This window comes from Panthera leo, chromosome A3, assembly GCF_018350215.1.
Source record: "Panthera leo isolate Ple1 chromosome A3, P.leo_Ple1_pat1.1, whole genome shotgun sequence".
Taxonomy (NCBI): domain Eukaryota; kingdom Metazoa; phylum Chordata; class Mammalia; order Carnivora; family Felidae; genus Panthera; species Panthera leo.
In genome coordinates, this window is record NC_056681.1 from 91270414 (window position 1) to 91414592 (window position 144179).

At 43.0% G+C, this 144179-nt stretch overlaps 1 protein-coding gene and 1 long non-coding RNA gene across 3 annotated transcripts; one reads left to right on the forward strand and one right to left on the reverse strand.

Annotated features, from left to right (window-relative positions):
- Positions 1–43346: 43346 nt before the first annotated feature.
- On the reverse strand, positions 43347–90675 carry EVA1A (eva-1 homolog A, regulator of programmed cell death). Its single transcript, XM_042932814.1, has 4 exons — positions 90617–90675; positions 66902–67024; positions 60707–60877; positions 43347–44791 (listed from the first exon to the last, which is right to left on the reverse strand). The coding sequence occupies exons 3-4, from the start codon at positions 60750–60752 to the stop codon at positions 44418–44420; spliced, it is 420 nt and encodes a 139-aa protein (XP_042788748.1). The 5' UTR covers positions 60753–60877; positions 66902–67024; positions 90617–90675; the 3' UTR covers positions 43347–44417.
- Positions 90676–99547: 8872 nt separating this feature from the next.
- LOC122216245 lies at positions 99548–112487 on the forward strand. 2 transcript variants are annotated; one of them, XR_006200791.1, is made up of 4 exons: positions 99548–99781; positions 101780–101894; positions 110108–110188; positions 112029–112487. It is a non-coding gene; the product is annotated as an uncharacterized LOC122216245 (long non-coding RNA). The 2 variants fall into 2 exon arrangements; XR_006200790.1 differs by lacking the exons at positions 110108–110188; positions 112029–112487 and adding an exon at positions 103706–104732.
- Positions 112488–144179: the final 31692 nt, after the last annotated feature.

Genomic DNA, 144179 nt, shown 5'->3' on the forward strand with positions numbered 1-144179 from the left:
CTGAAAAGAGTATCCTGACTTCCAGGTGCTCCTAATATTGGAGCAACTATATAAATCTTTTGATTTAGTATCCATTTCCCTGCAGTCATGGTATGTTCTTTAAAAAGTAGGACTACATCTCACAGGAAAATACAAGAAACAGACCATTGGGAAGGTCAATACAGAGCAAGAAGCCTCCTGCACTGGCCAAGGATGGGGCAATCAAAGATTAATGCTACCATCATGTGAATCACAGCAAATGCTACCAGTGGGTGCACATAAATGGCATTTCTGGTATGTGTTTGGTCTTTAGTGCAATTGTGTGGGTTGTAAACCGAATTCTCTTTTTTAAAAAAATGACAGGGACACCTGGATGGCTCAGTCAATTAAGTATCCGACTCCTGATTTTGGCTCAGGTCATGATCTCATCCTTGTGAGCCTGAGCCCTGTGTCCAGCTCTGTGCTGAATCATGGAGGCTGCTTGAGATTTTCTCTCTCCCTCTCTCTCTGTCCCTCCCCTGCTCACACTCTCTCTGTTTCTCTTAAAATAAAGAAGTAAAATTTTAAAAATAAATAAATAAAAATTAAAACGACGGAATAGAATCATACATTGCATATAGGAAAGGTAGGTGTTGTTCTTGAAAATTTTTTCCATGTATGCATGATGTATATTTGCACATATATGTATACACACATACACACACAGAGAGACACACACACACACACTGTGACAAGTTAAAACATTTTTTCCTTACTGTGAGTCTCAGTCAAAAATATTTCAAAGTTACTGTTGTAGAAGAGAGAGTGATATGTTGGTCAGATTCCCCAAGAAGGAGACACCAAGATAGAATTATCTGTGTGGGAATAATTTAATTCACTTATTGGTGGAACCAATGTGAATAAGGAAGAAAGAGAAGCAGGAGAAGACAGAAAGAACTTCTTCATTTCTTATGTTGGGCAGGAATGGCCCAGCAAAAATAAGCCCCCAGCCCAGGGAGAACATTGCCTTGTTGTGAGAGCAATGGCAGATACTGAAATGCAGCTTTGGCAACTGTCCACCAGCTGTACTCCCTACAGTGCAGATCTCCTGAAGGGCAATCCTTGCCATCACCCAGAGGTCATGGGGGAGACATCTCCATTGTTAGATCCTTCTCTGTGGCATTTGTGTGTACTACAAGTTAGGAGACTATGCTCTGAAGAAAGACTCCTTGGGTTCAATCTCAGCTCCAAGGCCAAGACTCAAGTGAGGCAAGTGGAGTCTCCAGGCCACAAAGGTTAAGGAGGCCCTTACTTCCTGAGAGGCACTTGCATAGTCCCAACAGTGACTACTTTCTTCAGTAGCATGTGCCCACAACTCACCGGAGTCCCTACCTTGCCCAGCTGGGTCATCTGCTGCTGGGAATGAGAATAATGTACCCTATGTGCAGGATTGCTGTGTATATTAAATGCGTTAGTGAATATGTACACTTTGGACAATGCTTGCATGTAGTAATGAATGCAAGAGTTGAATGCTTCTATTATCCTCAGTGTTACATTTATATTTAAAATTCAGATTTTCAGGCACCATCCCACTGCCCCAAACAATTTTGATGCAGCAGATCTGGGGTGGGGTGGATGAGTATGTCTCTGTAATATGCCCTCTTATTCTTACAAGCACCCACATCTGAGAACCACTGACCAGATTCTCCTCGCTGAGCACTCCTTTCTTACTACTTAGCCCCTTGCTACTCATCTATTTCATTCTTGCTCCAACTACCATAACTCGGGCAATGAAGCCAAACTATGTCACGTGTGCTTTCAGCCCAAAGAAAGCTGCAGAAGAAGAGCCCAAAGGTGCAGAGTAGTCTCATCATGACGTGGCCTTCAGCAGGTGAAAATGTCACTCCACCCTTAGGCTTTAAAAGTAGATGCCTAAGTTCTGCATTACTGTAGAACTGAACTCCTCTGCCTCCCTCTCCTCGTGTATTTCTCACCCTCCCTATCTGACTTTGAAACCACTATGCTGGAACCTCCCCGAGAATGCAATCACTCAGCTATTCATGGGATCCCAGATCACAACAAGGAGTGGTTTTGTGAACAGCACCTTCCTTTCACGCACAGAGATGCTTCAGGGATGTGGTTGTGAACGCCTCCAAGCACACGGGTGTCAGGCCCCCGACAGTGCCCTCGCCCACAGCTTTGAAGTCTCTCAGCCTCGAGATGCAGGCCATGAGAAGCACACAGGTGCACATTCAATTGGGGCTTGTGGGGGACAATAGCTTCTGATTGGGATGTGATCCCACCCATGCCAGAAATTGGCGGCAGCATAATCAACTTTGTATTAAATGACAGCACCACTCCGCCATTACCTTACGTTCTGAAGGGATCCATTTAATATGGAAAACATAAACCAAAAAGCTTGAGAGGCTGAAGTGTTCTGCCTGACTCGCAAGGAGGGGCTGAAGTCAGAATAACAGCCATGGTTTCAAACATAGCCTGAAGAGGAAATTGCTTGGGGCAGGGAATGCATCTCAATCTGGCCAGCAATTCAAGCTGTCAGTTTGCATTCATTACATGTCATGGTCTGCCCAGCATGAATAGCCTTGCTGATCACCCAACTCAGTGGGCTGGTGCCAAGCATGGCAGGCAATGCTGATACCACAAGCAGTTGTTGCTATGATTTATTGAGCACTGACTATATATGAAGCAGAGCCTTTTGCTAGCACATTATCTCATTTAACCATCATGACAACTTCATAAAGTGGGTATTATTATCATTATAAAGATGTAATTGGTGAGGCACAGAAAAGTTACACAACATGTCCCAAATCAAAGTTAGAAAACAGAGATTCCAAATCAGTCTGGCTCCAGAATCATTGCTCTGTTTTAAGGAGATGCCTTTGAATGGAATGAAACAAAAAAGTATGACATGGCTCTGCCATATATATTATGGTATAAAGGTGGAGAAAGCATCAAACATACAAGATACAAATTAGGGAGAGTCAGATTTGGAAAGGGCAGAGCCCAAATTATGCAGAAAGGGGAACATCAGAGTGAGGGTGTAATTTGTACAAGCAGGAGTAGGTTAGAGGGGGCATCTTGTTGCTGATCCACCTTGTTATCTAAGCACAACTGGAAGACTATAAAACCCAGGACCTGAAACTCAACCCATCTCAAGGGATGGGTAGGCTTCAGGCGCCAGACTCAACTGGGTATTAGCAGGCAGAAAGTGGCCCTTTGTATGGATGGATCCAGGCAGTGTCCCCTCAAAAAGGTACAACCCAAGGAAGCAGAGTATCCTGGTGGAAGGGCAGGGAGTTCAATGTGAAGAGAATAGAGAAGAGAACTTCTTTGCCATACTGGAGAGGAAGGATTTTGAAGAAAATCAGAGGACAGGCTGGGTTTATTCGAGTTTCTATCAGTCACAAGCTATGTGATCTTGGACAAGTTACTTCGTCCCTGGTTCTGTTTCTTCATCTGCAAATTGGAAATAATGATGGTACCTAAATCATAAGGTTGTGAAGAAGATTAAAAGGATTCATGGAAAACAGAACAGTGTCTAAAATAAGTTAAATGCTCTATAAAGTCTTGTTGTTTTAACCATATGTGGACATAATAAAAATGGTTAGAAGGGGAAAGTTATCAGAACTGGAGAGGTTAACAAGGAGGAAAGTGAAGCAGACAGGATGGCAGCCTGGGAGAAGTTGGTGGCAATGGGATGTACCTGGGATGATGAACCACAGGCATGTGGTTGGTGGCCTTAGAACAGTCTCTATCCTTAACACATGTCCTAACTTATTTACAACTCAACACGATGTCTATGATGTAGGCTACTTTATAGCCCCACTTTACACATGTGGAAACTGTGGCTCAGAGATGGGAAGTAACTTGTCCAAGGTCATATAGCTAATAAGGGATAAAATTGGGATTCTGGGATTCGAATGAGACATCAACTAACTGTCAAATGACTTATTGTCTTCAGGTTTCTATTAAATCCTTGGTTCAGAGTTAGTTTAGTGACTATAACAGGTGTTGGGGAGGATTTTGGTCATCTGTAGACTCTAAACTAGATTTTCTTTAACCACTAAGAATCCCAGTTACCCAATGAAACAACATTTTGTGTATTAGGATATGTGTGATCTAATCTCACATAATGTATCTAGATTACGAGCACTTTCACACACTTTACCCATTCCAATCATTATTCAACCAATGCCTGTAGTTAAGTTCTTTCCTACATTCTTGGTATTATTCAGGCCTTAGGGATTCAAATGAATAAGCTACAAAGGCAGAGAAGCAGTTATATAAACAACCTCAGAACATTCTTACAAATGTTATGGCAGACGCATTCAACGATTTGTGTATTGGGGTGGGCAGCATCATAGGGGGCAGTCAAGAGCCCAACTCCCTCACTTAAGAGATGTAACTGTTGAAATCTAGGATTAGATTCGCTCATGGACACTCTCATTCTTGTCTCCTTCTTTCTCTGTCTGCTCTGTGTCCAACCCCTGCTTCATATCCCCAACCTCACATTGACTTCAGCCCCATCCCAGTCCCTGGAATTCCTATTTACATTTTTCTGATCATATAATGTTCAAATTAACCAGTCAGTATTGAAGGTGAGACTTGCTCCTTTCCCAAAAGTCAGATGTTGAACAATGGATAGACAGAAGAGAAAGACTAACCTCTGAAAGGAGAAGAAGGGAGAATTCTATGGTAGTCTGTATATCTCCTTCTAAGCTAATGGGGATTGGGGGAGATTGTTTGTTTGTTTTGGCCTGGTAGCTAATGCAGAGTATATAGCTGTAAATGGCATGCTAATAATGGCAAAAGTCTCATGACTACAAAAATCTTTTTTTTGGTACTTCTTTTTTTTAATGTTTATTTCTTTATTTTGAGAGAGAGAGAGAGAGAGTGAGCATACGCAGGTGGGGGAGGGGCAGAGAGGGAGACAGAGAACCCCAAACAACCTCTGCACTGTCAGCACAGAGCCTAATGCAGGGCAGGAAGTCATGAACTGTGATCATGACCTGAGCTGAGATCAAGAGTCAGACACTTAATCAACTGAACCACCCAGGTGCCCCTACAAAAATCCCTTTTTAATGATACCACAGGGGTCATTCCAGCCTTCTGTCTTTGCTTATGGACTTCAACTTTTTTACTTGATGTATTTACACACATTTGAGGGTTTTTTTTAGAAGTTTGTATTACCTTTATAATTAAAACAGTAAAATAAAAAGTAAAAGCAAAGAATATTATATTAACAAGTTCAACACTTGTTGGTCACTTGCATTGGACAAAGCAGTAAGATAGATACAAATGAGAATGAGATATATACTCTTCCTTTAAGGAACTCGATAATGATGAAGCAAAAACTCAATATTGTCCAAGAGAAGGAATTAAATAATCTGACTAGAGATGAATATCTGATGGTGATTTGTAGTCCTAGTACTAATATTCTCAAAGTGCTTTTAAGCTATTCTAATAAGGGGATCTCAGGAGTTGCCAATATTCTCAAACCGTTTTTCAGTGTTTCATTTTATTAGAGTAATAAGTTCTCTCCTGTTGGTCTTGAAACTTAGCTGCCTTGAACAAAGAAGACAGCGAAGAACTACTGAAATCTCTTAAATTCTCTGAGATGTGGCAAGACAGAACTCACTTTCTGACATCTTAATGTTTTCTGTAACCTGATCAGCAAGCAATAAGCCATCTCACCCACTGGTGATCAATTTAACATTTGGTAAAACTCTGTATCCTGGTAACAAACAAACAACAACAAAAGATGAGAAGAAGCTGATATGCACATCCATGATGGAGATGATTCCCCTAGCTAGTTCATACAGCCTGTAACCAAAATCAGAGTGAGCATCGACTAAGTTTAAGGGTGGTGGGGGGAGTCTCCCTCCTTTATGTAAGGGCCTTATTTATGGGTATAGACAATCATTAGGAAGACTGCTTTGCTTTCAAATATCTTCTGATCAGCTGCTGGAAATTTCACTGTTAGCAATTTTCCCCCCTTTATATCTTTCCCCTTCCTCTGTTATATTCAGGAATTTTAGAGCTGCAGGCAGGAAGTTATAATCAATTCAGTTTGGATCAATAAACATGTATTGAGTGTCTCCTGTAGACGAATGCTATGCTAAACTGAAGATACAAAACTAACTAAAATGCATTCCTTTAGTTAAGGACCATATAGCCTGAGCAAAGATTTTTGAAAGCCAGCCTAAAGGATTGCAAAAGATGGCAACTCAGGTCCTTGTTAAATAAAAATAAAGGTCTCCAGGCTCCCTCCCAGAGATTCCGATTCGGTAAAGTTCTCCAGAAGATTTTGTCATGTAGTCTAAGTTAGGTTTCACTAGCCTAGGAAAAAGACAAACATCCATAAATTAAGTTATAATTCAGCATTTTAAATTCTACAGTGAAAGCATCTATAAAGTTCAGTGGAAGCAAGCAATTAATACTGGCTGGGAGGATGAGTGGGAAATCCACAGGTTTGACCCATTGGTATTCGGACTGGGCAGTGATGGATGAGTGGAGTTCTCTGGCAGACAAGGCTGTGGGAGAGAAGGGCATTCTGGATGGAGGGAAAAGCTTGAGTACGAATTGTTCAGTGGGCAATTTATTGCTTGCTGTGATTTCAACAGAGACAAGTGGATGTGGAAGAGATGTAGACAAAGAGGATCAAACTAAGGGAAAATTGACTGAGAAGCCACAGGCAAGAAGGAAAACGCATTAAGCAATTAATTTAAATGTAGAAATATTCATGTATTGGGGCTCCTGGGTGGCTCAGTGGGTTAAGTGTCTGACTTCAGCTCAGGTCACAATCTCACAGTTCACGAGTTTGAACCCTGCGTCAGGCTCTTTGAGGACAGCTCAGAGCCTGGAGCCTGCTTTGGATTCTGTGTCTCCCTCCCTCTCTGTTCCTGCCACACTTGCTCTCTCTCTCTCTCACTCTCTCTCTCGAAAATAAACAAACATTACAAAATTTAAAAAAAGAAATATTCATGTATTTACTCATTCACTTATTCACTCAACAAATATTTATCAAACCACTGCACTCAAACTGAGCATTTTATCAGGTAAAGACCACAGGTCAGTAAAGGGGAGAGTGGGGTCTTGGGGCATAAGAAGAGAAAGTAGAGGGCTCAAAGGTGACCCGCTTCAGCATTTAAATTCAAATTATTGAAAACACTGAGCTTAGAGACCCAAGACTGGAGATTCCTGAGATGTGGCTAATTTGCACTTGAATATAGGAATTGGAATTAGGTAATACATGTGAAAATCATTTATAACCATACATATTGCTACACAAATGTTTAGATTGGTACATATTCATGTAAAAGTAGAGTGATGTGTGAAGTGTGAGGGAAGACTGGTGCCAAGACAGGTTACTTACTAAAGGGTTAATCCATTCCTTGTCAGGCAGTTTAGAAACATGATTTTATAGAGACAAGAGTTGCCAATACATGTTGTCAGAAAAGGAAGAAGCTTCAGGTACGACTTTTGGTTCCTTAATTATTTATCATAAAAGTCTTCCATTGGGGGTAACAAGAAATAGACCCTGATTCTTCTCAGAAAATCTCATTTGCCCACAAGAGAGTTCAACCAGGGGATTTAGGCTGCTAACCATTTACCATTCTTGTTTTTCTTTTTTCTTTTATAGTGTTTGGCTTTCTGATTTGAACTGTTGGAGAGTACTCCGTTTTGTTTCTTTTGTATTGTTGTTTTACTTTTGTTTTGTTTTAGTTTGCTTCATTTAACTTCTTTTCTTTGTGGGGAGACAATGTATAGACTTGATTAATGTAACTGATGATACATGACTAGCTATCTCTATAAGCTCCTCCTCTTCTCCAGGAGACTTGAGATAGAAATGTATCAAGGAGGAGAGATTCTAAGTGATGAAGGAATAGAGCTAGGCCAGTCTCTGTCATCTTGGGCTACCAAAACAAAGTAAGAGAGAGTGGGTGGCTTAAACAATAGAAATTTATTTTTTTTATAGTTCTGGAGGCTTGAAGCCCAAGGTCAAGGTGCCATCTTGGTTGGTTTGTGGTAAGAGCTCTCTTTCTGGCTTGTAAACAGCTGCCTTCTCCTTTGTGTCTTTTCTTATAAGAACTCTAATCCCATCATGGGAACCCCACCCTCATGACTTCATCTAAACCTAATCATCTCCCCAAAGCCCAAATTCCAAATACTATCACATTGGGGTTAAGGCTTCAATGTAAGAATTGTGTATGTGTTGGGGGGGGGGGTACGTAATTCAGTTTATAACAGACAGTGAACCCCCACCCACCCACCCAAAGGCCAACTCTTCTGATGCTGTTGCTAGGGCTGTTGGTCCAGGGTGCTTATTAAGTAGGGGCCACATGGACTGTGAAGTCTACCACAGAGATGCTAGAGCCAAATTCATCATTATAATAGAAAATAAGCTTGTAACATTGTTGTGAGGGCAACAGCAGACCCAACATCAGAGGTGGAGGGGTAGGTACTACTGTAAAACCTCATTGTCACCTGGGATACCCCTCTGACGCTTACTTTAGCACTTTTTAAGTGTTGTCATATTTTGCAACTTTCTCCAGAGGTCAGGTCAGATCCATGACAGATAGGGAATAGGAACTTAAAAGACCATGCCAGTGAGTTTCCTGTTAAACTCAGGGAGGCCCTTCCCACAGCCTTGACAATGCCAGTGGGTGTAAGGGTGGTGTTCTGGGCAGCACCCCAGCCATCATGCCAGTCTTCCAAAGGAGTTATCTAAAGTTTTCTACATGGCAGTAATAGCATAAACATGGTAATCAACCTTCTACAATGCCAATGTTATCATAATAACCTGGGCCAGGGAGGCCAAGAAGTGGTTCAGGGGACATTGCTGACAATCTTGAGGGAGTGGTCATACCTCTAATGCTTTACTGCCAGCACTACCATGGTAGCATCAGCAGAAGGGGCAGAGATGATAGCCCTTTGGAGTCTATCCTTTAAGTGAGGCCCAGATTTCTGTTAGGTAGTAAAGACACTAGTGGACTCCAAAGCACATTTAGCACAAGCATCATCCCCCTTTGACGTTACAAGACAGAGGCATACTTCCCATCGATCACAAGCTTCCCAGTCTCAGTTTAGACAGTGCCATTGAATTTGCATGCATACAACAGATCGTGTAGTTGAGGTCAAAGATGGTAACAATGTTGCTTTGCCAATGTTGAAGGCAGCTCTTTCTGGTGATCAGGCATCCAATATGGCCACATCTGTTTATTCTGACCTTCATCGCCATGTCTTACGGATGCAGCTGGCACTTCATAAAAAGGCATAGCTGATTGTTGAGCGAGAATTAGTTTTTTTCTTAAGGAGGCAAGATGGCAACATGATTCCATATACCTCTCCTTTCTCACATTCTTGATGAAATAACCAGAGAGGAAATCCTCTGTATTAGCAATGAAACCCAGGGGTTTATGCCAACACATGCTAGACATCTGAAGGAATTTCTCAGATTTATCGTGCAAGTGGAATTCTTGGGGACTGACATGGGACCCTCGGAGCAAATGTAGTGGAGTTCACTGGGGAAAGAAGTTCCAAGAGCCAGAGCAAGCAGCCCCTTGTGGCTCACAGGAAAAGTGTTTTTTGCTTGTCCACTTGAGGCCACTGAAAGTTTTTAACCAAAAAAAGTGAGAAGTTGGATTTCTATTTTTAACAGATTAAGAGTCTGATTAAAAATTGAACTAGGATGGTGGCTATAGAAATGGAATAAAGAGATAGATTTTCCAAATACATTAAAGGTACAATTACAGGATTTGGTGTTGGACTAGATGTTAAAAGTAGCTGTCTCTAGGTGGTGGAACTGAAGGATAATTTTTAGTCACCTATTTTTTTTCTTTCAGACATTTCATAATTTTGTACAGTGAACATTGATTGTATCAGTAACTTTTTAAAAACTTAAAACAAAACAAAAAAATCTTCCTGAATACACCAAGAAGGGATAACTAGATTATGTACTAGGTAGATCCTGGAGAAGCAACTTCAAAATAAGAAAAATCCTCAAAAGATGAGCAAAACAGATGAAACAGAAGCAAGACTCCTGGCATGTACTAGTGTAGGACTTTCAGTGTCTGTGTGTTTGGCTGGGGCGGTGGTTGTCAAACTCTTTTTTTCAATATTGGGATTCTTTCCTCTAATAAAATCTACACAGAGAGCTTGCATGTAGCAGAGATCACAGGAGCAAGCCTCTGATTGAAGGAGGAGGAGGTTGAATTTACGCCTGGGGTCACCCTCCTCTATCTCTCCCTTTCCTCAGGAACAAAGGCTGAGGCACTGAGAGAGAGAGAGAGAGAGCAACTATGGTTTGGCTTTTTCTTTTCATTTCCTTGGCTTTAGGGATTTAAGCAGAGGCAGCTCTGTTTGATGCAAGTGATATGTGGGTGACAGACAAAGCTGAGCAGAAGCCCGCTTTCAACCTGTAGCCAATCACAGCCATTGTTGTGCACTGGCTAGAATAAATGTATTTGAAGGCAGTGCAGCACTGATTGGAAAGACTCCTTAAATGGGAAAACAAGAAAAAGAAGCCTTTTATCTATCAAAGAAAGAAAAGACAAATGGGAGATGAGAACATGACTTGCAAGAAAAATGCCTGCCCCAGGTTGGGCTTAAACTATGTTTCTTTAATCTTCTGCTTGAAGCCTCACCATTGCTAAGGCAAGTCACAGTGCTGAGAGAGGAGGGCCAGGGCAGAGAAGGTGAATGGGCCAGGCCATGCACCCCATGGGGAATCACTACCCATCTGTCACCATTCAGACAATGAAGGGACATAATTGTTCCCACCAAATGGAGTTTGCAGTGCACTCTGAGAGCTTATGAATGAATGAAGGTTGGAGAACCATACGTTTTAGACCGATGTATCAGGGAAAAGAGGAAGAACAGTTCATAGGAGAACAGGTTGGGAATGCACTATTTCTCCACCACTCACTCCTCTCCCTCTCCATCCCCAGCATTTCTATGGTGGCTGTCCTGCTCTCCATGACTACACTCCTGTCTAGAGATGATGCACCGGCTGGCTGAGCACAGACCCAAGCCAGACCAATCCTAACTCCTTATCCCCATTCTAAGCTGATTTCTCCAGGGATGGCAGTCTAACCTATGCTGAGCCTCTGAATGTCTTGCAAGGGGTTCTGGAATTGAAGCCAAGAACATAAGTTAATCTTTTTCAGGCAGCCAAAGAGGTAAGCATTAAGACTATCGCATTCTTCAGTAGATGGAAAAACAAAGTCTGGTACATCTATGCAATGGAATACTGTTCAACTATAAAAAGGAAGAAACTACTCATAAACATATCCACTTGAGTTAATCTCAAAGACACCATGCTGATCGAAGGAAGCCAGGTCCAAGAAGTTGCATAGTGTATGATTTCATTTATACGACATTCTCAAAAAGAAAAACTCCAGTGATGGGGAACACAGGAGAGGTTGCCAGGGTTATTATAGGTGGAGGGAGGGGATGACTACAAAGCAGTACCATGAGGCAGTTTTGAGGGCCACGAAAATGTTTGCATCCTGGTTGTGCTGGTAGTTACACAAATTTATACCTGTGTTAAAATTCACAAAATTCATAAATGTTTTTCAAAAGAAAAAAGTCAATTTGACTATATGATATTTTTTTGAGAGAGAGAGAGAGAGAGAGAGAGAATGTGAGTGAACAGGAGAGGAGCAGGTGTAGAGACAGAGAGGGAATCTTAAGCAGGCTCCATGCTCAGCACAGAGTCTGATGTGGGCTCAACCCCCCAGACCCTGGGATCAATGACCTGAGTTGAAATCAAGAGTCGGATGTTCCACCAACTGAGCCACCCAGGTGCCCCGACTATATGGTACTTTTTAAAATAAAATTTTTGACCATTAAAAAGAAAAACTCTCTCATTTGCAAGGAGAGGTGGCTGATCTACAAAAGGTAGGAAGTAGGGGCGCCTGGGTGGCTCAGTCGGTTGAGCGGTCGACTTCGGCTCAGGTCATGATCTCGTGGTCCGTGAGTTCGAGCCCCGCGTCGGGCTCTGTGCTGACAGCTCAGAGCCTGGAGCCTGTTTCAGATTCTTTGTCTCCCTCTCTCTGACCCTCCCCCATTCATGCTCTGTCTCTCTCTGTCTCAAAAAATAAATAAATGTAAAAAAAAAAAAAAAAAGGTAGGAAGTAGAAAAACTTAAAACTGCTCAGAGACAAAAAAGTATAAGAGAGAAACCAGAGTCCCTTTGGGTCCGGTTCTAGCAATTGTGTTCTTATTCTTGGCTTCCCTGAGACACACTTATATTCTCATCATAAATTCCCCTTTTATACTTAAGCTAATTGAGCTCAGATGTTTCATCAGCAATCCAGAATCCTAACTAATTTAGTAAGAATCACTGGTTCACTGTTGCATTTGTTGTTCTGGAGCTGGAGGGTAGCTTCCCTCCCTACAAGCCTAACAGTAAATGGAGGCCTACTTTATAGACAACGTCACCTCAGCAGTTATAGGTTTTACTACACTGATAATAAACCGCACATTCCAAATCGCTGACTCATTAAGCCCTTGCTCCAAATCCTCTCTCCCTAAGGTTGCCACATAATGCTGTGAGTGCTTATTAAATCTCAGAGATTTTTAAGTGACATTTACTGTTATACACAGTTCAGCTGACCTTATGGGGGTAGTTTCCACAAAGCATGCCAGGAAAAGCCCCATGTTACCAGCCTGCTGGTAGAGTTTCCTTCCAGTGTGAGGAAAACCCAGTGTACATAGAGACCAGCTGTTCTTCTTTTCTAATCCCCAGAAGCGACAGATATCTGGGGTATCCAGCCAGCTTATTTCGTTCCTCATGGAGATCTATTCTATCCTGCCTGTAATTCCACTAGAGCCAGATGCGGTGAACATATCCCTTATTCTGAACTGTAGTTTTCCCCAAGAGTATGCAGGATAAAAGGAAACTCTGCTAGGAACATTCATTTGCATGTTTATTAAATAATTTATACACCAACTATTAATACATTTTTGTTTTCTTCAGTGCAGCCAGCACTTTGCTAGGTAACCGAGATGAGTGAAACAGTGGCCAAGGAGTCCATGGTCTTATGAGGAAATGGACTTTCTGATAATATCTGCACCCTGGAGGCAGACCAGTACTCCAGAGTGACACCCAGGAAGGAGGGAGGAACAGAGATGCCATAGGATAGCTGCTGGGAGAAAGTGATACATGGGTTTTAAAGGATGAGTAGGGATTTGCCATACTTCCAAGTGGAGAAGGGCCCTCTAGATGGAGGGGACACACACTGGGCAAGGGACGTGAAACCATGCAGTGGAGTTGGCCAACTCAAGGAGTCTGGAACTTGCAGAGGTGAGGGAAAGATAGGAGCCCCAGCAGGAGCTGGCACTTCGTCCTGCAGGGAGTGTGTGGCTATGTGGGGCTTCACAGAGACAGATGACGTACATGTTTTTGCACTTTTAGAAAATATCACTTTGGCAGCAGTGGGGGTGACTGATGAAAGATGGACCGAATCCAGTGGGAAGAAGGTAAACTAGGGGAGCCTGAGGCTATAATCCAGGTGAAAGAATCAAGTGGGGAGAAAGTTGAAAGGATACATTTGGTAGGAAGGTTTCTTTTTTTAAAGCTTGTTTGTTTGTTTGTTTGTTTAGAGCATGAGTGGGAGAGGGGCAGAGAGAAAGGGAGAGAGAGAATCCCAAGTAGGCTCTGTGTCTTCAGTGCAGAGCCTGACTTGGGGCTCAATCTCACAAACCATGAGATCATGACCTGAGCTGAAACCAAAGGTCAGGTTCTTAACCAACTGAGTCACCCAGGTGCCCCTGGGAGGATACATTTGGAAGACAGAATTGATAATGGGTGGTGACCAGTAGGGTATGGTGTTTAAAGAAGAGAGACCAGGATGCCACTTACATTTATGATTTGGGATCACAGGCGGATGGGGATGACAGTGTCAAAGAACAGGAGGGAAGACAGGAGGAAGAACAAAGTTGGGTAAGGCCAGGTGGAGATGAGAAATACTGAATTCAGAAGGGAAACTGTTTTTCTCCTCCATCGAGACAAAATAAATAAATCAGTAGGGAGGTCTGTCATTGGAATAGGAATTTTATTTTATTCACATAGCAATGCTCTGCACATCTTTTTTTTATGTCTTTTATTCATGTAGAAGAAACAAAGAAAGAGGAGCTCAGACAGGCAGAATAAGGAACCCAGGGAAATTTTAGCAGACTGGGAAATAAAGCTTTCTTGTCTGAAACACTTCTGGTGAGCCAGTAAGCGAGAGAGACAAAGCCACTTTGATGATATGCAGTCCACCAGGTTGAACACAAACTGCTAAAAAAGGCCAATGATGGGAAGCTCAAAGGAGTGATTTCAAAATGCAGCAATCAAATCACTATCTGTGCATAAGATTAGGTATGGGAAAAGTTCGAAACATTTCGGAAACAGTAGGAAAGGCAAGTTCCTATTGACTACAAAATTTGTTCTTGGTGATCAAGAGTTAGTGTAACATTAAGATCACTGTTTTAATATGGAATTCTATTTTTTATTTGAAAAATAAAAGGAGATTAACTTGTTTATGCCTTATTTCTCCTGTAATAAGCAGATATTCTGATAGATGGAGAGGTAAATGTTTTATTTTTTTATTTTATTTTATTTTTTTAAAAAATTTTTTTAAACGTTTATTTGTTTTTGAGACAGAGAGAGACAGAGCATGAACAGGGAAGGGGCAGAGAGAGAGGGAGACACAGAATCCGAAGCAGGCTCCAGGCTCTGAGCCATCAGCCCAGAGCCCGATGCGGGGCTCGAACTCACGGACTGCGAGATTGTGACCTGAGCTGAAGTTGGACACTTAACCAACTGAGCCACCCAGGCACCCCAAATTTTTTATTTTAAAGGCTGATTTTGCAAAACAGAATTTATGACTTAAAAACAAATATCACTATATTTGTATTCATAAGATTTAATTATAGTAGAAGCTCTCTTAAACCATCTCAACGTATCAATAGATAGACCAATATTCCCCATTGTCTTTGTAAAACACTGGCCCATGCTCAGGCTGCCCCATTACTTTGTAAAATGTTCCCACCCATTGAGTTGTGAACTTACCATGCATATTTGTTCCTTGCCGAACGCCACTCATTATTGTATATCCACTGTAATGAAATATTCCATAATCTGATAAAATGTGATTTCAAAAAGAAAAAGTTGAATGCTTTAGAAAGATTCAGTAAAGAAAAATGGCTTTAAAAAAATGAATTAGGTTGACTGAGACAACCATAAATAACAAAAAGAAAAGTAAACATCTAGAGACAATACATTTGGAATTTTTTGCAAGTGCCTCTTGGTTCTTGTTCCACTTTATAGAAACCGAAACTAGAAATTCCAGGTGGTGCATTCTAAGTGTGATCTAAGCAAAAAGAATAGAATTCTATTCTAATAGAATTCACATAGAATTCTAATCACTGGACCCAAGTTTTTTAAAAGCCATAATTCTATATCAAAGATTGCCATGTGAATATATTTACATTTTAAGTTAACCTAAAATGTTTGATCATTTTATACACAAATGTGACTTTTGTGTCCTTTACTTTAACCAACATTAAAAAAAAAATTTTTTTTAACATTAGTTTTTGAGAGAGAGAAAGAGACAGAGCATGAGTGAGGGAGAGGCAGAGAGAGAGGAGTCACAGATTCCAAAGTAGGCTCCAGACTCCAAGCTGTCAGTACAGAGTCCCACATGGAGCTCGAACTTACAGAGGCTCATGACCTGAGCTGAAGTTGGACGCTTAACCGGCTAAGCCACCTAGGCAACCCCTTGGTTCCCTGTCCACCTGCTGATCCCCATGACAAGAAATGAGAGAACACTCCCTCATACAGCTTCAGTTATCATCAAAATATTGACGTGTCACAAATCTCCCACTTTAAGATCCCTTTATGAGACTTTTTACTGGATATATTCACCTCCCGCCACTCAACCTGCTCCCCATCATGTGTCTCTTATCTCAGTGGGCCCAACACTGCAGCCTTCATCACTGATTTCCTCTTAGACCACCTTCACTCATCAGTTCCTGAGGGACATGTGTGTGTATGAGAGAGAGAAGACTGATCTCTTAAGAACACTTCACGTCTACATAATTTTCTCTAACCATACTGCATTCTTCTACTCCAGGCTGCTGTCAGCTCTCTTCTGGATTATGACAACAAGCACCTAATTGATCCCTCTGCTTCAAGTCTGCTCCAGTTCAATCCTTCTACTTCCCATTCTAAAATGTAAGTGTGATCATGTGAATCCCTTGATGAGTTTCTTGATTAAAATTCTGTGGTTTCCCTTTGTTCTTAGGTTAAAGTCCAAAGTCCTCAACATGGTTACAAGGCCCTTTTGTGGTCTATCCTCTAATTAAGGCTCCAGAGTGAGATATTACCACTTCACTTTCACACTCTAAACTCCAGCTAGAATAAACTTCATTCCCTTCTAGAGGCATATGAAGCTTGCTGTCTCCTCCTGGGTTTGAGTAAACTCTTCCTTCTGCTTGGTACACATCCCTGCCCATCCCACCCCATCCCCCCAAAGAAGTATCTTCTCCTGGGTCTCTTCCACTCATCTTATAATTATCCACACAGGCATCGTGTCCACACAATACCCTCAGGACTCCCATCCCATCTTCCTAAGAGTTCCTCAAATACCCTGCACCTTCCCTTCCATGCACTCCTCTTCCTGTGTTGTGATTATCTGCTTATGAGGCCAGAGCAATGTCTTTTTCACTGATCTACTCCCAGAACCTGATAAAGAGCACTTTCTTGGTAAAGGATGTTGAATGAGTGATTGAAGAAAAGTGTCCCCACAAGTGGCCGTGGTCTAACAATGGAATCTCCTTTTTTGGAGGATAATCTCCATCACCTTCTTTGGAAGTTTTACTTTCTTTACTGCTCTTAGTACTTTTGACTCTAGTACTTCATACTCTAGTACTGACACTCTATTCCCAAGGGCCTGCAAAGGCAACATATCCTGACATTTCTCCTCACCATCTACTCTTTCACTCACATAAAAATAATAGGTTTCAGCACCCTCCTTTGGTATATAATTAAGTCAGCCTTGAGCTGGAAATGACAAGTTTATTTTATAGCCCTATAATAAAGCTGTCTGCCATCACTTATGGAGGGCATAAGCTTTCATCTAATCCAGGGGATTGTATTTTCTGTGAGAGGAAATAAAACATTCTTGCATTCATTCATTTATTTGGTGTGAACTAAGCACCTTCTATGCGCAGAGTCACTGGTCCACAGTCAGATAAAAAATGGGTCTGTCATAAACAGTAGACTTACTTCTATGGGTTAGACAAAGCATATTGTGGAGAAGCTGAATAGCATTTTGCCAGACTAGGAACTCAATCCACATCATTCTGAGAATTTGTTGTAAAGGGAACTAACCAGTTAGGGACAACTCCAGGAATAGAACAGCAGAGATGAGTTCTTTCTCATTGACCAAATCTTGGTCCATGCCCTCATCACTTGTCCATTCCATGATCTTACTAACTTGTTTCACAAGGTAGCCTAAACTAAGGGTTGTTTTTTTTAATTAGTTGCCAAAATTCTTAAGTACAGATTAATTTGGAGCGGGGGGGGGGGGGGGGAATCACTTGCACAAGGCAACCATGCGCTGGGAAAATTGTGGTTGTTCTCTTTGAATGGGCCAATTTCTCTCCTGTCTCATTCAGCCATTTCAGTCACTTTCAGGTCTACCTGTACCCTGAAGGCTTTTAAGATCGTGACCCTTTGTCTCAGGATCAAACCTAAAGTCAGCATCACAGACTCATTCAACTTGTCCCCAGCTCACCTCTCCAGCATTATCACACCTGCATCCCAGTGTCCTAGTTTCTCTGAGTTAATAGAAAAGTCACAATAGATCTCAAATACTCCTTTCTCCCAATGCACGAACATGCTGCTCCATCTGCCCAGACAGCACCTGTTTATTAAGAATGAACAAAGAATTTGTGGGGGAGGGAGAAACCATGGAAAGCAGTTGTAGAAAGGCTACAGAATTTCTCCCCAAAGAAGGCATTAGAAACACTACCCTGCATTAGGAAGCCACAGAACTTAGCAACTCGCTGTGTTGGACCTGTGCATAGCCTGAATCTACAATAGAATTGTCTTTAGAATAAACTTCTCCACTTACAGGACTAAGTTAAAGGCACTGTGGTTTTGCCTGCTGGCTCTGCATCAGTTTTTCACATCACGGCGATGAAAAAGCCGACAACAGCCTGGTGTTGTTTCAGTCATTACGGTGACAGGTCACGGCAACACTCATTCGGCTGCTTTGTGCAAAGGATAAAGGAAAGAAGAAGCAGAGACCTGGGGACAATTCATCCTAGGTCAAACCAGGTTAAGATCAACTGCACTATAAAACTTTCATTTTTAACCAAAGACAAAAACTATTTTCTTTTTCAATATATAATGTGAAGATGAGTACTCCTCATTGTAAGTCTGGGCAGCAGCTGTGTGTCTGCCCAGTAGAGGGAGGTCTCTCACCAACTTACAAAGACAATATTCATTACATAGTAATGCTCAGATTTACAGGGGGAAAAATGAGAATAAGAACTCATAAAATGGTTTGATATAAAATCATGCCAACTAGGGGTATTGGTGTTTTGAAGTCTACCTAAATATAACAGACGGAAAAGGGAAACATAGCCACACAGCAACTAATCTCCAAAGTTCTCTTTGGTTCAGGTTGCCTGGATTGCAGAAAAAATATTATTAACACATAGCCCAGGCTGAGGGTAGAATGGTTAGCAAAGAACTCGGAATCCACCCTAAGGAGTTCAAGCTAGGTAGATGTAGAGGATTTCTACATTCAGGGATGGTTGTGGCCAATTGCACTTTTACTCTAGAATGTATCTTGTGAATAAACATTTTGAGTAATGATGTCTTGGTTAGCACCCAGGATTTTGAACCCACACAACCTATATGTAGGTTCAAATCCAATATGGAGAAGAGGCCCGATAAAGGCAGGTTCTCTTCTACTCTAATCATATGACCACTTTAACACTGTGTCTTGATGAATTAAGCTGACTTCACAAAGTCCCAAACTAAGGTTTAGAACCAAAACAGCTTAGTGGCTTTCCTGGTCCTTTCTCCCAAAGGGTTTAATGCTAAATTCAGCCTTCTAGATCTTGCTTCTCTGATGGTGAATACAGGTAGGCCAAACAGAAGGTAAGCCCAAGAGAAAAAGCACACCCAGAGCAGCAGAGATGTCGCTGCTTCCCCAAAGATGGGCAGGACTTGTCTACATCATGAGGAGCTATAGAGACAGTGCTTGAAGCCTAATGGATTTTCAAGTGCTTATTGAAGTTGGGGGTATAGCTCAGGGGTAGAGCATTTGGCTGCAAGTGCTTATTTATTTTTTTTAAGTGCTTGAAAATAAACTTAAAGTGGCATAGGCTATGAAATATGACAAGAGGGATGCCAGGGTGGCTCAGTCGGTTAAGCGACCAGCTCTTGATTTCTGCTCAGGTCATGACCCCAGTTCAGGAGTTCCAGCCCCACATCGGACTCCTTGCTGACAGTGCAGTGCAGAGCCTGCTTAGGATTCTCTCTCTCCCTCTCGCTCTCCCTCTGTCTCTGTCCTCTCTCTCTCTCAAAAATAAATAAACCTTAAAAATATGAAGAGAAAACTACAAAATAAAATAGTAATCTCAGCAAACACCTGCCTGGTACTTGTTATGCTCCCGGCTCTGTTCTGGGCACTTGTCTCACACTAACTCATGTGCTGTTCAGCATCCCTCTGGTACTACTTCCATCTGCATGCTACAGCTGAAGGTCCTGAGGCCCATAGTAATCACTCTGCTAGTAGGTGGTAGGGTCAGGATTTGAACCCAAGAATTTGGTTCCTGTGTCCTCAATTCTGGATCTCTAAGTCAGGACACCTCTCTAAATATTACATCTTTAATTTTAATATCTACAAAATGTAACACCATGTCAACTAGAAAACTGCATTTCATCTTAATTTTTATAATTGTACATAGATTACATTTATTGAGAGATGTACAGTTGACTCTTGAACAACATAGGTCTGAATTGCACAGGTCCACTTATATGTAGATTTTACACAATACAGTACTATGAATGTATTTTCTCTTCTCTATGATTTTCTTAATAACATTTCCTTTCCTCTAGCTTACTTTATTGTAAGGATACAGGATATAATGTATATAACATACAAAATATGTGTTAATTGACTATATCATCAGTAAGGCTTCTGGTCAACAGTAAGCTATTAGTAGTTACATTTTGAGGGAGTCAAAAGTTGTATATGGATTTTATACTGTGTTGAGGAGTCAGAATCCATAATCCCTGCATTGGTCAAGGGTCAACTGAAGTACATTTTAGTAAAGTTTGATGTGGTAGAGAAGAAGGGGCTAGAGCCTTCAGAGTTTTCAAGTGTCTCTGACCCCAGGCCATCATAACCCCAGCAGCCTCAGTGGAGCACCGGAGAAGAAAGTGACAGAGATTCACAGGAGAGAACTCACTGTTCACACTCAGGGACCCTGAACAAGTACCATCCTTTGCTCCGTGGCCCAATAACATCCTTGCCGATCAACCTACACTAAAAATTTGCAAACTATTTCAGATAGTAAATATTCTAGGCTCTAACAAGAATGGCAGAGACAATTTTGAAGAAGAAAAAACAGAATATTTACCTACAAGATCTCAAACCTGATTGTAAAGCTATGTTAATTAAGATTGTGGTAATGGTGTGTGGGGTAGACAAATAGATCAATGGGATAAAAGAGTAAAAGACATTCCTGATAAGTAACATAGATGGCCTTACAGAGCAGGGGGAGAAAGAATGGACCAGTTAATAAATGATACTAGGACAATCGGTTATCCCTGGGGGGAAAAATGAAGTTAGATTTCTAACTCATCTCAGCAATAAAAAATCAATTCTAACATGAGGAAAGCATGAATAAAGAATATTCATAAAGAATAAAAGTTTTAAGCTTTGTTAAAAAAATTTTTAAATGTTTTATTTATTTATTGAGAGACAGAGCATGAGCGGGGAAGGGGCAGAGAGAGAGGGGGACACGATACAAACAGGCTCCAGGCTCCAAGCTGTCAGCACAGAGCTGGACGTGGGGCTGGAACTCGTCAACCGCCAGATCATGACCTGAGCCAAAGTCAGACGCTTAACGGAATGAGCCACCCAGACACCCCAAAAGTTTTCAACTTTTAAAAGAAAATACAAGAGAATAATATCTTTTTTGCTCTCGAGGTAGAGGACGAATCTTAAATAAGACATGAAGAAAGCACAAATCATAAGGGGAAAGACAGATAAAAAACTGACTCCAGTAAAATAAAACTTTATGTTCAACAAGAGACAACAACAGCAAAATTAAAATTCTACCCACAGACTAGGAGATCTGCAAAGCATATAACCAACAAAGGATTCTATCCAGAATTTATAAAGAGCTACCACAAATCAGCAAGAGTAAAAAAAGCAAAGAATATGAATGGACATTTCATAAAAGAGGAACCCTGAATAGCTAGTAAATATGTGAAAAGATGTTCAACATCACTAATAATCAGGGAAATGCAATTTGAAATAAGAAAGTGCTATTTCATATACCAGAACAATAAAATTAACACAGCTGATACTACCATGTGTTGGCAAGGATGGGGCAAAAGGGGAGCTTTTCTGTGCAGATTATGAGAATATAAGCTGGCACAATCATTTTAGAGAAAAATTTAGCAATATCTACTACAGTTGAAGAGGCACAAACCTATGACCCCAAATTCAAGTTCTAGGAATATATCTTAGAAAAACTTGCATACATGTTCCAAAAGAATATATATAGAAGAATTTTTATAGCAGCATTGTTTGTAACAGCAAAAAAATTACATATACATAAATGTACATGAATAGGAGAATGGATACCCGAATTGTGGTCTATTAGAAAACACTTCAACACAGTGTTTAAAGCGAATGGTAGAGTGAGAGATCTCTAAAAACATAGTATTGGTGAGAACAGGCAGACTGTGGAATAACACATACAGTTTTAAAACAGGGAGAACAATGCCAGACATTACTTGTGGATTCATGCCTACATGGTAAAGTGTAAAACATGCAAGTGAATAATAAATTCAGAAATATGTTGTAATAAAGAGAGTTTAAAAGAAGACTAGGGTTAGATGTAAGGCCGCAAACCTTCAATCAAACACTGGAATGTCAAAAGCTTTTGTAGTGGGTGGAGGAGAAAGAAGTTTCAGAGAGACTTTATCACTAATCAACAAATTCAAGGAATAGGGGTTTGTGGTGGTAGAGGCTTAGTGAGAATTAACAGAATGGATATACAAAAGGGTTTGCCTCAGGCAGTCCCAGTTTATGCCTACTATTTGGAGTGATTATTAATAGTGCCCCCTTTCAATTTCAAAGGATCAGTGATATGGTCACCTAATAATAAAGCACCTTTACTTTCTCTGCCTGACAGATGATGGGTACCAGGTACAGACCTTATCCATGAAGGCCAGGGGAGCTCATTAGATGAATGAAGAGCTGGACATCAGAGAAATTCAAAAGGACAATAATAGTAGCCAGTCTTCAGTCGATTTTTTATCTGAAAACTGAAGACCCCCAAGGTTCTCACCTTTTCTTTACAATCATGTCAGATTAGAGGCACCTGTGTGGCTCAGTTGGTTAAGCATCCGACTTCAGGTAATGATCTTATGATTTGTGAGTTCAAGCCCTGCATCGGGCTCTCTGCTGTCAGCATGGAGCCTGCTTCAGATCCTCTGTTCTCTCTTTTCTCTCTGCCCCTCCCCTGTCCCCTCATGCTCTCTGTCTCTCTCTCAAAAACAAAAAATAAACATGTAGAATCATGTCAGATTAGAACATAGGTCTACAGTCTTCTAGTCTTCTTGGAGACATGGCTGATGGAGTAAAAAAGGCCTACAGAGTTAGCTTACAGACCAGACATGAGCAAAAATTACCTGAAGAGTTTTGAAAAATAGAGATTCCTAGGTTCCAACACCAGATTATTGGTTTGAGATCTATCGAGTTATAGTTATAGAATCCATATTTTTTCCACTCTCTGGGTAACTCTGGTACATGGATCCATGGAAACTTGTCATGAATACCAGAGCTCTAACAGTTGTGCTACTGTAAATAGCAACTTATTACTGAAAGCTCATCTTATATATTCAATTTAAATCTTCAGGTATCTGTCATAAACCATCCTCATCTCTTGCCTTAATGTAATAATTTTCCAGTCTCGTTATATACAGCTTGCAATTAGTCCCTTCTTGTGGATGGGTCTCCACTACTCAGATTTAAAAAGGGCTGGGGCTTGCTGACCGAGTTCTCTCCTAGACTTGATGAGGAGGCATACAGGAATGCACTGAGAACAATGGCAGGTAAAGGAACACTTACTTATTACCTGAGTCCAAACCCTCCTGTCAAAAACTTCAGCCCTGGTCATTTGGTAGAGATATCCTGCTAACTGGATGAGGCAGGCCAAAGTGGACTCCTTTCCCAAAGCTTCATGCTAGTTCCTACTGGGTTTCTAGGAGAGTGAGCTGAAAATTACAGACAGAAAATTCATCCAAGCTGCAGCAAAACTTACTGAAAACTACTAAAGAATACTTTTTCGCTTTTTTTGCTCTTAATTTTTTTTTGTTTGGTTTGGTTTCATTTGTTCTTTTTTTAAAATGTTTTTTTAATTTATTTTTCTTTTTGAAAAGCATCCTCAGATTTTGCCAAGGGTTTCCAGATTTTCTTTTGCATGTATTGAGGGATATCTTAATATAAGGAGAATGTAGTCAGTAGCTGGGGATGGCGCAGTCAGCAATGGAAGGTACACACCATTGAGGCATCAGCTGAGCCTGAGTGGTGGCCTTTTCAGTTTGAATTTTTAATTCATTGGCATTGGATTCTTGAGGAACCAGATGTTATGGTGTAAGATACATGAGTTCCTAGAAATTGTTCTCATCTAATTTTGGGGGGATTTTAAGAGCAGTATCTGGTATATCCCTATGATGCACTTAGTTATTCAATTTTGTCGGATATTCTCATTTCCCTGTTTGGCACTTTTTGATTGTTTGAGGACTGGGAGAGTGCTAAACCACAATTACCTGTATTTATTTTCTTTTTTAATGTTTATTTATTTTTGAGAGAGAGCAAGTAGGGGAGGGGCAGAGAGAAATGGGGACAAAAGATCTGAAGCAGGATCTTCACTGACAGCAGAGAGCCACATGTGAAGTTTGAAATCATGAACCATGAGATCATGACCTGAGCCCAAGTCAAACACACAACCGACTTAGCCACCCAGATGCCCAAGTACCTGTATTTCTGAAAGGCATTTGAGAAACTGGGTCAGGCTAGACATCTATTAGAGGACACATCATGTCCTAAGAGAAACCTTTTTTCACCAGCCTGATCAAAACTAACTGATCGTATCTTAGAGGTGTGACCTTCAAACTTCATTGAGCATCAGAACCACTTTGTAGAACTTTTGAACCACATTGATGCCCAACCTCCCCGTGACAACTAAAAGACACTGTCTGGAGAGAGGTGTTCAACATCAGTGTTTTTAATAAAGTTCTTGGGTACAGTAGGGTGACTATGTGTCCCAATATACCTGAAATTGAGGAGATTCAGTACTAAGTCCAAGATAGTCCTGGGCAAACCCTGCTAACGGCCACCTTGATGAAGACCAAATTGCCATTATGACCATAGGTTCTAAGTATCTGTCCTGTAGGACAGATACAGACCTTTCAGATCTTTCTCATTAATGGGATTCACAACTCCTGGGGATGGGGATAAGGACCTGGAAACTTCTAATGCTGTTAACTGTAACCTAACAAAAAAATGTGAACCAGATGTTGGAAGATGCAATAAACCTGGCCTAAGGAGATGGAAAAAATGGGTCTACATTGCCTGTGACAAGAGGAAGAACAACGGCAAATTATTTGAGATGACATGAAAAGAAGGATTTTGCAAATAATACTTTTTCCTTATTCTTGTTTTTTCTTGCTTTTTATTAAGAGATTAGGGACTCCCTTCGCAGATCTGATATTTTGGCTGTTCTTCACCTTGGGAGAGTCAGGTTTGTTTTGTTTCAGGTGTTCTGTTCTGGTGTGCTCTGTGTGAGTCAGCCAGTGGGAACATGAGTTTGTGCATGTGGTAGAGCCGGCATCATCCCCACAACTGGGCTCCATGATCTATGCCTAACTGTGGTTCACTTTGGTCTCCCCTGAGGCCAGGTTGGAGTGTTTGGAATTTATTGCACTTCAATGTAAAGGGCATCTGGGCATAATAGAAGAGGAAGCCTGAGTCTTTTAATACAAAAACAAACTAAATGTTAGGTAGATTTATAGAAAATGCAAATGTACTTGGGGTGGAGGTGATCTAGATTAGGTATCTGCACCGAGGGCCGAAGCTTCTGCAGCTGATGGCTCATGCCTGCCTAGGACTGCATCCCTCCACCATTTAGAATAGAGCCTTTGTGATGGTTTGTGCACCACGCACCATGTTCTCCTCTTGTGACGCAGATGTATTTTTCTAATATGGTATTTCCCAGACACTGTGGAAGAAATCTCCTAGAATCCTCTGGATCCACCACATGGATTTCCTGGTGCTCATAAGCAGATTTTCTATGCCACAAAATGCCAGAATTATACCCCTAAGGGCAAACAATTCTGAATCAGGGCAAAGATTGCATTTTTATTTTTTATTTTTTAAGCTTATTTATATATTTTTGAAAGAGAGAATCATGTGTGTAAGCAGGGGAGAGGCAGAGAGAGAGGGAGAGAGAGAATACCAAGCAGGCTCCATGCTCAGTGAGGAGCCTGACTTTGTGCTCTATCTCACGGCTGTGAGTTGGACACTTAACCGACAGAGCCCCTCAGGCGCCCCAAAGATTGCATTTTTAGATACAACTCCTGCTTTTCCTTAAGGTACCTCTTCAATTTATTAAGGGATATGAGTTGTTAACTATACTGGAATTAAAATTAAAAACTTAATAAAAATTAGGGGCACCTGGGTGGTTCACTCGGTTGAGCATCCAACTTCAGCTCAGGTCATGATCTTGTGGTTCGTGAATTCAAGCCCCATATCAGGCTCACTGCTGTCAGCCTGTCAGCTCAGAGCCTGCTTCAGATTCTCTGTCCCCCTCTCTCTGCCTCTCCCCTGTTTGCAGTCTCCCCAAAAATAAATATAAAAAAACTTAATAAAATTAAAAAAAACTTTTTAGAAAAGGGATACGAGTTGTTAGTGATAAGCAAAGACCAAACTGGGAAGGATTGTGCAATGGGTGGGGAGGTTATAAGCTACATGCACTTCTGTGAAAATTTCCTTTGACCTGGACTTGAGACCTCACATTGCCTGTTCCCATGATACATGCAGACATCAGTAAAGCTTCCTAGTCTTATGTGAATATGACCCATTTCTGCCCTCCACCTTGAAGGTTCTATATCTAGAAGCCCACAGTCTTAGTGAAAGAAAGAGTCCTGGAAATACAAAAGGAGACAATAAGCAATATTTCTTAGGTTTGTATCATATTCTGGACTCTATTCTTATCTTCCTATGCATTAACTCCTTTGACCATCATAATAGCCCTACAAAGTAAATGTTATCACCCTCATTTTACAGAAGGATACTGAAGCAAAGAGAAACAAACAAGCAAACAAAATTTGCCCAGAGTTACATAGCCAAGAAGCAGAGAGCCCTGGGTTCAGAGCCCAGCAGCTCCTACTTCTGATCTCTGCTGGCTGTTGCTACACTCCAGGGCCCTACCTCACAGTACAGCATAAACTCAACTGCTGAGAGTGAAGGGAGGCAGGTTGACCAGTCTTGTAAATGTTTGAAATGCTGAAATTGGAGAACTAAAGGAGAGAGACAGAGAGAGAGAAAGAGAGAGAGAGAGACAGGGAGGGAGACAACTAGTGTGGATCTCAGAGACTGTGGGGCAGCACTAGGGAACAATGCTTTGTAGAAGCACCATTTTGCACATTCAGGTGATTTTTGTTTTTCATCAGGGGATTATATGTTAGAACAAAAAAATAAACATTTGGGTTTCTCCAGACTGGTACACAGCCAATGGCATATACCTCAAAGATGATGGGACTTCTTCTTGCCTGTCTTGCATTTCATGGGACTTAGGAGAACAAGAAGCCTCCATCCCAGGGGGCCGCAGGGAGAAGTGACACATAGATTGAAGTCTGGTTTCCATTAAAACAAGATATGGAGAAAACCCTCAGGAAAGAGGTGGATAATATAGGACAATCATTTTATTTTTACCTTATAATGAGGCTTCCACAAGGCAGAGTAGAAAGGTTTGGAAGTGAGAGAAAGAAAGCAAGGTGCATGTAGGATCAAGAGGCCAGGAGAGGGTAGCCCACCAGAGGGCTTGCGTTACGGGCATTAGAGGCATTTGGTGGCGCCCCACAGCTTCTCTGGAGCCCAGGGGGCCCAGTGTTATCCTGGCTAGTTCAGGCGGAGGTCCCAGGTGCTGGCATCAGACCCACACATGCTGAGGTAGGGTCTGAGTAGGGCCACGGGGAGATGGTCCTATCCCTCATTTCCAATGTGTGTTCTTTCCAAGAAGGATTAAGGGTGAGACAGGGAAATTGTGTGAGGTAGAGAAAGCCCAGGAGAAAATGGTGCCTTTGGGCTGCCTACCTACATGCCTCAATTCCAAAGAATGTGAAGAGCATGAATATACATTTGCCGTCTACTCACTGTCATATATGTAGGTAAAAAGCAGATGCTTTGAGCCAGAAGCCAGTAGATACACCCTGGCCTCTCAGTAAAAAATATGGCACAAGCCTCTTTCCCTTTCCTCCCAGAGCCTTCTCTGATACCTGGTTATTTATGCCAACAGAGGATTAATGCCTCAGGGCAGGACATCCTTTGTTGATTTAAGGCAGAAGTCAGCCAGTCTTTCACCTGGGATAAAAGACAGTTTCACCTGCTTTTATTATTTTTTTTAAAACTGTTTCACAACTTGCTGCTGTGTTGAGAATGTCACTTTGACCCAACCCACCATGCTCCTGACCCCATTCATCAAAATTCTACTCTCAAGTTTCTGACACTAGGAGACCGGACAAGATGGCTCTAAGTGTGGTCTGAGGACCACCCACAGGAGAGAGCCCCTGCCCCATACCAGCCTCACACTCCCTGGAGCTGGGCTGAGAGTCCACATGTTTATCAATGCGCTCTGAGGCACATTCCAGTTTGAGAACCACTGTTGGACTGTCCTGACCCCTTTCATTGCTCTTTAATTAACTGCTCCTTATTGCCTCCATGACCATTAGTTATTCACTTACCGAAATCCGGGAGAATGTAGGATCTACAAGGAAAAGCAATTTGTCCATTTGTTTCCTCGGGTATCTCAGATGCTTAGAAGAGTGCCACTCCTGTAATAGTTGCTTAATCAATCTTTGTTAAATAAATGAAATGGTTTTTGAATGCTCACTTTGTGTCAGGCATTGGCTAAGTGCCGGAGATGCCACAGCAAACCAGACAGGCACAGGCTGGCCCTTTCCGTTCGTGGCTTCTGGTATTTGGCGGGGGGGGGGGGGGGGGCTGGCAAGCTGCAGACAGGTTGACTAAACAAGCAATTACAATGAAGTGTAAAGAGTATTATGATAAGGGGTGGTGAGAATAATATCAGGGTTTGTGGATGGAATTCATGAAGCCACTGAAGAGAGGGAAAGATCCTATGCCCCTTCTTTATCCTTCAGGTAAAGATGGTCTACCAACACAGACATGTGAGAGCTCACGTGGCTAGTCAGACCCAATGGGACTCAGAGGTCAGGGAAGGTGGGAGGCAGGCTGGGTGCCCATCCCTTTGGTAAAAATAAAAGAGGGATACAATAGGGTGTGTAAGAGCTCTACCCCATCCACTGAAGGCATCGGTGAGGACACAAGTCTGTTTCAATGTCAGCAGGAGACAGGAAAACTTTTCTAGTCTCTGTGGTATCTGAAGTCTCACCCAAAGTAATACTCAGTAAAAGCCAGAAGGTAAAAGGGTGTGGGTTTGTTCAGAGCATAGCAAAAAGGCGGTGAAAGGCTTACATTCATTCTCTGGTGCCTCAAGCAGCCAGATGGGTGGAAAGAAGATGGACAGAGGGTGAGAATCTTATGGCCAGAAGTCAGCGAGGGTGTGGAGCCAGCATGAGAGGGAGAATGGGACCCAAACAGCAAGCAGCATCCTCAGTTTCTCTCTCTGCTTTTCACTGGGTATACTCCATCTCTTGCCACAGGCAGGTTCTGTTCTCTTTATTCTGAATAAAAGAGAAAACTGGAATTTAATCCTACTTTCTTTTGACTGCCAGTTATGAAAAATTTCCTCTTTTTTTCCTTGGCTAGGAGATTCAGAGCTAAAGTCAATGTCCAATTAAAATAACCAGATTTTTCCTAAGCATTTAGTAAATTTGTTTCCTGTTACTTCTCCTTTTTAAAAAATATTTCTCTATTCTGTTTTAACAGCTGCACTGCAATTGTTTCTATTCTTGAAAGCCGCCTTAAATTTTTTGGAAGTGTTATGCAAACATAAATTATGAATAAATAGAACACATGTGTCCATTTTCTCCCACATAGCAATCCCTTAACATTCGCTCTGACTACAGTCATTCGCTCTGACTGCCATGCAGTCATTGCCTCTTCTTTGGCCTTTCCCCAGTCCTCATAATAATCCTTTGTTACTACTCACCACAGGCACCAACATGCGCCTGGAATCTCTCATTCCCTTCATCCTTGCCTTAATTCCCACTTGCTGGCCTTGCTTCTGGCCCCCACCTCTACCCTGACCCCTAAGTTTGGCAGTCATTTCTTCCCCTGGCTCCGAGGCCTCACTCTGCCTCTCGGATCCTGACCACCATGACACCCATTCCACCAGGGTGGGATCAGAGCTACCTTTCCCTTCAAAAAAGGTTCCCCCAGGGAAATCAAGCACTCAGTTGGGGGACCTAAGTGGGACTTGGTTCAGGGATTCCTACACTCTGGCCCCAAACCCCAAGCAATGAAATAACTTTAAAGCAAGGTGTCCCTTTGTGTATTTCCATCCTGCTGTTGGTAAAGGCGTGCTCACTCATTCATAACTAAGGCTTTCAAACCCAGCCACGCTTATCCTGCTGTTTGACAGTTGTGTTTCCCAAACCCTTTGAATCTTAAATTAGTGTCACTACAATGTTATGATTCATTGCTCTAACTCTCGCTCAAGATTGTGATTGTTTCTTTTAAGCAGCTCTTCCATTAAAGTGGAAGAGCCAGCATAGAACACACACATGCGGGCCCAGATCCCCAGCTCTGTGGGTGGTCCCAGCCTTGCGTTCCAAATACAGCCTCTGAGAAAGGGAGGAAGGGGGAAGTTGTGCTTGTTTATCTTTTCTGAAAACCAAGTTTCAGTGGATATCTGTGCTTGTATACACGGGTTATAGGGATTCTACTCTCCTTTCCTTTCACTAAGATCCGAAAGGGGTGCAACTGCTCATGTGCAATACTGTCTCCGAGTTCTCCAGTCCCAAAGATGATCTTTATCATAGTCCAGTTTGACTAACACAGAGCATGAAAACCATTCATTCATTCATTCATTCATTCAGTTAAGTGTTTGCTGAGGACACTGTTTTAGGAGCAGTGAAATCCTTGTGCATCTTATAATCCAGTGAAGAGAAGATAGACAATACAACATGTAAAAATGATGTAATATTGGATTGTGCAAAGTGTTATAAAGAAAAATAAGAAGATAATCTTAGATAGAATGATCAAGGAAGTCCCCTCTGAAGTGTTATTTGCGCAGAGATCTGAATGAAATAGAGATTTACCCCCTTCCCTTGCCCATGCCAGACATCAATAATCCATCAGAGCCATCAACTCTTTTCCATGGAGCCATAAAATCCTCTTAGCAATCCAAACTATCACTGCCATTTGGTTGGTGTTAAAATTCATGATTAGGCTTATTTTCCATCCTATTCCAAAATGCCTTCCTTTTCTAAAGCCAGGAGGAAAATGTAAAGAATGAAAAATAAAGAATGAATCTAGGGACCAGGTTTTGCTGATCATTTAGAGCCTAATGATAGAAGATGGATTATCTTCTTCGATTTTCTTGTCATAAATACAAGGTGTTTCCATCCTTTTACAATGTTTGCTTTGCATGTTTGAGTTCATAACTCAAGTCTCCTGTGTTTTATGACTCATTCACAGTCACAGGGCTCTGCAGCTACCTAGGCTGATTTATCCTACGTGCCAGCCTTAAATTGTGGATGTTGTTATGCTAGAGGCACATTCTCAGATTTCAACTTGAAGCACATTGTAAATAACATGTTTTCCCTGACAAAACCCATTTCCTAAATAAAAACACTCTATACATACATCTGCCAATTTTCTTTTTATTCATTCATTTATTGAGTACCCACTGGATGTCAGGCAGAGTGGAAAAGATGGATAATATACATAATGTCTTACTAAAATCTATAAATGCCAATGGAGGATAAAGTAAAGTACTATATAAGGGGAAATCCATATCTTATCCTCTTGTAATCATTTTTAAGACCCATGACCTTACAAATCACTACCTAAATGGTGGCTGGTGACTTCCAATTGCTAGCCCAGTGACAAACTTCATTCTATTTAACTTCTACTTAACCCTGAAGACCATTTCTTTTTTTCTCTTTTTGTCTCTCAGTTCCTATGACTAAGCATTGTTCTGCCCTCTGTTCCCTCCCACCTTTCTCTGAATTCTTGCTCTTGAGGAACTCAGTCACTTCCAAAGATTTAACATCCCTTTCAAGCAGGTGAGTTTCAAATATATATCCCTGGTTATAGCTTCTCTTCAGAGTTACAGTCCACCAAGATATCATTCTGGAACCTGAGATTCTATATGTTTGAAGCCAAACACATCATCACTGCATTCACCAGGGTCTTTTGCACTGCATATGACAGAAATCCAACTTAAAGTAGCTGAAATGGGGAAAAGAGGAATATATTTCCCTACGTAATTGTAAGAATCCTGAACTGGATCCAGGAACTCAGTATTGTTAGGAATTGAATCTCAACCTCTTCCCTCAGCTTCCTTCAGCTCCCCTCCCCTCCCCGCCCCTTCCTTTCCCTTCCCTTTCCCTCCCTCCTCTCTCTCTTTTCCCTCTCTCTTTCTCAGTTATGTGTGTGTATGTATTCACTTCCTTCTTTCTAAGTCAGGGTCTCCCTATTAGAATACATTCATATTACAGGTGTCATAAGTACCAGGCCTACTTTCACTGCCTTAGTAAACCTAGAGAAAGAAAGAACTTCCTTTTTCCTATATTCCATCAATAATTCTACAATTGATTTCATTGGGCTAACTTGGGACACTGACCATCCTATAACCAATCACATGACTGAAATGTGGAAATATGCTAATTATTGATCCAGGTCCTTGGAAGCTATCAATTGGCTTCAATCACATGAACTGTAGTCTTTTATAGAAAAATTGAGAAAAAGGAGAAAGTATGCTGGATAGGCAAAAGCAACAGATGTCAACTAGTCTACTCCTCCCAAAACCAATTTTTCTCCACTGACTCACTTTTTCTGTTGTAAACAGTTAATATATGTAAAAATATTATGTAAACTAAACTGTGTTTCTTAAATGTTATTAATCTTACTATTATATTTTAATGATGTCACAAGATTAAATAATTCAGATTTCAACCCTCAGATCCCTCTTGGACTTCTTCTTTTTCTCCTCTGTCTCCTATCAACATTTAATCAGTTGTTCGATCTTCTTGATTCTGTAACCACACTATTGCAAAGTCTTCTGCCTAAACCCCTTTCTACAAGACTCTACCTTCTCCAATCCAGATTATTATTTTTTTTGAAGCATGTGTTGATCATATAACCCTCTGGTTCATACATCTTCCCTTGCTTTCCATTGCTTAAATACAAATGGCCAGTATTATTAGTCAGTTCTCAAAGTCCAACTCTCCAGAAACTAGAATCTAATCTACCTTTTAGGATTTAATCCCCACCTCTTCCCTAAGATGTCTCATGCCTCTAGCTAAATGGAACTACCCACTGCCCCTGATTCCACCTCTGAAACTTTTTCTGACTATTGCCTACAACCAGGATGCTGTCCTTCCTCTCCTTTGTCATTGTCCTCACCACTTTTAGACCCAACTCCAAGACCTCTGTGGATATTCAGAAAGGAATTGTTATGTAGACGTTAAAATTTTTTTTTTACTGTTCATTTATTTTTGAGAGAGAGAGGGACAGAGCATGAGCTGGGAAGGGGCAGAAAAAGAGGGAGACACAGAATCCAAAGCAGGCTCCAGGCCCTATGCTGTCAGCACAGTCTGATGCAGGGCTCAATCTTGTGGATCACGAGATCATGACCTGAGCCGAAGTTGGGCTTAATCAACTGAGCCATCCAGGTGCCCCTATGTAGTAATTTAAAATTATTTTTAATAGACAGAAGGCCTAGATTAGATGGGCAGTTTCTGATAATCTTGGATGATAGATTTCTGTCTTATAAGTTTCTGTTATATATAAGAATACTTATCTACAAAAGGCTTTGGTAAAGAAGAAATAACCCAGTATGCTGGTGCATGAAGCACGAACAAGATGTGGAGATAAATATTACTGGTAACTAGAATGTACTGATAAGGCTGCCCTTCCTGTAGAAAAAGGCCAATACTGTGTGTATATGCTATTCCTCAACCAACTAGGAGGCATTCTGCTTCAAGAAAAGATGGCTAATGGATGTGTAACTACTTTGAATGTGTATTCAATTGGCCTTCTTGTGTCAGAGAGACTTCATTCTTCCTAAGGCTGAATGCTTCAGAGAAACAGAGGCAGCTCTATGCGTATTTTCTCCAGCCGCTGGAAAGTTCTAGCACTTTGTGTCTTTTAGTCTTATGTTTATCATATTATACTTTGCAAAGAGGCCATCATGTACTTTCTTACCTCCTCTGCAAACTGAGGTAAAGGACACAATTCTCTTGGTGTCTTAAACATAATTTAAGTACACAGTTAAGTACACAGTTAACACTTCCTGCAATGATACCAGTGGAAACTCTAGAACTTATACCAAGGAATCTCAGGGGTAAAAAAAAAAAAAAGTGCTTTATAAACATTCTACTCTTTCTTTTTCTTTTTTAAAGTTTATTTATTTTTGACAGAGAGAGAGAGAGAGAGTGCGAGTGTGAGCTAGGGAGGGGCAGAGAGAGAGGGAGACACAGAATCTGAAGCAGCTCCATGCTCCGAGCTGTCAGCACAGAGCCATGTGCGGGGCTCGAACCCAAGAGCCGTGAGATCATGACCTGGGCCAAAATCGGAAGCTTAACTGACTGAGCCACCCAGGCACCCCAACATTCTACTCTTTCATAGGTTTTCCTCATATTAATAAAATCTCCGGATATAATCAGAGGTTATTTTATTTATTTGTTCATTTTTACCAAAAGAACAAATTTTTCCCTATTGGCAGCTCAAATAGCCTGGCAGAAAATAACAACAACACAATTAGTATTGCCACCTTGTATAGCAATAGCAACAATGCCAAAATTGCCTCTGAATTTCAAAAGAGTTTTGGGATGCTAAAAACTTAACATTCTGCTATCCATTCAATGTATGTTTACTGAGCACACACTAAGGCATGACATTGTGCTAGAAATACTGAAAAGACAGGTTTATTGACCTCATAAAACTCAGAATCTAGTAGAGGAGACAGACAATTAAACAAGAAATTACCTGCCAAATACCCTTTTAGCACTGAGTATGTAAGAGGAGTTAAACTCAATTAACAAATCGCCTGCCTCTTTATTTGCAGTATGTCAAGGTTGATCCTTGTGGCTCTGTTTCAAATCCAACAAAGGAACCTCAGCATTCTTTTTTTTTTAATTTTTTTTAATGTTTATTTATTTTGAGAGAGAGAGAGAAAGCACGAGCAGAGGAGGGACAGAGAGAGAGGGAGACACAGAATTCGAAGCAGACTTCAGGCTCTGAGCTGTCATCACAGAGCTGGACATGAGGCTCAAACTCACGAACCTGGAGGTCATGACCTGAGTCTAAGTCAAGACACTCAAACGACTGAGACATCCAGGTGCCCTGGAACCTCAGCCTTCTTAAAAGCTTTTCACACTTTTAGGTTAGGCAAAAGGGTAGAGTTGGGCATCCTGCATGTCAAGGGGGCCTTTGGTAGCACTTGCCACCTTACTGCTCCCTAGAGAAATCCTGGCTGATGGTGCCCTTCACCTGGAAGGAACTGGTTATTGTGGGCTGCAGACATCTTGGGAAAGGGGACATTGTGCATCATTGTGCTCACATGCAAGTTGGTTCAGAAAAGTTTAAAAACTACTCAGATATTTGGGGAGACCCTCCAAAAGTAGCTTTGGATTTTCATGCTTTCATACTCATATGGTTCATAAATAATTTTGAATTGTAGGGTCTATTTCAGTATGGACCCAAATTTCTGAGAAAACCTCAGAAATTGTATGTACGGGTAGCTCCTCGAAGGCCTGGAACACACACAGGAACTCACTCCAAATTTCAGTTTTAACCTGTGTTTTACATTCAGTTTTACTGATTTAAGGAAGTGCTTCCAAAAGTGTCTATGGGTCTACGGACCCCTAGTTCCAAGGAGTGGTAACTGGTGAGGTGCAGAACATAATTTTGAGAAATGTTATCTTAACAGATATTGGTGTGTTTGGTGAATAGTTTTTTGTTTGGTGAATAGTTTTTGAAATAAGGACCTGATTTTGAGCTCTAAGTGCTGTATCTGCGACAAATGACTGGTTGCCAAGGATACCACCATGTGCAAATTACAGAAAACAAAATGGACAGGTGGATTCTTGGAGACAGGAGAATTGATCTGAACATAAGAGGCAGGTAGAGATAAATATTCTGATTGGAAAAGAAGTCACAGAGTTTATATGACTGACAAAAACACACCCTTGTCATTTTAAGGGCCTCTGTCCTTTCTCTTCTTCTGTCAATGGAGACATCATTAGATGTCAGATATACCTGGTGGAGGTCATTTGAAACCTGATGCTAGCTAATGCAACTATGTCTCATCTCCCAGGTCTGCCAATCATCTACCTCCCCCTGACTTTCAGCCACATTCCTCTTGGCAGTTCCTCCTTCCCTAACTGATTACAATTGAGCTCTTCCTTGGGTGCCTTTTCCAAATGCTCTCTAAAACCGTCAATCTGCAATCAGCTACATGTTCTATACTCTAAACTTCTTCTTCAATTGCACCTCTTCCTCTTACCCAGCTTGTCTATAGGCATGCTGTATATTGTCTGAGACTCTATAGTGAAGCCTATAATTCTTCTACAACCCAAGGAGCACAGGCTGATAGACATATCAATTTCCTATTGCTGCTGTAACAAACTACCACAGACTTAGTGGCTTAAAACAACACAAGTTTATGATCTGATATTTTTGGAGTTCAGAAGTCCAAAGTGAGCCTTATGTAAAATCAAGGGGTTGACAAGGCTGATTCCATCTGGAGATTCCAGGGGGAAATCTGTTCTTTTTCCAGTTTCTAGAGGCTGCTCATATTCCTTGGTTCATGTCCACATCCCTGAAAACTCTGCTTCTTCATCACATATCCTCTTGGAGTTAGACCCTGCTGCCTCCCTCTTACAAGGACCCTGTGACTACATTGGGCCTACCCCAAAAATACAGAATAATCTCCTATATCAATTATCCCCTTAATTTAATCCTATCTGTAAAGTCTCTTTTGTCATGTAAGGTAACATAATCACAGGTTCCAAGAATCTGGACATGGATATCTTTAGGGAATCATTATTCAGCCTGCCACAGTTGGGGAGGGAATAGAGATCTGCATTTATCCTATTCTCTGTTGATATTTTCAGATGATTATGCTAAAACAGGTATCAGCAAACTTTTTCCATAAATAACCAAATAATAAATTTACCAAATAGTAAATTTTAGGCTTTGTGGGTCAAGCAAATTTGAGGATTTAAAAAAAAATTTTTTTAATGTTTATTTATTTCCAAAGGAGAGAGAGACAGAGTGTGAGTGGAGGAGGGGAAAAGAAAGAGGGACAGCGTGAGCAGGGAAGGGGCAGAGAGAGAGACACAGAATCTGAAGCAGGCTCCAGGCTCTGAGCTGTCAGCACAGAACCCAACGCGGGGCTCGAACTCACAGACTGTGAGATTATGACCTGAGCCGAAGTCTGACACTCAACCGGCTGAGCCACCCAGGTGCCCCAAGCAAAATTGAGGATATTATGTAGGTGCATACATAACCATTTAAAATGTAATTACTTTAGGGGTGCCTGGGTGGCTCAGTCGGTTGGGTGTCTGACTTCAGCTTAGGTCATGATCTCACAGTCTGAGTTCCAGCCCTGCGTCGGGCTCTGTGCTGACAGCTCGGAGCCTGGAGCCTGCTTCAGATTCTGTGTCTCACTCTCTCTCTCTGCTCCTCCCCTGCTCATGCTCTGTCTCTCTTTGTCTCAAAAATAAATAAAAACATTAAAAAAAAATAAAAATAAATAAACTTTAAAAATAAATGAAATAAAGCAAAATGTAATTATTTTAAGATATAAAAACTATTCTTAGCTTGTAAGTGGTACAAAAACAGGTAGTATGCTGAATTTGGCCCAGAAGCTGCAGTTTGTAGAATTCTGCTTTACAATCTCTTACAAAGCACTTCCTTAGAAGCTCTTGTGATTCAGCTAAATCACTTCTACTTTATTTTGCCTCTGTCACTTACAGATATCCTTCAATACACACTAATAAATTGGCTACCTGGAGACGTATTCAAAAAGGTAGGAATAGCCCCTTGAGTCCTGGATACTCAAAAGTCTAATTCTGCAAAATAACAGTAATATCATAAGGAGAAAATGTCTTTTTGTTTATGTATCTCTCCTTTCTATCAGAAGTTCTTGGTTCAGAAATGCATTCTTTCCATTCAAGGAATTCACTAGGGAATATCCAGATAGTACACTGAATATTTCCATTCCAAAGACATATATGAGACTTGCTGTTGTAACACAGTCTAAGGCATCAAATACTCTCCATGAAAAGACTGGAGACTATGGATAAAAACACAAATTTTCGGGAGTAGAAGGGATGGATTTTAGTTCATCTCCTGGTCTTTTTGACTATGTGGAGTTGATTGCACAATTCTGAGCAGACTCCCAAATATGGGGCTTGGCCTTGGGCCCAGAGAAATCTTCTTCTTAGAGCCTCAGAAGTTCCTGTGTTCTTCAGATGGGAGCTGGAAGGGCTTCCATTAATTAAGATCGATGAATTTCATCGATACCACTTTTAGGCCCTGATCTCTGTCCACTGATGAAAGAAAGAAACCAAGAAAGAGCAGAGAGCTAGGAAAAGAGACTTTCTTACAGCAATTCCCTCTCTCAGGGACCAAGTGATGTTTTTTCCTATAGAAAGGAGATTTTTAAATGCAACTGAAGGTCAAGTGCCCCAGATCAAGTGAGGCCAAGATGATCTTGAAATTAGGAATAATAAAGGATAGATGAGGTGTCTATTTGGGAGACACAAGAGACACACTCCCAGTGGTTAAGCCTGATTTAAAAGTTTCCCTTTATTTGTTTCAAGCCCAGGGAACTGGAAAACTAGTTATCAATGAGGTTAAGAATAGCTGTTGCAATTTCAAGAAGGTATGCCCATTCCTTATAAACCTGTAAGAATTTTGTAAGACTCTCAGTGCTGGATTAAACTTGCAAAATGCCTGGAAAGCCCCACCACCTGGTCACAGCTGAGTTAATGTAAAGAAGACGGGGGAGAGATCCGACAATTGAAAGAGACAAGAAAATGGTTAACAGAAGAGGAAAGAGTAAATGAAAGGAGATAAGGCAGAACTTCATAAACTTAAGAAAATCATCTTCATTGCAAACAGTTAAGGCTTTGAAACTCTGTAGAAGAGCACATTGCAGTTAGCCCTGTTTCCCATTCTCTGAGGTTTTGTGTTATTTCATTAACTCACAACTGATGAGAAGCTACTGTGTTACAGGTCCTGCATGCACACCGAGAATACAGAGGTGAGTAAGATATCATACAGCTACCAGGGGCTTAAAAGCTAGGGCACAAAGGCAGATGCACAAAAATCACATAGAGTGTGAGTGTGAAAGGAACAGTGGGGACACAAAGGAATATTTGACTCTATCTGGAAAATGTAAGGAAGATATTCTTATCCCAGGGTGAAAGAGCAATTCATATATTTAAAACGTAAAGAAAAATTCATGAATCTCCAAATCTACAATTAATGATAAAGTGAGGTCATTATGCAGATTTTCAAGTAGACCTGAAGCCTGATACTTAGTGGTTCTATGTTTGTTAAATATTAAATCCAATATTTAGGGCAAAGAAATAAAGTATCCTGACCTATACAGACTGATTTGGGCTGGTAGGCAATTAGCAGATTGACACCTCTTTCTGTCCACAATTTTTTTTTTTTATTACAATTTTTAAGAGGGGTCCATTTTTCAATTTGTGCTATCTCAATACAGGCTGAGTCGATGAGGAAAGACATAATAAATGAGGCTAATTTTGTTCTGCCCAAAGCTGATTAGAAGAGTAAGCTTAGCTGCCTTTATCAGAACAGCCACTCTGATAAGAAAGATGCTGAAACTGTTGTGAAAAGCTATGGCGATAGGCAGGAAGCACTGCCATTTTGCTTCAACACAGTGAATGCTAGCAATGTATACATGTAAATAAAATATCAGAATGAAAGGGAAGAAGTACCATGAGAAACATAAATAGATGTGAAAAAAATTCACATAACAAGAGGAGAGGCAGGAATAAGTTAACTTTGAATCTAACATGAATTATTGCAAAGGGAGATGGATGGATATCCTCAATGAATATAAAGTAACTCCAATTAAAACATAAGAATTTAAAGATATCCTTTCATGGGGCACTGGGTGGCTCAGTTGGTTAAGACTCTGACTCTTGATTTAAGCTCAGGTCATGATCTCACAGTTCCGGTTCAAGAGATCAAGTCCCCCATCGTCCCTCAGCCTGCTTCGTTCTTTCTCTCTCCCTCTCTCTCTCTGCTCTTCCCCAGCTTGTGCTCTCTCTGTCTCTCTCTCTCTCTCAAAATAAATATATAAACCTAAAAGAGAAAAAAAGATATCCTTTCATGATAAAAACTCTCAATAAATACTTTAAAAAAGCCTTATATGACAAGTCCAAAGCTAATATCATACTCAACAGTGAAAAGTTAAAAACTTTTCTTCTAATGGGGCACCTGGGTGGCTCAGTCAGTTAAGCAGCTGACTCTTGATTTCAGCTCAGCTTATGATCTCACTGTTTGTGAGTTTGAGCCCCAAGTAGGGTTCCCCAATGACAGCACAGAGCCTGCTTGGGAATCTCTCTCTCCCTCTCTCTCTGCCCCTCCCCTATGCTCTCTCTCTCTCTGTCTCAAAATAAACAAATAAACTTAAAAATAAACTTTTCCTCTAAGATCAAGAATAAGATAAGGGTGCCCACTTCCAGCTCTCCTATTCAACAAAGTACTGGAAGTCCTAGCCAGAGAAATTAGGAAATAAAAAGGAAAAAAAAAAAAAAGACATCCAAATAAGAACAGAAGAGGTATAATTGTTTCTGTTTGCAGGTCACATATTGAAAACCTAGAAGACTTCACCAAAAAACTCTTAGAACTAATAAACAAATTCAGTAAAGTTGCAAGATATAATATCAAAGTACAAAAATCCCAGTTGTGTTTCTCTACACTAACAATGAACCATCTGAAAAAGAAATAAAGGAAATAATGCCATTTACAATAGCATCAAACACATTAAAAACTTCGGAATAAATTTAACTAAGTAGGTGAGAGATTTGTACCTGGAAAACTATAAGAGTTTAATGAAAGAGATTAAAGAAGACACAAATAAATGGAATGATATCCCATGTTCGTGGATTGGAAAAATTAATATTATTAAAATGTCTATACTACCCAAAGCCATGTATAGATTCAATGCATCCAATTAAAATTCCAGAGGCACTTTTTACAGAAATGGAAAAAAAATCCTAAAATTCATATGGAACCACCAAAGACCCCAAATAGCTAAATCAAGTTTGAGCAAGAAATGCAAGCAGAAAGTGTCACACTTCCTGGTTTCGAATCATATTACAAATCTAGATAGCATGATACAGGCACAAAAACAGACACATAGACCAATGGAACAGAATCAAGAGTCTAGAAATAAGCCCACACATAGATAGCTAAGTAATATTTGTCAAGGGAGCCAAGAATACTCAATAGGAAAAAGATAGCTTCTTCAATAAATTATGCTGGAAAAATTGGATATTTACATGCAAAAGAATGAAATTGGGCCCTATTATATACCACTCACAAAAATTAACTCAAAATGGATTAAAGACTTAAGTGTGTTTTTTAATTATTATATTTATTTTTTTATTTTGAGAGAGAGAGAGCTTACATAAGGGGGGGAAGGGCAGAGGGAGAGAGAGAATCTTAAGCAGACTCCATGATAAGCTCAGACCCTGATGTGGGGCTCAATCTCACGACCATGAGAAAATCACTTTTTTTTTTTTTTTAAGAGAGAGAGAGTGTGTGAAAACCAGAGAGAGGGGCAGAAAGAGAAAGAAACAAAGAGAATCCTAAGAAGGCTCCACACTCAATGCGGAGACTGACATGGGGCTTGATCCCACGACCCTGGAATCACAACCTGGGCCAAAATCAAGAGTCAGACACTCAATCGACTGAGCCACCCAGGCATCCCTAATGAGTTAAATATAGTACCTGTAATGGTAAAACTCCTAGAATGGCACACTACACAAGCCAGGCCAAGTAGTCCTTCCCTGTGATTTTAATCTTGAACCTTGAAGCAAGATGTTTCTCTCCTCTTGTGTCCTTATATTGGGATGATGTTAAATCCAAAAGCGCCTGGAGTGTACTCCCTGCCATTAGTGAAGGTTCCGCTGAGGGGGCTGAGATGTGCCATGAGTTGATAGTGACTACCTGTGCCTCACAGTGTAGGAAGAGACTCTTAAAGGAAGTTGGTGGGAGTTTCCTAGGGTGACTATGCTTCCTAATATGTCAGATGTTTAACTGTCAGCCGGTGTTTCTCTGAGGAAACATGGAAGACCAGGGAAGCTGCATCAGAAGCATCCTTGCCATGCTGTCTCCTGAGCTTAGTAAACTGTGAAACTGCCTACACACACACACACACACACACACACACACACACCCCACTTGTGGCTGTGTGGATGCTTGGTCAGTAGCAATTAATCCAATACACTACGTTGGTCTACATATGTCACAGTTTCTTCTGAAGGAGAAGAAAATGAGACCAGCAATAGAGAGAAACAGAGGTGAGAGCTGAGAAAGAACAAACTTTTGATCACATTTCAGCAGCTGGACCCCATCATCCATGAAGCCGGATCCAACCTCACCTTTCCCAGTTGTATGAACCAATAAATGCTCTTAAGTTGGGTATCATTCTATTGCAAATGAATGTGGCCTCCTGCAGAAACTGGAACCAGGAGTGACAGACCTAAATGTAGAACTGCTTGCGTCAAGATAAGGAATGTAAGGTCTCCCTATCTTTGACTGAAAGCTGGAATCCTGGGTATATGAAAGTGAAGCAGTGGGTTAAACTGTTATCTAGTATTTTGTGCCTTAGGCAAAGCCCCCACCGCCCTCAAAACGGGAACTTGTATGGACTTGCCAGAAAGGCATCAGGATATTCGACTAAGAAAACCAGATGACCCAGAACCTTCCCAAACACCTTTACCACTGCCCCCTTAGCCCCTGCCTAATGAGGGTCATATCTTTCCCTGTTATCAGCTTTGGATGAATCCTAGGGATGAAGACACCTCAATGTTTCACTTTTCTAAAAGACAGAGACAGAGATGGATGAGGTTAACCTAAAGCCCAGGCAATTATTGCCTAGGTACTGAAAGCACAAGGGTGGGAACCCAGACTCAAAGACATTGATTTAACAAGATTTTTGGCAGTTGTTACTAGCCAATGAGGCAACCCAAAATGGTATAATCAGACCAGCCACCAAGGTTTCAAGCTAACTATATTGTCCCCTGGGCAAACAGAGAGAGCTTTGTGATCATTCACTTCTTAAGACAGCCCACCAAGTCCCTATCATAGACAGTGGGTTGCTAAAGCAATAGAGACCCCAGCAGAGGAAGTCTCAGGACCATTCTTTCAGACATACTGATGACACCAATGGATGCCAATGGAGATACTCTCAGTAGGAAGGGCCAGGAGCACTGGGACAGACTAAGGAACACACTGCATGTCAAGAGAAGGGAGCCAACAGACCTGTAACTCACAGTGCAGAGGTGCTTGGGAATCTCTCTCTCTCTCTCTCTCTCTCTCTCTCTCTGCCCCACCCCTGCTTGTGCATATGCTTTCTCTCTCTCAAAATAAATAAATAAACTTTAAAAAATGTTAAAAAAAAAAAAAAAGTCCCTAGTTAGTCACACAAAGGCCATTTCTTTATTCTTCAGTTTCTCCATTCCTCCTAATTCCCCAATTATTAAAAGAGCATGGCAAAAGACCATAGCCACCTATGAAATGACTGCCATTTAAGGTAAATATAACCACAGAGATGGACATGAAACAAAAAAGATTTTATGTAGTATTTATTATTTTTTTTTATCTCATCCTAATTTTGGCTTTATTCCTCATCTCCCATTCCCATTCTTTTCTGGGAAATTCAAACTTGTTTTTTTTTTTAACAAAATGTTTAAAATCATGAGTATCTAGATTTATAACAAAATTTCTTTCCTCCAAAGGGGCGGGAGGCAGGGGGAGACACATCTTTTATTCTTATGCAGCATCTTCAAATATGCATGTTAATATATATTTTATAAACTATTTAAAATAAAACCCTTCATCCTTTGAGGTTATTGATATTTTCTAGTTCACTGACACATCTCCCATAATACATTAATTCTATCCATCTTCATGAATGAGGTGGGAACTATACTAAAAAATAGGATTTTAATCCCTGAGGTGCCAGTTAAAATGGACAAGGTTGCCATTGCAACACAAGATTTTTAAAAATCAGCCTTAAATAATAAGCATAAATCATGCTATCTGGATGAGAATCACCTCCATAGCATGGGGTCATTTAGAAAATTGCATTTACTGGGTTAAGTTCACCCTGCTATTCCTAGCCTTCATGCCATGAAAATCTTCCTTTTGTAAAGGAATAACACAAAGCAATGAAGTCTGCAGAAACTTCTGAGATCCTCAGAAATCAAGAGAAACCACAGTCCCGTTTCTCTAATCTCCACCCACATTGTTGGAGAGGGTTTTCAGCACCGTTCCAAGACCTGGAAAGGTTGATGAACTGACTTGGGTTTTCTACTTCTCCATGAATTTAATCGAAAAGGAAAGATGAGTCCTCCTGTCTGGGAAATGGGCGTGTCCTGCTTATCTCTGCCCCCAGGGCTTAAGCAGAACTGCGTTCAGCCCTGTGCCCAGCGGGCCCTGGCCCTCCCCGGCGGCTTCCTGAGACGCGGGCATCCGTTCCCGCCCCTAGTAGTAGCGGTTCAGGCTCCTGGTCCCGGGCACCTCGGGCTGGCCATTCATCCAGATCTCCCTGATGATGCGTTCCCGCTCCTCCAGTCGCTGGGCGCGCTCCAGCTCCTCGGCCGAGGTGAACACGTTCTTGTTCAAAGTCCTCTCGAAGCGGCGGTGTCTCCTGACAGAGATGTCAGACGCCGTGTCAGAGCTGCCGTCGTCGCTGTCGCTGCTGTCGCTGCTGCTGTCTCGGTCTTGCAGGAACTTCTTCCGGGGACGCTGTCGGCAGTCTGTGTGGCAAGAGATCCTCATCACCAAGGCGGCCAGAGTGAGCACCAGCCCGATGCACACGCCGGAGACAAAGTACAGAGCTGCGCGCTCGGGGTTTTCTGCGGGAGGAAACAGAGGCATTAGAGATGTCGACTCCAGATGCGCAGAGGAAACAGAGCTCCCGCCCACCTTGCACACGTCTCAGCACACCTCAAAGTTCCGATGGTTACACATATTGCCTTCCTATGTGACAAACTGCATACTGTATTCAAAACATAATTATCAACAAGTACTGAATCTGGGTATAGGATGTATGGGATTCTTTTCCTATATCCTTGTAACTTTAAATTTGAAATAATTTTGAAAAAAAGATAAAAGAAAGAAAAGTATTATTTAGCACCGATTATAAGCACAAGTATACTTAGATGTCATTTCTTTAAGAGATGTATGTGTCTAAGGGCACCTGGGTGGCTCAGTTGGTTAAGCCCATCTGACTCTTGATTTTCAGCTCAGGTCATGGTCTTACAGTCCTGATATCCAGCAGGCTCTGTGCTAGGCATGGAGCCTGCTTAAGATTCTCTCTCTCTCTCTCTCTCTCTCTCTCTCTCTCTCTCTTTCTTTCTCTCTCTCTCTCTCTCTCCCCCTCTGACCCTCTCCCCCACTCGTGTGCATGCTCAATTTCTCTGTTTCTTCTCTCTCTCTCTCTCTCTCATAGATGTATTGTGCTTAAAGCCCATTTTTGCCTATATGGGAAAATTCTTGGCTTCTGAATATGCTCCTACAACCCCTGAATAATCTTTTAAGCACAGCTGTAAGCAGCAGCAGTTGCTCCTGCTTCTTCCTCTTCTTCTTCTTGACAACAAATTTATAAATAAAACCAAGGATAGCTGCCTCTTATTCTAACTATACCATTACAGGTCTAGTCAACAAATGTAGTTAGCTTCCAAGATGCTCCCTGCACCACCCCCCCCAACCTCTTAGTATTCAGACTCTTGCACAAGCCCTTCCCTTTGAGGGCTGGACCTAATGGGCTGGACCCAGTCAAGGATTTCTAACAAATAGAATATGGCAAAAGTGATGGATGAGTCTAAGATTAGGTTATATAAGACTGACTTCCAATTTGCTTATGCGCTCTCTCTCTCTCTCTCTCTCTCTGGCTTTTCTCACTCACTTGTTCTGATGGAGCCAGCTGCCATGTTGTGAGCTGCTCTATAGAGCGGCCCACATGGCAAGGAACTAAGTGTAGCCTCTGGCTAACTGCCTGGAAGGAACTGAATCATGCCGACGGCCATGCGAGTGAATGTGGAAGTGAACCATGCCCTCCTAGTGCAGCCCTGGCCTTGCAGCTAAGCCAGTCTCAGATTCCTGACCCACAGAAATGACAAGATAATAAATGTGTATTGTTTTAAGTTTTAAGTTTTGAGGTATTTTGCTTTGCAGCAATAGATAGCTTATACAATCACAGACTGAAAGGCCAGAGTAGGTAGTTTATAATAACCTCATCAGGTAATTGGTGGGGGAGAAATTTGAACTTTTCCTTGGTGAGAAAAGAAAATAATCATTCTGTTGATGTGCAATATGCTTAGTGAGCCCAATGATGATCCCTGTATGATGTGCTCAACAGGATGAGAGACTTGGGGTGAATAACCTTCCCTTTCTAGGCAAGTATGAGAACATAGGGGCATGCCTGGCCTTGAGTCACAGGGCATAATCAATGTGATATGACCCAAGATTGCCATCAACAAATTAGTTTTCCATAATCTGTATTCACTTGTAAGTATGAATCAAAATACACATTGTTTTGTAGATTTTTAAAGAATGTAAGTGGTATCATATATATATATTTTTAATTTAAGAATATTTTTTAGAGAACTTTCCAGATATGTCAACAGAATTCTTTCTGACTGCTGCCCCGTGTTCTGTAGCGTGGACATATCAAAGTTTATTTAACCATTTCCTGAATACTATCAATATAAGTGGTTTACAATTTTTTTACTATTTTGAGCAATGCTAGAGTCAACATGCTTGTGTTCTTGTACACATCTCTTTATACACATGCAGAATTATTTCTACAGGTTAGTTACCTAGAAATAGAATAACTGCATCGAAGGGCATAGGCATTTTGAAGTTTTATGCATCCTAAATTGTACCCCAAAAAAAGGCTCTATCAGTCTAAACACAGCATATTGAACACATGTGTTTATGATACCTCCTTCTCTCCAAAACTCCTGCCAAAAAGACAGTTATGTGAATAAAATAGATATAAATTAGAGGTATGAAGAGGAGTGAAGAAAACAGAGGACACTAATAGTAGATGCAAGAGTAGTCAACAATGTAAATGTGGTGAAAGGGAAGTGACATCAGTATCATAGCAGTGTAACATATCCCTACTTTTTGTGTCTCTTGTTTTTAACAGCTAATTAAGCATCCATCCACAAACAAAAGTGTCTCTGTGGGAGTCTTGTGATCCAACAACATAGCCCAAGAAACCCGGGAGGAGTCTCGCCCACCTGATCATCCCATAATAGACCACAGACAGACTTCAGTTTGGGCTGTGGAACTAGCAACCCCAACCCCAACCCTTCCCAGCTGTGTTTGGGGAAAATTTTGAAAAGTGCTGACTTGGATGAAACAATTCCAGCACATCGCTTAAGGAAACAAACAAACAAACAAACAAACAAACAAACAATAAAGGGGTTTGAAGGAACTTTTCAGGCATTGCCCCTCCCCTCCAAGTTGACAGCACAGAATTGAACTATCCGGTGGCACCACTCTGTGGGGGGAAGTGAGAGATGTGTGTGAGTGCCTGGTTACCCCAGCTACGCTGGATGCAGCAGGGAAAAACGCATTTCCCTCCAGGAACATCCAGAGTCTGAAGTGGGACCCCCATGATTGAGGGGAGGGAAGAAATTGGGAAAGAGACAGATAAGACTATCAAAGGGCATTAAAGAGACATGGTTCATGCTGACTGCACTCAGGATGTCTGGAGAAAGTCCACCCACAATCCACTGGGAGAACCTCAGCCAAGGATCTCTCCACCAGCTGACAGACACCCCTCATGCCCCACGTGCTAAACCTACACTTTCCCTTGCTCTAAGGTGGCTCCTTACTCAGGCTCCAAGATTGGCAGCAAAAGAAAGCTGGGTAAACTAGAGTGCTATCAAAAAAATAGACTAGGATCTGTGGGCAAGAGAGAAACCAGAAACTTGAGCTGTAGCACCACCTTCTGGAAAACAAAAGGGAGGTTTCTAGTAGCCAGCCAGGTGAGCTGTAAGAAGATCCAGAAAAGACATAAAAGCTTTAAAAATTTTGCCACAAGAGGGAGTAAGAAGTGTGGAGCAGGTGTATAAATGCAAGTCCAGATAAAACAGGATCAATGAACAATATACTCCATCTGAAGGCAACTAGTGAAGATTTGAGGAAGTGTCTTTTACTTTAAAGACAAAGCAGCAACACAAAGCTATAAGGAACATGAAGAATCAAGAAACTTATCACCACCAAAAGATAATAATCCTTCAATAAAGATTTCAAAGACATGAAATCTTATGATCTAGCGGGTAAAGAATTCAAAATAACATGAGCTATAAAGAAACACAGACGACAATTCGATGAAATCAGGGAAAAAATATATGAACAAAATGAAAAATTTAGCAATGAGATAGAAACCTTAGAAAAGAACCAGACAAAATTCTGGAGCTGAAGAATTCAATGATTGAAATGAAAAATGCAATAGAGGGGCGCCTGGGTGGCCCAGTCGGTTAAGCGTCCGACTTCAGCCAGGTCACGATCTCGCGGTCCGTGAGTTCGAGCCCCGTGTCAGGCTCTGGGCTGATGGCTCGGAGCCTGGAGCCTGTTTCCCATTCTGTGTCTCCCTCTCTCTCTGCCCCTCCCCCGTTCATGCTCTGTCTCTCTCTGTCCCAAAAATAAATAAAAAACGTTGAAAAAAAATTTTTTTTTAAAAAATAAAATAAAATAAAGAAAAATGCAATAGAGAGAATCTGCAGCAGAGATCAAATGGAAGACAAAAATAAGTGACCTAGAAGCCAGTTGTTTTCAAATAACCCAATCAAAGGCAAACAGAGGGAAAAAAATGACAGAGTGAAGAAAGCCTATGTGACCTGACCATTCAGTCAGATGTACAAATATTAGCATAATCAGAGTTCCAGAAGGAGAAGAGAGGAGGAAGAGGCCAGAAAGATTATTTTTAAAATAATAGCTGAGGGCTGCCTGGGTGGCTCAGTCGGTTGGGTGTCCAATTCAAGTTTGGCTCACCTCATGATCCCAGGGTCATGGGATCAAGCCCCACATTAGGCTCCATGCCGAGCATGCAGTCTGCTTGGTTGTTCCTCTCTCTTTCCCTCTCTCTCTCTCTCTCTCTCTGTCCCTCCCCCCTGCTCATGTGTGCTCTCTCTCTCTCTGTATAAATTAAAAAAAAAAAAAAAAAATAGCTGAGAACTTCCAAAAACCGAGAAGAGGCTTTGGCATCCAAGTTCATGAAGCTATTAGATCACCCTATTATCTTAAAGCAAAAACACCTCCAAGACCCATTATAATGAAATTAAGAAAAAGAATCTTAAGCACATCTAGAGTAAAAAAGAGTGTAACTTATAAAGGAACACCCATTAGGCTATCAGTGGATTTCTCAGCAGAAACTCCACAGGCCAGGGGAGAGTAGAATGACATACTTAAAGTGTTGAAAGAAAAAATTGCCAGCCAAGAATACTCTATATGGCAAAGTTATCCTTCAGATATGAAGGAGAAATAAAGACTTTCTTAGAGAAACTAAAGCTGAGGCTATCCTACCTTACAAGAAATGCTGAAAGGAGTTCATCAAGTTGAAGTGAAAAAATGCTAATTAGTGACATGAGAACATCTGAAAGTATACCACACACTGGTAAAGGTAAATATGCAGTCTGATTTTTTTTTTTAAATTTTTTTTTCAACGTTTTTTATTTATTTTTGGGACAGAGAGAGACAGAGCATGAACGGGGGAGGGGCAGAGAGAGAGGGAGACACAGAATCAGAAACAGGCTCCAGGCTCCGAGCCATCAGCCCAGAGCCTGACGCTGGGCTCGAACTCACGGACCGCGAGATCGTGACCTGGCTGAAGTCGGACGCTTAACCGACTGCGCCACCCAGGCGCCCCAGTCTGATTTTAAAAACTCTAATTCTGTAACAGAATCACGTATTAGCCACTAAATGATAGTATAAGGTTAAAGGAAAATAGTATTAAAAATAACTATAACTATTACAATCTATTAATGGACACACAATGTAAAAAGAGGTAAATGGTGACATCAAAACTATAAAGAATAAAATGGTGGATCTTTTGTATGCAGTTGAGAAGCTTTCAATATTTTACTAGTGACCATGATGTTAGCTTTGGGTTTGTCATATATGGCCTTTATCATATTTAATTATGTTCCTTTTATACCCAATTTGTTGAGGATTTTATCATGAAAGAATGTTGTATTTTGCCAATGCATTTTCTACATCTATTGAAATGAACAGGGAAACAGAAGGAAGTGAAATCACTATCTTTAAGAGATGTCTGCATTCCCATGTTTGCAGCAGCATTATTCATAATAACCAAGACGTGGAAACAATCTAAGTGTCCATCAACAGATGAATGGATACAGACAATGTGTTGTGACCATAAGTACATTATTGCTAATTGAGATAAGTCAGACAAAGTAAGACAAATACTGTATGTTATCACTAATATATGGAATCTAAAGAGGCCCTCCTCACAGAAACAGAGGGTATAGTGATGGAACAAGGGCTAGAGAATGAGAGAACCGTAGCTGTGTTGTTTAAGGCTATAAATTTGTAACCACTAGATGAATAAGTCCTGGGGATTTAATGCACAGCATAGTGAATTACAGAAAACAATATTGTATTACAGGCTTCAAAGTTGCTAAGAGAACTTAATTGTTCTCACCACAAAAAAAAAAAAGAGATAATAATTAGGGGACGTGAGACACATGGTAGCTAATGTATGATGGTAATCACACTGCAATATATGAATATGCCAAGTCCACACCTTGTCACCTTAAATCTATACAATGTTATGTCAATTATATCTAATAAGAATTAATTGCTTGATATAAATAAATACATGTTCAGTGAAGGGGGATGAAACTGAACTCTGTCTGGTTGATATCCAGCAGAAACTGAGAGAACTGAGGCAGCTCTTGCCTTAAGGAGCAGACCAGCAGGGAAGCAGACCCAATCATTCTAGGACCAAAGGGAAGAGCTATTACGAAGCATAAAGAGGGATCTCTGGAAACATAAAGATAAGTGGAAAAGCTAAAGTTCAGATATGGGGCTCTGAGGAGGCTTTCTAGAAAAGATACCCAAATCCATGCTTTTACCAAGATGGAAAGCCATTGGGCAGAACTGCATCAGTTTGAAGCCTCATCTAAGTCATTTCTTAAACACCACTTACCTACCCCACTGAATTGTGGTAAGGGTTAAAAGTATTACAGATGACCAGCATAAAAGGATTATCCATGATCTTGACAAAGATAGGCATTCAATAAATAATAACTCACTCTATTTATTTTCTTCCTCCCTCTCTCCCTCTCTTCCTTCCTTCTGAGTTCTCTCCCTCCCTCCCATCCATCCCTCCATCCATCTAATCTATCTGTTTTCCTCCCTCTTTCCCTTTCTCCCTTACCTTCCTTCCTTTTCTCATCCCACCCTTTCTTCCCTGTGAATGTATTTCTCCATGTTTTTCACACCCTGCCCTCACAGCCTCCCATTACAAGTGGTTCTTGGGAACCACTATTCTCCCCTCTCCCAGCTTAACTAGTCCATCCTGTCCTGCTACTCCAACCAGAAAACATACTTTTTTGCCTACAGCAGTCTCAGACAAGGATTCCTAGAGAAGCCCAGCAAAAGCAATGAGAGAGAGCAAGGGAGTTTACTGGGCCTTACTGGATCCTGAGGAGGTGACTCAGGGTTGATTTTCACAGCTGATATAATTTGTTTTGGTTTTCTTCATCATGCTTCTGCAAAAATCGAAACTGTAGCTCTATTGTGGTTGTTTTTTCTCATCTCTGCTCCAGGTCACTTCCTCTTGGCCAATGATCCACCCTGGTCTTGGCCAGATCCAGACAGCTGTTAATTAGCCAGGAAGTAGAGTGGGGAGGGCTATTGCCGGTTGTTTTCCCTCAGTAAATAAAAATAAATGTATTGCTGTATCTTGCTTCCTGCAGGGTCATTGTTTTCATGAGCAGGAAAAGGCTCTATGTGGAGGTCCTGGGACTAATTTCATTTGCACCTTCAGAGGTCAGACCATGCCCAGCAAACTCTGCAAAAGAGCAGAAGCAGCCCAGGCCAGATCAGCTGGTCTCCGTGCAAGTGTAATTGGTTCTCCTGCCTAGACTTTTCTTGTTGGCCTCAAAGCTTGCAATCCCTTGACTGGAAAGAAAAAAAGTTTTACAGATAGGTTTTAAAGAGAGTAACGGGGCTTTTGTTGTATCAGAGAGTATTCAGCATCATTTCTTCTCTGAACTCTTCAGGCATTGCAAGGATTCCTCTTTATGAGATTCTGTCCCTCACCATAAAGAAGCGAAGACTCCTACTAACACTTCTGCCCTTTCTGAAATGCTGGAAAAAGCTTCCCTCCTTCTTCCATCCCTGACTTGTTCTTCCTCAGGAAGAGGGAATATTGGAGAATCCCTGCCCCACTAGGCTGGCTCTGGAGTATACTCCCTTGCTTTCACCTCTTTTGAGGCCATCCTCACCTTTTTGAGACCATCCAGGCCATAAACACTCCCCGAAAGAGGCCTTCTGTTCCCTTACCCATCATCCTAATCCACCCTGCTCACCTTTCTTCACCTGTGGCAGGAAAGACCTGCCATCGTATCACCCCAGGACTAAGGGGAGCTAGGTAGAAGGCCCAGAACATTCTCTGTTGTGGCTTAACCACTGCTATAGTCAGTACCCTATTCTGATGCGTTTCTGGCTCCTTGAGTCCGGAAGGAAGAGTGTGATTAATTAGCCCCTCCAATCTAGGCAGCACTTTATGTAGTTGTATTGTAATTAGTTATATAACTACTATTTTTCCCATATAACAGTGAGAAAATTGAGGGCAGAATCCACATGATTCACTTTGAATTTCCAGAGCATCTAGCATATTGCCTTGCTCATTATGTGTATCTCACAAATATTTATTGAATTAAACCATGAATACACAGTTTCTAAAAGTCCAGTTAATAAACTTATTGTATGTTGATTAACATGTATATAGATGTATGTAGGTGTATATATGTGTGCATACATATAAATGTACATGTATGTGTGTATATAGCATTAAAAGAGTAGGGGATGACAAAAATTTGTAAAACAACCATAAGCTCACAACCTGAATATAACTACATACTGTGTAGTGTAGTGAATGTTCTTCTGTTCTTTTTTCCTGTCATATGAATATGTACATATTTATTTATATTTACTTCATTATATTTATATAGTTTATAGATTTTTATCTGCATGGGTTTTTTGTTTGCTTTTAAGACTTTTTACAGCAGTTTTAGGTTCACAACAAAATTAAGAAGAAAAGACAGAGATTTCCCACATACTCCCCACCCCCACACACCCATAGCCTCTCCCATTATTAACATCCCCTACCAGAGCGGTACCTTTGTTACAGTTGATGAACCAACACTGACACATCATAATCACACAAGGTCCATAGTTTACATTCGGGCTCTAGGTGTTGTACATTCTGTGAGTTTGGACAAATGCATAGTCAGAGTACTTCTGTGTGTAACACTACTTCCTTTTCCACTTGCTTGTTTCATGTGTTGCCTTAGAATGCATTCTCAGAAAAGGAATCATTCTTGTTAAAGTACGCTTTTTTTTTTTTTATGTTTATTTACTTTTGAGAGAGAGACAGAGACAGAGACAGAGACAGAGTATGAGCGAGGGAGGGACATAGAGAGAGGGAGACACAGATTCTGAAGTGGCTCCAGGCTCTGAGCTGTCAGCACGGAGCCCAATGCAGGCCTTGAACTCACGAACCCCAAGACCATGACCTGAGCCAAAGTCAGATGCTTAACCGACTGAGCCACCTAGGCGCCCCCTCAGAAAAGAAATCTTTGTGTTAGAAGGGATATATTTTTATACCTCTTGATACATATCACCAAGTGGCTTTTCAAAAGTAGTACATTAAATTTTCTTGCCATTGGCTGTGAATGAAAGTACTACTTTTACCAAACCCTCTCCAGGAGAGTATATTCCAATTGTTAAAATTTGTTCAAATATTATAGGTCAATAAAAGGTTACTTTATTCCACAAAAATTTACTGTTAGTTTACAGTGCCTTCTGGGCTAAAGACACAAAGGTTCTCAACTCTCACAGGATTTCCAGAAGAGGGATGACACAGAACAGAAACTATGGTACTTTCTCCAAGCTCCAGATTTGTGACTATTAATTGAGTTATGGTGGGTTAGGTCCCCTCACTGTTAAGACACAATCTTTCTCAAGCCAGTCTCATAGGAAAAATGATTCAAATTCTAGCAACCTACTACATAGTCCACACCACTGTACTTATAATTACATATTCAAAGAATATTAGTTAAATGAAAAAATGATCCCCAAAACTTCTGCATTGGAAAAAATTATTGTAAACAAAGTTAAAAGACAAATGCCAAAATTATGAAAAATGTTTGAAATATGTAACAGAGACAAAGAGCTAGTGCATAAAGAGCATTCTAGAAAGAGCATTAAGAAAAAAGACCAACCAATAAAGAAAATGGACAAAAGATACGAACAGTTCACAGAAAAAGAAATACAAATGGCCCTTCAATATATGAAAGGATGCTCACCTAGAGCAGGAATTGGCACACTATGGCTCATAAGCCAAACCTGACCACCATCTGTTTTATTATTGGCACACAGCCAGCCGCTTCATCTATGTTTTATCTATGTCTGCTTTCATGCTATCAACACAGGAGTTGAACGGTTAGAACAGAGAGACTGTTCTCTGTTTATCTGACCCTTTACAGAAAAGGTTTCCTGACCTATGACCGAGAGAAACAGAAATTAAATGATATTTATGTATAGTTTTCATTTATCAGATTGTCAAAGACCCAACAGTTGGGAAATACTGTTGCAGGACCTTCTTATGCATCTTAAAAAGAGTAAATTGGTAAAATTCCTTCTTAAGTGGTGCTTTGATAATATTTATCTTAATTAGTAATTTATACATTGATCCAACAATTCCACTTTGGGGAATTTATTCTACAAATACACTTGAACATGTGTATATGCCATGGTTTGTTTTATTTATTGCAACTCTGTTGCCCATTTGAATTTTTTTTTTCAACGTTTTTTTTATTTATTTTTGGGACAGAGAGAGACAGAGCATGAACGGGGGAGGGGCAGAGAGAGAGGGAGACACAGAATGGGAAACAGGCTCCAGGCTCCGAGCCATCAGCCCAGAGCCTGACGCGGGGCTCGGACTCACGGACCGCAAGATCGTGACCTGGCTGAAGTCGGACGCTTAACCGACTGCGCCACCCAGGCGCCCCTCTGTTGCCCATTTGAAAAGATTTGAATCACTCTCACCGGCCATCAGCAGGGCACTGGTTAAATTATGGTTCATCTGTACATAAGAACAGGATATAGTTGTCTAAAAGAATAAGGAAGCTCTCTATACACTGCTATAACACATCTTTATGATACGTTGGTTGCTCGCTGAAAAAGGCAAAGTACAAAACAGTATGTATGAAATGCTACCTGTGTATAAAAGGGGAGAGAATGAGACTGTATGTTCATATTTCCTTACCTGTGCACAAAGGACCCTGGAAGGATGCAGAGAAGCCTGATGATAGGTCAAACTTGGGGACTGGATGGAGGGGCAGTTAAAACTTCTCACTATGTATCTTTTTATATTGTTTGATCATGGAGCCATGTTGATTCACTGATTTGTTGAGCATCTAATAGGTGCCAGACTCTATTCTAGAGGCTGAGGAAAGAAACAAAAACCCCAGTGTTCCTGGGAGCTTGTAGTCTATTCAGAGAGATATTAAATAAAATAAACAAATAAAATAGTTGTATGTTAGATGGTAATAAGGTGATAAGGAGAAGAAAACAGTAAAAATAGGAAGGAGGGTAGGAAGTGTCAGATGTGTGCTGGAGGGGAGCAGGCAGGTGGAGTGACCAGAGGGAATTTAACTGAGAAGGTGACTTGAAGGAAGAAACTAAAGGAAATGGAAGAGTGAGCAGGAGGATGTATTATCAATTCAAAACATTAAATTAAAGAGCAATCATTCCATTTAATCTTTCTAACCCTATTAGAAGTTATTCATGAGGCTATTACTATTAATGAGATTATTATCCTCATCATAAATTATTATATTATGATCCCAAGGGGTTGGCTGCACAGAGTTGAAACAAGAAATGTTAACTCCTCCAATCCAAGTGCTGAGATCAAGGGAAACAAAACATGTGTGAGGAGCACACGGATGAGCACCTAAGCCAGGGTGGGGGAGCAAAGAGAGTAAATAGCAGACTCTGAAGACTGCGAGGGAGCTAGCCAGTCGAGGACTGAGGGAAGAATTCTTGGGAAAGGAAATGACTGCCAAAGGCAAAGAGGTCAGAAAAGGCCTAGCAGGTGGTTTAGAATAATTGGAGTGAGGTGTTGGTCAGGGAGGTCTACAACTAAATGACAGCACAGAGAAGTCAAGTTCAGGCACTCAAAGCCCTGGTAAGCCACATAAGAAACTGCAGGTTGGAGAACTTACACTATCCCCAAATCCCTTCTCCCTTACTTGCCTCTGGAGAATGTCTTCTCAACCTCAGCACTATTGACCTCTTGGACCAGTTAATTCTTTGTTGTGGGGGTTGTCTTGTGCATCATAGGACGTTTCTCCACTGATAGATGCTAATAGTAGCCCCACCCCACCCCATTTGTGACAACCAAAAGTGTTTCCAGACATTTCCTGAAATCCCCTGTGGGGCAAAATCACACCTGGTTATGAGTCACTGGTCTAAAAGTTGAAAAAGCTTTGTCATTTTTTTCAGCTAAATGGTCATGTAACAAAGTTTTGGCCAGTGAAATATGAGAAGAGATCTACTGGAATGTCCTTCCTTTTTTTAACCATCTTGAATGAGGGCAAGAGTGACAGCAGCCACTGTGCAGCCAGAATAGAAAGAACATGAAAATCACGGAGATGCTGGTCCCTACATCTTTGAGCCAATGGACCACCTACCTCCAAACTTCTTATGAAGGTAAGATAACTCTTATATGTTTAGGCCACCAAGTTGAGATTTTCTATTATTTGCAGCTTAAAACAATCCTAATTATTAAAACATACAAAAGTGTTTGAACTTCATCCCAGAGATAAGTATTCTAAAGTATTCTAAAAAATAAAAAGAATTACATCATCATCACAGCTACAGTTCAGAAAGATCATTTTGCTATAAAACACAGTCTATGAAGCAAGACTGAAGGCAGGCAGACCATGGGAAATATCATTATGATAAGATAAGCAAAAACTCAGTGGGGCTTGGATCAATTCAATGATGGTGGGAATAAAATGGAGGGGACCCATATGAGAAACACTGAGAGGCAAAATAGATCAACCCTAACCAATTGTATATGGGCAGTGAATAAGGTATACCAAAGACTAGAAATCGTATTTCTGGTAAAACTGATGCCCTAGATGGTACACCAAAGAAAGAACAATTTAAAAAGAAGGACAATATTCCATTGCAGGCCAGGTTGAATTTGAAATGCTTACGGCACACCCAAGTGGTAATGTTCAGGGCATTTAGATACTTAGGTCTAGAAGTCAGAAAAGAATAAGGGAGTAGTAATTTTTAAAATATATGTATGATATAATTCTAAATCTTAAATTCCAATAAAATAACATTATTTATTACAAAAGTGATATCAATGAAGTATAGAATACTTAAGCATACAGCTAAGCAAAAGAAAATTAAAAATGCACAAATGCACTCATAAAATCCCAACATCCAGATATAATTTGCAGTAAAATGTGGTTACATATACATGTGAATATACAAATATAAATGGGATTATATTGTGTATACTATATAGTAACAGGCTTTATTCACTCAACAGCACATCCTTCTGCTTCAATTAATATTCACCCATTTTTCTGATTTTTTACTATTATAAACAGTTCTGAGATCAATTGTTCTCATAGTAAAATGTTTGCCCATGTCCCTAGTTAGGTCCTTAGGATAAATTCCTAGATGTGGAACTGCTGGCTAAATGACACACATGTTTCTAAGGCTTTTGACAGATGTTCCCAAATCATTCTCTAGAGAGGTTGTAGCAATTTACAATTCCATAACACTGTGAGTACTCACTTCCCCACACTGTCTCCAAAATTGAAATTATATACATAATCACTCAAATCTTTGAGAATTTTATAAAATAAAAATATGAACTCATTGCTTTTATTTTGCATTTGTTCAATTGCTAGAACTCAAGCTGTGTGTGTTTTATCAGCAATTTGCATTGTTTCTTTGGCAAACTGCTGATTCTTGTTCTTTGCTACTATTCTTTGAGACACTGATCTTTTATGGATTTGTAAAAACTCTTTATATACTATAAACTTTAGCCCTTCTTCATTAATGCTGCATTTTTTTCTCTTTGTTTGCATTTGTCATTTAATCGTAGGTTACATTTTGATAAATAGGTATTTAAATTACTAGAACTTCCAGGGTTTGAAATGGCTTTGTGATGCATGGGAACAAGATAGTGCTTCAGTCCCACCTGAGGTTTGATACCATGGATTTCCAATGGCTTCCATCTGCAAAGTTGTAGCAGGATTTGGTTACTTCAGTGCAGAGGGAGAAAGGGGAGAAAGTAGGGTTTGCTTAGAGTTAGTGTTTTGCCTGTTGTTTTAATCAGAAGCTGGACAAAGAATAAGGGAGTTGTGTGCATCAGCAAATATGTTGCTGAAATGATGGACCACGTGGACAAAATAAGAGTCAAGTGATGCTCTGGAAGAAATTAGAAGGGATCAGGGGCCCCTGTGTAGTTGAAGACCAGATTCAGCTGAATGAGAACATGAGACAGCTACAAGATTAGGACATGATTTACAATTTTCTTCTAACATACTTTTCATTATTGCCTCCTATCCATTTGTTCTGTTTTCTTCTTTTAAAACAATTATTTTTGTATCTGTTATATCCACCTTCATATTTTAAATTTTCTTAATTCATTTTCTTTACAAGGATTGTTCCCCCATCACACTCAGAATTAATTTTCAGCCATCAAGTCTATTTACTAGATCGAACACATTTTATTTTGGCCACTTTACTTTCCATTTCCTTGCATTCTCTTTTTATTTCAGCCCATATTTACTTAAAAGAAGCATTATCTTCCTGTCTCTCAATCAATATTTAATTCCAGAATATGCGGTTGGAAGGAGGAAGGTTGGAGGGGAGAGAAAAACAGGGCCATGTACTCCTTCGGCTCTAGCAAGATCACAAGACCCACAGTAAACACCAGACCATTCAATGAGTTACCACATTCAATGGTCACAACTCAGGGTCATGCCGGCTGAAATGGAAAACTGCCAGGAACCTCCTGTGCCAAACACAACTCCGAAGTCCAGTAGCCTGTATGTTCTCACCCGAGATACTTTTTTGCAACAGCTGATGTGCAAGTGCCTCTGAGGCCTTGGAACCTCCAGGCCCTCCCTGCCACCACCCACTTCATTTTGGGTTTGTCTTCACTACAGAGTTGAGAGGATCATCATTCAATTGCTTATGAAACAAGATACCAGAGTTTCAAATATCTCTTTTCCAACTCCAGTGCCCTTGCTCCCCAGTACAGCCTTGAAGAAAGAGCAAAGCTGAGATTCCTCTGGGGTTTGGTGCCTGGGGAAGGAGGCTGCGGGCACCAGACTTCCTTAGGGAGGTGAGGGGCTGACTGATGACCCAGGCCTTTACTGACCCAGGACGGGAGAACCCTGGCCTTGAGGCATGTGCAGGCCATGTGCTGCATCTTGCCACCCTGAGAAGTCCTCCTTTCTAAAATTAGGTTGCATATCATCCGAGATCCTCTCTCAAAGAGAAGCCATGAGCTTCCTCTATCCTCAACCCTGGCTCAGATTTGCCACTGTAAATAGAAATGTCAGGTTTTACCTCTGAACTCTGAGGTCACCACACATCAACCCCGGCTAGAGAAGCAGAAAGCAAAATTGGCCCTCTGATTAGAGGAATTCAAATCAGGGCCTCAGCCCCTTCCTTTTTACACAACATCCTGAGACAAGAGGCAAAACAAAACAAAGCCAAAGCAAACTATCAAAAAATAAAATTCACTCAAGCAGCAGAAAATTCGTCTGGTCACTCAAACCATTGAGCATTTTCATGTATTTTTTTTTTAATTTCAGCTTGATTGAGGTATATTTTCATGTATTTTTAAATGGCTTCTCTTATATGAACAGCATATTCTCTATTCTTAAGCATCTTGAGGAGACAGTGAGCTATATTCTTAAGAGTACAACTCTGAATCAAGGAAGGGGCAAGTAACAGACTCTCTCAGACTTACATGCTTCATGTCTTCACATCTCCCAGGAGATTATCAGATACCTCATACAGTCCCACAAACACATGCTCCCCACACAAACACACTCACACACACACACTCACATACACACACCTGGGTGGGGCTGAGAACCACGGCACAGAAATAAGCAGGCTGAGGATACTCCATGAGCCTCTCTCACCTGGAGTCAAGTGCACAATGACAAGTAATAATAGCCTCAGGCTACTTTATTCACTCACTTGAGCCCCAAGGAAACCAAATATTTTTAGCAAGATAAAACTTTGAAAGCCCACCCCCCCCCCCCGAAATCATCTGCTGAATTAGAGAATACCAAGCTTAACTGTCAAACCAGAAGATCTTTCATCTCAAAATTCAGCACAGCAGGATCCCTCCACTTTGTGTAGCATTTCTCTTCTGAGTATAAGGCCATTGATAGCCACTCAGGAGATACCCTCAGCCCTCAACCCTGGCCCAGACGAGACTGGACAACTACCTGAGACAAAGGAATAGGCCGCCAGGATGTTGCTGAGCAAAGCCATGTCCACACACTCGGCAATCACCAGCTCTGTGCTACGGCAGAAGGGCAGCCTCGACGTGGCATCCAGAGAGAAGCTTCCTGGAAATGCTTCAGCTGGATCAAGGTGGCACCTCCCTCGCTTCTCTTCTGTTTGGAAACACAAAGTAAGTGATGAGAACACATTCTGCTTTTCTGAGGCCATGTTCCAGGTAGCCTGGGCTCAACAACAAAGACCCAGTCCCCTAAATGCCAACCAGCCTTCCCAGCCAGGGATCTGGGGTCTTGTCCTCCTTTGCTCTGCAAGCTTCATGGCTTTCAAGGAAGTAGCAGCTCTGTACATTTCTGTTTTTCCTGGACCTTCCCCTCTCTCTTCCCCATCTCCTCCCCAGTTCCCTTTTTAACACTTCTCCTTCACCTTCCCTGCAACTTTCTATTGCATTCTGTCTGGCTCGCCTTGGAAGCACAGCCCATCATTACTTCAATCGCTCATTGTAACCCCAAGCAGCAGCCCACTCCTTGCCTGGCTCTGCTTTCTCCTGCACTGACAGTCCTTGTGTACTTTGATCCGTTTGCCTCATCCTACAGGTCACCAAATGTGCGTCTTTGGCAATGGGTCAGAGCTGACTATCGCAGAACTGCCAGAGTGGTTCCAGTTCTAAAATGCCCACAAGAACTTGGGAGCTTGAGCCCACTCCCTGCCCGCAGTTCCATGACTCCACCTGTGACCAGGAATGCGCCAACCAGCAGAATGGTCCCACCAGGGTTCAGAACAAGGACTTGGGATCTCAGTGTTAAGTGGCTCAGCCTCCGGCTGCTGGAGCACATCGTCTCTGCAGCTGCTGCTGCTGCAGCTCAGACCTGGCATTCTTATCACCCAGTTCACTCAGCAAAACCCTCGCTGAGATAAAGGGAGAAAGAAATAGCAAAGACCCTGACAACTCCTATTCAATGCTGCTCTAGGCTGAGGATGGGGAACTGAGTCACAGTGCGTGGAGGGATGTCAGGTTGGGGAAAGCTAAAGAAGCAGAGGACTCCAGTCCTTGGAGAAGAAGCAGGTTCTCAGGTGGGTTATGGCCTCAGTAACGTGGACCACACAAGGGGGCCTGGGGAGCTGCAGTTCCACAGGCGGATGGAATGGGTCACAACAGAGAAGACAACTCACGTTCTGGTGGATTCCAGTGGGCTCAGGGAAAACCAAAGCAAGGAAAGAAAGACCAGTGCACAGGTAAGACAGAAATAACCACAAGGTCATTGGAGCAGCCAGAGGCCCAGGAATGGCAGGATGAGGAGTTGGAGCTTCAGGGGCTGTGAGAGGGGCCGGCTACTGCTGAGGGACCCTGCATCTCTGAGCCAGAGCCCTGGGCCGTAGTCAACAGCCACTGGAGTTCTTAAAAGGTCACAACTATATGATACAAGTGAATAGTTGGAACCACCGCTCTGAGTTCAGAGACTGTTCTGCAGATCTGAGGACTTCAGGACCCAGGAAGAGAGTGAAGTCACTGGGAAATGTCTGAGCATGTAGTGGTATAAAACTATTTCAGATCCATTCCCTCCTATCTTTCCCCACTAATTCTACCATAGCACAAGTCTCGCCAGTTCATTTCTGGGAGTTTTGCTTCACCTAATCCTTCTGCTAACAAATTCTTCCTGCCCAATCTAGTGCACACTCTCACCAACTGGGCCATCTTGATAAAGTACAAACATAATCACTTCACTCCACAGCCCAGCCCTTCAACTAATCCCCATTAAACTTCTTCGCACAATACACAGACACTTCCACAATATCTGACTCCTACCTTAGCTCCTAATTCATCTCCTCGAGTCTGCACCCACACGCATATACACAGAAATGTCAACATGCCTAATGTTCCAACATTACCAGCTTACTTTTAGTTCCCCAAACATATCAAGCTCTTTTATCTTTTCATGCATTTGATCATGCTTTTCCTTTTGTCTAAAATGCCCCCTGCTCCCCTTATCTGTCTGGCAAATGTTTCCTTTAAAAGAGAATTCAAAAGTCCTATGGCAGTCTCAGAATCCCAATGACTTTCTTTTCCAGAAATAGAAAAGTCCATACTAAAGTTCATATGGAATCTCAAGGAATCTCAAGTAGCCAAAAGAATCTGGAAAAAGAACTGCGTTGGAAGTCTCATACTTTCTGATTTCAAAATTTATTACAAAGCTACAATAATCAAAACAATGTAGTACTGAAATAAAGACAGACATATGGACCAATTGGAATAGAACAGAGAGATCAGAAATAAACCTTTACATATATGGTCAGATGATTTTCAACAGCAATGCCAAGACCATTCAATGAGGAAAAACAGTCCTTTCAACAAATGGTGTTGAGAGAACTGAGTATCCACATGCAAAAGAATGAGGTCCAACCCTTACCTTATACCATATTAAAAATTTAACTAGAAATGGGTCAAAGACTTAAATGGAAGAACTAAAATTATACAATTTTTAAGAGAATGCATATGAGAAAAGTTTTATGACACTGGATTTGACAACAATTTCTTAGATAAATGCTGAAAGCACAGGAAACAAAAGTTAAAATAGATAAACTGGGCTACATCAAAACTTAAGACTTCTGTGCATCAAAGGGTGCAATCAGCAAAGTGCAAAGGCAACCCGCAAAATGGAAGAAAATGTTTGCAAGTAATATATCTGATTGGGGGATAATATGCAGATAATATAAAGAACTCCTAGAAAATCAACAACAAAAAATCAAACAACCTGATTAAAAAATAGGCAAATGACCTGAATAGATATTTCTCCAAAGAAGATACACAAATGATCAATAAACTAATGAAAAGATCCCCAACATCACTAATCACTAGGGAAATGCAAATCAAAACTACAATGAGATACCACCTCACACCCATTAGGATGGCTAGTATAGAAGGAAGGAAGGAAGGAAGAAAGGAAGGAAGGAAGGAAGGAAGGAAGGAAGGAAGGAAGGAAGGGAGGGAGGGAGAGAGGAAGGGAAGGAAGAAGGAAGATGAATGGATAAACAAAATATGGTATATACATACAATGGAATATTACAGACTTAAAAGGAAGAAAATTCTTTTTTTAAGGTCTTATTTATTTATTTATTTATTTAATATGAAATTTATTGTCAAATGGTTTCCATACAACACCCAGTGCTCATTCCAACAGGTGCCCTCCTCAATGCCCATCACCCACTTTCCCCTCCCTCCCACCCCCCATCAACCCTCAGTTTATTCTCAGTTTTTAAGAGTCTCTTATGGTTTGCCTCCTTTCCTCTCTGTAACTTTTTTCCCCTTTAAAAGGAAGGAAATTCTGACACGTACTACAACATGGATGAACCCCGAGGACATTCTGATAAGTGAAATAAATCAGTCACAAAAGAACTGTAATGAACCAAAATACTATAGGATTCAACATTTATGAAGTAACTAGAGTAGTCATATTCACAGAGACATAAAGTAGAATGGTGGCTGCCCGTGGTTAGGGAAAGGGAAGAATTGGAAGTTACTGTTTAGTGGGTACAAGGTACAAAGTTTCAGTTTTGCAAGATGAAAAGTATTCTGGAAATGGATGCTTGCACAACAGTGTAAATGCACTTAATGCCATTGAACTGTAAGTTTAAAATGGTTAAGATGGTAAATTTTGTTTTATATATATTTTACCACAATTTCAAAATAATAGTAATAAGGTGTTAATGAGGTACAACGGTGAATTCTGAAGGTTAATCCATTTAAAAAATCCTGCAATCTAATTTTGGTTTCAAGTTAATAGGAATGGTAGCAGAATTATTTTATGCTGATATTAAAATTGAAGTCAATTAAATTCTAATTTATACCACATTATGAATATAGTTTAATTACAAGTAAAAGATGTAATTTCACTTATTAAAAAATTGGATAGTAAATAATCTATCACATTAAGAGATTCAGAGGAAAAATATATCACATCATTACAGGCAAAAATATGTTTGTGTAAAATTCAATAAATATTCATGATTGAGGGGGCAAAAAAACAAGGTCCACTGCAGTAAAGCTCCAAATCACTCAAACCCTTTTTTTTTTTGGCTATCAAAGTCTCCAAGTATTCTTCTAATATTGCATCTATGATAGTGTAATTGGAGTGATCAGTTTACAGGTTTTCTTCTAGACTGAAAAGGCATCTGACGTATCCTTGTTACCTAAGCATCCAACACGGTGCCTGATGAAAGGAGACTCACAGTAAATGCTGGCTAGCCGAAAACCAAAAAGAGCATTTAGGCATGAGTTTTGTATGCATAAGTCTCTGAGGGTGTTTCTAAGCCACCTAGAACACCAAATGATACCAGGGCTGTGACTGGCTCTGAGCAGGCTGACTTATCACTAAAATTCTTCTGTATCTCCTACTGTGATGGTTAATTTTATGAGTCAACCTGACTGGCTATGGGGTGCCCAGATTAATCATTATTTCTGGGTGTGTGTGTGAGGGTTTTTCCAGATGAGGTTAACATTTGAACCTGTGGACTCACAAAAGTAGACCTCTGTCCCCAATGTGGGTAGGCATTATTCAGTCTGTTTAGGACCTAATGGAATGAAAGGCAGAGGGAGGACAAATCTGACCCTTTTTTCCTGTCTTACTGTTTGGGTGGAGACATCTCATTTCATCTTCTCCAGCTTCAGATTGGATTTTCGCCATTGGTTCTCAGGCCTCCATACTTTAACTGAATGATACCACAGGCTCTCTTGGGTCTCCAGCTAGCAGACGGCAGAGCCTGGGACTTCTCAGTCTCCATAATCACATATATATATCCTATGAATAGGATATATATACCCTACTGGTTCTGTTTCTCTGGGGAACCCTGATTGATACACCTACCAATATGAAGGTGAGGGGCATGAAGCATTCATCCACCCCCAAGTACAATTTGTGGTCTGTTCCTCAAGGAAGTCCCTTACCACTGGTTAGCTCCTAGAATCAATGATTCTCAACTTTGGGTAGTTTGCCCCCCAGGGCAAATGCAATATGTGGAAATTTGGCAATATGTGGAAACATTTTTGGCTGTCACAATTGCAGTGGGAGGTTGATATTGGCATCTGGTAGGTAGGAGGGAAGGATATGCTAAACATCCTACAATGCACAGGATAGTTCCCCACAACAAAGAACTAAATGGCCCAAAATGGGAATGTATCAAGTTTGAGAAACCCTGTTCTGAAATAAACATCATTCCTTCATTGACCAGTCTAAGTGACTCTCAGTGTTTGTGAACCTCGTGCTCATCACCAGTACCGTCAGGAAGGTGTCAGAGAGAGGGGTTGCTTGGCAGGCCTTGATCAGGACATGAGTGCAAGGTCTGGGCCAACAACTCAATATTCATAGTAACCAGAAGTGAATGGGTTCTTGGAGAATAGCTCACATTAACCAAGCCCTCAAGGGAACACATCAACCAATAGCAGTTTATTAATTCGTAACTGGAGAGTCAACTGGCACAAGAGCTAAATCAGATCCTCTTCTAGACAAGTGGATCCTGGTGATTATCATGGCAAGGGCAAAACTGCAACCAAGGAGCTGCATATTTTCAAAGACAAGGCTTTCTCCTGGTGATAACCCATCAGATTAATCCCACACTATTCTGGGGAAAATCATGTGTAGAGAGGACACTCCAGGACCAGTCAACCAGAATCACAGCACATTCTCTTTGGGCAGAACCCACCAGTTCTTACAATTCTTACTCTCTGACAGCTTTCTTTCATCCCTGACCTAAAACTCCTCCTAATTACCGACTAACTGCAACACAATTGAACAACCACAGCTTCTGTCCATCACTTACATCTCATAATTTTGTCTCCCTGAACACATGCTAGTCTCTTGATGAAGATGACAGCCTGTCTATGAGCACCATCTCGTAGACTGAATGGCTAATTGTATGTATCATATGCTATTTTCACAGGCTTCCATTCTAGAGGCAACCTCATTTCCAGTGGTACAAAATCATATTCTCTGGAACCTTGAGTCCACTCATTTATATTGAGTGTAATCACTGAATGTATAAAATAGAATGTGCCAGGTGATGATACGTTTCATCTTATACTTTAGTAGCAGCAATGAGTAGGCTCTGGTGTGTTAGCCCCCATGCAGGTTACTATCTCATTACATAGTGTGCAGAGGGTAGTAAAAACTCGTTATCCCCTTAGCTACCTGGGGAGAGATGTGCTGTCAGGAACAGAGGATTATCTGGCAAAAACAGTTCATCCCTGCTGATGCTGGTGTGAGGCAGTAAAGGTTCTGAAACTTGGTTGGCCTCAGTTGGCTTCTCAAGTTCTGAAAGAAAAGAGAAATGGCACAGAAAACATCAGAAAGCCATCACATGCTCAGGAGACCACATCATGCCTTAGACCTAGTGTCGTCATGCACCTCACAGAGAAGCCCAGATGATGTTTACCTGGACCTCTGAAAAGATGGAATAGCATCTCTGGAGAGGATAAAGCCCACTGCCAGATTTTAATGTGGAATTTGAACCAGACAGCCAAAGAAACTAAACTCCCAAGTTCATAGAAAGGGAAGCAAGGGGTAAAAGATCAGAGATGCTTGCTTCCTCTTTCCTCCAGTCAGCCAAAGCCCACAAAACAGCCAGAATGGGATGTGTCCACGTGGCCCCTCACCACTGAAATTTTCAGGCCAGCATCTCCCTGGAACAGGAAGGGAGGAAATTCGGTTCCCAGATAGCAGTGCCCAGATGGGCCATGAAATGAAGCCTCATGCAGCTCTGTGTAGGCACAAAAAACCTGGAAATGCTGATGTGTGACTTCGCACAGCCAGAAGTCTCAAGGCCTCTAGCTATGTTCAGCCCAGCTAGGGAGGCCAGCGGGAGTCCCTGAAACAACTGAATCCCACACAGCTTCTTTATGTTGCCAGCTTCACTGAAAAGTGTGCAGAAGGACTGGAGTCCATCCCGGAGTCCCTCTGCTCCACGCCTACACACTGTACCCACGCATTCGGTTGTCCGCACCACTTCCTGCCGACTCCTGCCGCATGTGACTTCTGCTGGTTTATTTATGTCTTCTAGATACTTATCCCAGCTGCCTCAGCCTCACAGAGAATTTGTGGCACTTTCCTATCTCCATTTGCCTCGTGAAGAAATTAAGGGCAAGAACGAAAAGGAAACTTGAAGCACAGAACTGATAGCTCTTTAGAGACTCAGGCACCAAAGGGTGGAAGCAGGTCTTTGATGCCCACTCACCCTCCCCTCTACACTATTGAAAACCACGCAAGAGCTGACGCCAACTTGGCCACATGGAGTCTGAGATGCAAAGGCTTGAATGGAAAAAGAGCTCCTACACCACAGGATGGGAAGAGGATACACATGGTCCCGGAGAAATTATTGCACAGAGAGAAACCTGCTTTTCTCTGCAGGACTGATAAACACCGTGACACATCCAACATGCTAGCCTACCAGCCACTTGGCTTCCTTTGCTCCATCAAACTTCCCCTCCAACCCACTGCAGCAAACCATTTCCAGGGACACATCTGGAAAGGCGCAACCTCTGAAATCTGGGCTGCGAGCTCCTTAAGAGCAGGGACCATGTCTTCATTCTGCTCTTTGTTCCTAGGCCCTCCCATAGTGACTATGGGTGACTGACTCACACTCAGAAATCCCACTCTCCAACCAGAACCAGAACCTTATATCTTCCTACTTCTTTCACCACTGGAATCAAGGATGAGGCAGAGAATTCTTAGGCTTGACACCAAAATTACATTCCAAAACAGGGAAAATTGATAACTTGGACACCATCAAAATTAAACACATTTCCTCTGTGTTAAGAGGATGAAAAGACAAACTATAGGGTTGGGGGTGGGGGGGGGGGTTGCAAATTATTTATCTGCCAAAAGAAATAGTATGTAGAATATATAAAGAATCTTCAAAAATAGTGAGAACATCAAATGTTGATAAGGATGTAGAAAAATGGATCACTCATACATTGTTCATGGAAATGTAAAATGAAACAGCCACTATGGAAAACAATTTGGCAGTTTCTTAAAAAAACATACAAACATACAACCAGCAACTGCATTGCTCCTTGGCATTTATCTCAGAGACATGAAGACTTAGGTTCACACAAAATCCACATAGGTATTTATAGCAGCTGTATTTGTAATAGCTCCAAACTGGAAACAACCCAAATTTCCTACAATGAGTGAATATTTAAACAAAATGTGGTACATCCATGACATAGGATACTACTCAGAAAAGCAAAACAAAACAAAACAAAATCTTAACTCATGCAACAACCTGGATGAATCTTCAAAAAATTATGCTGAGTGAAAAAATTCAATTTCAGAAGGTTGCATATTGTATGGTTTCACTTATATAAGATTCTTGTAGTGTCAGATTATAGAAATGGGGAACAAATTAGTGGTTTCAGGGGCTAAGGAGGGGGTGGGGTCAGAAGGGTGGTGAGCACACCTATAAGAGAGAAACAGGGGGAGGCTTGTGATGATGGAAATGTTCTGCATCTTGACTGTATCAGTGACAACATCCTGGCTGTGGTCATTGTACTACAGTCTTGCAAATTTTTATCATTAGGGAAACTGGTTCAATGGAACATAGGCTCCCTGTATTATTTCTTACAATTGCATGTAAATCTGAAACCGTCTCCAGAGTCATCCTGAATCATAATTTTCACATTAAAGTTTAAAAAGCATGAATCCAAAAGACTCAACCAAGATATCAGGGGAAATTCAAAATTCTTTCTTATAAGCAACAGTTGAAGGGAAGAGAATTTCATCTGGGGAAATCTTGGAGAATGAGATGGTGAGAGTTTCCTTCTTCTAGAATATGAAGGGATTATGCAGAAGAAATTAGACTTGGTTCATGCAGCACCAATGAACAGAACACAGGCTAATGTAGGGAAAACCTCATAAGCTTCAGGATCAGGCCTGAATTTAAACCTCAGCTCCACCATCCCCTATCTTTAAGACTGAGACAAGTTAGTTGACCTTATCATTAAAATGAGGCTGATTCCTATCTCAACCCATCAGTCAGCATGGAAGCAGAGAAACAAAAACTGTTTCAAGAATTTTCAACAGAAAGAATTTAATGCAGGGAACTGATTACAATGATAAAGATAGAAATGCAGGTGGAAGGTGAGAGAGAGGCTAAAATGTGAAGCCTCACATAAGAGATGACAAATTCGAGGGTTAAAGTACTTCTGAAATTGACATGACTTTTAAAGCTTATTTATTTTGAGACAGAGAGCAGTGGAAGGGCAGAGAGAGAAGAAGAGAGAGAATCCTAAGCAGGCTCCTCACTATCAGCAAGGAGCCCGATGTGGGGCTTGAACTCATGAACTGTGAGATCATGACCTAAGCTGAAATCAAGAGTTGGACACTTAATCAACTAAGCCACCCAGGCACCCCTCAAATTGACATGAGTTTTAAAAGATGAAATTAGTTGGAGTAAGGTTGTATGGGGTGGGACCATGAGGCAATCAAGAGAGCAGCAAAATTGGACAGCAGACAGTTGAAGGGACAAAGGGAGGACGCAGTGTTGCCCAAGAGCCGGGTCACCAGGAAGAATCTGGAATCACAGAGATGTGGCCACTACTAGAGGAGATGCTTGAGGAAGAGACGGAGGGAGAAAACATTGGCTTCCTCCTTTCCTCTACCCTCTAACGTCCCAGTGGTGCCTCCATGGGCCGAACCCAGCAGGAAACCAGAGCACCCTTGAGGCTGAGAAAGGCAGCCTGCAGGTTGGCTCCTGCTGTCCAAGATAGAACAGGGATCAGGAGGCAAATAGGCCCAGTCTGGTGCGCTTCTGGGTGTTTGTGAGGATACAGAGTATGTAAATGCCTGGCACATAGTAGGTGCTCAATAAATAGTAATTCCAACTTTTATGCGCCGGTGTTATATGATAAGCATTTAGAAGCACATTTTCTCATCACTTTATATCTAAATATATAGTAACACAAGCTGGGATATCTGGCTCATGCCACATGGACTCTGCCAAGAGTGCTTTTTTTTTTTTTTTCCAAATGGGCTACATATCTGAGAAATGTGAAAAGCAGCCCTGTCCTAGAGTTTCATTGTATAAAGCAAATGTTGAATTTCCACAGCTGCTGGCTTCCGCCTACCCAGAGGAACAGTTTCAGTGAAATATTAATCTCATAGAAAGCCACACTGGGGTAAGACTGCACAGTAATTCAAGCAGCATGTGCAAAATTTATTTAGTGTTGGCCAGGGATGGTTTTAATTATGTGAAGTCTTCAGAATGAGAAGAAAGTGACTGAAGATGCTTGACTAAATCAGTCACAGAGGCTCTGGATGCTCCCAGCACCCTCCCCAGTTTCGGTTTATTTCTGCAGGCCCCAAACCACAAACACAAAGGAAGCTTCCATGGAACAGGATTACAGCACTGCCAGCACCCAGGTGCAACCAGCAGCAGAAATGGCCAAGACAGGAAACATCAGCACCAGCAGTGCAGAGACCTCCATGTAGCATGAAGGTCAGGTGTCCAGGTGTGGGAGGATAACCAGGGCGGGACAGAGGGAGGCAGGATGGAAGATGCTTTCATCAAAGGTCCCAGGTGGATGCAGGGTGCAGAGTGTGCTTGCTGTGCACCTGCTGGACACCTCTCATTTCCTGGAAGTCACTTGGGGAGGTATGGTGTTGCACTTGAAGTAGCACTTGGGAGCTGAGAGAGGGCCTGTACCCATCCCTAAGGAACACATGTGCCCTGAGGACTGGACTTTGCAGATAGCAAAGTGGAGCCAGTCCTGTGGGCCTTAAAAATAGGCACCGGCCAGAAGCCACAAGGTGTCCCCTAAGCTGGTGGGAAAAAAAAACCCAGGAAGGCAGCCTCCAGGGCCCTGGCACCAGCCTGGAGACAGGGGCTTCTGGCCCAGGAAGGCCTAGATGAGTGAGAAATAACAAAGAGAACACAAATTTGCAAAGGAGATGGATGAGCAAAGGCTGGTCCTGTGAGGGTTTGGAGATGAACAACAAGGTTCTCATCATCAGCCCTAGGTCAGCCCATCAGGGGGTCAGTATTTAGTGCCTCAAGTCAGATAAGGTGCCAAAGCCAGGCTTGGTCGTAGCTGAGAGGAGTGACCTGACAGAGGAGTCCAAAACGCTGAGGTTGGACAAGGGAGAATGGGAGTCTCCACTTGGATTTGTCAGAGATCTCTCCAGCCCATTGTGTCCTAAATTCATTCCTCGCCCACCCGTTTCCTCTTTTCTCTACAGTGTTCATAATATCCTGAACCTCCCAATCACTCGGGTTCAAACTTGGGGGTTATCATGAGCCCTTCCTCTCTCTTGCCCTGAAAATTCTACCTCCTATCCCTTCTGACTCTCCGTGCTCTCGGCCACTTGCCTAACTCAAAAAAGCCTCCCACCCAACCTCCCCTCCCCCCCACCCACCGCCAGCATCATACACAGGAGCCAGGCTGAGCACTAGGAAACTGTTCTAATAATGCCACTCCTCTGTCCTAAAATCATCTCCTACACAGTAAAATTCTTTTCAATAACAGCCCAATGTCAAGCAAATAGAATCACTCTCTTCTTTGTATACTTCCCAACCAGTTCCACCTCTGGGTTTTACTCTGCTAAATGTACTTCTCTACATTATTACATTTCTGAGTCCTACCCATCCTTCAGGATCCACATCACATCACCTCCTGCAAGAACATTCTTTGATCTTCCCCTGCATACATAATTGTTCTCCCTTTCGGACTTCTATAACCCTGTGTGCCAATCTTCTGCATATAGTAAAAGCATGTGCTTTTTAAAAAATATTTTGCACTAGGCTATAAGCTGTTTGAAAAGAGGGGCCTTACATCATATTTTCCTTCATGGAGGAAGTATAGGAAAACCCTGGAACATAAAGTCTGTCCAGTTTGTAATAATTGTAAAGAAGTGTGGGGGAATACCACTGGAAAGGAAGAGAGCAAAACTGGAGTCGTGCTGTGATCCTGGAGTGATAACTGCAGGTACTTGGGAGTCATCAGTTGGTATGTGCCCTGACGAAGCACACCAAATGTAGAGGACAAGGTCCATGGCTGGACTCTAGAGGGAACCAGCCTGCCACTGTCAGCTGCAGAAAGAAGAAACTGTCATGTGGACTGGCAGGAAGTGGTCAGACAGAATCACAACATTCCTACCACACTGGGCCTGAAAAGAATTCCAGCCCTGTTGGTCAGCCATACTGACATGTCTTGAATCTCTGACAGAATCCTGCGTGGCTTTCTCTTTAGAACTGCAAGTAAGGGGCACCTGGGTGGCACAGCTGGTTAAGACTCTGACTTCAGCTCCGGTCACGATCTCACAGTTAATGAGTTTGAGCCCCGTGTCAGGCTCTGTGCTGACAGCTCAGAGCCTGGAGTCTGCTTCGGATTCTGTGAGTCCCTCTTTCTCTGTCCCTCCCCCACTCACACTGTCTGTCTGTTTGTCTGTCTGTCTCTCTCTCCCCAAAATAAGTAAACATTAAAAAAAAAAAAAAAAAAAGAATTGCAAGTAGGGCTGGACATGTGGGCAGACTTGTGGCTCCTTAATCAAGACCATCATTAAAAAAGGCAATCCACTTGCCGTGTTATTCCTAACCAGTATTCCTCACACAGAGGCTTTGGTCCACCACCAGAGGCACTTCCCCCAAGTCCAGGCTATCTGAGGCATCTGCAAATGTGGAGAACTCAGAAATAACGCCCCACCGAGGAACATGCAAATGGGAACAAGACACATTCCTAGTCATCTGATTCTTTTTTGTGTGGGCCTCCTGGTCCCCAGCTGACTTCTCCGTTCACTACAGTTAACGCCAGAGGATAGATCAGAAGGGTGGAGCAAAATCCCTGAGTTCAGGGAGTCTGCAAGGCCAGTTTAGTCCCTCGGGGAGATGAAGGAATGAGAAAGTCTAGGTAGGGGGTGTGCCAGCCTTCCTTGGCAGGAACCACGTCAGTCCTTGGAGGCGGGCAGCTTCCACCTGAGCCCTTCCTGATGGCTATTTGCCAGGGGCAGCTAGTCCCACAGCCACACAGGACCTGCTCTGTGCCACTGCAATTCAAGTCAACACAAGGCTTGAGCATCTGGAAGGTGAACATTCCCAAGCGGGGCAGACGTCTCTCTGATTCCAACAGGGAGGCCCTCCCAAGCCAGCTCCGGCAGCTTCCCTGAAACCACAGCTGTCTTACACCTTACTCTGATACACTGGAGCCCAACCTACATGTTTCGAAGGTTCTACAAATGTTTGAATCAAATTACATTTTTAAAAATGTTTTTCAAACCAGAAGCAGATACAGTCACGTGTGTGATAGGCCAAGCGTGAACAATCGCAGACCCCATGAACTACAGGTCAACACACTTATGCTCACTTCGGAATAAAAGGTTCTCCTGCCAAAACCGTGCATATGTTTGAACACATGTAATTAATTAGGAAAGCTGCAGTTCCAAAAAATGTCTTTTAACAATTCAGACCGCAGCAAGTCTCCTCATGCTGCAAAATCGGATGTGTAGATACTGCCACCCTGGGTCACGTGGGCCATGCTCAGTTAAATGCCAGGCAACCCTCAGGGGAACCATGGAGTGCTTGCTCATATATAGATCTAAGAGTGAACGGTACAGCAAGGAGTGACCACACAACATGCTGCACCGTGTATCACTGGCAGCTTTAGTGCTTGTTTTAGCCTCAGAGTGCTCGGCAAGCTTTTGGGTGCCACCTGGGTGGCTCAGTCAGTGGAGCATCCAACTTCGGCTCAAGTGATGATCTCGCGGTTCATGAGTTCGAGCCCCACGTTGGGCTCTGTGCTGACAGCTCAGAGCCTGGGGCCTGCTTCAGATTCTGTGTCTCCCTCTCTCTCTGCCCCTCCCCTGCTTGCACTCTGTCTCTCTCTCTCTCAAAACAAAACAAAACAAAACAAAACAAAACAAAACAAAAAAACAAAAAACAAATACACATTTAAAAAATTATTTTTAGAGTTCTCGGCAGGCTTTTAAAATACCAACTCAGCAATGCAGGGCCATGCTGTTACCATCCCCTCCTATAACTGATGAAGTGAAAATGACAACTGAAGTTTGGACTCCACCTGCCAAATTAAATTAACCTTTCCCTTCCCTTTCCTCCCTTCCCCTTCCCTCCCCTCCCCTCCTCTCCCCCACCTTCCTTCCTTCCTTCCTTCCTTCCTTCCTTCCTTCCTTCCTTCCTCCCTCCCTCCCTCCCTTCCTTCCTTCCTTCCTTTTGCTGTGTTAAAGGTTTTAAGTGATTACTAGAGAGAAACAGGCATTGGAGTTTCTGAAAATAATTTTAATAACATAATTAACATTTCATAATGATACACTATGTTTTGAGCAAGTGTTTTCTGCCAAACAAAGATATAAATAGTTTGAAGAACCTGTTCATCTATTCCTTTCAATCAGATCCTTTGTAATTAAGGAATGCAAACAGTTTTCACATAGGGTTAGTGAGTCAACATCATAAGCAATTTTTCCTGTATTCCTCTTTCAAAGTTCTGGGTTGTTTTAATCAGAATAACCTGAATCTACAAGGGATCCTGCTTAAAAGTGTTATCACTACCAATGGCTGGCAGTCATAATTTTCACAAGGCCATGGTGCTAATACAAAACACAGGGACGCATTAATAGTGAGGGTGTCTGGAGGCTGTACCCATCATTCCAGACCCTCCATTTCAAATTTTCATGTTCTTCATGACAATGTCATTGTTTCCATTATTCACTGTATGTTATAAGCTAGAGTTATCACAGAAAATAACATGCAACAAAATATTGGGCTTTTTTTTTCCATTTTACTCATTGATATGCCATATAAGATTTAACTTAAGGAGTTTAATTTTTATTTATTTTGAGAGCGAGAGCATGCGTGGAGGAGGGGCAGAGAGAGAGGGAGAGAGAGAAATCCATGCAGGTTCCACACTGTCAGCGTGGAGCCTGACTCAGGGCTTGATCCCACGAACTGTGAGATCATGACCTAAGCCAAAATCAGGCTGACTCAGCCAGGCAGGCACCCATCCCTTAAAGAGTTTTAATGCTAAAAAAATTTTTTAATCACTAGATCATTCAATACATAGAAGAAACCCAATATATTTAGCAGGAAGGGATTAAAGAACAGATCTTCTTGATTAGAAGGGCAGAAATCAGATGAGAGTTGATGTGCTTCAGCAGAGCCCCACGTACAAACTTGGGGCTCAAAAAGATAATTGGTGAATTATCAGTGTAGCAGAAATGGCAGTCTGTTGCTCCTAAAATTGGGAAAGGGAGAAGCTTTGGAAACAGAGACACAGAGAAGGCCACGGAGGCAGTTTTGCTTGTCCTAGGAGAACCAGGTTCCTACAGGCAAGGAAGCAGGCCTTTCTTCGTGTGAGGCAGGGCACCCCAGAGAGATGGCAGTGAATGGGTAGTCACATGTGGCCACTGACCACCAGGGCCAGCATAGCAGTGGTGTCGGCGTAATGGAGAGAATATCAGGAGCCGTGAGGTCTCTGGGCTTGTGGTAGAAGAAAAGTAATGGTCAAATGATTTAGAGGGAAGAAGTCCAAAGGAAAGTGCAGCTTGAAGTGAGTAGGAGCAAAGCACAGACTAGGAATCATTCATGTATTCATTCACTCACTCATTTATTGACTAAGCACCTATTAACACAAGCATGATACTAGAGGCTGGGGTTACAGAGATAAACAAGCTCCAGTCAGTGTCTCTCTGGAGGAGGCAGGTATTATTCCCAAAGGGGAGCACAGGGAGAAAGAGAGGATGGGGGGACAGAGAAGTGAGTCTCCAAGAAGAAATGGGAATTGCAATCAAGTGGGTAATAGCTGAGGATGGGGCAGGAGGAGCACATTCCAACAGAGACAGTACTCATGTAGAAAGACAAGATTTGATATGGAAATCTATATAGTTGGGGAATAGCAGGTGGGTCAAAAGGAATGAAGCACAAAGTGAAAGGAAAGGAACAGCAAGAGATGATGCTGTTGAAGGGACCTGGCATACTCTGCTAGGGAGCTTGGACTCTCCCCTGTTGGCACTAGGGAGCCAAAGAGGACACTAAGCTGGGGACAACACAGTATTCATAATCTGCATGCACACTTCCCTTTGCAATTGTTTCACTCCATTTGCTTGTGTGGCCTCCCACAAAAACTCCCTGAGAGCAGGAACTGTCTTTGTCACCTTTTTCATCTTTACGTCCTCAGAACTTAGTGTAGTGACCGGAATGCAACAGGAACTCAACACTTATATTTTACAAACTGGTAAATGAGTGAGCAAAGTGCCAAGTAGGGAAGGACAGTTTAAGAGGACAAATGCACTCGAGCATGGCTTAGAGAGCACTGGCCAGGGCAGAGGCTGAGAAGTCAGGAAGGGAAAGCATCTGAAATATGACAAATCAGGAGCCACTAGAGACAGAATCCACATGTCCCCAGCAGCACATCGAGGAAGTGGACAGAAAGATGACCATCGGTGGAGATACCTTACTTAGAGTAGATGCCACTCAGTCACCTTGGCCTCGGGAAGCAGTCTAAACTCCTGGGCTGTGTTATGAGCTGAGCTGTGTCCCACAAACAAACAAACAAACAAACAAACAAACATATGGTGAAGTCTTAACCTCAGTACCTCAGAATATGACTTTATTTGGAAATAGGATCTTTGCAGGTTTGACCATGTAAAGATGAGGCCATTAGCATGGGCCCTCATCCACTGTGGCTGGTGTCCTCATAAAAAGGGGAAATTTGGGCTCAGACACACACACAGGGAAGACGATGTGAAGACACAGGGAGAAGACAAAAATGCTACAGGAAGCTACCTGGCTACTAGAAGCCGGGGAGAAATCTGGATCAGATGCTTCTCTAGTGTCTTCAGAGGGAGCCTTGCCCTACTGATACTTTTTCTAGCATCCAGAACTGTGAGACAATAAATTTGTCTCACAAATTTATTATCTGTTGTTACCTGTAATTATCAATTGTTCTAATGCATTCGGTTTGTAGTACTTGGTTATAGCAGTCCTAGCGAGCTAGAAGGCTGGTGGTCAGAAGCAGATCAACAGCTGTGGCAGACACCTGTGTTTATCTCCCCAAAAGGCATTTCCCCTTCCTGCTTGCTGCAGGAGCCCTTTTGTTGTGTCCATCTGCCAGGGCCAAGGCGTGACGGGTCATGCGACTGATCCACGTCAATCATGGCGGTCTCTTTGCCATTCCATTTACCATGTGACCCAGTTCTGCTCACTAGGTCTCACTAAAAGGACTGCTGTATCCATGACATAATTCAGTTGTTCTTGGATATTTCTCAGTCTCTAAAGCCCTGTTTAAAATATTCAGGGCAGACTGTCTCTAGCTGAATCTGGACAGATACTAAATTAATGATCAGTGGGGTTTCTAGACAACCCAATGGAGATGGTAACTGAATTGATTTCCTTGACCACAACCTGGTCAGGTTTGTCCTTTCAGGGGCTAACCTTGGCCTCTAGAGTTTAAACCTACAAATTTTCCCTCATCTGATACCATTATCTCCATCTGACACTATTACCTCAATCCGACAAACATCTCCTGGGTATCTAAATCAGGCAGTGAATCAGACAATATTCTAATCTCAGCACTTGCATTCAGGGATTTCCTAATCTGTAACCTAATGCCACACTGTCTTCTCCATATTATAACATGCACAAATCATCAGGTTAGAACAGTAAGTCTGGGTCTGAGTTTTGCTGCACGTCCTCTGTCCAGCACAGAAGAGTAAGCTCACACCTGATATTTTCCACAGTTAAAACACACGTCCAGTCCTTGCTGTGCCGGAGGCTAATTGATAACCTTAAAGGGTGGAATGGGTCTTCACAGGGACAGAAAGAAAGGAGAGGAGGGAGCTGGGAGACTTAGGGAGAGGGACTTCATGCCCTGCAAGGAGGGGAGATTACATTTAGGAATGGCACAGGCTTTGACACTAGACCCAGGTTCAGTGTCAGCTCCATGATGTACCAGCTATGTGATTGTGGGCAAATGACTTAGTATTTCTACAGTTCAGTTTGGAAATACAACTTGATATTCTTAAGAATTGTGCTTAACAATGGGGCAATCTAAGTAATGCACCTAGCATGGTGTCTTGTGACCAGCAGGTTACCTCCCAGGATATGTGTGTGGTTCTGAGTCACACATACAGAATGTCTGAACTTTTATATATTTTTTTCACTGGAAGAATTGGTCCACTGAACATTGAAGACACAACAAGACATGTTCCCATCAAACTGGTCAGGTAGTCCTGTCACTTTCACCTCAGAGTGTGTCACAAACCATTTCTCCCTATGATCTTCCATTTAGTTCCCCTGAATTAAAGCGATGGCTCTTAACTGGCCTCCCTGCCTTCATTCTCTCCCAGTCCTCCAGTCGAACCTCCAGTGAGCCACCAGAATTGTTATTCCAGAACAGGGACTGGTTAACTACAGTCACAAGCAAATCCAGCCCATTGCCTGCTTTGTACATAAAGTTTTATTGGAACAGAGCCATGCTCATTCATTTATGTCCCATGGCTGCTTTCCCACTGTAGTCGCAGAGCAGAGTAGTTGTAGCAGAGACTGTAAGACCTGCAAAGCTTAAAATATTTACTTTCTGGTCCCTCACAGAAAAATTTTTCTGGACTCTTGATAACTTGTTCTAGTAGTACACGCCCCCCAATAACTCACCAGTCCCTCCTTTGACTGGCCTCCAAGAGAAAGTCAGTGCTGTGTGAGTTGGCTCTTGCCTATTTCCTGGCTCACCTCTTGCTACTCCCCTACCTGCAACCTAATCTCCATCCTCACTGAATGAGTGTCCTCCAAGCACAACAAGCCCCCTTCATCCAGAACACCTCTATTCCCTTTCCATATAGAATACTTCTATCTGTTCTTCACTATTCCTTCTTTTATGAAACCTTGTAGAATTGCCCCCCTCGGCCCTATCCAAAGACACTCCTTCCTTAGAAGTGATATGCCACCAATAAATGGGACATCATAGACACTAGATATGGATCTTCATATCTCTCTTCCTTACTAGATACCCTCACGTTAAACTGTCTTCTCTCTTTATCCCTCCTAGAGCACACTGTTCTTTCCCAGCATAGCATTTACCAGAGTTTGTAATTATGCATTTCTTTGTGTTTTATCTCTTTAATGTCTGTCCCCTAACAACTGTGAGCTCTAAGAAGGCAGCAACCAGACTGTTAAGATTCACCACCCATAACCATCGTGTAGCCCGGAGCCAGCCACACAGTAGTTGTTCAGTTTGTTGAACGAGCAAATGAGTGGACAGATGAAAAAAAAAAGATTTTACTAATAAATCAAATACAAATGAAAGAACCTAAGGCATCAAAACTGTTACTTCCTGAACATACCAGATATTGCCTCTCAGACCCTTCAGGTACTCCCATGGTCCAGAAGGTCAGACGGGCATAGGCACCACTGATGGTTCTGTTATAGATATTTGGAGCACGTATACAAACCCTCATTCTTGGAATCAGTGCGGAACGTATACATGGCCCCTTGCTGTATCAGTAAATTCAGACCCTGAAGAATTGGAATAAAGCCACATGTAGGATTATATCATTGAGTCCACGTCTGCACTGAACCATATAATTTCCTGACCATACCCTCCTGAAGAAGGACATCTTCTATTCCTTGTCTGTTGAGGAAGGATGGGCAAGGCTCCTGCAGTTTTTTTCCCCTCTGTCTCTAGGGAGAGTGTCTTGTCTGTCCATCACACCCATACCCAGCCAAAGGGTGAGAGACCTGGGTAGGACAGAATAGGGAGGGGTTTTAGGCTGAAATGATCCTTCCCTGGATCACTCCTACTCCAGTAGTACCTCCAATAGTACCAAGGGAACCTTCAAGTTTGAAATGTGACTCTTGAAAGACATACTGTTACTTTTTCTGAAATCCAAGCTCAAGATCAAGCAAATAATTCAGCTGAGTTGCTGCTTCATGTGGGGAAAAAAAAATATCCCAAAGCCATTTCCTGTGTAACCTTTCTGATTCTGGACCGTGTCTCTCTGGGAGCCCCATCCATAAAGGCTCTCTGTGAAGGTATGTGCATATCTCTGAGATGTATCCAAGAAGAGCAAAGATGCCATTTCAACCAAGGCAAATTTATGAAGTTGGCAGCCAAACCCTAATTCTAGCCTTGAGCCTCCGGGATGTCAGCACCATGAACTAAGGCAAAGCTGAATTTCTTGTTTAAGTCAAGCTTTTAACCCTCTGTGGTATCTACCTCTGGTCTGAACAACAAAAGAAACCTATGTATTAAAACACAGAGATTGTCTTTGGCTCTAGACAAATGTATCTTCTCAGAGCCTGTTGGACCTGTGTCCTTTAAGCCTGGTAACAAAGCATTTATAAGGAAATGTCAATATTTTCCATTATTAAGAACTTCAATGGCAGAAGCCAAATCATCTAGGGTCATTCTAAGTGTAGGGTGACAATCGCTTTATCATGTGCCTTCCATTTCCTGTCAGATCCAAGCAACTCTTTGTCTCCTGCAAATTACTTTCATCCCCAATCTCCTTTCCCTCCACTCAGATCATAGGTCTCATGTCCATTTCAAAGCCAGTGTCCCTCCCTGTGCTGTGAGTCTCTTCCTCTCCAGGCTTTGTGCCATCCACTGTCCTTACCAACCTGGTGTCTCCAGAGCAGACACTAATTCCCCATATGTGATGTGGGGCCCCAGCACACTGTGCTCTCTCAGAGAGTATTTCAAAGACAAATTCAGTGGATGATGTATTGTACGTGATCTGATATGATCTGGATTTAACCACACAGGATGCTTCACACCGGGCATTGTGAAAGAAATTTTCTCTACTCCCCCTAACATCTGAAGCACCTATCAGGGGCTTCTTGAATGATTTCCAACCATCAATATGGAAGTCATCCAGAACATGGGGATAAATATTAAAAATACGTGTGAAAAAGAAAAATGAACATAGAGATACTTCTCCCAGTGTGCACAGTGCATTTGCGGCCCTTCTGTGGGGCCCACTCTGACTCCGTCCCTCCCTTTATATATACTAACAGGTCTTTCCAGCTCTGAGACACTCCTACCACCCAAAACCTCTCTCTCGTTACTTCCAAAGCCAAGCTTCTGGAAAGAATTGCCTATACTTGGTATCAACACCTCCTCATTTCACATTTGTTCTTTAACCCACCTCATCTTCCAAAGTCTCCTCATCAAGTCACCAATAGCTCCCTAATTCCCAAATCCATGGATATTACACTTCTTGTCTTAGTGGATTTCCACATCATTTGATGTTATTGATTCCTCCCTCCTGGATACTCTCCTCTTCCACATTCCAATCTCTCATCTCCTCCTGCCTCTCTACCCAGCCCCTTCCTGTCATCTTCACTAGGTCCCCCCTTCCCCTCCCTCAGAGACCACCCACTCTCTGAGGCAGTCTGGTACAGACAGGTAGCACAGGCCTGGATCTGATTGCTTGGGCTAATATCCCAAGTCCATGACTTACTACTCTATGACCTCTGGCAAATGATTTGCTGCCCCTGTGCCTCCATTTATTCATTTATAAAATAGTTACAGTAATAGTTTTCCCTGGCAATGGTTATTGAGAGAATTAACACATAGAAAGTATTCAGAACATAGAGCATACACTCAATAAGCATCATAATTCCTCTTCCCATGCTCTCTCTTTGGGCACTGAGCCATACCATGGCTTCATTACCTCTTGTCAAAAGTTGGCCCTTGAGCCTTCCTTAAGACTTCTCTCCTGAATGTCAACCTACAAACCAGTTGTCCACTAGACATGTCTTCATGGCCATCCCTAAGATGCCTCAAGTTCAGTTTGTCTACAACTGAGCTCATCATCTTTTCCTGCAAGTTCCTGCAAGGCCCTCCTCCTCCACCTCCTCCCCCTCCTCCCCATTAAGTCTCCTAATGAATAATAGCCCCACTATCTTTCCTCTTGGTTGCCCAAGCCAAAATCCCAGAGTCATCCTAGGACTCCTGCCTTTCCCTTACTCCCCCACGAAATCAGTCACCAAAATGTGTCAACTTTATTGCCAAAGTATTTCTTGAGCTTGTGTCCAGTTCCCTGCCCTTATGGCCAATGTCTCAGAGCCTCAGCATTTCTCACCTGATGACAATAAATAACAATAATACTAAAAATAATTTTCACCACTATCATCACATACTGATTACGGATCAATCACAGTAGTAGACACTTCACATACCTCATCATACATAATACTGAACACCATCCATTCAAGAGGGAGGAATCGGGAGTCCCTGTTTTCAGATGAGAAGACAGAGGCTTAGAGACATTTAATAAATAGCCTGTTACACAAAGGTGATATAGATGGAGGTCTCTCTGCCTCCAAACCCCAGGCTCGTTCCACTCTTTAAAGTACAACAGTGTCCCAACTGGTCTTCCTGCCACCTATATTATTCCTCTCCAATATCTACTTTACTGCCAGAGGGGTCTATTTTTACAATGAAACTCTGACCCAGTGTCTCCTCTGTGTGAAATCCTGCAGGAGCTCTCCAGTGCCTACAGAATAAAATCTAAGTTCTTCATCAAGACTCTCCCTGATGTGGTTCCTTTGCCCCTTTACAGATCTGCCTCCCTTGTCTCCATCCATGCCTAGTCCCTTCCTTCCCTGGAGCACACCATGCCTGCTCCCCTGGCCATGTGGTATTCTTCCTGCTTCCTCTGCCTCTGATGTTCTTCTCTTCTCAGCAGCCTGGATGCCTCCACCTCAGCCTCCTACAAGCACGTCCTCTTTGACTCACCTGCTGTCCAAGCTGGGTGTAGGCGCCCCTCCTTTGGATGCCTGCAACCCTCAGCGATAGCCTCTAGCACAGAATTTTAGAGTGGCACCACAGTCACTGGTCGAGCACCTGCTATAAGCCACAGTTCACAGTAGCCTCCAGCAATCTATATCTTGCATTCAGAGAACTTACTTTACTTTTTAAAGTTTATTTACTTTAAAAAGTAAATAAATGGGGAATGGGGAGAACACAAGAAAGGGAGGGGCAGAGAGAGAAGGAGAGAGAGAGAATCCCAAGCAGGCTCCATGCTGTCAGCACAGAGCCCAACACAGGGCTTGATCTCATAAACCATGAGATCATGGACTGAATTGAAATAAGAGTGGGACGCTTAACTGACTGAGCCAGGCGCCCCCAGAGAACTTACTTTAATGAGATGAACAGCAAAATGCTGTAGGCTATCTCTGAGTGTCCAGTGTCCACACTGGATTGCTGAGGTTCTTGAGCAAGAGTATCGTGTCCTTCTTTGTGTTTCCAGGGCCTAGAACTGTGCCTGGCACAAAGGGTGTCAGTAAACACCGACAGTCTGAGCTGAGCAGACACACCAAAGCCACCAAGCTGCCTCTGTGAGCACACAAGCTTCCATCCCCAGGGACGCTCTTCACTTTCATGTGTGTCTTTTCCAGACTCTAAATGTCCAGGTCATTGCTTTCTGTATTTCCACAAAGCCCTCACAGTGCATCCTACTTTAATGTGCAGCAGAGTATAATGTTGGACTCCCCTTGCAGTGCTCATTCTGCCCACCCACAGTTTCCCAGTCACATCTCACCTTAGCAAGGAAGGTTGTTGCTGTCAGAGGGGGCTCACCCAAGTGGCACAAAGGATGGGAGCTTCAGGAAAATAATGCATGCGTCTTCCAGCAAGAGGCCCTTCCCACCCTCTCCCATGGGCTGCTGGGGCCTGTCTTGTCCCAATAAAGTGAGGGAGTAAAAGGACAAGTCAGCTGTGTTTGTGGAGGTGCCCAGAGGAAGACAGCTTTAGGCAGCCCTTTTGATCAGGGGTCCCCGTGCAGAAACAAGATCCCCTGACATCTGTTCCCTGCAGCTACTGACCATCTGAATGACACAGGCAGGAGGGTGTAGGGCAAAGGGGAGAGGCTTAAGTTACAGCAGGTGTTTTGTAAAAAGCCTGTTTTTCTTCTGAGTTTACGGCTGCTTCTCTGCTGAGCAGCACTTCCGCCTCATCTCACCTCAGAGGACAAAGTGCAAGCTGCCCGGGTGATCAAAGAGGAGGCGAGAGGAGGAGGACAGAGGTGCTGATCCCCAGAGCAGAGAGCTTCTGACTGCTTCAAACCCCTAAGAAGGCAAGGCCTCAGACATCAGGCAGGGGAGACAGAGAAGGGGGCAAAATGAAAACGAAATGGCCATTCCCACCCCCTAACTCACACCCCACAAAACCCACACGCCTGTACTTTCCTTTTTGCAAATTAGATTTCCTAAGAGAATCTTCGATGATAATATGACCATCCTGAAACTGTCTGAGGCCATGGGGAAGGGCTCGGAGTCCGGTGGCCTGATCAGATCCCAGGTCTGCCTATTGGCTGTGGGTGGGATCCTGATTCCTCCTCCAGTACCAACCTCAGAAGGTGGTGGTGAGGAGAAATGCAATGAAAGCAAGCAAAGCCCTTTGCAGGGCTTCTCACACCTACCCCAGGGGCTAATCGCCTACCAGCCACCACCCAGGGGGCCGCTTTCCCTGGAGGGATGACATTCCTCAGAAGGGACCACCCTTCCCTCTGCCTCCGTTCCCCGACCATTCCCTGACTGTGGGATTGAGTCTTCCTCTGCACCCACGTCTTCTCTGTCACTGCACTAAGCACAGTGTGCTGCATTGGCTGCTTTTCTTGTCTATGTCTCCATGCAGGCCTTGAGCATCCTGAGGGGATGGGATGTGACTTTCATGCTGCGGCATTCGTTCACTCATTTATCACTTACTAAGTGCCTCCTATGCGGCAGGGGGGTCACTAAGTGATAAACAAATGAAGGAAGTCTTGGGATGACCTCCAGAAACACCTATATCAATGGTCTGATCAGCAAGCACATGTATCCATCACCTGTGGTGAGCCGTACGCAAAAGAGGCTGACCTCGGGGTCAAACAGAGGGCTAGGAACACAAACACAATTCCCAGCCAAGGTGGCCACCCTGGCAGTAGATCTACCAGAGCCATGTGCTGGATTTCCTGTAAATCAGAGCTGATCAATCTCCCCTCACCACGCTTCTCCTTTCCTCCTTCCTCCCTCTCTACCTCCGTCTGGAGAAACCTAGCAATTGTGTAGCAATTCATACAGACTTTTGGATGCTCTAAAGGTAACATTCAAAAGCCCAGACTCAGGAGGGGCCATCCACACAGTTCATCAGCCAGGGCTTTGGAAAGAAAACAAAACAATCTACAATCACCATTGCAGCTTTGTTTGTGACTGTGGTTTCTTTGCTCACTGGAGATAGTGTCCCTCCCACGGCCCCTGGGCTCTGGTCCCATTGCCCTGGAGGAAACAGGCCAGTAGAAACAGGAGGGAGAGCCATCATTCAAAGAGCTCAGTACACCTGAGCTTAAAACGTCACTCCATTGTCTCCCTAAAAACAGGAACAGACTCCTGGAGCATTGAAAAGTTCATCACCACCCCTCCAGGCCCATCACCAGCCCTCATCATCACATACCTTCGCATCTGTCAGGCCCTTTCTTGGCTTTGTACCATGTACATGCAGTTTCCTGTCTGCCACACCCATGCTCACCAATACCCCCCAAACCCAGCAAGCTACTTTTCCATTAAGACCCTCCAACATCCTCCTCTTTCGGAAACGTCTCCTGACTCCCTAGTGGCTGGTGCCTTTCAGCCCCCAGGTCTCTGCTCATATCTCTAACTCCACTTAATACACTGTGATGACCTGTTCATGTGTCCTTCATACATCACAGACTATGACCATGATGATAAAGACCGTGACCTCTTCATGTTCATATCTCTGGCACCCAACACCAACTACTTATCCCATGTGTATTCCAAACCCACCCTGATACTTCAAGGTGCGATCTAGTTTAGTCTAAACCAAATGCCCCTTACAGCATCAGATTTTCACAAAGAGGCAAACACCAGTGGTAGATTTCACAGGGAACACAGCCCAAGACTAAACAGGTGAGGTGTCTTTCCCTAGAACCAGACACACAAGTAGGAACCAGCTTCATTAAGAATCTGCCTGCTGGTCAGTTAAGAGGTAATACTCAAGGTGGCGGCCAAGGTGTGATGTCAGAGACCTGAAAACTTGGCACTGGACCTGACATTCCTGTTTTGGGCTAGTTTACCTACTGGACCAGACCTTAAAAGCCTCAGTAAAAATGCAGGTGATGCCCCCAAAGATCTTGGATCCAACCTTTACTCCAGTCATTAGCACCCAGGGGAATCTGTTTCTCAGATCAGCCAGCTAGTAACCCAGACGAGGGGATAATGCCAGGAGGCAGTTAGAGTGTGGGGTGCAGGGGGACAGCGGTGCCCCAGGGGATCTGAGGGGTTTCGAGCTGAGGGACAAGGAGGTTCTCCCCCTGCTCCATCCTCAAAACCAACCTTACTGGAGTATTTCTGTGACCCCCAACAAAACACAAGGCCTTGCACATACCAGGTAGCCTCATCCCACTGAAGTTGGGGGGTTGACTTGCCAAAACAAACTCAGGGGGGCCACAGCTATGGAAGAAGCCAGAATACACAAATGTGCAGGTTATTTATGCAAGGCCATCTGGCCTACAGAGCAAGTGACCAAGGGAACAGCAATGAAGGGGCTCTGCTTTCAAAGGCAGTGCTGAATTCAGGGAAGTAAAAGATTCCAAGTTGATGAAGTGATCAGCTGTAAACCTCGTATCTGACATCACACATAACTCAAATAGGAGGTCAGGGACTGGTTCCAAACCTGGTTCTCCAAAACCCCATAGGGGGCATTAAATTCTCTTTACAAGTTTACTTTTAATATATAAATGGTCCTTATAACACTTGGAGAGAAAGTGCACTCTGCATTGAATCAAGTGTAAGGTAGGAGACCCAACTGGTGGCATTCACCCATCCATTGTACCTTCACTGATTGACTTCACCGGTATTTATGTGCTAGGTGCACACTGCAAAGGGCACGTGCTTGAAAAGGACAAAGCTGGAGTCAGATGGTTCCTGACCCCAAATCTGCACCTCTCTCCCCAGGCAGCTGTACTGACTCCATATCCTCCTCCCCAAACAGGAAATGCTGTCTTGACCCTACCCTTAGGGCACACTTAAGGCTCCATTTAGCATCAAGTTCACTGGTGCTGACCCTGCACTGTGACAGAGGACTGACCCAGTGTCCTGTCTCTCTGAGGATGGGTTCCGGGCAAGGAGGAGAGGAAAAGAACAAGAGTTGCAAAAAAATAATGGCACAATCTTAGCTCACAGGTGTGGTATGAGTAGAAAAGCCAGTGGACTTCTGCTTTTATTAATGCCCACAACTAACCCAGCTCATGTTTACTGACTACTTATTATATGTGGAGGACCACATATAAGCCTCCTGCCTGCACAGTGCCAAGAGTCTAGTTGTCTATGTGAATCCTGGCCCTACCACCCATTACTGTGTGACTTGGGGCAAACTACTTAGCTCTCTCTGCTTCCATTTCTTTGGCAAACAGGGCAATACCAGTTCTAACTTTAAAGGGACGTTATGAGGATTGAATGAGTAAAAACATAAAATTCTAAATTTGAACCATGTCCCGGCATGGAGGTGGCCATCAGTATTAAGATGAACAATTATTATCTCATTAGTTAGTTGCACCAGTCTGCAGAGAAGATAAGACTATTTCTTCCTCTTTTACCAATAAGGCTTTGAGAGACTGAGTCAACTTGCTCAAGGTCACAGAGTTAATAAGTGGCAGAGTTGGGATTTGAACACAAGCAGCCTGATTCCCAAGCCCACAAGCTTAACCACCACCACGAGTACAGCACTGTGCTAGTTCTAGGTACACAGAGACCAGTGTGGGGGTGAACAAAGGATCCCTATATAGTAAGCACTACAGGAAAGATATATTGAAAGAAAAAGGCAGAGAAGGGCCAGAGCTGGGGCAGCTGGGAGCAAGAGAATTGCTGTAGGAACTGAAGAATGCTTCACACAGCAGAGGACTTGAGCTTTAGTCTGGAGGAATGATGAGGAGTTTGTCGAGGAGGAAGAAGGGCATTCCAAAAAGTCAGGACCTAGAATAGCAAAATAGTAAATTGGGTGGTAAGGCGGGTGCCTCAAGATGTGGAAAAGGTGAGGCTGGGAAGGTAAGTTGAGGTCTTACTGTGAACAGCCATGTGAACCAGTGTTGGAGGTTAAGATGTTACTCTGCAAGATAGTGATTCGCAAAATTAATATGCACAGGATCTACCTTTGGTGCTTGTAAAACATGTGCAGATTCCCATCCCTTCTGTTAGCACTGGGGAGCCGACAAGGGTACTGAGACAGTGTAGTACCGTGGCCTGCTGTGGTTTTAACAATAGAATTCTGGCACTGGAACGCAAGGAGATTTGGGGACAGAGGCTGGTACAATCGGCCAAACTAGAGCAGATAAGAGGATGAGAGCTGGGAATAATAGCACTCTTCATGAACTGATACATTACACCAGGGTTTCTCAACCTCAGCACTATTGACATTTGGGACTGGGTAATTCTTTGCTATGGGGGGTGTCTGTGCATCACAGGCTATTTAACAGCATCCCTGGCCTCTGCCCACCAGATGAATAGCATCCTCTCCCACTTACCTGTTGACAGCCAAAAATGTTTCCAGACATTGCCAGATGTCACTGGAGAGGCAAAAATGGAAACCCCAGTTGAGAACAACTGCTTTAAACCCTCCCATCCCTACTTTACAGACAGGAGCTCCAGCTGTAGAAAGACACAGGAAGACCCCAGCCAGGATCCAAACACTCCAGCCACTGATCTTAACTGCCTCTCGGGAAAGAGACTCAAGTCAGCCTTCTGGGGCAGAATTATGTATTTCTGGAGAGACCGGATAATGATTAGAGGTTGAAGGAGTGAGGGTCAAAGATGAAACCTCAGGGCTTGGCACTGAACTTCGAGCATAGTAGGAACTAAATAAATCATTTGGGTTTGAAAAGCAACAAGTTGCATTTGCTCAAAAAAGAAAAAGTCTGATCCTCCACGGTGTGAGCCGTTGGGAGGTGATGAGTTCCTGCTCACTCCGGATAGAGGAACCCTGTATAGGGTTGGATATGGGATATGTGGTATAAACCAACTGGTACCCAAATCCTGGCTGGGCCCCTTCCCAGCTGTGTGGCCCTGGACACATTACCTGACCTCTCTGCATCTCATTTTGCCCGTTTGCAAAATAAGGGTAGAGTCCCTACTCAGAGGCTTGATGTGACCACTCAGGCAGTTTAAAAGCAAAATGGCAAGCTAGCACGATGTGGTTGGCCCTCCTCTCCTTCAGAGAGATATCCTCATTACTTCCATGCCTCCTTGCGTCCGGGATCCCGTGCTCCCCTCACTCCTTACAATCGTGGGGAACCCGGACAGAGCACCAAGGAGCCGCCTGCGCCCTTTTCCACCAGCAGTGCCTCCCACTGAGGCTTTAGGGGGCGCCAAGAGCCTTTCCACTCCGCAGTAGGCTCTGATTCCGGCGTCCTGGGGGTCGCCAAAAGCGCACGGCGAACTGGGTGCCTCCAAAAGGGGTGAGATCAGTGAGTTCAACGTGCGCCACAGAGATTTGGGGCAGGTCCGTACCCGGCAGGCCCGGGGTCAAAGCCAGTCGCTGCCGCGGGCGGGCCAGGTCAGCCCGTGCTCCCGGAGGCGGAGGAGGACAGAAGCGCCGAGATTTGGGAAGGAAGGACCCGCTCTCCGAAGCCCGGCTGCAGAGTCAGAGAGCTAAGAGTTTGGGGGTTGAGAAAAAGAAGCTAGGGGCGGGGGAAGCAACAGGAAAATTGGAAGAGGAAGCAAAAAAGAAAGCGCTGGGAAGCAGAGTTCCCCCGGGGACCCAGCCTACAACACCTGGGCAGGGGTTCAGGAACAAAGGAGCGGCTTCAGGTCAGAAGTGCTCTGGGTGCTTCCGAAGAGGGGGCGCTCGGGGGACGCCCAGGCCCGCTGAGGATGCCTGGCGCCCCTGCTCCCGGGGCGCGCTCTCGGGCGCCGCTTACCTTCGCCGGGGCCGCCGGCGCGCACTTCCGGGGGCTGCGCTCGGGGCGCGCGGAGCCGAGCCGGGGGACCCGGAGCCGATCACCGAGGGGGGGAAGCGGCAAAGCGGTGCCCCGGACTTGGGCTGGCACTGACGCCTCAGAAAGAAATCCCAGTGGAGGAGCCGCCAGGGCTGGCACGGGGCGCGGGGTCCTGGCCTCGGCGCTCACGGGCGGCCGCACCGAGCCCCGCAGACGCTGGAGCAACCCGAGTCAGTGGGAGGAAAAGGTTGTCTCATTTCCTTCGGTCTCCCCCCTCCTCCACCCCCGCGGCTCCGGACCTGCCCTCCCTCTCCCCCGCCCCCTTCCCCAAGCCAGCGGCCCGTGTGGGCGCTGGAAAGACGGGAAACCTGAACGGCTGCGGCGTGCGGCGCCTCCCTCCACGCCAAGTTAGTTCACGCTCCCCAACTCCTGCCTGCCTCCCCACGCTTCCGACCCACTCCAGGGCCGCGGAAGGTTCCCCATCCGCCGTCCCCACCCTGTCCCAGAGCTCTAGCCTTTCCCCCTGCTGGGATGAGTCGAGATTTGAAAGCAGACCTCCAAGCTCTTGCCAGCATCCATCTCTCATTCCTGTCCCGTCGCCTGCTTTGAGCCCCCTATTAAACCACCCAGCCCAGAAGACAGGATATAGGTACTTACTTTGTTAAATTTGATCAACTCCCCCCCCCCCCTCCATCGGGAAGTTTAAAGCCTGATGCATAATCTCGAAGGAATGTTCATTTTGATCAGAAGGAGAGTGCTGAGGTCTTTGTTTGGCCTTGCGTATTCAGAGTTGAGGTTCTGTTGGTTAAATTCAGCAACTATTTATGCAAAGCCTGAAAGGCGCTGAGCTGGGCGCTGGCAACGCAGAAATGAATCAGAAGGGCATGTTGTTCGTGGACCATCGTCCTAGGTGACTAGTACAAGCAGAGAGAAGCTCCAGGGATGCTGTGGTCTCTTAAGAGATAGGTCATTAAAAACAGCTTGGGCAGAGGCTAGGAGGAATGAGAAAGCCCCATCAAGAGGCAGTCTAGCAGAGAACATGGCCGGGAGTGCGGAGTGGTGGCGGGGGGAGGGGGAAGAGAATGTGGATCCAGTACATCAAGAAAGGATTCGAGCGGAGGAGCCGCAGGGCAGGGTGCAGTGGGGTGGAATTGACAAGAGACGGGGACCAAGAGCTGCTGGGGCAGATGGGGAGACGATGAAGGAAAGAAGTAACTTCCAGACCTCTGGCTGGAGTAACCAGTGGCCAGTGTATGAAGAGAATCCAGGGTGCCTTCTAGAGCTGCTACCCTAGTGGACTGGCAGTATTAATATCAACTGGGAGCTTGTTCGAAATAGGTACTTTCCAGTCCCACTTGACCTACTGAATCAGAATCTGCATTTTAGCACGATCTCCAGAAAATCACATGTGCGCTACAATTTCGGAAGCACTGCTTTCTAGACCACTGCCTGTATACTAGAGTGACTGCATATTAGACTGTGAAGCCCCTACTGTATATTAGAAATACCTGGGGAGCTTTAAAAACTATGATGAGGCCCCTCTTCCACCCCCTCAAATGCTTATTTAATTGGCTTTGGGGTGGGGCTCCAACATCAGTATTTTTGAAATGCTTTCCAGATGATCTAATACAGTCAGGATTGAGGACCACTGTTCTAGACTTATTCAAGAGCTACTTCATTTAATCTTGAAATGCACCTCTTCAGAAAAGAAAAGAACACCCATGTCTAAATGAAAACGTAAAGACTAATTATCTCTCTCCCACACAGAGGTGACTGGTCTGCTCAAAAGCACCCTTGTTTCCTAAATTCATCAGGAAAGCAGCTCTAGCCTCAGATGGCTGCTAAATTACTGTCTGAACTTGGGCACTACTCCCCTCTCAGGCCTCAGTCTACTTATCTGTAAAATACACACCTGACTAACTCTAGATTCCACACCCTAGCCTGTAAGGTGCCATGATCAGAGATCTCCCCAACTCTCCAGCTTTATCAGCAGGCAGGTGGAGAGGCCGTATTAAGAAGCGGGTTTTCCTGGTGTAATATGTGTGTCTGCCCTGTGCGTGGCCATGCACGAACATGAGGGATCAGAGGACTGTGTGCTGGGCACAGGGCTACACACATAATTGGTGCTCAATAAATGTGTGCTAAATATATGAGTAAATAATTAAACACACTAATGCCAATAGATGGCATAGATTTACCATAGTCTGGCCCTAATCCAGAGCCTATTTATTTGCCCCCCTAAACCTGGAGGAAGGACATTTGGAAATACTCTGATCCATGAACCTAGCTTTGGGTTTACAACGGCTGTTAAGAACTGCTAACATTTGTTGAATACTTAGGGCGCACAGGCATTGGACTAAATACTCTGCTTAGGATCACCTCATTTCATTATAATGAAGGCCACTGCTGAGCCCCTGCATTCCAGCTGGTTTTAGGAGCCACAGATACAGAAGGATGAGAGCTGCTGTCCAAGGCAGCCCCTGCCTCTGGTTGTACAGCTCGACCTAGGAGGCTCAAGAACCCTCTTGGGAGTCTTAGGCTCACTCTCCAGAACATACATATTTGCATAGAGACCAACTTTGAGGGAATGGCTTTGAAGTGACTGCTCCAGGGTCCTACAGAAACAGATACTCCCAGAAGCTGTCCCAGACCACCCCATGGGCTACGGCTGAGCCTTAGAAAAGGACTGCTCGAAGCTGCTGGCTTCAGTGAAGCGTGTGGATGTGCACATGTTGTACGTGTACTGGCCTCTCCGTTGCCAGGCCCTGCGCCCTTCCTTGTCACATATCTTTCTTTTAATCCTCACAGCATCCTGACAGGTTTGTCCCTGCCACCATTGCCCATGTCCACTGCCATCCCCACCCCGGACCCTGCCCCTTCCATGGAAAAGAGTCCTCACTTCAAGTCCCATTCACTTGTACAATTACATATCAAGAAAACTCTCTATGCTCTATTTTCCCACCCGTAAAATAGTTGTCTGTGATTGCCTTTTTATTCAGGTATTTTGTGTGGCTTGACACCCCATAGCCTTAGAGGTGATGAGGGGACATAACCTGTAGACTAAGAGAAATTGAAAGTAATCAGGGTCTCATCTTATTTATCCCAAGACGAGAAGATCCAGCATTTCCCTAATAGCACAACTATCATAAAAGAGGAAATCTTCTATTTTGCATCTCTAGGAGGACATCATGAAAGAACAGCATTACCCAGCGATTCCGACATTAGGTCAGATGTAAGGAAGGGGCATGAGGCCCCTGTGCCAGACCAGGGCAGATGCTCAGTGGCCGCCCTGCAGAGCTGCTCCCCCCGGGCCCGTAGGATCTGCTGGACTGGCCTGAAGGGTGGGGGTGGGTGAGCGCACAAGCCGGGGTTGAGATCCATAGGACAAGCTGGACAGGGGCAGAAGCAGGAGGGAGCCCATGTGTGCAGGTGCAGCGTGCAGCTCTAGGTACAGCCAGGGATGGGGAGTTAGAGAAAAAAGTTTATCCCAGGAAACCAGGATCTGAAGTAACCACTCCATGGTCCAGGTCCAGGCCTGGGAGCTGGGCTCCAGTGTGAGCAGCCTTACTGGTGTGGCTTCCAGCAGGTCCGCTCCTCCCTGCAGGGGTGCAGGGCCCCCAGGGCACCGGTGCCCAGAACAGGGCTCCACCACCGCACACTGACGTCCTGGGCCACAGCATATCCAACTCGTGGGAAGGTCCCCTCCGTTGGCACAAAGGAGATGCGGCGGTTCTAACCACCAGTGAGGGGAGGCTGTGACATTCCTTCAGCCACTTCATGATGGCAGGATCAGATAGGAGGACCCATAGGTCTGCATCTGGGCCCCATGGATTAGCTGACCAGGATCCCAGACACATCCCTGCTGCTTCCACTTTCAAAACTCCCATCCACGTTTCTATGACAGCAATGTGACCATTTTACAAAAAGCTTGTGGTGGCAAATTTTACTGCTGGGTTTTGCCTCAAACAAAAATATGACCTCAGGCTTTGATTAGCCCCATTTTATTGATAAGGAAACCAAGGCACAACACCCAAAGGCAGACAACAAATTAAAGCCAAGCTACCAGCTGAATGAACTAAGGTGAGACTTGCAGGTCTTAAGATTCTACCCTGAAATGATGAGCTGCAGCACTGAGGTTTGTCCAGTGTGTCCTCAGTCCAAACCACCCAGCCCTGTGCAGCCCATGTACCTATCGGTGCAGTTCAGTTAACTGTCATTTCCTGCAGACCACTTGCCCGTCACAGGGAATTGTCCAGATACCATAGGGAACCGACACGTGACACTCGGTCCTCACCTGGGGAGTGTTTTGTAAGAACAGGCTGGACATCAGACCAGACCAGTTGAATCAGAATCTCTATGGGTGGGACTTTTTTGGTTTTTTTAACCTCTACAGGTAATCAAAACATGCAGTCAGGATTGAGAACCATTTCTGTAGGAAATGCAGAAACAAAACCTAGGTCCCAACAGATGAGAAGTTTATAAAACAGTAAGCTCAGTCTAGGGGTGGATGGTTTCCAAAAGTCATCAGGAAAAGGAAAATACTGAAATCACTCCCTTGTCCAAAGCATGTGAAGACGATGCCAAACTGACAAAAATCCCTAGATTTATCTCAACCTTGAGCGAGTGAGGTCATCCCCACATGGTCAAACGTAGGAAATCTGGTTCTGGCCCAAGAAGGTACAAATGATTGAAACCAGAATCCTTGCCCCTTCTCCTATGGCACTGCTATTTACAAGAAGCCTTCAAAAGTCCAGCGCTTATGAATTCCAGAAGTAGTAAATGATCTCCAGGAGCGACAGAGCAGTCATGTAAACCGAATAATGAAAGACAAAGGAAATTGCCTCATGGCCCAATGAGAGGCTAATGGATGTGCAGACAGAGACACCAATGTGTCACCATTAATGATGTCACTTCGGGAAAATCAAGAGGCCGGGATTTTTTTTTTTTTTTTTTAAATGCTCTGCCCTGTGGTCATTTCACATTTATTCATCTTATTCGTCTTACAAAAGTGAGCTTGGAAAGAAAATGTGTACTTGTTTAAAATATTAGTTTGGGGCAGCAGGACAATTTCTTTTTCTTTCTTTCTTTCTTTTTTTAACCCACTGTCTCACCTTTAACTCACTGTCTCACAACAGCCTGCTCAAATGAAACTGCTCATCTGATAGTCTTAGCTACTAACACCTCCCAGACAGCAAAGGTCAGAGAATGCAACACACTCTTAAACAGGCCAACTTTTACCAACTTTTTACGAGTGCTAATGGATGCCTTTAATCACCAAATAAATCAATGTTGATGGCTATGTCCTCTCTGAAGTTCTATTTTCCAGATGTAGACAACCAAATTATAATATCCATGTGCCCAAGCTTTCTCTTCCTTTTCTGCAAGTGAAGTTTTACCTGTACAGAGAAATATGAGGGGATGCTGGGCACAGCAGTCAGTTGTTTCAAAGAAATTTTAATAGACTGAAAAAGCCCAGGGAATATAAGCTGTACAGATGAGTCCCTCCTCTCCTGCAATGTGCTAATCACCTCCCCCACCTTTCTTAAAATGTGGTGTGCCCAAAAGGGACGAGATAATGAGGAGAAAACAGCAATCAAGCATCGTCTCTATTCTGTTTCAAAAGGGAGGCTTATCTCTCATGAAATTATTTCTGTCACAGGCCCCAGTCAGAAGAATTGAAATCTAAATACTCTTGGCTCAACCACTGTGTCTTACTTGGAATACTAGAGTAGAAATCAAAATATTTCTCTAGCCAGTTGCTGCTACCCAATACATTACCTCTGATTAATGATGGCTCGTGGCCGTCGAAACATATCCACCAGCTAAAGCATAAACATAGCCTAGTATAAACTTTGCATCTTTTTTCCCCCCTCCATTTTCCATAGGGAGATTCTCATGCCCAGGCTGACACCTCCTTTACTTTCTTCATCTCAGCCAACAAGGGTAAATACACATAAACGGAACTTTAACAAATCATACAAGCAACAGCAAGCCACTCTAACCAACAGCAAGCCACTGTAAAAGCGAGAGTTTGCAGTTATTAAAAAATATATATATGAGAAGACCGAACTGTGAAGCATGCCTAGTGAAACTGCTAATAGTTGTCCTTTAAGAAAATGCAAGTTCGATCTTTTAGCCACAATATATATGACCCTAAAAAGTTACCCAAAATATAAATATCTCTTTCTACTTTTATGTTGAAAATACCGTGGACTCATTATAAAACTGAAATATCTTACTATAATTTTAGTCTCATGACCTATTTAAAAATTATGTTTTGGGGTGCCTGGGTGGCTCAGTTGGTTAAGCGTCTGACTCTTGATTTCTGCTGAGGTCATGATTTCCCAGTTTGTGAGCTGGAGCCTCACATCCAGGAGCCTCACATCCTGGCTGACAGCCAGGAGCCTGCCTGGGATCCTCTCTCTCCCTCTTTCTCTCTGCCCCTCGTACTCAAAATAAATAAACATTTTTTAAAAAATTACACTTCAGGAGCACCTGGGTGGCTCTGTTGGTTAAGTATCTGACTTCGGCTCAGGTCATAATCTCACGGTCCATGAGTTTGAGCCCCATGTCGGGCTCTGTGCTGACAGCTCAGAGCTTGGACCCTGCTTTGGATTCTGTGTCTCCCTCACTCTCTGCCCCTCCCCCACTCACACTCTGCCTCTCTCTCTCTCTCAAAAATAAACATACATTAAAAAAAAATTACACTTCATATGTGGCAAATTAAAAGTCACATTTTTAGAGGAATAAGAAATAGTAGAGCTTAAAACAGACTATAAAATTTAAATTAAATTAGCTCAACCTACCAGTGTAACTGAACTGGACATTGTGCCCTCTTTCAGTGTTTCCTTACAAGACTGCCTGCAGTGGTTCCAAATTCCTCCAAGACTCATTTCCTATAAATGTGAAAGGTGTGAGCTTGAGAAAACCATAGACAAATTAGAGCGTGTTGGTCTGAAAAGTAAATGGGCAAGCAGGACAGATGACAAAACGTACCAAACTATCCATTTCCTTGAAGAGAGTGCACTAACCCAGTGCTAAAACTAGAGTAATTTCTATTACTCACCTGGTCTGTGCAACCAGCAACCAGCCTTCTGTGTCTGGGCACAGCTGATGGAGTTTGGGATCTACTTTGGGTGTGAACAAGGGGTCTAAGTCCATGGTCCTAACAGAAGAAGAGATGATAAATGAAAGGCTTGATTCATTTGCTTCACCTAAAAGTCCACACTTGGAATTCTTTAAATTAGTGAGTTTGATTAATGTATTTACCATATGGCCCATTTGCTTTATTTCTAATGGTTGAATGCACTTCTCAGAGCACAGGGTTTATTCGTAATGAGATGTACAGGGTGACAGAGCATCCACGCAGATGTGTGAACTAAAGCCCCTGGGCATACAGGAAGTTTGGTCAGGTTACGGGGTCTTCTCTGCCCTTCAAACCCCTGCTTGCCGGAACTTTCTTCCTTACTCTACTTCCTCTTCCCTTGTCTTTGATCTTCCCACTGTATCCTTCCCTGCAACCTTGAACATGCCGGAACCCGTTCCATCATTTAAAACACATTAATAGGGGCACCTAGGTAGCTCAGTTGGTTGAGCATCTGACTCTTGATTTCTGCTCTGGTCGTGATCCCAGGGTTGTGGGATTGAGCCCTACATTGGGCTCTGTGCTGAGTGTGGATCCTGCTAAATAGTTTCTCTCTCACTCTGTCTCTCCAAAATTAAAAAAAAAAAAAAAAAACCCACATTATTGTTAAATAAACCTTCTACATTATGTACCCATTTATTGATGCTTCTCTAAATACAGTAAAACCTTGGATTGCAGGTAACTTGTTCTGCCAGTGTTCTGCAAGACGAACAAACATTTCTAATAAATTTTAACTTGATAAACAAGTGATGTCTTGCAATACGAGTAGTACTTGACACAATGTCACATGATCACAACTGAGCCAATGGTTCTTCTTTCTCTCTCTCTCTCTCTCTCTCTCCCCCCCCTTTCTGCAGGATTGTGGGTGATCATCTCTCACCCGTGCTCAGAGGCTTGGTCTCAGGCTGCAATGTTTGGCAGAAATCAGTGATTTTTCGGAACATTGGGAGGTGCCCACAATTGGCACTAGTGTATTTTTTGTCAAAGCACCTATGAACCATTCTTTGCTTTTCCATCCAAGAGTAAGCTTAGGAATGCTTTGCTTCATTCTAGGTCAGGCCACCTGCAGGTATAGACCCTTTCCTCGGCTGCATTAAATATAGTATATGACAAGAGTTCATTAATACTGTACTGTGCGAGCGTATACAATGGTCCCCATGCAGAAAAGGATTCCATGGAGCCGAGAGATAGCAGTGATTCCATTAGTGATAGTGGAAGTCATCCTTATTATAATTATTTTTATATGAATATTTTGGGGTTGTGGAACAAATCATCTGAGTTTCCATTATTTCTTATGGGGAAATTCGCTTTGATGTACAAGTGCTTTGGATTACAAGCATGTTTCCAGAAGGAATTATGCTCACAAACCAAGGTTTTACTGTATTTATTTTCATAAGCAAAAGTCTCGAACAAATGGGTGTGTTTACCATCATTACTTTCGTAACCTCCATTCAGTACTCAACTCACTGTGGTCTGGTCTGTTCCCAGCACTCCCCTGAAACTGCCCTCATTAATTAAAGTCACCAAGAGCCCCCAAATTTCAACATCCAGTTACTGCTCCTGAACTTGTGCTGGTGACCTCCCTGCAGTGTTGGCCATGATTGGTCGCTTCCCTCAGCACACTTTCCCCTTCACGTGTGCACTTCCCCATCTCCTAGATCCCCTCCTACCTTTGTGATCCCTCCTCCTTTGTGACCTTCCTGAGCTGGCTTTGCTTCATAACAAACACATCTGTTCTTGTCACTAAAATCCTTCAGGGGTCTCCCGCCTCTCACAGGATCCAGTCTAGATTCCTTAGCCAAGCCCCTCAGGTCAGCCCCTGCCTGCCTCTCCCACTCATCCAGTAACAACCTGTCGAGCCTTCACCCCATCAGCCTCTTTACAGGCTCCCAAACATGTCAATGCTGTTTCACGCTTCTGTACCTTTTGTACAAAATGTTCTCGACGCCACCCCCATCCTCCCCTGAGGAATTCCAGCTCATCTTCTAAGACTCAGAACAAAGGTGAGCAATTCTGACAAGGCTTCCCTGCCCCCAAATTGAGGCAGAGCCTCCTGAGTCTGCAGCATCAGTGACACGTCTACACTGTGAGCTCTGCACTGTGTCGCCTCATCTGAGGCCCGGTGCTGCCAGGGCAGTGGGAGCTGGTTCTGCAGAGTTTGGCGCAGTGCCTGGCACTTAGTAGGTGCTACTACATGATTAGGGTGCAGGGGACATCACGCACTTATTTCTTTGAATTGAATTGAATTGGATTTGCTCTGAGCTTCTGACTGTCTCCATAAGGAAATGTAATCTCAGTCATTATTGGGGCATGCCATCTCCCCAGGGTCAGGGGAAGGTCCCTGGTGACGTAATCCATAAAAAGCATGCAGAGAGGGCCCTCTGGACTCTGTCCGCACTTGTTACCACATCTAGGCTTATTGTCCAAATCCTGCTTGGAACCAGGGGGCAGTTTCTGCTGAGGCCTGGGTCTTGGAATTTTTTTGCATAGATGTTCGTAAGGCCACGGCCCTTAATGTTTAGCTATTTCTACATCCCCCCCTCCCCCTCCAGCAGCCCCCAGTGTGGGTGCTGGGTCCAGGTGTTCACACTTCATGAACACCCCAGTGATCCTGTTCTTTCTTTCCTATTCAGGGACTCCCTTAGCCTCAGTCAGGACGCACACCCTCAGAAACTCAAAGCCACCCCTCTCCCCTTACCGCACCCCCATATCCTTCCCCCCAACTCTTCACCACCCCACCCACCCCCGCACAGAACAATACAATTCCCAATTCCCCTCAATGAATGTAGGCAGCTAAAAAAAAAAAAAAAAAAACAGGAATAAGGATGACTTCTCCTACTAGAAAGTCTGTTTTCAAAGACAAGGGCCCCCCAAAACAAGCACACACCACGGTCTTCCTACCTTCTTGAGGCAGAGGAAAGAAGAATACAGCAAAAAGAACACGATACAAAAGAACATCTCAGTACATTATTGTGCCACATAACCTTCAATGAATTTAATTAATCACGTAATTAAAAGCAGATATGCCCATGAAAAACAAGAATGAATTTGCTCTCCCAAAGAAAGACACCTCCACCTGGCAGCCCTCCTCACTCAGACTAAGCCTCCTTATTCCTGCCCCAGGGAGGGAGGTCTAAAAATCTCTGGGATCCTCCCGTCTGTGGCCCAGGACGCCACTCACATGGCCAAGTTTATTTGAGCTGCTGACTTGGATTGCTGACATGGGCATTTACAGCAGCTGCACTAACCCACTTTCTCTCATGGATGATTTTAATCTCTTTAATTTTTGCCCAGCCTGTGAGAAAACTGGGAGAGAGCATGGCTGGGAGGGGGCGGGAGGTAGACGGTGCAGGTCAGGAGCTGAGTGGTGGTTAAATCCTGTGGGAGGAAGCAAACGCGTGTGTAATCCTTTCAGGAAAACAAGCATTACTGGGGAGGAGAAAGCTGCCAATGTAACTTTGTTCCAAGAATAAATAGCACATTTTCCCTCAGTGTTTGCTTTTCTCTCTTTGATCCCCGTGAAACCCTCTGGAAATGCCTGGCCAGCATTTTTTTTCTCCCCTCCGAGCCTGGGGAGAAGGAGCCACAAGCACCCCCTTGAGATTCCTCAAACACAGGCATAAAGTAGAGGCTCCCAGGTGATGCTGGAGCCAGGGAGCCTGTAGAAGCTGAGGACCCAGGCATTTTAGCGAGGTTTAGTCACCACAAATATGCCACGGTGTTTCCAAACGTGTCATCACGATGCCCAGAAGCTGTTTAGAAGGGAATAATAAAAGAGAGGGTCTATGGCCCTCTGGGAGCCACTGGGAGCCATGACAGTTTGCAAACGGAAAGAAAAAGCAGAGCTGGTGTGGGTTAATGTTTAGCTTTGGTCCCAGGCAGTGGTAAATGCCTGCACGCAGAGAGGCTGACAAGAACATGCCCTGGCCATGGGGAGTTTATGGTTCAAATGTTCTAAAAACCACAGTCTGTAGTTGCATAGTTTTCCCCTCTTTTCCCAGATAGCTTCATTTCAGGGAGTTGAAGGCAGGACAATACCAGTGAAAGATAACGGCCTTGGCATCAAACAGACCTGCACCCAGTTCTGGTTCTTCCACTTACTCGGTGTGAAGCAAGGTTAGTACTCGGTTTTCTCAGCTGTTGGTTGGGAATGATAATGCTTACCTTATAGGACAGTCGTGGAAAAGGTAAAAAGTGTGTAAACTTAGCATCATGCTTGACTCTAAGCGGTCAATACATGCCAGTTCCTTATCACCACTGTCTCCCCACAACCTATCATTCAAATCAGAAAATACTAATTAATGGCAAGACCTATACCAGGCTTACAGGGAAAGCCAAGAAGTAGAAAAACCCACTCAGTGGGCAGCTACATATAGCATCAGTCTTCAAGTCTGGAAGTAACAGGTACATGCATTGTCATAATACTATGCAGGAGGCACTAATCAAAGGCTGATCCTGACAGTCAATTCTAAGGGTCCCCCAGAGGGTATAGGTATCCAAGGGAAAGCTTTATGGAGAGGTGTGGACTTGCTCTGAACAAAGAGGCAAAGAGCAAGACATATTTTGAAAATGCTAATAGACTTACACTCCTTAGGATCCCCTTAAGGGAATTTTGGGAGATTTTTGGAAAGGAAATTGGGAAATACAGTTGATTAAAGATGATGGCATATTCTTTGTCACTATTCCTATGGAGAGGTAGCCTTTACTTCTCCTATTCTTGAATCTGGGCTGGTAGCAGAAACATGCCATGCCAGTTTGGGACTTAGCCTTTAAGAGAATCAGCAGCTTGTCCTTCCTGCTTCTTGGAACTTTTGCTCTTGAGACACTGTCTCTTAGAACCCAGACACCATGCTGTGAGAAGCTCGAGCCATATGTAGAAGCCATATGTAGGCTCTTTGATCAAATCCCCAACTGAGCTCCTGGCCAACAGACATTATTAAGACTAGCCATGTGAGTGAGCCATCTTGCATATCCCAACCCAGTCTAGCCCCAGATGACTGCGGTTGATGCCACATGGAGCAGAAGATCCACTCAAGTGATCCCAGCCAACCCACACAAGAGTGAGAAATAATAAAATGGTCCATGCTGCTAGATACGAATGCGGGAGTGGTATGTTATATGGCAGTAGACAATTGAAACAGGAAAGTACTTATGGGAGGTCTTGAACGCCAAACACCAAAGTGTATACTTCATCATCAATGCCATCATCATTATCGAAACTGTTAGTAAATTATCACTATGTGCCAGACACTATGTTATAAATTTTTAATACGCTCTTAAGATTTAACCTGCTTTTAAACTTGTGTGGTAGGTACTATTATTCATACTTAATAGTTAAGAAAACTAATATTCAGAAAGTTTTAGAAATGTGCTTAAGATTATACAGCCACCAAAAATAGTAAAGACGGGATTCAACCAGTCACACCTGACCAATCTCAAACCTGCCATCTTCTTCCTGCAAAAAGAATAAGCAGTTGGCATGCTAATAATTTTTGGAGCTACAAACAACACTTCCAGCTGGAAATTGGCAGCCAGTTTGAAAAACACAAGCTGAGGTGCCTGGCTGGCTCAGTCAGTAGAGCATGTAGCTCTTGACCTCAGAGTCATGAGTTCAAGCTCCCACATTGGGTATGGAGCCTACTAAACACACACACACACACTCACACCCAGCAAACTGCCTGGGCTTGTCAAATCCAAGCAAAAAAATGGCAATGAGTCTAACTCCATTATTTAGTGACTGTATAGGTACGTAAGACAATATAGGAAATATAAGAATGAAAAGTTTTTAAATAAGGGATAGTTCAGGAAATTAGAAACTACTTGTATTAGTTATCTCTTTCTGCATAATCACACGCCCCCCCCCCCAAAAAAAAAGCCTTAGTGGCTTATAATAACAATAACCATTTATTATTTTTCATGGTTTCTAGGGGCCAGGAGTTTGGAAGTGGCCCAGTTGGGAAATACTAGCTTGGGGTCTCTCAGGAGGTTGACTGGGGTTTAAGTCATCTGTGGACTTACCTGGAACTGGAGGGTCCACTCCAAGTCTTCACTCCACTCACACAGCTGGCAGACTGATGCTGATTATTGGTGGGTGTCTCAGTTCCCCATCAGGCAGGCCTTCCAGAGACCTGAGTGTCCTGGTGACTCGAAAACTGGCCTTCCCCAGAGCAAGACTTCCAAAAGGCCAACGCAGAAGCTGTAACGTCTTTTATGACCTGGTCTCAGAAGTCATACACCATTCCTCCCACCTGACTCTATGTACAGAGCCATCCCTGATTGACACTGGAAAGGACTCCGTGAAGTCGTGAATACCAAGAGAAAGCAATCGTGGGGCTGTATCAATGTGGCTACCACATCCCTTGATGTACTCTAAGTAATAAAGACTTTAAAGCAGGGCATTTGAGGCTTTCACATGTGTTTGCAGGACAAGGGAGCAAAAGTCAAGGAGTCTATTTGTGATGATCTCAGCCTGCATTACCATCATAAGAGGGTCTGAAGAGCTTACTTGGAAGCTGCTTTAGATATCAGAAAACTTTGAGAAATTCCTTCCATCCATCTTAGCTGGCAACTCTGAAGCAAGAGATTCTCTAGAAGCTACTGTTGGCAATCTCAGCTGACTACTGTACCCGAGAGGTTCTTTCATAGGAAAGGACCCTGCAGCTGCTGAGAACTTCACACCTGCCTTTGATGAGCGTGGACTTTCCCACTCCTCTGCCTTCCAATCTCATGCAAATGCCTTTCAGTGACCAACATGACCCTGGGATCATAAAGAGAAGGGAACTCTGGGAAATGTCATTCCTGGCCTCTCCTTGGGTGATGCAGGGAATCTGTGGGTGGAAGTGGGTGGTGGTGATACTGAGCTGACTACAGATAATCCAGCTGAAACTTTGGGGGGTTTTCAGTCAGTGAAACATGCATAATACTATGCAAGTTTGACTTGAAATTCTCCCTTCTCCAAAGACAGTAAAAACAGTTTTTAAAAAATGTTTTTAATATTCATTTATTTTTTGAGAGAGAGACAGAGCACGAGAGAGGGAGGGGCAACAAAGAGAGGGAGACACAGAATCCAAAGCAGGCTCCAGGCTCTGAGCTGTCAGCACAGATCCTGACGTGGGGCTCGAACTCACAAACCGTGAGATCATGACCTGAGCCGAAATGAGATACTTAACCAACTGAGCCACCCAGTTGCCCCTAAATGTTTTTAAGTAAGATAAGGCATGCTCACAAACAAGAATGAGATAGCAACGAACAGGGGCTGAAGCCATAAATCTGTGAATCCAGAAATGGACAGAGAGGGTTAGAATCATAGCCCTTTAGGGATGTGATGGACTTAGTGTTTCCCCTTAAAATTCATGTTAAAACCCTAATCCCCTTGTGACAGTATTAGGCGTGGAAACTTTGAGAGGTGATTAGGTTTAGCTCAGGCCAGGAGGGTAGAGTCCCCATAATAGGATTAGTGACCTTACGAGAAGAAGAAGAAAAACCAGAGTTGCTCAGTATCTCCAGAAGCACACAAAGAGGTTATGTGAGCATATAGTGAGATGGCAGTCATCTGAAGCCAGAAGGCCAGCCCTCCCCAGGAACTGAAACTGCCGGCATCTTGATCTTGGACTCCAGAACTCTGAGAAATAAATGTCTGTTGGTTAAGCCACCTAGCCTGTGGTGTTTTAGCATAGCAGTCTGAGCTAACTAAGATGAGGAATTTCAACTCCTGAAGCATGATGAGACTTAAAAGCACCCTGTGCCTGCCAAGACACCAGAGCTAGGCTCACCTCATCAGCGATGACCACTAAAAGCTGAGACCACACTTAGGACTGTGGTTTGTTAACAGTTTGGCTTTACATCAAGTGATTGTCACCCATCCACATCTTGAAGAGAAAGGCCTTACATGTATTATCTCCTTATTGAAATTCACAACTTTCTTACATTAGTTTCATCTTTTTAACTTCCCCAAATTATTTCATTAGATTTACCAATAAATTCTACTCTCTTTGCCTCATTTCTTCCATCCCATGTCATCAGCATGAATGTACATATCTTCTTGCTGAAGTATATCCTTTAGTAACTCTTTCTCCAAGGGTCTATGAAAGGTCAGTACTCATGCTTTTTATATTTCTGAGAATAGCTTTATTTTCTCTCCTCATGTACAGGAGTGTACAGTTTGGGTACAGTTTGGGTACAGTTTATGTATCTTTTTCTCTCCTCATGTACAGTTTGATTGGGTACAGAATTCTAGGTTGGCAGAGATATTCCTTCATAACTTTAAAGGTGTTACTGTCTTCTGGCATCTATTGTTACTAATGTAATGTCTTTTGTCAGTTTAGCTGGTTTTTTCTTTTATCTCTATTAATTGGTAACAATTTCTCTTTATCCTTCATGTTCTGGAGTTCCCATTAATATGTCCACTTGTGAGTTTATTTCATCCTACTCAGCACCCTGTATATTCTTACAATCTTAAAACTCATATTTTTCTGTTGTTCTGACATTCTGCTATTATTGCTTCTAATATTGATTTTCTGCCATATTCCATTTCCTTTATTTTATACTTCTTTATATCCTCTTTAATTTGTGTTGGAAACTTTTTGCCTGCCTTCCATATCATCACATTCATTTTTTTTTAAATCTCTAGCTCTATAGCTTCTGTGTGATTTCTACCATACCATATGCCAATTCATCAATTATCTCTAAAGAGTTCCCAATCTAGAGCTTATTTTATGTATTGATTTGTATTTTAAATTTCAGAGAATATACTGACATTTCTAGGATTTCTGATTCTTTTTTTTTTTTTTTTTTTTTTTTTTTGCTATGTCAAGATTCTCCTATGTTCAGGATTCATATCGAAATTGTTTTTGTTTCACAAATCCTTGTTCTTCATATGGATATTATTCTGTTCCTTAACTCTTAGAATATTGTATTCATTTATTTACTAACCTACATATAGGGTTAGTATATATCATTACAATGTTATAATATATCATTAGAATATATTATACATATATGGCTAGACATATGAATTCCTTGTAATGATTCTTATCACAATTACTCTTGTTAATCCCATATTATATATGGGGAAACTGAGATCTGGAAAAGTAGTTGAGTAAAAGCCTTCCAGAGTAAGACAGTAAGAGAGAAAGGAATTCAAATTTATTGTAATGTTTTACTTATCTTAAAAGGGTGAATTTGTGGGGCGCCTGGGTGGCTCATTCGGTTAAGCATACCACTTTTGGTTTCGGCTTGGGTCATGATTTCACAGTTCATGAGTTCGAGCCCCATGTCGGACTCTGCACTGACAGTGTGGAGCCTGCTTGGGATTCCCTGTCTCCCTCTTTCTATGCCCCTCCCCTCCTTTCTCTCTCTCAAAATAAATAAATAAAACTAAAAAAAAATAATGAAAGGGTGAATTTGAAGGAAGAAGTAGAAGATATCTGGTATAATCTTCTTATCAAATTAACATATAAATTCTATGCAATTCTAATCAAAATCTCAATAGGCGCTTTCATTGAAATGGACATATTTCTTCTAAACTGCATATGGAAAAACAAAAAGCCAAGATGCAGCCAAAATAATTCTGGAACAAAGAACTTACCTTATAAGCTACATAAGCTTACTATAAAGTAGGACAGCAAGAATAACAGCCCAGAGATGGACAAACAGATCAGTGGAATAGAATAAAGAGCATAGAAATAGACCCAGTATAAAGTAGATATATTAAAGTCTTTGGTATAGAGTAGATTGAGGCATTATAAATCATTGGGGAAAAGATTATTTAATAAATGGAACCGAGACAACTTGATTTCCATATAGAATTTTTCACAGCTAGAAAATGCCATTGAACCTCCATTTTACAACATTCAAAAAATAATTTCCAGACTGAATGAGAAAATAACAGTATCTATATGACCTTGGAAAGGAAAGGAACTCCTAAACAAAATACAAAAATCATAAAAAAATCATAAATCATAAAGGCCTGATTGATTAAATCAAAACTATAGCTTCAGTACAATAAAGGTCACTTTACTGAGAGGGATAAGTGTTCCTTCCTGGTATTCACAGAATAACATAAATGGATGATTAGCATATGAAATACTAGTACAAGGAAAATGAAACAAAATAGCACTGAGCTTCCATTTGACATTTCTCAATGGGACAAAAGCTTAAAGTCTGACATATTCCTTTTGGCTAAGGTAAAGAAAAACAGGAATTGTCAAAACTGCAAATGTAAGTTCTAATTGATTCAACCACTTTGGAGAATCATTCCATAAAAATTGGAACATGGAAGGTGACAACCCACTCATTCCAACTTCAACTTAATACCTGAGGTGAAGACCTAACCCTATGCTCTAGAAGAGAGCTCTGTTTGCAATCATAAAATATTGAAAACATCCCAAACGTCCATCAGAAGGAAAAGAGATAGGGCATTTGGGTGGCTCAGTCAGTTAAGCATCCGACTTTGGCTCAAGTCATGATCTCATGGTTCATGGGTTCCAACCCCTCATCGGGGTCTCTACTGTCAGTACAGAGCCTGCTTCAGATCCTCTGTTCCTCTCCCTTTCTGCCCCTCCCCCACTTACACTCTCTTTCTCTCTCAAAAATAAACATTAAGAAAAATTTTTTTTAAAAAAAGGAAAATGGGTAAGTACTGATATAAATAATAAAATATAATACAATTAGTGGCTGAATTTTTATTATATGTTTTTATATACTTATTCTATATTTTATTTATTTTATATGTACTTTTTATATATCAGCATAAATAACTTTCAGTAATATAATGTTGGGTGGGGAAAGTTGCATATATGTACCATATGAGACCATTTCTGTACATTTTGTGAAAAACGATGATATATTGTTTGTGGATGTATATGTATGTACATTTATACATGACAAATTCGTGGTAGTCCTTGCTTCTGGAGAAGGAAGAAGGTGAATGGAACTAGGGAGATGAGCAAAAGGAAGTTCAACTTTATTGTAATGTTTTACCTCTTTAAAAAGAAAAAGAAACAAAAGCAAATTTGACAACCATTTATTGGTTTTTGGAGTTCAGCGCATTAATGTTCATTCTCTGTAGTTCTTTTGTATTTTTCCCCCAATTCAAAAATCAAAGACCTGTTGCCCTTTCTATCATAACATGTGAATCCATCAAAATGTTTTAATACTTTCCTATGCTTAAGATGCACTGAGAGTCAAGCAGGATAGCACCAAACATTGGGCTAACCTAGAAGCCTCAGGATTTCTAAGAGAAGACAGCCATAATGGAATTGGTGACCCAGAATTGATCAGAGGGTTCCATATCCTGCAGGAGCCATGCTGAATGCCACCAACCTGTCAACTTCAGCTGCCTTAAAGCAGTCTTCTTGTCCCCACAACCTATCTACCTCACATGTTGACCATGGCCAGGTCAACCCCTGGGCAAAACAGGAAAACCTGACCAGGGCTTAATATGGAGAGAGTCAAATGATTCATAAAATTTTTAGCCATACTAACTCTGAAGCTATAACATGCACTATCCTGGCAGAATTCCCTCAGAGCTAGGATTAGTAGGGAGGGCTTTTTTTCTTTAGCAAATTCTCAGACCCAAGGGATTTCATTACCTAAACCAGATGGTTCCCAAACTCTTTCTATACTAAATTCAAACCCTAATTGTGCTGGCGGTGGTAAGCTGGTTCTAATTAAGTAAAGTTAATTCTCCAGGCCCAAATCTATACCATGCCAGTTTGCTGAAGGAACACGTAGAATATGATCAAGGAAGTAGTTAATAGTTTCCAAGAAATCAAAGTGAAGATTAATAAAGTAATATTCAAATTTTCAAACAGGGAGAAAAGCGAATCCCAGGAATTATGCCAATTAGATGGAGTCTGGAACATATTAGTGACTATGAAAATAAAAATATAACAATATGAATGCAAGGCAAGTTCACATGGGTTTTGGAATCAGGCAGGCCTTGAAAGCCAGCTTTACCCCTTTATGAGAAATAGAAAGTTGAAAATATGCTTATCTTCTCTGAGCCTCTGTTTCCTTTTCTGTAAAATAAATTATTAATACTTACCTCCACAGGAGTTTTTGTGAATATTATAAGTGGTGATGAAGGTAAGACATTTATCATTGAACCTACACATACCAGTTGCTCAATAAAAATAGTGATGATGCTGATGGTGATGAAGGTAGTGATGATTTATAAGCATTGAGAGAGAGTGCAATGATCATTAAAGACTGGGAAAGATATATTAATAGTTGTTCCAGACTGATTTCACTTACTATTTAACTTGGGTTGTTAATCTGAAAAATGAAGGAAATACCATTAACCCTATTCTGTCTTCATTTTATTACAGCAGAGTCTTTCGTTATGTGTTCAAAATGATATCATGTTATCTATGAGGAGGAATATTTGGTCTGTTAATAATCATACCAAGGTACTAATTTTGCTTATAACCAAGATGCTGCCTTTTAGTAGTTTATTATTTATTGATGGCTTGGGTCAATTCATAATAAAGATTTACATTTAGACGTCCCTAGATATGAAATTAACTTATCAGATTGGGACAATCTGTATTTTGTTGAAGATAACAACTGTATAACTTTCATTATCACCTCTCCTAAGGAAAACATTTTAATGTGATTTAACCTCTCCATAAAAGAAATTAAATACTAAGGAAAAAGATTTTGTTGGGTAGGGCTGAGCTTTGGAGAGCCACAAACCATTGAAATGTAGAGGTATTTCCACTAGTCACGCCCACTGAGAAAGCATGGATTAAGACAGAGAAATAACTCCATGCATTTTATTTTATTTGAACAGGCAATATTCAAATTCATATGATATCATAAGCATTTCCTCATGTTATCACCAACTTTTGATTTGGTATTCACATTTTATTTGAAGAGACATTCAGTATGAGTCAACAAAGAGATACAGCTGCTAAAGGAGGTATCATAATCATGGGCAGTGTCAAAAAACCATTACTTTCGTGTTGAAGATGGAAGTGGTAGAAATTCTACTATACTTCATGTTGATGAGACTGCTTAAGTTTGGATCCAGTGCCAGACAGCAAACCACCAGTGAGGTTCTGACAAGCTGCAAGCAATCTGAGTTGTGAAGCTTTGCCAATTATTACACAGGGAGCCAGATCATATGAGGAACCAGTTCACAGAAGGAAAACTCAAGGGGCTCAGAGTGATCAGACGGAAGGAACATGATAATTATATTCAAATACTTAAAGAAGGAAAACAGGCAGGAAACTGTGACTCAAGAATCCCACCCATAAGGCTGGAGTCAGGAAGATATTATTAGCTATGCAAGGACCCAGAAAACACACATCTCATCTCCTTTTCCTGAATGAACTACTATCACCATGTTTGTTTGTTTTTTTGTTTGTTTTTAAGTTTATTTATTTATTTTGAGAGAGAGAGAGTAGGAGAGAAGCAGAGAGGGAGGGAGAGAGAGAATCCCAGGCAGGCTCTGCACTGTCAGCACAGAGCCCAACTCGGGGCTCAAACTTAGGAACCATGAGATCATGATGTGAGTGGAAATCAAGAGTCAGACACTGGCTGAGCCACCCAGGTGCCCCCTATTACCATGTTTTAAAAGTTGAATCCTAAAAGCTATAGGGTGTCTTGGGTTGCCTCCTAGAACAGAAAAAAAGACATCAGGAAAAAAACTAGGGACATCTAGAAGAAGTCTATACTTTAGTCAATGCATGGCACCTAAGTTAGTTTCTTTTGTTATGTACCATGGGTATATAAGAGGTTTTTCAGATTTCCCTGTTATATTTGAACTTCATGCTGGAGAGACTTTCTCTGGAGTTTTGAGTCTAGTCCTAGGCAGCAGACTACCAGCCTAAGAAAATAATTTTTAAAAGCCATATGCACAAAGATGTTCATCACATCATTATATACACCTGTGAAAATTGGGAAACAACAATATAGGAGCTGTTAAATTATGGTACATCTCTATGACTACATGTCTTGAAGCCATATGAAGTTAATATTAACATAAGGAAATATTTATGATGTAATATGAAATTTAAAAGCTGGATACAAATCTAAGTTGGAGGCCCAACTACTATGCAACTTAAGTGAATAGAAAAAAAGACACTCAAAATGAACACACATTTCCTCTGGATACTGGGTTCTTTTTCTGTTTTCTCTAATAGGTATTATATTACTTTCATAATAAAAAAAAAATCCATACAAAGATTTGAGCTAGTTTCATTGTGTCAAGGGTTTAGAGGCCAACCACTCTCCTCTCTCCCCCAGGCTTTGCCTGACTATAGAATGTTGAAGGGCTGCAAATTAACGTCTGAAGATTGCACAGCATAAAACCACTTATAAGGATTTTTTTTAAGAACATGAACTATGGCGTAATCCATTAGAACTGAAGAAAAAAAAACTGTCTGCATGCTTCTAAGTCACAAATGGCTTAGACGAAAGAGGGCCAGCAAGATAGAAAAGTATGCCAAAGATATCTCCACTGGAGATAAGTGTCCTGTATATAAAGATGGAAAACAAAGCCGGGGTGGGGGAAGTGAGGGGGATTAGAATCTGTCACAGATCTTGGACAAAAATCTAAAATTACATTTTAGTGCGGACAAATGTTTGTAAAATAAGTGTGGCAATAGTCCAAGCTGAAAAACATATATTTAAGGATGGCATTTATCCAGAACAAAGATTTAAGTGTTATTACCAAAAATGCATCATGCAACAATCATCATGCAACAATCATCATGCAAAAAAAGACCAAGGAAAATCCAAGTCACGGAGCTGAAACGCCACAGGCAAAAAACAGAGCATAAAGCATGCAGGGATTGCATTGTATCATGGACAGCCTTTGCTTGAATGAGTCTGTCATTCCCCCTGATGAGGGCTCCTTACAGAAAGCTGATGAAAACGGAACCTTAAGCACAAAGATGAAAGAGAGCATCATCCCATTTACATGGGGGAAAATCTGGCCAAATGATACCAGCACCTGCACCCATCTTGCACAATCATCCTCGGGCATTTAGGAATCCTGAAACTGTTGTGGAGACCAGCCAAGAGTCAGAATCCCTCCAAAGATACCCCATCCAGCTGGGCATTTTATTTTTCCAGTGATGGGCCGCAGATGTGTATGAATTGTATGTAGGTTTTACAGATATTCCATTTGCTAGCCAGAAATATGGGCCTTTTTAGCTTGAATGCCAAAGCAAATCAAAACATATTTTAATAAATTTTGTTTCCATAAAACATTTAAAGGCCTGTTACTAGTCTGAATTCAATTTTGTTCCTGTTAATTATGGATATGGTTATCAACAGGCTACATTGTTATCAAGCCTATGGAATATATTTGTAGTTTAGTCTAGTATGTATATCCCTATCTCCAGAACTTCAGGATTATGACTTCTTCCCAGTGGATACAACACACTTTTAACCCAAATAGTCAGACTGCTGGGAGCTAATGTTCAGCAGTTCTGAATATCTTGAAGTTTCCATTCCAAGAGCAGCTACAGAAACATAAATAATGATTCATATGCATTTTAAAAATTTGAGACTTTCTTTTAATACTGTGAATTCATTTCCATCAAGTATCTACAATTCCCACAAATCTATATTCCCTCTGAATTCAGGGCAGTTTGATAAGGGAAAATATGTCCAATTTGAATCTGAATATCTTTACTTTACCTTCCATAAATGAGAGGTCCTCTTGACTTTTTCCCCCTGCAGTTTCAAGGTCAGTGTGTTCACGTCTTGTCATTTCTTCAAGGATGTAAATTTCTCTGAGCCATTGAGAACCAGATAAATGGGATCTCTCAGGATACAGTCAATTTCCTCAAACTGGTGATCTGAGAACAAAGCCCAGTTAACCTCTTCTGACTATGTTAAATAAAATAAACTTTTATTTTCTGCTTCATCTTATTCAAATATTTCTCAAGATACAGTCTTGAAGAAAATTCAGCCGTGTTTACTTTCTCTTTCTTATCGTGTAAGAAAACCTATACAAACATTCACAGGAGAAAATTTCCTGATAGATTCATGGAAACTATCTTGCGGTCACCTATCTTCTCTGTTAACATAAATGTAGATTCCAGTCCTACTCTTCATTGTGGTGGCCCATCTGTGACACAAGAACTGAATTTTCCCAAGGTACTGTGTATATCAGTGGGGGGGGGGGGAGGGGGCAAAACCCCACATCACCCCAGCATCAAATAACACATTGACTGAAACTCACTGAGATCAAGAGTTGGTCCTTTTTCTCTTGTCCTGTGCTCACAGGTGGAAGGAGGTCATACAGAGCCTGGGCTACTGAAAGGGAACAAGATGGAAAGGAAAAATTAAGGGCTGTTTGCCAAGGCCCACCGTCCATGAGCAGAGTTTCCCCTGTTCACTGGAGGCAAAGCCCAGTCAAGGAGAAGTTGCAAGGGCATATATTTGTCATGGGCATGAGCAACTTACAAAAATATTGCCCCAAGCCACAAGCCACAAGCCAAGGCTGCTCTGTGAGATTTACGGTTTGTTTGTTTCCATCTCATTTGCTCCAGGTTTGTTGGAGGACAGTTTTGTTCCCAGGAGACTTATTAGTGAGGGCTGTAGACGTGCTGCAACTTGAAAACGGACTAGGATATGAATATGTAAATAGTATTCAAAAACAATGGACACATGCGGCTCATAAGTCAGGATTGGGCCTTTGGGGAAATGCCAGTAGACAATACGGTCAGAGATAAATCTGAAAATAGATTTTTTTTTTTTACACTGTCAGGATTTCTCCCTTCTATCTATCCTGTTTAGCTTACGTAAATAGTCTAGCACAACTAAGGATAGATGAGAATATTTACATTAATGAGACAAACCACCCAATCTTCCTCTGTTCTCTTGCTCAAGAGAAGCATTTAATATTTCAGAATTATCTGACTGAATAGAGCAATATAAATCAGGTCGGATGAATTCTGATCTTCTAATTCAAGATGGCTGACAGATTTCACGTGGTAACTTCTGCTTTCACTCCAAATTCTTAGAAAGGATAATCCAGTATTGGGGTGCCTAGGTGACTCCGACGGTTAAGTGTCCGACTTCAGCTCAGGTCAGGATCTTGCAGTCCATGGGTTTGAGCCCCACATTGGGCTCTGTGCTGACTGCTCAGAGCCTGGAGCCTGCTTCTGATTCTGTGTCTCCCTCTCTCATTGCCCCTCCACTGCTCATGCTCTGTCTCTTTCTCTCAAAAATAAATAAGCATTAAAAAAAATTTAAAAAGAAAAAGAAAGGATAGTCCACTCTGAAAAATAAAATGTGGGGCACCTGGGTGGCTCAGTCGGTCAAGCTCAGACTTTGGCTTAGGTTATGATCTCACCATTTGTGAGTTGGAGTCCTACATCGAGTTTGCTGCTGTCAGTACAGAGCCAGCTTCGGGTCTTCTGTCCCCTCTCTCTTTGCCCCTCTCCCACTGATGCGTGCTCTCTCTCTCTCTGTCTCTCTCTCTCTCTCTCTCTCTCTCTCAAAATTAAATAAATATTTTTTAGAAATTTTAATGAAAAATAAGATGTACCATCAGTGGACCAGAAATCAGGGAAAAGTGACTAAAACATGGAATACAGATAGGATTGGATTGAAGGAGAAAACCACAATCAAAATGCACACAGAAGTGGGCACCTATGAAAGACAAAGCAAAAACAGGGCACAGCCTACCAGGAGGTCAGAAAAGGAGGGTCCTGTAATCACTAACTGGGTTCTTCTCTAAGCTTCAACTGTAAGAGCCACCAAGTGTGTAGCATCCTTCCTCCTTCCTCTCTTTCCATCTTCCCTTCTTCCTCCCATGCCTCCCACTTGGACTGATCAGTTGGATCAGGCAGCAAACAACTGGGCTATATCCGCACTTACGGATGAGCAATAAGCACATGTGCTTGGACAGAGAAGCCGACTCTTCCCTTGGGCAGCTCACACCCCCCAGCAAGCAGGAGGAGCTCTTCTGCCCGAGTCTAACTAACAAGGTAACACACCTAGCAGCAATTTGCTCCTCATTAGCCACACTTTGGGTGCACTAGAGTATAAGTACAGCGTGCAATGCCTCTCTCCCCTACCTCTCACCCTGTGCTATGCAGGCTAGTAAGCAGGTAACACGTGCATCACAGCTAACAGACAAGACCATATACAGAGAATTGCTTATAATCACAAATCCTCAAACATTGAAGGAAAGCTAACACCTTTATTTTTGAGGGATTCTTTTCATTAAAATTTTTAACATTTATTTAGTTTTGAGAGAGAGAGACAGAGCGTGAGCCGAGGGAGGGACAGAGAGAGAGGGAGACACAGAAGCTGAGGCAGTCTCCAGGCTCTTAAGCTGTCAGCACAGAGCCTGACACGGGCTCGAACTCACAGACCTTGAGATCATGACCCGAGCTGAAGTCTGCTGCTTAACTGAGCCACCCAGGTGCCCCGGAAAGCTAACACCTTTAAAAAGAGACACCAAGATTTTGGATACTAGCCCTTTGTCCGATGTGTCATTTGCAAATATCTTTTCCCATTCCGTTGGTTGCCTTTTAGTTTTGTTGGTTGTTTCCTTTGCTGTGCAGAAGCTTTTTATCTTCATAAGGTCCCAGTAATTCACTTTTGCTTTTAATTCCCTTGCCTTTGGGGATGTGCCGAGTAAGAGATTGCTACGGCTGAGGTCAGAGAGGTCTTTTCCTGCTTTCTCCTCTAAGGTTTTGATGGTTTCCTGTCTCACATTCAGGTCCTTTATCCATTTTGAGTTTATTTTTGTGAATGGTGTGAGAAAGTGGTCTAGTTTCAACCTTCTGCATGTTGCTGTCCAGTTCTCCCAGCACCATTTGTTAAAGAGACTGTCTTTTTTCCATTGGATGTTCTTTCCTGCTTTGTCAAAGATGAGTTGGCCATACGTTTGTGGGTCTAGTTCTGGGGTTTCTATTCTATTCCATTGGTCTATGTGTCTGTTTTTATGCCAATACCATGCTGTCTTGATGATGACAGCTTTGTAGTAGAGGCTAAAGTCTGGGATTGTGATGCCTCCTGCTTTGGTCTTCTTCTTCAAAATGACTTTGGCTATTCGGGGCCTTTTGTGGTTCCATATGAATTTTAGGATTGCTTGTTCTAGTTTCGAGAAGAATGCTGGTGCAATTTTGATTGGGATTGCATTGAATGTGTAGATAGCTTTGGGTAGTATTGACATTTTGACAATATTTATTCTTCCAATCCATGAGCAGGGAATGTCTTTCCATTTCTTTATATCTTCTTCAATTACCTGCATAAGCTTTCTATAGTTTTCAGCATACAGATCTTTTACATCTTTGGTTAGATTTATTCCTAGGTATTTTATGCTTCTTGGTGCAATTGTGAATGGGATCAGTTTCTTCATTTGTCTTTCTGTTGCTTCATTGTTAGTGTATAAGAATGCAACTGATTTCTGCACATTGATTTTGTATCCTGCAACTTTGCTGAATTCATGTATCAGTTCTAGAGCTCATCAAACTCCACACCCGAAAAACAAAGAACCCAGTGAAGAAATGGGCAGAAAACATGAATAGACACTTCTCTAAAGAAGACATCCGGATGGCCAACAGGCACATGAAAAGATGTTCAACGTCGCTCCTTATCAGGGAAATACAAATCAAAACCACACTCAGATACCACCTCACGCCAGTCAGAGTGGCCAAAATGAAGAAATCAGGAGACTATAGATGCTGGCGAGGATGTGGAGAAACGGGAACCCTCTTGCACTGTTGGTGGGAATGCAAATTGGTGCAGCCGCTCTGGAAAGCAGTGTGGAGGTTCCTCAGAAAATTAAAAATAGACCTACCCTATGACCCAGCAATAGCACTGCTAGGAATTTATCCAAGGGATACAGGAGTACTGATGCATAGGGGCACCTGTACCCCAATGTTTATAGCGGCACTCTCAACAATAGCCAAATTATGGAAAGAGCCTAAATGTCCATCAACTGATGAATGGATAAAGAAACTGTGGTTTATATACACAATGGAATACTACGTGGCAATGAGAAAAAATGAAATATGGCCTTTTGTAGCAACATGGATGGAACTGGAGAGTGTGATGCTAAGTGAAATAAGCCATACAGAGAAAGACAGATACCATATGGTTTCACTCTTATGTGGATCCTGAGAAACATAACAGAAACCCATGGGGGAGGGGAAGGAAAAAAAAAAAAAAAAAAAAAAAGAGGTTAGAGTGGGAGAGAGCCAAAGCATTAGAGACTGTTAAAAAACTGAGAACAAACTGAGGGTTGATGGGGGGTGGGAGGGAGGGCAGGGTGGGAGGGAGGACAGGGTGGGTGATGGGTATTGAGGAGGGCACCTTTTGGGATGAGCACTGGGTGTTGTATGGAAACCAATTTGACAGTAAATTTCATATATTAAAAAATTAAAAAATAAATAAATAAAAAAAAAAAAATACATGTTGATAAAAAAAAAAAAAAATAAAAAAAAAAAATAAAAAAATAAAAAGAGACACCAGACTCAAGGAACACAAGAACCTGACTGATGGAAAACAGAGGTAATGGGGCATCCAGGAAAAAACAAACACAAAAAAGTTGAAAGAAATCCTCAGAAAATAATTGCAGTGAATACAACAGATAAAGGAAGAATATGCAGAAAATAAAAGGAATGCCAATAAATCAGTAAGAAAAAGACAAGCGGTCCAATAGGAAAATGAGACAAGATTCTAAAGAAGTAATTTATAGAAATAAAAATATAGAAACAGTTTAACTGCACTATTAATTGGAGAATGCAAATATCATTTTCACCTTTGAGATAAAAGTTTCTTAATATAAATGATGGAAAAAAGAGTGGGAAATGGCGGTTCTTATGTGATGATCCAGCCACCTGGAGGGAGATTGGAGAGTTATCTATTAAAATGAAAGTCTGAGACTTTTTGACAAAGCCATTCCATCTTTCTGTATGAACTCTAAAGAAACATTCGCATATTTGCACAAATCACATATTAAAGATGTTTGTGGCCACACTATTTGTAATACAAAATCTTGGAAATAACCTTAATGCTTTTAAATAAAGCATGGCACAGCCATGTTATGGGAAACAATTAAATAGAAAACAATCAGATTTCTCTATACTGACATGGAAAACTTTTTTTTAAGTTTATTTATTTATTTTGAAAGAGAAAGAGAAAGAGAAAGTGGGGAAGGGGCAGAGAGAGAGAGAAAGAGAGAATCCCAAGCAGGTTCCATACTACCATTGCAGAGGCCGATGTGGGGCTCAAACTCACACACCTCAAGACCATGACCTGAGCTGAAGTTGGATGCTTAAATGACTGTCACCCAGGCGTTCCAACATGGAAAACTTTCTAAGATATGTTAGTAAGTGAAGAAAGAAATCTGCAAACAGTAGGTACACTGGATTCCATGTATGTAAAGAAATAAAAATTAAAATGCATGAATACCACCTAATTTTACAGGTACATTTTTGTGTGTAAGCATGTGTCTAAAAATTTGAAGGGATCCACATATAATTGATGACAACAATCCACCCTTGGAAAAGAGAATGGGAAATGGGAATTAGCAAAGAGGGGTTTCAGCATTATTTGCAATAATTGAATTATCTGTTAGCAGAATATATACACATATTACTTGAATAAAACATTAAAGCTTCTAAATTCAGAAACCAAACTCAAATATAGATCAAATAGGGAGATACTTAATTATTTGTTAACTGGTAACATAAACACACCACCTAGGATACCAGGAAGCATTGGTGGCTATCTTTGCAAACAAGATGAAATAAAGCACCTATTCAGTGCACGTTCTCATCCCAAGGAAAGGAACAAGGATCAATGGCAAGCTGCAGCTGCCTAAGGTGTAGCACCACAGCTGGCTTCGGAGACAACACGGCCCTTCCTCTCTCTGATACCAGGATTCTCAGCATCTCCACTACAAAATGAGAGAAAAACTACCTCTAACAATAAAATCTGAATATGTAGAGCTCAATTTTGCTGAGTGTAGGAAACCCACATTCATTTCACTGACAAAAAGATCATCTCACACCATCAGCTTTTCAAAAAGGTCAAGAAACGTGCCTTGTAAGACCTAGCCCTTTATTTTTAAAAAATTTTTATAAGACAGCCTTTTGAAAAGATACTATTACACAATGTGGTTTATACATTTAAGTAGAATTTTCACTGAATTAGTTTATGCCCCAGGATCCATCGTTATTAGAGTCCCCTGTGATAGGCAAACAAAAGCTATTACCTTTCAACTGGTAACATCATGTTCTCAACGCTTACTGGCTGTTCTGAGAATACTGACAGTTCCCTGACAAGTTTACTGGGGGGAAAAGTGTTCATTCATGCAAGAAAGGGAACAGAACTTTGTGATTAATAAGTCTATAAAGAGGAAACACAAAAAAATTCAAATTGGCTATGGGGCATATCCTTCCCACTAGGCACAGAGATAGGAGGCTTCAGAGTGATAAGCCTAACATCTCTGGCTACATCATTTGGCTAGCTCAATGATGTTATAATACAAGTGTCCCCCAAATTTCAGTGGCTTCAAACAATAAAAATTCTGTTCTTGCTAATATCATGTGTCCATTGTGGGTCAGCAAGGAGGCCCTATACATCATTCTCAGTCAGGGGATCATGCTGAGATAACAAGTACCATCCAGAACATTGCCAGTCACAATGCAGTTTGAGAGAGAGAATTCTGGAGGCTTTTGCACTTGTAACAAAATGCTCTGACCCAGGAGTGACACGTATCACTTCTGCTCATTAACTAGAGTTATGTATATGGTCCCACTCCATCACAGGGATCCAGGAAATGCAATCTTAGTATATGAGAAGAGGAGAAAGCCATAAATATTTAGCAAACAACACTAATGACTAATGGGTTCTTTCCTTTTATTTACACACATTGGCTTGGTCCAGGGGCATCAGAGATATCCAGGCCATCATCGCATTAAGTGAAGAGTAAGTATTTTAAGAACATGGAATCCCCAGGCTGGCTTAACTGGAGAATAGAAATAACTCATTGCACCCAGGAATTTTAACATAAATGGAAACATTTCAGTAATATCTAGTTTAGGATAATCTGTGCACATAGGTGATACTGGCACATTTCTCTCAATTGCAAATGACTCATGATCAGTGTGGCTCCCAAAGCTGGCTGATCTTCAGAATCACCTGGGAAACAAACAAAGATGGAAATGTCTGGGTGTTACCCCTAAGAATTCTTATTCAATATATGCTGGAATGTGCCCTAAGAATCTATGTACCTAACCCCTGGACTCCAGGGATTCTTATGATCATTAGGTTTGGTAACTTTCGCTGAAGACATTCAAGTCCAGCAGTCCTCATGCAAGGTAATGCACCAGCCTTTCCAATGTCACAGACCACTGAGACTGGTGAGCCATCAGGCGACCCAAAGGAAGTCACGAGCGCCAATAAAATAGAGTGAAACAAACACTGGCTGAGGGTCATAACACCTACTACTTGGTTCTTGTTCTGATTATCTATTGCTGCACAGCAAACCAGCCCAAAACCTAGTGGCTTAAAATACCAACAAGCATTTCATTTGCTCAAGATCCGCATTTGGGGCAGGGGTCTGCAGAGATGGCTGTTTCTGTTCCATGTGTTTCCAGGAAGGAGTGCTTGCCTGGAGCTATAGGATCCACTACCAAGTTGGCCACACAATATGGAGTGTCAGCAGGGGCTGTTGACCAGGGACCCCAATTCCTTTCTCTGTGTGTCTCTAGGGTGCTACTTGGACTTCCTCCCAGCACGGCATCTGGGTTCCAAGAGTCCATGTTCACAGAGCAGGAAGTAGAAGCAACTGGTCTCTTAAGTAAGGCCTGAGTCCAGAAACTGGTACCATGTCACTTAGCTTTCTATTAGCTAAGTGGTCACAGAACCTGCCCAGATTCCAGGGGAGGGATACAGTTCTGCTCTCAGTGGGAGCAGTGTCAAAGAATTTGCAGCCATCTTTAATCTGCCACAGTCCTCGATATGCCTTTTGGGCCTCAGGCTTCTCACCTGTGAAATCAAAGAGTCAAACTGGATTATCTTTGAGGGCCTTGCCAACCCCCAAAGGCGATGAGTCACTGGATCTGATGCATAATTTGCTGACTGACAAAGAAGCCCAGTCTGCAGGTCCATGCCCTTTGTAAACCAGCATGCATGCGGTGACAGTTTAACAGAGCCTGACAGACATGCAGAGCTCACAGGGCAGCAATGACCCTGGGCGCCGAGGCCCCTCTGCATTTCCCACTAGACTCTCTGCTGTTTTTCTTCCCAAAGCCAAAATTGTATCCTAATTCCTGGAACCTGACAGCAGCTGTCCTGAGGGCTTCCTAACCATCCACGTCATTCTTGCCCCATCTCTTGGGCAATAATTCCTAAGTTAAGCATGCAGTAAATGAACAAGAAATCTAGACGGGAGGTTGGCAAAACTCACAAGCACAACAAAGGGCTCGGTAGGTGGGCCCTAGTCCCAGACAATCTGGGTTCAAACACCCCCAGGACCACATTCTAGCTGCGACCATTGGATAATGTGATTTCATCATTTTAAGTTTGGTTTATGTTTTAAAATGGTGATATAGATAGCACCTATCTCAAAGAGTTGTTGCAAGACAACAATATGTATTTTATAATACATATTAAACACTTAGCACAGAGCCTGATCCATAGCAAACACTTGATAAATATTAGCCATTGTTTTTATTAAGTCATAATGCAAATAGACACTCTGGTCATGGTTTGCCATACATTTTCCAGAGCCGGAGAAGATGGGTCTTACTAGAATGAGAAATGTTAGCCCAGCACTGCCGATCTATAGTCGGCCTGGCCACTGGTCACCAGAGCCCCATGGGGGAAAAGAAAAGGTGACCATGCAAACATCTCTCTCCTGCTCACCCAGCATCTGTGGGTGGAGAGTCCACACTGGCTGAACATTGCTGACCCAGTGACTCCAGATCCCAGTGTGGACACTCATCTCACATCCTAGGCCACCCAGAGCCTGGAGATATTTGTTGAATGTCTACCAGATGCAGAGCCTCCAACAGAGAACAACCCAGCCAAGGAGGACCCAGCCCTCCTGGAGAGCACGTTCTATTGTTTACTATATTTTAAAGGCACACCTTTCAGAAGTCCTCGGCTCAGTCACTGGAGACTGCCCTGACTCTCAGTCTCACATTGAAGAATCTGCAGCTTTCTCTGATACCCAAAAGCTGGCTTTGCAGACTCTCTTACGGGTGAGTGGGTGTGTGCGATGGGAGGGGAAAGACTGTGTACACTCTGGACAACACTTTTATGGCCATATGGGAATATTTTGGTGATGCTGTAAAGTGTAATTCCTCAGTGTTATTACAAAACTGCCAGCTCATTTCTGAAGAAATGCAAAACACAAACAAGCCGGCCTTGTTTGCTTTATCAATGCTGTACTGTAGTGCTGGGTTTAGGGAGGCGGCTGCCCCAACAACATCTTGTAATGCCCATGCTGACTCCTTCAGGAGATGGCTCCAGGGCTCCACGGCTTCCTAAATAAGGGAAAAAAGGCCATGTCAAATGTGGGGGAGAGATTCAGACCTGAAGGAACCAGGCAACAGAAAACACAGCCTGGCACTGCAGTGGGTGATGGTCAGCTCCTGGTAAAGCAAGGGCACAGGCCAGCTCAGTGTCAGCCATGCCCACAGAGTCCCTCACACACACACCATGCTCTGACCCTTCTTCTCAGTCACCTCCTACATGGGATCCTCTGCCCCCTGCACCTCCTTAAACAGGACCTTCCCCAAGGTTTCTCTTCTCGGGCCGCTCACCTGTTTGCTATGATCACCTCATGCTGGTGTCTTTTGCTGATAGATTCTAAATAAAGATGCATCCCAGACATCTCCCCTGAGCCCTCACTCCCATCTATCCAGAGGCCTCCTGGACCTCTCCACCCAAGGTCCCATGGCCCTTCAAACTCAGTGTTATAGGTTGAATTATGTCCCGCCGCCCCACGGACAAAGGACTGACATCCTAACTCCCAGTACCTATGAATGTGACTTTAAAGGGAAATAGGGTCTTTGCAGATGTAATCAAGTTAAGATGAGGTCACTGGGGTGGGCCCTAATCCAGTATGACTGGTGTCCTTCTATGAAGAGAAAAGTGCAATAGGAAGACACACACAGGGAGAACACCACATGAGGACACAGGCTGAGATGGACCGACGTGGCTACAAACCAAGGACACTAAAGGTTGGAGGCCACCAGCAGAAGCTGGGGAGAGGGAAGGGAAGATCCCACCCAGAGTCTGGGATCAAGCCCTGACCATGCCTTCATGAGGACTTCCATCCTCTAGAACTGTGAGACAATTCCAGTTCTGTTGTTTGAAGCCATGCAGTTTATAGAACTTAGCAGCCCTAGGAAAGGAGTAATGTCAACATGGCCCAAACTGAGTTCTCCATTTTCTGCCTTTCTCAGACTTGCTTCTCTTCTGCTAATCTGTGTTGTGATAAAGGAAACAAGCTGCCGAGTCAGAAATTTGAGAGTCCACTTTGACCGCCCCCCACCCCCGTCCTCATGCCAGCCCATCATCAAGTGCCGAGTCACATCAACTTGACCTCCTTTTACTGCATGAGTCTCTGCCCTGGTTCAGCCTGGTGCCTTCACCAGGAGAATATTGTAGTGACCTCCTTCCTGTTTTGCACACTGGGCCAATCTCCCTTCATCTGACATCATCTGAGACCCCCCCCCCCCACCTTCACTTACCCTTCTCATTCCACTAGTGTGATCTAAAACCCCTCATGTCACACCCCTGCTTAAATCTTCCACAGTTGTTCCCCCTCTAAGCTCTAAACTCACAGGCATGGCCTGCAGGGACCTTCATGAATGAGTTGGTTCCAGTATAACTGCTTCCATTTGTCTTCTTTCATATACTCCTTTTCCCCAACCTTGAACTTGATGCTCAAGCAATATTAAATCACTTAAAGCTTTCAGAATATGCCTTCATGTCCTTGCAGGGGCTGGTCCTAGTGCCAGAAACATCACACCATCCTCTTATTTCCTGGTAAACGTCTGTTCATTCTTCACATCTTTGATTAGATATTTCCTCACTTGTGAAACCTTCCAGACTTCCCCCAGGCAATTTGGGGTAGTCTGTGTTCCCTTGGTCCTATAACGATAATTATCTTCTTTTATTATAACTGGGCTATTTACAGGCCTGTCTCTCTACCATGCAATTTTGAGGGCACAGACTATGTTTTCTTCTTGGTATTTCTAATGCTTCACGTTCCTTCATTCGTTTCATCCTTCTTTCCTTTATTCGTTTGACAAACATTTATTGTATTTAGCACCTACAATGAGCTACACAAGGCACTAGGGACACCATGACAAATGCTACTCCTGCCCTCTTGGTAATTACCATCCATTGGGGAGAACACTAAGCTAGCAGGTGATTGAGGGGGAGGCCCACAATCCCTATAGCCCACAGGGATATAGGTACAAGGAGCTATTGGAATAGGTAGGTGGATACTTTGCCCAGCCCATGGGAAGGAGGTCTATGGTGAGAACAGAATGTGGTCAAGAATGCTTCTGGGAATGCACAGCTGGAAAACAGAGGGGGAAAAAAGCAAAACAAAAGGAAAAGAGGCTGGTAGTGTATATGGACACCAGATCCCAGGGGCCTTGTAAGTCTGTTAAAGAGAGTGGACTTTATCCTGAGGGCCCGATGAGTCATAGAAGTGTTTTAAACACTTTGTCCTTTTTTCCTTTTAAAATTGCCTTTATCCAATTGCTTTTAATTTAAAAAGCAAAAACGTGATTCTTGTAATAAGCATAAAGGCCAAAAAGACAGAAACAAGAAGTTAAAAATCTTTCCATCTCATGCCTCCGCCTTGAGGTAGCACATGCTGTTAAGACACGCTTCTCGACACTGGGACAAATACACGCAAACACAATATGGGCATGTGCATTCAGTTTCATCTGCTTATTTGAATTTTTTATGAAAAGGGATCATAGCGTACACACTTTCCGCAACTTGCTCTTGCACTTAATATATTAGCATCTCTCTACATGAGTATGTTGATAAATCTAACTCTTTTTGATAGCTATGTAATATCCCATAGCATGGAGACACCATGTTTATTCAGTTCTTTTATTGTTGATAGATAACTATGCATTGCCCAATATTTTGCCACAGCAAAGAGTGCTTCTGTAAACATTCATGTGCGTATATTCTTGGGTAGGGGTGTTTTTACATCTACTGGAATAACTGCCCCCAATGGGTTTGCTGAGTCAATGGTGGCACTTTAAACTTTAAAAAGCATCGCCAGATTATTTTTCATGGAGGTTTCAGTGGTTTGTACTCCTACCAGCAAGGTATGAAAGCGTTCATCCTCCTACATTCTCTCAAGCACAAGATGTTACTGGTGTTAATTTTTGCCAATCTGACAAATAAATCATTAAATTTGATAAAATAAAATCATTAAATTTGAACTTCCTTTTGACCAATCCTTTTCAGCTCCACTTTAATCTTTATTTTCTCTTCTGTGACTTACCTGTTCATGTTTTCCCCTACATTCCTATTGCCTTTTGCCATTTTATTACCAGTTTATATGAGCTTTGGGTAAATTAAGGATAACGTCTTCTCATATGTGCAGCCCAGGTTTATCTGAATCTATAGTCTGTCATATGACTTTCCTTATGGCATTTTTTTTTTCCTTAAAATTTGAAAAAAAAAATATGTAGGCATGTGTCCTTTTTTCTCTCCCTTCAGTTTTGGGGATTTCTACAATTATTAAAAATATCCCTTCTACTCCAAAGTTATACAAATTTGTAAATTTGGAAAGTGAGTTTTCCACTAAATTTTTTTCAAATACTTTATGTGCTTATTTGTTTACTTAGAATTATATCTTTAACCCAAACCCATCTGAGATTTATTGCTGCATACGGTATGAGGTAGTAGCTACCTTGCTTTTTTTCTCCCAGAATGAGAGCCAATTAGGTCAACACCATTTCTTGAATCAATCATAATTTTCCCACTGAATTGAAATGTCACCTTTATCCGATTTTAAGTATGGCAACACACTACGTTCATTCCCGACATCAAGCCTATTCCACTGAGTTATTTATTCAGGTGCCAAAATACATTTTCTCGATGACAACACTTTATCTTAAATTTTAATATTTGGTGAGGTAAATGTCCCCAATTTTCTTTTTCAAAATTGTCACAGCCTACAAGTGCTCTGTTATGATGCCCCACTATAATTATGCTTTTCCATTAAATTCATCTGTGTTTCAAAGAGGTTGTGGTTAAGAGAGCGGCAGCAAATCCTGGATGGTTGCACGAAGGAACGCCAAGTCACTCACACAGCCTCAGTCCCCGCAGGCACCCTTGCAAGCAGCCCCACACGCCAGTTCCTGCCCACCAGACTACCTGGATGTACCTCAGAACTCTGGGCCTTGGCTGCTTTTCTCCCCTGTCCCTCAGGTTCCAGGGATCACTTCACCCAACTTGTAGGGGCAGCCTGACCCTGCTCGCCCCTGGCAGCTCCATCCCAGGCAAGTGGGGCTGCCTGCTTGGGGCTTTTTCCTTCCCTTCAGGTTCCTGCCAGCTCTAGGCACAAAGGCATAGGGGACCAAACCCCTGCACGGCTAACTCCCTGCTGCTGCAGCTGCCCAGGACATGCTACTTTCCAGCACAAATGCTCTCCTCCCAGCAGATGTTTCCCGGTTTTGCAGACCACCCTTTGATTTCTTCCTGGGGCACCACCCCTGACTCCCCGCCCGGCCCTCCCAGGCACCATCATTCTGGCCGCCTCCTCATAGGCATTGCTGATGGTAGCAGGAGGGCAATAAAATCAGAAACATGGTATTACGGGTTGAACCATGTCCCCTAAAAATTCCCACCTTAAAGTCTAACCCCCAGTACCTGAGAATGTAACTTTATTTGGAATTGGGGTGATGGCAGCTGTAACTGTCATAAGCGTGGACCCTCATCCAATAGGACTGGTATCCTTATAGAAGGGGAAATTTTAGACACAGAGGCACACACACGGGGAGAACGCCATGTGAAGATGAGGGCAGAGATTGGGGTGGTCCTGCTAAAAGCCAAGGAATGCCAAAGACTGCCAGCAAACCTCCAGACGCTAGGAGAGAGGCTTGGAACGGATTGTCCCTCCCAGCCCTCGAAGGAATCAGCCCTGCTGATAGCGTGACCAGGGACTTACTTCTAGCCTCCAGAACTGTTAGGCAATAAACTTCTGTTCCTCGAGCCACCTATTCTGTGGGGCTTTGTGACAGCAGCCCTAGAAAACGAAGAACGCACAGCTGACACAGCCGAAGGCAGGCTGCCTCCCCTCTCTGGTCTTTGCTGGGGTAGGATCACAGCAAGCTCCAAAATGCATTTGGGGCCACAGTGACTCTGGCCCGTAGAGTCTTGACTCTCCCCCGGGGTGGAAGCCCCTCAGGCTGTCCATTGCTACCCTCCTCCTGGACCCCTCCAGAGGCAGACTGAAGGCTGTGACTTCACAGTAGGGAGTGGAGTTCAGGAGGGGAGTGTTTTGCCTAAGCTTCAGGAGTTCAGCAGGAAACAAGAAGTTAACCACAGCTCCGCAAACTACCCAAGCATGGCATGCTGAGGTTTCTGTGACTTATCCTCTGGTGCCTTCCCACTGTCTCTCTGACTCTCTTGCACAGGATCCTCACTCTGAAATGTGTGCAGATAATCTGTAGTCATTAGGACTGTGTCCAGTCATTCCTCCCGCCACCCCAGGGCCTAGCCCATGGCCTGCCTCAAGTGGATGGTTGCATGGATGGATGGATGGATGGACGGACAGACTGACAAATGGACAGACATTCAAGGGGATTCTTTGAGCTAAACTTTCTGTGGTACATGATTCAACAAAGCAGCTGTGAAGTCATTACCTCAAGGAGCTTCTGGGAACTGAGTAAGCCATTGAGTCCCTGTGGATCCCTATTCTTGCCACATGGACCCTGCATTCTTTCTCATTCTCTCTGGACTGAAAATTTCCCAAGTGCTAACCACCACAGCAAGGCTTCCAAGTTCCCTTCTATTAGTGCTCCCTCCTGGCAGCTCTTTACAATACTTCACACAAAGGAGGTTTAAATAGACTCTGGCAATCTCCCTGGAATTCACAGCCAGCCCCCCAACCCAAAAATCTACCAAAAGCTTCAGACAAAACCTAAGAGGAAACTGCATTTAAAAATGGATCTCTTTCCCTGGCACCTGAACAGCTTCTTTTTAGAAGGCACAAGATCATTTTGAAACAACTGTTCCAGGGAAGATGTGAAGAAGCAAAACAAAATAAAACCCTGAGGCCTATGTGTCATTGTATTCCAGAAACTTCCACAGATGGGAACTGCACTGAGGAGGGTGGCTGCCAGAGAGCCAGGGAGAGACTGCAAGAGACTCTGGGGACTTGAGAACTGGAAAGGGCCAGAACAGTGCCCTGAGCTTGGCCCAACTTGGCTCTTAAAGAGAACCCCACCACTCATTAACCAGCCCTAAAACCTGCTAAGTGAAAAAGAAAAATAAATGAGCTCATTAAATCCAGAAGGAAGGAAGACCTGGAGGCTTAACCAAGGAAATTCCCAACACCCAGTTAGAAAAACAAAGGGGTGTTGGGCACAATTAGATTCAAAGCCAGGAGTAGGGTCTGGCCCCCAAATGAGGGGGGTGAGTCATTCTGTATTACCCTGTAGGGCTGGAAACAGGCGCCTGAAGGGGGAAGCAGTGCTCAGAGTGTGGCCGGCTGGGATGGTCCCTGTGGTTTACCAATTCCAGTGGTCCAGGTCTGGCCAAACTGGTGGGGAAGTCAGTTGGGAAACACAAGGGGAAGTTCCAGGAGCATGACGAGTTCAACCCATCCTGCGGTAACTGCCTATGACAAATACAGCCTCAGGTTTGGCTTACGAAGGCTGTTCATCACTTCATCCTTTCCTCCCCGTTCATCACCCGCTTACCGAGGACTGACCATCTACATGCAGACACTGCATCACATGCACCTTCATACCTGCCTTGCGCTTGGTCCCACTCGGCTCTCTAGGTTCCTTGCTCCTGGCCCCAGCTTCATCCCCTGACCATGGCCCCCTTTTGAGGGAGATGGCTTCCGATCTCCTTGTTCCTGAGTGGTTGGGGCTCTGATCATTCCTGGCATCTACTTTTGTCTTGAGTAAAAGAGAATTCCCCTCCTACCAGCCTCTGGGCCTAAACAAACAATGAATAATGCCTTGAATAATGTCTGTTGCACTGGGGCCTCAACAAGAACAATGGGAACACAGATGAGGGAGTGCCTAGCTCCACCTGTGTGTTAGGGGAGCCCTGGGGAAAGAAAGCCTTCTGTGGAGGAGACAAACTTTCCCCAAGTGGAGCAGGGTAGAGGGTGAAAGTAACTCCAAGGAGAGGAGCAGTGGGAGCAAGGACTCAGAGGTGTGAAAGAGGATGCCAGATTAACAAGAACCCATATGCCACCAAGAAAAAGAAGTGGTCATGTTCATTCTGTGTCCTTTGCTCCCACCCACTCTTTCTGCCAGGGACTGTAAGTCAGAATGATTTTCATGGCTGACTCATAGGCAAAGCTATCATTTGTCTAAAATTGAAATTTCATAAGGAACCCTGAAATATGGCAAGATCCACACCCAATTATATTCTCCTTGCCATCCTCTTCCAAAGTAGACACCATTCCCAAGAAAGAGGCAGCATAGCATTATGGGACAAGGATGAGTTGTAGGGTCCTAAGATCTGGGTTTGAATCCCAACTCCACTAATAACGAGCTGTGTGACACTGGACTGGTTACTTAACTTCTCTGAGCCACTTTCATCTGTAAAAGGGGGGTAATAAATACCTACCAAATAGCCTGGTCAGGAGGATTAGAAATAACATATGCAAAGTATGTCACCCCCACCCACCCCAGATGCTTTGAGTATAGCCCATGTTCAAAGATGGCAGCCAGTGTTATCCTGGATACTGGGATGTATCATCCCACCCTGGGAGGCCTCTGCTCCCTCGGGTGCCTGGCTCCTATTGAGTAAAGGTAAGGGGTGGTTTAGTCACTGGTGTGATATCCAGCACTCTGTGACTTCCATCTCTGAAAACAACAACAACAACAACAAAAACCACTGGGTTCACCACTCTGCATCTGAATGGAGTCTACCCTTTGCTCTTGCAAGCTTAAAAAACTAATTGCCATGCATGAGCAAGCCCTTGGAATCTAAAGTCACTTCCTTAAGTCGGAGAGGTTGTACCTCTGCACCTTTTCAAATGTGCTCCCAGAGGTCTGCTCTGAAGGTCAGGGCGACGGACTGTTCTAGATTTTAAAGCATGTTAGACACAGTTTTACTTTGAGGCAGAGTGACTTACAAGAGGGGTGCCTGCGAAAGATTAAAAGATTACATTTGTCGTCCCCTGCTTTCGTGGGAAAAGTACCAATTTCTTTTTTGGCCTGTAGACTCAGACAAAACCAGCGTGGTGGCCTTCATGGGCTGTTGAGCAGAGGTGGAGGAGAGCAGCAGGGAAGAGATAGGGCATCCTGGACTCCCCTCACGAGTCACCGAGGGTAATTTTCTCAGAAGTCTAGATGGATGCCAGTAAGCCCGCTGTCCAGACAGGGGAGGTGATAGAGCTCGCTTTGTGTTTCCAGTTGAAAACAAAGGCTCGTTAGGATTCGCGGCAGCCTGTGCTGCCCTGGGGCTCCAGGGACCAGCTGGCACCTGGACGGCGGCTGTGAAAAAACACTGGAGGCAGAACTCAGCTGAGCTGCAACCTCGTGAGCTCAAGTGGGGGTCACCCCTAGCTGAGGTTACCGCTGAGGGAATGGGGTCACCCGCCCCGGGAGAACCTGAGCGGCTGCGCGGGGACGCGGACAAAAGCCGCTTTGTGGAGGCGGCGAGTCCCTCAACGGCGCCACCGTGTGGCAGCGCCGGGAAGCGGCGGCGGCGGCGGGCGCCGCGGATCCTAAGGCCGTCTCTCGCACGCCCTGACCTTCTCCCACCTTCTCTGACAGGTGAGGGGGCTGACCTCAAGGAGATGCCCGTTTTCTGCTAAGTAGGTGGAGGTTACTTGCCATGTGTTGGAAAACGAAAGAGATGTGTCCGCTTTTGCACAGCAAGTTTGTGGGCAGTCCTACCCACTTCCATACTCAGTTGAATTTAGTCCCAGCCGATAGCCTCACCTGAAAATTGATGACTCAAAGGCCATTAAAGTGAATGAATAAGGACTGCTTAGATGTTAGGCTGTCCCGTCCCCGGGTGGTTCCGGGTTCCTTATTCTCAGAACAGACATTTTGTGAGCGAGGGGGGAGAGAGCAGAGGAGCAATGAACTGAGAGTGTCTGAACTTGACACTCCACCTGCCAGCGTTTTCAGCTACACTGTAACAGAGCTGGCAGATGGGACTTTTCCTGTCGTAGTCTCACCGGGCGCCGCAGAGTTGGGTGTGAGCCAGCTCCCCGTACTACAATTCAGAGGACATCTCCTGGAGCAGGTTCTGTGATCCCGAGCCCTGTCCCCTAACTGGGAACACAGAAGGGTCTGTGCAGTGCCTGGAGAGGAGGGGAGGAGCTGTGAAAAGGTTTCTCTGGAGGGCACTGTGGCCAAGGGCGCATTTCCGTCTTGGAGGAGTTTTGGGGGGAGGCCTCCTCCCCTCCAGCCTGAGGAGGGGCCTTCCCGGACATCCCAGTGCGCTGTGTTCCCACAGGGGCAGGGGTGGGGGCTGCAGGGGTGGGGGCTGCAGGGGTGGGGGCCGGAGCGGTGCAGGAGGTGCTCTGATTGCTGAGGCGTCCGGGGCAGCAGCACAGGACAGAAGAGGATGCATGTGACAGCTGCTGTCCCGGGACTCATCAGTGAGGACCTGCGAGGGCTTCCCAGACCTGGAAGAACCCGGTTAGGGAGGTTTTTAAACTCTGCCAGAGAGCAGAGTCTGGGAGGCCGAGGTGACCCCAGCAGTGAGATTCCACGCGCGGTGGGCCACCCTCCAAGCCAGGGGCGCAGGAGAACATCCAAAGAGACGGAACACACTGCCCACGTCACGGGGGCTGTGGTCCGAGGGAGCCGCAGAGGGTCTCTGAAGAGTCCCTGCAGGCGGCACAAGGGGGAAGATTCCGGTTCAGATACCTGCCTCTTGAGGAGGATCCCTCAGACACAGTCCCACCACCAGAGACCCTAATAATCTCACCACCACCACCAACCCCCACCCCCCCCCCCCCCGATTGCCAACCTTCATTAGCAAGCCGTGGGGACAGAAACCGAGAAAGTTAGAAGCTGACCACCTGCCTCTTAGACAGCGGGTTTTCACCAACCTCCTGCTATAGCTAGGAGGAGGGAGCAAGATTAAATGCTAATTTCTATCCTGATTTTTTTTATTATTATTACACAAATCAGCCTTTCTAATTATTTGAGTGAGACTATTCGCAACTGAAGTGATTGCAAGACTGTTATGGTCCGAGTGAGAGTGGAAAAGTCAAGGGTCCCAGGCAAATTTTAAAAGGTGGTAGAGCAAAAATAAGCATATATTTTGATTATGTCCCACTTGGGTTTGTTCAACATAGAAGTTGCAATATATGCAACAAATCATTACTGGGCACTCCGCCTGCATCACTCCCTGCTGAGGAGCTCAATCTTCTACCCTCCAGAGCCTGCTAGAGAAAGTTTAGTGCCTCCACTGGGACCCTTAGTGGGAACAGGAAGTAGCCCACGCCCTGGGGATCACGGCAGACTGGGTGCTCTTGAGTTCAGAGATCTCTGAGGTACTCCCTCTCTCTCTCTTCCTCTCTTCATTGAGGACTCCATGGTGACGGCCTGCCCCATGAGGCTCTGCCCAGCTCTTAGAGGACACCACTCTCCAGGGGCTGCCCCAAACCTGGTGATGCTCTTCAGGGCCTGGGGAGGAGGCTGAAGAGGCAGTTCTGGGCCTGAACTTCCCTGATTCTCCCTGTCACAGCGGTTCTCAGCTCTCTCTCTCTGCCCCACCGCCATCCCCAAACCATCTGCAAGGTACCAACTCTTCCCCCAATGACTCACATCCCACCTCTGCCCCTGAGCAGCCCCCCACCCAACATCCAGTCTTCTCAGGACTGCAACCTGCCTCCACAGTCATCTCCCTGCTGCTGTCGTGTTTCCAGGGACAGACCAATCAACAGTAACCATCGTCTGCAATCCCTTTCCCTTCCTCCTTACATCCTGTCCCTGCCTAGAAGTGGGACAATGTTGTGATCCTCATTTTACAGGTGACAGAGGCCCATCATGGTAGGCCATGACGTGGGTACTGAGTAGCGGTGTCAGAACTAGAAGGGATGTCTCTGGTAGAGACTCTTGGAGGAAGTCACCTTTGAGCTGAAACTTAAAGAATGAAATCAGAGTTAGCCAGATGAAGAGGAAGATGGGATTGGGAAGGCCATTTCAGGGTGGAGTATGCTTGCAGGCAAGGAACCAAGAAAGATCATGAGTGATCACATACTGTAATTTCTTCTCTAAGTCCTTTGATGCCTCCTCACTGGGTGTGGCAGAAAGGCTGAGTCTGTCTCTGTAGAAAGCCCTGTTCACTCTCCAGCCTTGGCTGCACCTCCAACAGGCTCCCAGCACTCCGGGTGCCATGTACTTCTCTCTGTGTACTTCTCATGATTTCACCCTTGGTGCCTTTGCACAAGCATCTCCCCCTTGCTTCCTGGCAAGATTCAGCTCAAACGTCAGCTGCTCTGTAAAGCTCTTTGACCTCCATCGACACAGTTGTACTTGCTTCCCTCAGACCTATGCACACGGCCCTCACATGCGCATTTGTAGATTTGCCATTGGCCCAGGGACTGTGCAAAAGGTCTTCACAGGTAAGGTCTGCGTGTTTCCATATGTATCCCCAGTGCCTGCAATACATCTGGCACAAAGTTGATAATCAAGCAACTGGGAGAGGGTGAAGAAAAGGGGAAGAGGGGGAAGAAGTAGCCAAGGTGTGTTGATTTCAAGGTCACACCATTGGGAGTCTTTAAAGTACTCATGTCTATGTTGGAGCTCAGAGAATCTTGTAAGGCTTCATTAGGGTATAAGCACACCACACTTTTGTGGACACAAATTTCATTTTCAAAACAAGATAAAGTGACGTCGGAATATTTTATATTTGTTTGTTTCTTTTTTAAAACAGGGTTATATTCCATTTCAGGTTCTACTCCCATAACGAACTCATCCTCAGGAAGATCACCAGTCTGGTGCCTTCACACACCCACCTGTTCCCAGGGGCCACTTCAGCCCGGCTCTGAGATTTCACTGCATACCACCCACGTCTACATTTAAGGTTTCAAAGGGTACTTCTGCTTATTTGTTCTTCTTGCAAAATACCCAGATTAGTTTTCAGAATCTCAGTTAAATCTACGGCAAATAACTTATAAGAAAGGCAAGGGTTGGTCACTGAGTAATTATTACTTGATTTGTCCCCAGCTTGCTTGTGTCTCGGCCCCATTCTCCAGCTCAGCTTGGCATAGCTTCTGAGTTGTTCGGTAAATGGCCCTAACGTCCACCAGCAGGGTAGCAGCCAAATGAATTGTGGTGCAACTATGAGATTTAACACTCGGCAAACATTAAGAATGTGTTGAATGTTCATGTGTGTTGACACAGGAGAATGTTCCTGACTTCTCATTGGGTTGATATATACACTGTTCTTTATGAAGACAAAAAGGATCTGAAATATGTAAACCAAAATATTTATTATTTGTGTTTCTGTAATTTTCAGAATTTTAATAATGAACTCAAATTGTTTGTGAAAAAGTAATAATTTTAAAAATTTAAACTTAATGATCAAAGTAAAAAGATTAAATGTATATTATAGTTTATGCTGGGTCCCATGTGTATTACAAGGTATTATATTACAAGGGAGGTTTTACTCCCCAGGCCTTTCAGGAGGCCTATATTCCCCAGATGTTGTCATCTGGCAAGGTGCCACTCCTATTTCAAGACTGAGTTCAGTTGCTCCACTTCTGGGGACTCTTCCTGGGGACTGTATAAGACTCTTCCAGGTCTGTATAAGTGCCATTTCTGACCATTCCCCCAGGCCACTGGGCCAGCTCTTACCCCAGCAACCATTACATGTAATGGTTTTCTCATAGCACTCCCTGAGCCCTTGTGAGGGGATTATTCAGCTCCTTGTCCCTGGGTCTACTTGGCACAGTGAATAATGGATGACCCAGGGGCACCTGGGTGGCTCAGTCGGTTAAGCACCCAACTCTTGATTTTGGCTCAGGTCATGATCCCAGGGTTGTGGGACTGAGCCCTGTGTCAGACTCTGTGCTGAGCATGGAACCTGGTTGAGATTCTCTCCCCACACCCCCTTCTCTCTAAAAAAAAAAAAAAAAAAAAAGAATAACAGACAACCCAATACATTATTGATATGTGTCAATTGATATCAATGAGCATGTCATTGATTTTCTATAAATCTCAGTGTCCTCATCATTAAAATGGGGATCAATGTGCCCATCGCACATTGGTAAGGATTAAACCAATGCTTTGTGCACTGAAAAACATGGCAGAGCTCAGTGGGCCTCACAAGGAGGGCATATTTGACAATCAGAACCCGGCGTCCACACCACAACCCATGCTGCGGGCTGTTGGCTAGTGAGACAGTTCCATTAAAAAATCACTTTCTGCAAGCAGTGAAGGGGAGTTTGTCTATGTGTTTTTGTTTTGTTGTGTTAAGTGAGAATATGGTGGTCCTTTAGCCTCCAGCCCTCTTGCAAGCTCTCCACCAGAGGGCAGTCTAAACAGAGTCAAACGTAGGCCTTCCAGAGCCTGGAAGGACATGGTTTGCAGAACCAGGATCTTCCTATAGCTAGAGTATGGTTTTGAGCAACACAACTATTTTATTTTTGTTATTTTTAATGGAAAGTCTTCTAACCTGTGTCACAACTCAACACAACACTGTAAGCAGACTTTTATAACCATTTCATGTCATTATGCTTGCTATGTTTTCTTTTAGGTATTAACATCATGTACAAATAGTAATGATAGTTAACACTGATTTGGGCCTTACTGTGTTGCAGACACCATTCTGAATATTGTGCATGTATTTGCTCATCACATCTTCAAAGCAATTATAGGAGATGGGTGCTATTACTATCCCCATTTTCCATATGAGGAAACTGAGACCCAAAGTCACAAGGCACAGCATATGAACCCTAGTACTGTGGCTCTGGAGCCCACATGCTGGGCACTATACTACAGCTGTTCAGCAACACTCCACAAAAGGCACAGGATGGAGAGAAGAGCTGGGTGTGGACTGTGCATCCGTTTCTTATTCCATTATGAAATGAACACATACATAGTTTTTTTTTTTAAACTCATTTTTTAAGTTTTAATGTTTAATGTTTATTTTTGAGAGAGAGACAGAGACAGAATGTGAATGGGGGAGGAGCAGAGAGAGAGAGGGAGACACAGAATGGGAAAAGACGTTTGCAAATGACGTATCAAAGGGTTAGTATCCAAAATCTATAAAGAACTTATCAAACTCAACACCTAGTGAACAAATAATCCAGTGAAGAAATGGGCAGAAGACATGAATAGACACTTTTCCAAAGAAGACATCCAGATGGCTAACAGACACATGAAAAGATGTTCAGCATCACTCATCATCAGGGAAATACAAATCAAAGCCACAATGAGATGCCACATCATACCTGTCAGAATGGCTAAAATGAACAATCAGGAGACAACAGATGTTGGCGGGAATGTGGAGAAAGGGAAGCACTTTCGCACTGCTGGTGAGAGTTCAAACTGGTGCAGCTACTCTGGAGAATAGTGTAGAGGTTCCCCACAAAATTAAAAATAGAGCTACCCCACAAATCAGCAATTGTACTTGTAGGTATTTATCCAAAGGAAACAAAAATGCTGATTCGAAGGGGCACATACACCCCAATGTTTATAGCACTATCAACAATAGCCGAATTATGGAAAGAGCCCAAATGTCCATTGACTGATGAACAAAGAAGATGTAGTACATATACAATGGAATATTGCTTAGCAATCAAAAAGAATGAAATCTTGCCATTTGCAACAACATGGATGGAACTAGAATGTATCATGCTAAGCAAAATAACTCAGAGAAAGATAAAAATCATATGATTTCACTTATATTTGGAATTTAAGAAACAAAACAGATGAACATGGGTGAAGGGAAGGAAAAATAAGATAAAAACAGAGAGGGAGGCAAACCATAAGGGACTCTTAAATATGGAGAACAAACTGAGGGTTGCTGGAAGGGTGTTGGGTAGGGGGGATGGGCTAAATGCATGGTGGGCATTAAGGAGGGCACTTGTTGGGACGAGCACTCGGTGTGGTATGTAAGTGATAAATCACTAAATTCTACTCTAAAGGAGGAGGAGGAGGAGGAGGAGGAGGAGGAGGAAGTAATGGGAAGGAAAACAGTATCCTTGCCTTCAGGGATTCACAATGGTATAATTAGATTATGAACTCTAAAAACTTTGATTTAGCCTTGGGTAAAATGATGAGATGACAGAGATTTCACTAATATTCTACTAGAGGGCTTGTGCAGATATAACCATGTTGACAACTACTTTGAGAATTCCTAGTTCTGTTCTAGCTATTGCCCTTCTCAGTAAAGACAGATAGTGCAGGTTAGGGAATATCGTGTTCTGAGGACTAGAGGGGCAGAATGAACAGAATACATAGGCCAAATAAGATGAGGTCTTCCTTAAGTTTGAATGGATGCAGGTGTTTCTTACTATCCTAAATTATGATTTCTCTCTTTAATGTTTATATGCGAGAATCAAGAAGCTTCATGATTTGGCACATTTATTAATTTGCTATAAAATACTTATTTTTCACAACAACTGCGTGTGTGACATTCAACGTTATCTTTGGGCTCTTAACCCATGGGATGGCAATCTATAGCCCATGGGCCAAATCTGGCCTGCCTTCTATTTTGTTTTTAATTTTTTTAATGTATATGTATTTATTTTGAGAGAGAGAGATCAATTGCTTGAGCAGGTGAGGGGCAGAGAAAGAGGGGGAGACAGATAATCGCAAGCAGGCTCCACACTGTCAGAGCCCACACAGGACTGGATCCCACAAACCATCATGACCTGAGCTGAAATCAAGAGTCAGACACTTAAATGACTGAGCCACCCATGTGCCCCTCCTGCCCCTGTTTTCACACGGTCCGTGTGTGTTAACCATGTCTTTTATTTTCTGTATTCTGATGCTCTGACACCTGGACCCTGGCCTTCCCTGAATTAGTCAATTCTTAAAGACGTATGAGCACACTGTTCAAATACAAATCAACCAGTCTAGAGCCCACACACCCGACCATCCCCTTTATTGGGCTCTCACACTCCAGGCCACTATCCACCTGCCCTAATCCCCCCAGGGCCAGGTACTAGATAACCAGGGACAGACCCTGTGCCCCAGAGCCTGCTGAAATTATTCAAACTAGCCAATCCTAAGCATGCTTACCCTGACTCACTCATTCCTTCCCACAGAAACCAGAAAAAAGGGATTTTGCCTGCAATTTCTCCCTGTTCTCTGGAGTGACCCTAGTGCTTCCTGTGTGCTCTCCCCTCACCCATCCCTTAACATGATGGACCCTTTCCTCTTGGGAACTGTGAGTAACAAACTGTCTTTTTAGTGGCAGTCATCTGATGTGTAGACCTTACTAGACCTCATATTTTCTATTAACTGGTATATTTTAGGAGCGCCTGGGTAGCTTAGTGGGTAAATCATCTGACTGTTAGTTTCGGTTCAGGTCATGATCTCATGGTTCATGAGTTCGAGCCCCGCATTGGGCTCTGTGCTGACAGTGAGGAGCCTGGTCAGGATTCTCTGTCTCCCTCTCTCTCTTCCCCTTCCCCACTCACACTCTCTCTCACTCAAAATAAATAAATAAACATTTTACTTAAAAGAAATGGTATATTTTAAAACATGATTAGCTAAGAATGGCTTTCACATTCTTAAATAATTGAAAAAATCAAAAGAAGAATAATATTTCATGACACCTGAATATATACGAAATTCAAATTTTATTGGAATCCAGTTACATTCGTTCATTTACATATTGTCTGTGACTGCTTTGGCCTTACCATGGCAGAGTTGAGTAGTTATGACAGACACCTTATAGCCCACAAAATCTAAAATATTTACCATCTTCGCAGACATAGTTTGTTGCCATCAAAACCCTTAGTTCTTTTATTTGCTCATTTAAGCTATGAACTTGTATCAGTTGGCCCATTGCTCTCTGTATGGTGCAGATCCTGTCATAATTTGAAAGATTCAGAATCTCCGGATATAGTTTTCTTCCTAGGGTCTACGCCAACTCTCTGAGCCTCCATTTATTTATTTGTTTGTTTGTTTGTTTGTTATTTTACTTATCCTCAATAAGAACATTTTATTGTGACTCAGGACAACCAAATAGATAACAGAAACAAATTTCATGAGACATTATTCATCCTGATAATGTCTGGATCACTTTGATGATTTCTGTTCTCTTCTCCATTTTTAAAATATACTGCTCACAATCTACTGCTTTCAAAACCCACTCGTGAGTCAAATTTTAATTAACATCATGAATCTAACAGAGTCAAATCCAAACAGCACAAAGTGTTTCTCTTATACACACTCTGTGGAGGAGATAAAAATAGAAACAAATAATAGCAATAAAGCACAAAAAACATAAAACAAGTTTTAAAGAATGCTCTAGAAGCAAAGAGAAGAAAGAGATAATTTTCTTTTTTCTTAGAGCTGTTGGACAGGGTTTCATAGAGCAAGTAGGATTTGAATTTAGTCTGGAAGGATGGTCAGAAAACCCTTAGTAGAGAAGAAAGAGAAAGGGAGGATTCATGCCCTATGAGAAAGGCATGCTCTATAACAGCACCTGCAGGAGGCCAAGGATGTCTTATTCCGCCACTCATTTCCAGTTCCTAGCATGTTTGACACCCAGTAAGTGCTCACTAAATGTTTGTTGTGGGTCCACATAGTAATTCCTCTAGGACCTACTCAGTCCCCATACTATCTGCTTTTAAATTCTGTAAATTTGAGGGACACCCAGGTGACTCAGTCAGTTAAGCATCCGACTTTTGGTTTTGGCTCAGGTCACGATCTCACGGTTTCATGAGTTGGAGTCCTGCATCAGGCTCTACACTGGCAGATTGGAACCTGCTTGGGATTCTCGCTCTCTATCCTCCACTCACACTGTCTCTGTCTCTCTCAAAATAAATAAACAAACTTAAAAAAAAAAAGAAAGAAATTTTGTATGGGACGCCTGGGTGGCTTAGTTGGTTAAGTGTCCAACTTCAGCTCAGGTCATGATCTCCTGATTTATGAGTTTGAGCCCCACATTTGGTTCTCTGCTGAACAGCTCAGAGCTTGGAGACTGTTTCTGGATTCTGTGTCTCCCTCTCTCTCTGCCCCTTCCCTACTTGCACTCTCTCTCTCTCTCTCTCTCCCTCTCCCAAAAATATATAAACATTAAAAAAAAAGAAAGAAATTTTGTAAACTTGAGTTTTTATGTCCTATTTTCTTTCTTTTTTTTTTTTTACCACATTTCTATCATGTTCATTTAAAAAAATTTTTTTTATTTAATGTTTATTTATTTTTGAGAGACAGAGCATGTGTGGAGGAGGGGCAGGGAGAAAGAGAGACACAGGATCTGAAGTAGGTTCCAGGCTCCAAGCTGTCAGTACAGAGCCTGATGCAGGGCTCAAACCCATGAACTGTTAGGTCATGACCTGAGCCATGGTCGCTTAACTGACTGAGCCACCCAGGTGCCTCTAAATTCTTGAACTAACTTTTGTTGAGGGCATACTGTGAGTAATGTTTGAAATAAAGATCCCAAGTTGGTTTCTACTACTCTGTCTGCCAGGTTTAGTTCTTAAGAAGTTTGTCAAGGGGTACCTGGGTGGCTCAGTCTGTTAAGGGTTTGACTCTTGATTTCATCTCAGGTCATGATCTCATGTTTTGTGAGTTAAAGTCCCACGACCAGCTCTGTGGTAACAGTGCAGAGCCTGGCTGGGATTCTCTCCTTCTCTCTCTCTGCCCACCCCACCCCCCACCCTCCACCACCAAACTTAAAAAATACTATTAAAAAAAAAAAGAAATTTGTCAAATCCATACTGGATGTCTGTCTTTCCACCTGAAACCCCTTTGTCTAGCCTACCATTTTAAACAGCCTCAGCAGAGCCCCAATACTATAAGCTTAAGACCTAAAGAGGCCAGAGGGTACTGCCTGCCCCACACTTTCTTTCTCTGAGCCCACCCTGTGTTACAGCAAATACTCGGCACCCAGGAAAAGCGACATGCACTCAGGGAATCAGAGAAGACTGTTTATTGTGCACTTGTGCTGGCCCAGCAGAGTCACCTCCAAAGTCTGAGCCCTGAACCTTGACATTGGCCTCCTTTTATGGCCGGGATGGTAGGGGGTTGAGAGACAAAAGAAAAAGGGGAGGGGACACTTATCAGTGGTACTTGGGCAGTTGGTGGACATAGGAGGCAAACAAGATTACAGAAGCCAAAAGTATGCAGGGGGAGTATCCAGCCTTGGACATCTGGCTGGCCCCTTTTATCTTGTTTTTACTAGATTTTCTTCTCACTTCCCCCTCTTAATTCTCAAGCTGCTGTGGCAGACTTAGAGAAAATCAGTTTGTGGGGGCCAGGGAACCCTTTGCTGCCATGGGAGGAGGGGCAAAGACCATTCTGGATTCTTCCTGCTGGACAGGGATGCTGAAGGGAGGGGTGAGGCAGCTAGGGTTCTTCATCATCCAAAGGAGAGTAGCAACAGCTAGGATGGTCCAACTGGAGCATCATCTGGAGTTTTATAACTTCTAGATGAGAGGAAACAAGCCTGGTTAGCATATTAAGAATATAAGGACCACACAGGAGGGCTCTGAAAAGCATTAGGGGAGGACAGCTAAAGGGAGGAGCCAAGATGCCCAATTCTATAAGTTGCTCCAAGAGTTCCATGAATCTGCTAATTCCTGTCTTTGTTGATTCACTCCCTCAGCTGCTGGACCATTTTCAGACTATCCCCAATTGGTTTACATAGAAGCAACATTCTTCATGTAGGAAAAGACATAGTCCTCCCCTTTCGGCAGTTAGCAGGTCCAGCCCTACAGCAAAGAGTATAGCAACAAGTATGGAAAGAGAAGTAGGTAGGGGATGACAATGAAATCTGAGAGAGAATGATTTGCTGTAGTTCATTTAAGTTGCTTGATTTTCCTCAAGCTTCTGGTTACAGAGAGTTCTCAGGTGTTGGCTGCAGGCCACTTATCGTCTGCTATCTTCTTAAGGGGGGTCTGGAGAGGATTATCCTGGTTAGCAGTTACTTTCCATTTCGAGTGGTTGTCAGGTGACAGGTGGTCTGCCTTTACTCGGGAATGGTGGATCCAGGTGGTTAGTCCTGCAACCTTGAGAACTGTGGGCGTGGTTAGCACAATTAAATAAGGACCCTTCCAGGTAGGCGTAAGTGGATTCCTTCTTCCAATCTTTTATCCAAACCTGATCCCCAGGTTTGTGGAGGTGTACAGTTATTCCTAGGGAAATAGGTATTCTGTCTGTCACTCATCTATGTGCCTCAAATACAGTTTTCTCTAATCCTTGTAGTTGTTTTTGTATTTCTAAATTCCATAGCTCTGTCAGGTCCCCCTTGAATTTGGCTAGTGGAAGGGTCTTCCGTATAGGATCTCGAATGGAGAGAATCCCATTTTTGCCCAGCGTGTAGAGCATATTCAGAGAAGAGTTAGTATATCTGGCCAGGGCAAGTTAGTTTCCTGACATAGTTTTGCCATGGCTGATTTAAGGGGTCCGGTTCATACATTCCACTTTCCCTGAACTCTGGGGCTGGTGGCTGCATGTAAGTTCCATTGGATACCTAGGGCTTTGGCTACTTGCTGCACCAACTTGGCCACGAAATCTGGGCCGTTGTCTGAGCCTATGGTTAACGGCATACCATGTCTGGGGATGATATCCCTTGGCAGGGCCTTGGTTATTTCTCTTGCCTTTTCTGTGTATGTGGGATAGGCTTCAACCCAGCCCCAAAACATGCAGATGAATACCAAAAGATATTTGTATCCTTTACTGGGTCTTATTTCAGTAAAGCCTACCTCTAAATCTTCGCAGTGTGCCTGACCACAGCATTGGATTTCCATGGGCCCAGTGGGGACTTGTTTGGCATTATTTTGAGCACAGAGGAGGCAGCATTGAAAGACTGAGGCACAGAGGGACAGGAGTTGAGCAATTACATAGTAACAGCTCAATAAGGTTTCAAGGGCAGTTTTTCCTAAGTGGGAGAGCTCCTGCTGTTGGAGAACCACCTGGTAGGCTAGCTGCTCCGGTATGTATAGACTCTCTGGTCTGGAAGTACTCACCATCTGTCTTTTGTCTGGCTTCCTTTTTCCTATTGTGCCCATTTTGTTTCGTGGATTGTGTACCTTGGGGAAGTTGGCAGTTCTGAGGCCAGCATGATTGTTGAGGTTGTTGTTTCTTT

What these genes read in the sequence shown, in the direction of transcription:
- EVA1A (XM_042932814.1), bottom strand. Translation starts at nt 60,752, where the DNA reads ATGGCTTTGCTCAGCAACATCCTGGCGGCCTATTCCTTTGTCTCAG. An exon ending in GGCCTATTCCTTTGTCTCAG is followed by an intron (nt 44,792 to 60,706) that starts GTAGTTGTCCAG and finishes TTCCTCCCGCAG; the next exon opens with AAAACCCCGAGCGCGCAGCT.